This window comes from Malus domestica, chromosome 14 (assembly GCF_042453785.1).
Source record: "Malus domestica chromosome 14, GDT2T_hap1".
NCBI classification, from domain to species: domain Eukaryota; kingdom Viridiplantae; phylum Streptophyta; class Magnoliopsida; order Rosales; family Rosaceae; genus Malus; species Malus domestica.
In genome coordinates, this window is record NC_091674.1 from 24,507,402 (window position 1) to 24,648,900 (window position 141,499).

The 141,499-nt window shown below is 38.0% G+C and overlaps 12 protein-coding genes and 1 long non-coding RNA gene across 37 annotated transcripts; 5 read left to right on the forward strand and 8 right to left on the reverse strand.

Moving 5' to 3' along the window:
* The first annotated feature begins 3,168 nt into the window (after window positions 1-3,168).
* On the forward strand, window positions 3,169-10,191 carry LOC103455130 (metal transporter Nramp7.2-like). 2 transcript variants are annotated; one of them, XM_029092049.2, is made up of 14 exons: window positions 3,169-3,285; window positions 3,639-3,813; window positions 3,921-3,999; window positions 4,308-4,348; window positions 4,669-4,747; window positions 5,065-5,169; window positions 6,354-6,463; window positions 6,559-6,740; window positions 6,917-6,986; window positions 7,944-8,117; window positions 8,519-8,623; window positions 8,793-8,924; window positions 9,020-9,115; window positions 9,501-10,191. In XM_029092049.2, exons 2-14 carry the CDS (start codon window positions 3,658-3,660, stop codon window positions 9,825-9,827), a joined length of 1,656 nt encoding a protein of 551 aa, XP_028947882.2. In that variant the 5' UTR covers window positions 3,169-3,285; window positions 3,639-3,657; the 3' UTR covers window positions 9,828-10,191. The 2 variants fall into 2 exon arrangements, with proteins under 2 accessions (XP_028947882.2, XP_028947883.2); XM_029092050.2 differs by lacking the exon at window positions 3,169-3,285 and having other exon boundaries at window positions 3,577-3,813; window positions 3,924-3,999.
* Window positions 10,192-19,548: 9,357 nt separating this feature from the next.
* Window positions 19,549-25,741, reverse strand: LOC114820829 (uncharacterized). Its single transcript, XR_011575443.1, has 3 exons — window positions 25,440-25,741; window positions 25,107-25,314; window positions 19,549-19,739 (listed from the first exon to the last, which is right to left on the reverse strand). It is a non-coding gene; the product is annotated as an uncharacterized lncRNA (long non-coding RNA).
* Window positions 25,742-30,745: 5,004 nt separating this feature from the next.
* LOC103455015 (conserved oligomeric Golgi complex subunit 2-like) lies at window positions 30,746-36,411 on the forward strand. The gene is made up of 12 exons (XM_008394607.4): window positions 30,746-31,436; window positions 31,744-31,950; window positions 32,350-32,686; window positions 33,198-33,359; window positions 33,445-33,544; window positions 33,645-33,860; window positions 33,943-34,051; window positions 34,275-34,475; window positions 35,102-35,206; window positions 35,701-35,826; window positions 35,919-36,053; window positions 36,155-36,411. Exons 1-12 carry the CDS (start codon window positions 30,981-30,983, stop codon window positions 36,266-36,268), a joined length of 2,268 nt encoding a protein of 755 aa, XP_008392829.3. The 5' UTR covers window positions 30,746-30,980; the 3' UTR covers window positions 36,269-36,411.
* A 2,590-nt stretch (window positions 36,412-39,001) lies between these two features.
* On the reverse strand, window positions 39,002-40,147 carry LOC103415170 (putative calcium-binding protein CML19). The gene has a single exon (XM_008353522.4). The coding sequence runs from the start codon at window positions 39,722-39,724 to the stop codon at window positions 39,302-39,304; it is 423 nt and encodes a 140-aa protein (XP_008351744.3). The 5' UTR covers window positions 39,725-40,147; the 3' UTR covers window positions 39,002-39,301.
* Window positions 40,148-41,593: 1,446 nt separating this feature from the next.
* On the reverse strand, window positions 41,594-49,116 carry LOC103455013 (ribonuclease J-like). Of its 3 annotated transcripts, none has more exons than XM_008394604.4 (17): window positions 48,754-49,116; window positions 48,055-48,277; window positions 47,588-47,711; window positions 47,212-47,268; window positions 46,757-46,948; window positions 46,601-46,678; window positions 46,063-46,245; window positions 45,865-45,945; window positions 45,135-45,200; window positions 44,942-45,034; window positions 44,401-44,526; window positions 43,993-44,106; window positions 43,748-43,843; window positions 43,569-43,666; window positions 42,973-43,475; window positions 42,179-42,615; window positions 41,594-42,087 (listed from the first exon to the last, which is right to left on the reverse strand). In XM_008394604.4, exons 1-17 carry the CDS (start codon window positions 48,938-48,940, stop codon window positions 41,992-41,994), a joined length of 2,754 nt encoding a protein of 917 aa, XP_008392826.3. In that variant the 5' UTR covers window positions 48,941-49,116; the 3' UTR covers window positions 41,594-41,991. The 3 variants fall into 3 exon arrangements, with proteins under 3 accessions (XP_008392826.3, XP_008392827.3, XP_070667740.1); XM_008394605.4 differs by having other exon boundaries at window positions 47,602-47,711; window positions 48,754-49,100; XM_070811639.1 differs by lacking the exon at window positions 48,754-49,116 and having other exon boundaries at window positions 47,974-48,154.
* A 1,220-nt stretch (window positions 49,117-50,336) lies between these two features.
* LOC103455012 (cycloeucalenol cycloisomerase-like) lies at window positions 50,337-53,216 on the reverse strand. The gene is made up of 8 exons (XM_008394602.4): window positions 53,084-53,216; window positions 52,828-52,970; window positions 52,537-52,620; window positions 52,116-52,157; window positions 51,567-51,677; window positions 51,305-51,496; window positions 50,870-50,967; window positions 50,337-50,775 (listed from the first exon to the last, which is right to left on the reverse strand). The coding sequence occupies exons 1-8, from the start codon at window positions 53,088-53,090 to the stop codon at window positions 50,583-50,585; spliced, it is 870 nt and encodes a 289-aa protein (XP_008392824.1). The 5' UTR covers window positions 53,091-53,216; the 3' UTR covers window positions 50,337-50,582.
* A 1,586-nt stretch (window positions 53,217-54,802) lies between these two features.
* LOC103424454 (protein ROOT INITIATION DEFECTIVE 3-like) lies at window positions 54,803-58,439 on the forward strand. Of its 3 annotated transcripts, none has more exons than XM_008362535.3 (6): window positions 54,803-55,834; window positions 55,942-56,086; window positions 56,192-56,394; window positions 56,654-56,775; window positions 57,448-57,675; window positions 57,796-58,439. In XM_008362535.3, the coding sequence occupies exons 1-5, from the start codon at window positions 55,716-55,718 to the stop codon at window positions 57,642-57,644; spliced, it is 786 nt and encodes a 261-aa protein (XP_008360757.3). In that variant the 5' UTR covers window positions 54,803-55,715; the 3' UTR covers window positions 57,645-57,675; window positions 57,796-58,439. The 3 variants fall into 3 exon arrangements, with proteins under 3 accessions (XP_008360757.3, XP_008360758.3, XP_008360759.3); XM_008362536.3 differs by having other exon boundaries at window positions 54,819-55,834; window positions 57,800-58,132; XM_008362537.4 differs by lacking the exons at window positions 57,448-57,675; window positions 57,796-58,439 and adding an exon at window positions 56,879-57,187 and having other exon boundaries at window positions 54,819-55,834.
* A 2,022-nt stretch (window positions 58,440-60,461) lies between these two features.
* LOC103431134 (argininosuccinate synthase, chloroplastic) lies at window positions 60,462-69,525 on the forward strand. The gene is made up of 11 exons (XM_029093226.2): window positions 60,462-60,652; window positions 60,723-60,800; window positions 61,036-61,094; window positions 61,197-61,281; window positions 61,466-61,607; window positions 67,542-67,590; window positions 67,712-67,894; window positions 68,199-68,273; window positions 68,353-68,538; window positions 68,658-68,746; window positions 68,832-69,525. The coding sequence occupies exons 2-11, from the start codon at window positions 60,734-60,736 to the stop codon at window positions 69,376-69,378; spliced, it is 1,482 nt and encodes a 493-aa protein (XP_028949059.2). The 5' UTR covers window positions 60,462-60,652; window positions 60,723-60,733; the 3' UTR covers window positions 69,379-69,525.
* A 1,649-nt stretch (window positions 69,526-71,174) lies between these two features.
* LOC103455133 (beta-glucosidase 24-like) lies at window positions 71,175-74,885 on the forward strand. Of its 2 annotated transcripts, none has more exons than XM_070812486.1 (12): window positions 71,175-71,295; window positions 71,564-71,758; window positions 71,906-71,964; window positions 72,039-72,114; window positions 72,263-72,340; window positions 72,915-73,002; window positions 73,113-73,371; window positions 73,477-73,592; window positions 73,689-73,837; window positions 74,033-74,061; window positions 74,209-74,423; window positions 74,503-74,885. In XM_070812486.1, the coding sequence occupies exons 1-12, from the start codon at window positions 71,217-71,219 to the stop codon at window positions 74,675-74,677; spliced, it is 1,518 nt and encodes a 505-aa protein (XP_070668587.1). In that variant the 5' UTR covers window positions 71,175-71,216; the 3' UTR covers window positions 74,678-74,885. The 2 variants fall into 2 exon arrangements, with proteins under 2 accessions (XP_070668587.1, XP_028949069.2); XM_029093236.2 differs by having other exon boundaries at window positions 71,184-71,295; window positions 73,689-73,912.
* A 10,756-nt stretch (window positions 74,886-85,641) lies between these two features.
* On the reverse strand, window positions 85,642-86,601 carry LOC139191242 (urease-like). Its single transcript, XM_070811818.1, has 4 exons — window positions 86,522-86,601; window positions 86,342-86,444; window positions 86,073-86,186; window positions 85,642-85,650 (listed from the first exon to the last, which is right to left on the reverse strand). Exons 1-4 carry the CDS (start codon window positions 86,599-86,601, stop codon window positions 85,642-85,644), a joined length of 306 nt encoding a protein of 101 aa, XP_070667919.1.
* Window positions 86,602-123,008: 36,407 nt separating this feature from the next.
* Window positions 123,009-123,887, reverse strand: LOC139191243 (F-box protein SKIP23-like). The gene has a single exon (XM_070811819.1). It carries the CDS (start codon window positions 123,885-123,887, stop codon window positions 123,009-123,011), a length of 879 nt encoding a protein of 292 aa, XP_070667920.1.
* A 1,170-nt stretch (window positions 123,888-125,057) lies between these two features.
* On the reverse strand, window positions 125,058-129,232 carry LOC103440763 (probable inactive leucine-rich repeat receptor-like protein kinase At3g03770). Its single transcript, XM_008379462.4, has 8 exons — window positions 128,735-129,232; window positions 126,792-128,138; window positions 126,565-126,698; window positions 126,221-126,464; window positions 125,907-126,118; window positions 125,791-125,813; window positions 125,589-125,700; window positions 125,058-125,428 (listed from the first exon to the last, which is right to left on the reverse strand). Exons 2-8 carry the CDS (start codon window positions 128,083-128,085, stop codon window positions 125,216-125,218), a joined length of 2,232 nt encoding a protein of 743 aa, XP_008377684.3. The 5' UTR covers window positions 128,086-128,138; window positions 128,735-129,232; the 3' UTR covers window positions 125,058-125,215.
* A 1,355-nt stretch (window positions 129,233-130,587) lies between these two features.
* Window positions 130,588-136,982, reverse strand: LOC103432014 (uncharacterized). 19 transcript variants are annotated; one of them, XM_070811944.1, is made up of 12 exons: window positions 136,366-136,977; window positions 136,098-136,159; window positions 134,493-134,650; window positions 133,828-134,101; window positions 133,634-133,689; window positions 133,298-133,422; window positions 132,696-132,777; window positions 132,448-132,580; window positions 132,158-132,315; window positions 131,238-131,651; window positions 131,025-131,148; window positions 130,588-130,920 (listed from the first exon to the last, which is right to left on the reverse strand). In XM_070811944.1, exons 6-11 carry the CDS (start codon window positions 133,335-133,337, stop codon window positions 131,025-131,027), a joined length of 951 nt encoding a protein of 316 aa, XP_070668045.1. In that variant the 5' UTR covers window positions 133,338-133,422; window positions 133,634-133,689; window positions 133,828-134,101; window positions 134,493-134,650; window positions 136,098-136,159; window positions 136,366-136,977; the 3' UTR covers window positions 130,588-130,920. The 19 variants fall into 19 exon arrangements, with proteins under 19 accessions (XP_070668045.1, XP_070668043.1, XP_070668051.1 ...); XM_070811942.1 differs by having other exon boundaries at window positions 133,634-133,730; XM_070811950.1 differs by lacking the exons at window positions 133,634-133,689; window positions 133,828-134,101 and having other exon boundaries at window positions 131,238-131,400; window positions 131,496-131,651; window positions 136,366-136,981.
* Between the last annotated feature and the right edge of the window lie 4,517 nt (window positions 136,983-141,499).

Consider the following 141,499-nt stretch of genomic DNA (forward strand, 5'->3'; position numbering starts at 1 on the left):
TTTAAAAATCATCTTTGCCAAGAATTAAAATGAAGTTTTTCATTTAAAAAATAAAAAAGAAATGATGTCTCATGTATGATGGCACAAAAGTGTGGGTTTTCAAAACCTAATAAAACAATATTAAATTTTCCACTTGCTGCACACTTAAGAGCAATTCCACCCCTAAGGATTTTGCGCCAGCACCCAGCGCATTTATCCACTCAAATGAACAGTAACAGACTCCAATGAACAGTAATAGGCCAAGGCATCTCCACTCCTAAAAAAATGCGCTGGCACCCAGCGCATTTATTTAGTGTGTTTTTTTTTAAGTTTATTTCGGATAAGATTTTTAACCAATTTCGGATAAAATTTCAAATAAACTTAAAAAAAAAAAACACACTAAAATAAAATTACATACTCATCAAATAAACTTAAAAAAAAACACACTAAAATAAAATTACATAAACTCATCAAATAAACTATAAAAAAAAAACACACTAAAATGAAATTACATAAACTCATCAAATACTCTTTATTCTTCAACCACAAGCTTTTTGGTATTTTTTTTTCACACAAAAAGTATATGAAAGCTTTGGTAGAAAGTGTAGAAAATATTGAAATGTGGTGTAAGGTGGAAGATGAGGGTTAGGTATTTATAGAAAAAAAAAATTTTAATTTTTTGTATTTTTTAATAATTTTTCTGTATTTTTTAATAAATTTTAATTTAGTTAATTAACGTGGACCGTTGATCTATGATCGAACGGTCCATTTTAAAAGTCAAATTTTAATTTTTTTTACCGTTGGAAATCCAACGGTCTAGAAAAACTAGCCGTTGGAAATCCAACGGCTATGATCATGCCGCGTCACTCCGGAGCACAAGTGGGCTGACAGCCCTCTGAAACCTTGTCGGGCACTCGCCCCACGCCGCCGTGAAGCGCACGCGCCAGGCCAACAGCCCGGCTTCTTGCTCAGTCTCTTTTGGGCTGGTCCATTGCCCAGCTCGGGCTGGGTACCAGTCAACTTGAGGGGGTGGAGTCATTTGACAGGGTCCTGGCCTTGTTTTTGTGCTGGGTCCTGGGCAAAGTCCACTCCGGTGGACTTGCTCTAAGGAGGCAGATTGTCTGCCCTTCCCATCCCCTTCTATTTGTACGGTCACAGTTAAGCCACGTCAATATTTTATATTCTTATTACTTTTTGTCTTATTATCTCTACAAAAAAATTAATATAAAATGTTGACGTGACTTAACCGTGACTGCACAAAATAGGAGGGGATAGAAAGGACACCCAAACAGGAGGGTAGACAATCTGCCTCCCACACTTAAACCAACTTTCTTGGTTTCCAACGCACACAACCCACAAGGTTAATAAGAAAATCAGACCAAAGCAGTGGCACATTGCACAAGAATTTTGAATTTGAATTTGCCTCAGGTACTTTCACATAGCTTTGAACATAATTTGTTTGTTATAACTCCGAATTGAGTTCCTTTTGCAGCCACGTGTTTGTAAAAATAAGTACTATTCAAGAATAGTAAAACAAGAGTGGAAAAATGAAGGAAAAATTGAGGTCCACGTTAAATGCCTATGTGGCCTTGCATTTTGGTAATTTCATTACTATTGAGAATAAAATACAATAAATCATGGAGCAGAATGTCACAACCTATTTGTCGATTTCTAGCTAAAAAAAATGGAAGTGGAAAATCTGATAGGAGCAAGAATTATTGTTTAATTTACTTAGAAAATAAAGGCATGGATCATACAGTCCAAATGAATGGATCGTTCACAGCTCTAAACAGCAATAAAATTGTCATTTTTTAAAGATCAATAAACAATTTGTTGGTGCCATTATCTTTTAGCATGTTTTTGATTGAAGCTTCTGGCTTTGCTAATCCCTACCTCATCAGATACAGACTCATCAAGTTTTAAAAATGGTCTAATTCATATTAATTACTATCTTGGTAGAAGAATGAGATCATTTAGTTTAATTTCATAATATTATTCGGACTTTGCAAAGTATAAGTTTTGTGATTTAATATATAGACGGCATGGCTCAGACTGGTTTTTAGAAAAATAAAATAAAGCGTATAAGTTTTGTGATTTAATATAGATGGCATGGCTCAGACCATTTTTAGAAAATAAAGTAAATACCAAAAGTACCCCGCACCCACCCCCAACCTTTGTTCTTATCCTAAGAGAAAAAAATTTAAATTGTAAAGATTTATTTATTTATTTTTATACATAAGGCTAGAATTTAAGACATCTCACTTGCAAGTGAAGAAAAATATTATTAAAGCATAATACTAACTACAAAGAAATCTCTGGTTCTAGCCGAGGAAAATTGTAAAGGGTAAAAGGTAAAATGCAGCTATAGCCTATACATCATGGCTCCTCAAAGATTTGAAACAAGCAAAATTATATAGTGGATATAACGTCCCAAAATATTTAAGGGAAGGGAAGCTAGGGTGACAAGATGTTACGGCGTTCATACTAGATTTTATTTATTTGTACTAAGGTTTATTTTATTGCTACGCCTCTTAGAATTCAATTTTAATCTTACTATGCCATCTGTAACTCAACAGTCATCACTTTACTCTTGAAAATTCAAAATTCGCTCAACTTTGCCCCCTAGAAATCAATTTTTTGATACCATTTTGTCCCATGAAACACAAAACTCAGTCATTTTACTCTATAAACTCAAATTCGCCCCACATTGCCTTAATTATATTAATTATGTTATGACGGTTTGAATTGGGTGCACTAGACTAATCAATTTTATTTTTTTTTTATCTCTACAACTCAAGCATAGCAACCCAAAAATTTCTAGTTCTTAACTTCTTCTTTTAACTTAATATTTTTTTATTGTTGATTGTTAACACATAGTGGAGATTCATAATCAAATCCATTGGCACATGTTGCATAGTCTTATTCACTACAAGAAAACAGGACTTCAGTGACGATGGCAAAGCGTCACTGAATACTAAAAAATTTAGCCATAAATATAAATATTCCAAATATAACATTTATAACACTAAATAAATAAATTTAGAAATAAAGAATATTTTCAATTAATGACATTTATTAAAACCTAAGACCTTGATAAAAAAATTGAAATGGAATAAGATTTTAATTAATGAAGTAGCAAAAAGAAGAATGAGAGCCTAATTTCTCTTTATAAATATATGTGTGTGTATATCTTATATGTATATTATGCTTGAAAGGCTCACGCCTTAAAACGCCTTGCTTTACGCCGACACTTGTAAAAACATTTGCTATCTGTAATTGATAGAGTTGAGGTTCAAGACCATATTGGTACAGATCAAGTCTTATCCACACTATAGCATATACAATATTCAAGAATTTATGGTTTTTCTTTCCAGAAAAACTGGAGTCTGCAGTCATGGTTAACTGGAACAGTAGTTTAGTACTACAGTAATTAATTAATTATAAAACAAAGGGATGGTAGAGAGAATAAGATAAACACACACACACACACATGCTACACATTAGAGCAGATTAGAGGGACTGCATTATTACTATTTTTATAATTGCATGCACTATATAGCGACCTCTATATATATATATATATATATATATATATATATATCTCGCCTCACATTCAGGCAATACTAGTCATCACTACTCAATTTAACTAGCTGCTGCAGATCGCAGACACAGAGAGAGATGGAAAACAAAATACAAGATCAGCAACAGAGAACGAGTACAGATGGAGCTTCCAAACGCATATCAGCCATCTATTCAGAACCCACACCACCACCACCCAGCGAACACTTTGATCTTGACCTTGATCATAATACTGACCCTAAGGATGAGCCTCAGGTAATTTAATCTCTCTCTCTCTCTCTCTCTCTCTCTTAATTTTATGAAGTTTTTTAACAGAATAAAATGTTCTAAGTTTGTTGATTAATTATTCCGATGATCACTAGAAGCCTGGATTGAGAAAGTTTCTAGCACATGTTGGCCCTGGCTTCCTTGTCTCTTTGGCTTACCTTGATCCAGGCAACTGTAAGTCTCTCTCTCCATGTGTTATATACATGAAAAGTTTTGCTAAACTGCAAATTTGAACCACTGATTAAGTTGATTCTCATCTGAACGTGGGATTCAAATTTACAATTTGACAATATAGTCTAGTAAAAACACATTAACCCACACACACACACACACGTGTATATATATATATATATAGCTCAGTCAACCTTTCATAACAATATTTGCATGTGTACGTCCGTACATGTATATGTATTAATTAGTCTTTATGCTTTTTGTTCTTCATTTATTGACAAAAGTATATGTTGTTTATGGTGATCTTACAGTGGAAACTGATCTCCAAGCTGGAGCAAATCACAGATACGAGGTAATAAAACAAAATTCAGAAAGGCAAAAAAAAATTTGAAAAAATAAGATAATTATTAAAAGCAAGCATTAAGAACAAGGAAAAAGATAAAAAATGCTATTATTATCTTTTATCTTGTAGTAGATGAAACTCACATATATTGGCAAGCTCTACCTTTAATAGAAAGATGTGGTACAAATGATGGTAGAAATAGATAGTAAATGCAGCACTACTAAAAAAAATAGTGAGGATTAATTTATCGAATTCTTTACATGTGTTTAGCATGCAAAAGAAAAGGCCGGCGCAGTGGCCTTATTATATATTTTGCTATGTATTTTCAGCTGCTATGGGTGATTCTTATTGGATTGATCTTCGCTCTCATAATACAGTCTCTCTCAGCAAACCTTGGTGTGATAACTGGTATGAAATGGATAGACATTATTCTAATCTTAAAAATAGCACAGATATTAATAATATTCTATATTATATAACTACATAACTAAGGGAAATTGTATAATAAATAAATAGAGATTAGGAACAAGTTTGCTCGTTTTTGTTGTTGTTAACACAAATGGATTGGAGGATACAGATAAGATAAACAGGTGATATGATGATGAGAGAGGAGAGAAATAAACTGAAGATTATATTATTCTGCACATAAAAGGAAAATTGAAGATCTCTATTATTGGTTTATTTTTTATTTAAATAATATTTATATTTTTTCATTTAAATTTCAGGGAAACATTTGTCAGAATTATGCAAGGCGGAATACCCACCATTTGTGAAGTATTGTTTGTGGTTGCTAGCAGAAGTAGCCGTCATAGCGGCTGACATACCCGAAGGCAAATATATATTCACTTCAAATTTAATTCATGTTTATGCATTAATGTGTGTGTGAATACATAACGTATAAGGGGAAAAAAAGAGGCCAAATCGGATAAATGATTCTTGTAATTATAAGGTATTTGGAAGATAGTCCATGTGTTTAAAAATTTTGATTTAAACCCATGTGGTGTAGTTCGTTAGCAAATTTAGTCCAAAAATGATTTTTTCGTTAACTATCTGTTAATACATGGGTAAAATTGTACTTTGACGTGTAAATCTTATTATTTACCCTATTACAAAAAAGAAAAAAAAAAAAAAAACCCACAAACCCACAACCTCCCCCCGCGACCCACTTCTCCATCTCCTCCCTCTTCACCTCCCATCCCTTCTCTCCCCTCAAACCCACCCCTCTCCCCAAACCCACTCCTTCCTCTTCACCACAGCAGCGGGACTAATAGGTGCTTTATCTTTCTCAGACCCGCCAAAGGCGAATACATTTTACTGGGACTCGTTATGGTCCACCTCGAACACAGAAGTAAACAAGTTGGACTTGAATTCGGGTGCCTACTCCTGAGTGGAGCGAAGTGCTAATAAATACTACAGCGGCCCTTACAATGTATTTCAAGCGTCCTAGCATTCGAAGGAAATTCCAGAATATATTGCAAGGTTCAAAATTACCATTTTCGTTCACAGTGATTTTCCCTCTGATTTTCTCAGTAACCAAACATATCGTCAAATGATTCAAAGCATACCTTTTGGGGTGAAGAGGAAGGAGTGGGTTTGGGGAGAGAGAAGGGATCGCGGGGGAGGTTCTGGGTCTGTGGGTGTTTTTTTTTGTTTTTTTAATAGGGTAAATAATAGGGTTTACACGTTAAAGTATAATTTTACCCATGTATTAACAGAGAGTTAATGAAAAAATCACTTTTGGATTAAATTTGCTAACGAAGTACAGGTTTAAATCCGAGTTTTTTTTAGCACAGGGTTATCTTCCGAATACCTTATGACCACAGAGATCATTTATCCGATTTGGCCAAAAAAAAAAAAAAATAGAAGAAAAAATATTAACAAATGTTGTATCTCTATATAATATATAGTATAGTTGACGATTCTTTTAAAGAGTATTGTAGTGATGATTCTTTAGTATCGTAGACTAACCCTATGAGAACAAGTTATAACGACGATTCTAAATTTTGGCATGCAGTTATTGGCACAGCGTTTGCCCTAAATATACTGTTCAATATTCCAGTTTGGACTGGAGTACTCTTAACTGGTTTCAGTACTCTTCTCCTTCTTGGCCTGCAGAAATATGGGGTAATTTAATATATCATTTAATTTGTTTTATTCATGTGTATTTAATTTATTCAGTTACGTATGTATGTTTGTGGTTGCATTATGTATATGGGCAGGTGAGGAAGCTGGAAATGCTGATAGCAGTGCTGGTGTTTGTGATGGCTGCCTGTTTCTTTGGGGAAATGAGTTATGTGAAGCCTCCGGCATCCGGTGTGCTCAAAGGCATGTTCATCCCTAAGCTCAGCGGCCAGGGAGCCACCGGAGATGCCATTGCCCTCTTGGGTGCCCTTATTATGCCGTAAGTACATGTCTCGACAAATGCTTATGCTATCAAACTACAACTTCAATCGATGAAAATACTTAAAATTTGATCATTAATACTTACGTCATCTAATATTTTATACATATTCTATAATAATATGTTGCTAGCTACGCTTGTTGTCTATATTATCTAACACTTGACTATTTTGACAGGCACAATCTTTTTCTCCACTCAGCTCTTGTGCTTTCAAGGAAAATTCCAAAATCTGTCCGTGGCATGAACGTAAGCCCCATATATTAATCAGCTTTTTCTATTCAATTAGATTACAAATAAATAATTTATACAATTTTAAATGGCATGAAGATCCAAGTAGTTGGTTAGTTGAAAATCTCTTATAATAGTTAAATAAGTTATAGAACTAATTATCAACTTAATGCTAAACTGTTTGTGACCTTATCTAAAACACTTATAATTATATAAAACATTGTAAAGTTAATATAGTTTAAGGAACCTCCTGATGTCCTATAGGATGCCATCTTCTATGAATCCCTGTTATACTCTAGTTTTTATTTAGTACTAGCCTCTTGTAACGCGTGCAATTGGCCTTGTATGTTAAATTAAAGTTTTTTTTTATGGTTTTTTACAAAATAAATTAAGAAAATCAAGTTTTTTATTTATATATGTTCTATTTAAAAATTTTGAAAATAAATTAGAAACCACCCACTAACATGGGGGTTTTGTTATGTTTTTTTACTACGTTTAAAATTTCAAATTCATTCAAAATGTTTTAAATTTTCATTCATTCAAAGTTAATATTTGTTGAATTATTTTAACTCCTTTTAATTTAATTGTAATTTTAAAATTCATGAGGGGCAATTTATGGTATTTTGAATGTTTCACCATTTTGAGGTGCTCCCTTTATATATTTAGTATTAATAAAAAAAGGTTGATTATTTTGTATTTTTTTACAAGATTATTTTATTTATTTATTATTAGTTTGATTTTTCTTTTGAAATTTTCAATTATAAGTGAGAAGCATGATGCATGCATCTACTTACTAAATATAAATCTAAAAGATTATTAGAATACTTATGGAATATACCATAATATATATATATATATATATATATATATATATATAGTGTATACATATACTATATGGCCGCCATTACTGTACAAGTTCCTTAATTAATGCTTCGTATAGTGTTTATTTAACACTAATTAATTGAATTTTTGCAGGATGCATGTCGATATTTCTTGATAGAGAGTGGATTTGCATTATTTGTAGCATTTTTAATCAATGTTGCTATTATCTCCGTATCCGGCACTGTTTGCCATCAGAGCAACCTCTCGGATAAGAACAACGACACATGCAGTGATCTTACTCTCAATTCTGCTTCCTTTCTTCTCCAGGTACGAACTAATCACCTTCGTCCCTCTAATCTACATTACACGCGTGTGTGTTCACATATATATGCCAGCTTCATAGCAGGTACCTCATTTTACTATTGCAAAAACGTGATAGGTATGACGTCTTATAAATTTCACCGTGTTTCCTAATTTTTGCTCCAAGATACAAGAGTTCTATAGAGTCACCATGATTCTTACGGGGCCTATCATTTTATTTATGGTACATTAAACAGGCTCTCTGCTGAGAAAGGGATCGTATAATAAAATACTGTTTCCGAATATGAAATCTGACATTGTACAAACTCATCTTATTTATAGACCAGATTGATGGTTTGTAATGTAACAAATAATAAAATACTGTTTCCGAATATAACAGGAGATAACTAATCTATTTATATGTGCAGAATGTGTTGGGACGATCAAGCAAAATCTTGTATGCCATTGCTCTATTAGCCTCAGGCCAAAGCTCCACGATTACAGGCACTTACGCAGGACAATTTGTCATGCAGGTTAAATTTATATTTCTTCATTTATTATGAGTACTTAAACATAAAACTGCAGACTTGAGCGTATGTAAGTTGGCTATAGCAGTGCGCTCTTCCCACTACTTTAAAGTTTGAATTTCCATTCCCGTAGTTAGAGTAAAGTATAATATTTAAAATTGATGGTGATTTGCAGGGTTTCTTGGACATTAAGATGAAAAAATGGGCTAGAAACTTAATGACGAGGTGCATTGCCATTACACCAAGCCTCATTGTTTCCATTATCGGCGGATCTTCAGGAGCAGGAAGGCTCATTATCATTGCATCGGTTTGTAATTAACTGGATAATTATATTTAATTTTCTTCTCAATCTAGATACCAAAAATAATTAATTAGAGAGCAAATTTTAAATGCATTCTGCAGATGATACTATCTTTTGAGCTCCCATTTGCTCTAATTCCACTCCTCAAATTCAGCGGTAGTGCCACCAAAATGGGACCCCACAAGAATTCAATCTATGTGAGTGGGTTTTTTCAGCTCTCTTTGCTTTGCTTCATCTAAATTAGTTAACTGTGGAACCCTTTGAATTAACTAGTTATTAAGTAATAATCGACTGGACACAAAAAGCTTAAGTTGTTAAGAACTTCAGAGCGACAAGTGAGAGATGAAGCTTGGAGGCTTGGACACCGAAAGTCTGGTACTATATTATTATTATGGGTCTGTTTGGACGTTATTTTGAGAAGATTCTCTAATAAGTGATTATGGCCACTTCCAAACGAACCCTGTATAGCCACTAAACCTAGAAAATTGACTCGTAGATGATACATCAGCAATGTATATCAAACTAACCCGCTAGTAGCTAGTGCTGATTGAAACTAACAATGTTGGCATTTTTTGTATGCAGATCATTGTGATATCATGGATTATAGGAATGGCAATCATAGGCATCAACATCTACTACCTCAGCACAGGATTTGTAGGGTGGATAATCCACAGCAGTCTACCCAAAGTTGCAACTGTGTTCATTGGGATCTTGGTGTTCCCTATCATGGCCATTTACATCCTTGCAGTCCTTTACCTAGCCCTAAGAAAAGACAGTGTGGTAACTTTTGTTGAGCCCACAAAGAACGACCCAGCAGCCCAAAACCAAATGGAAAATGGGCTTCCCAACTATGGTGAGCCCCCAGTGCCTTTCAGAGAGGACTTGGCTGATATATCTTTACCTCAATAGAGGACATATATTTTCATATGCATATGCTTCCCACTTTGCATTACGAGTGTTAGTCGAACCTAATACCTGTTGAACTTCGTACCGGTTCAAGACCTTCGAGGAAAAGAGACGACCCGTGTTAGTCGAACTTAATACCTGCTGAATCTTTGTACCGTTTCGAGACCTTGAGAGGAAAGGGACCAGCGTTGCACTTAAGAATTAAGATTGTAATGGTTTTTTATGAACTAGAAGATAGAAGCTCTTTAAGAAGTAGTAGGACTCTTATTGTATCACTCCGATAATGTCCCCGAGAGGACTATGCGGTGTTCATCATATTGAATAATAAATTATCTAAGGGAAGAATAATCATTTGGTGTATCATGAATCTCTGTTGCAAAGTTGTTCATTTAGATCATAATGTATTTCCTACTGGTCATCTGCAAATTATATCCTCACATTTAAGTCATCTATGACCTGCCATTCAGTACTACAGTCTGATGGTATTACTCTTCGCTTTAAGTAAGAGGTCTTCAGTTTAAATCTCATAGATGACGAATTTGATATTAAATTAGGTTGTTCATTGTGTGATTTAGTCAAACTTCATCCCTCAGTGTAAAATATATCGATGAACTAAAAAAAAAAAAAAAAAAAAAAAAAAGTCATCTGTGATCTACCTTGTCATTTGAGCAAACATTGTTCAAGCGTTTGACGTTGAGACCAAAAAAGACGACATAGTTGTGAAAATGGTAATACTTTTCATTGATCATAGTACATGGAGATCATATTTAACAAGGATTTTGATACAATCTATATCCTAAAATACACCATTTGACTAATTTAAACATAATTTCATAATCAATTACAACAATCAAGGAAAACATATCTTGACAAAATCAAAGGCAAATCATATCTCAACATGCCTCCTCAAGTTGGTGAGTGGATATTGTACACTCCCAACTAGCCAAGCAGAGTTTCAAAGTAGGCTTTCCTACTGGCTTTGTGAACAAGCCAGCCAAGTTTGAACTTGTCGGTGTGTACGCAACGGAAACTAAACCTGATGTGAGATGTTGTCGTACTAGATGGCAATCCAGCTCTATGTGCTTCGATCGCTCATGAAAAACAGGATTATTGGAAATATGTAAAGTAGATTGGTTGTCACAATGTAAAGTTGCTGCCCTCGGATGTTCAACATGTAATTCCTTAAGTATGTACCAAAGCCATATGAGTTCACAACACACATTTGCCATGGCTCAGTACTCCGCTTCAACAGAGGAATGTGCAATGGTACTTTGTTTTCCAGGAAATCAGTGCATTCCCAAGAAATGTACAATAGCTTGTAACTGATCGTTTGGTGATAGGGCAAGTTGCCGAATCTGAGTCACAAAATGCCTTCAACTTGATATTATTTTGAGATGGAAGGAACAAACCTTGACCCGGTGATTCTTTAATACAAAGCACGACCTTTATTGCGACCTCTAGATGTGGTTGATGCGCCTTGTGTATAAAACGGCTTAGGATGTGAACGAAAAAATTAATGTCTAGCTTGGTCACTGTCAGATATATAAGTCGTCTCACTAAATGATTGTATCTAGTGAGGTCATGGAAAGGAATTCCTCCATGGAACGCTGAGGGTCGAGCACCTAGTAAACCCCTATCATCAATGACCTCGAGGGCATATTTACGTTGTGAGACAAATATCATTTTCTATGATCTTGCCACCTATATACCCCAAGAAATATTTCAGAAGTCCCAAATCCTTAAATGCAAGAACGACGATGGAAAAAGTCTTTCACCATTTCAATTACTTGAGAATTATCCCCTGTAATAACGACACCACCAACATAAACTAATACAACAGTAAAAGAATTATACATGGGAACTCGCTATTCTTCCGAAATGACACAAAGCCATCGAAGTCAAATGGGTGTATAAGACAAAGAAGAATGCCAACTGAGAGGTCGAAAGATACAAGGCGAGATTAGTGGTGAAGGGCTATAGTTAAAGAGTCGGAATCGACTAGATGAGGTATTTGCACCCGTTGCTCGGTTGGAAACTATACGATTACTAATTTCTTTAGCAGCTCAAAACAAATGGAAGATTTAACAAATGGATGTGAAGTCCGCTTTCCTAAATGGAGTCCTTGAAGAAGAATTCTACATTCAGCAACCGACAGGCTATGAAATCAAAGGGCATGAAGACAAAGTTATGAAGTTGAAGAAAGCTCTCTATGGGTTAAAACAAGCGCCACAAGCATGGAATAGTCGCATCGACAAGTACTTTCAAGAGAACAACTTCATCAAGTGCCCTCATGAACATGCTCTCTACGTCAAAGTCAAAGATGAAGATATTCTGATTGTGTGCTTATATGTGGATGATCTAATCTTCACCGGAAGTAATCTAAGTATGTATGAAGAGTTCAAGAGAGTGATGACCAAAGAATTCGAGATGACCGACATCGGGCTGATGGCATACTACCTAGGCATTGAAGTCAAGCAGAACAAAGAAGGCATTTTCATCTCCCAAGAAAGCTACACAAATGAGATACTGAAAAAGTTCAAAATGGAATACTGCAAGCCTATAAGCACGCCAATGGAGTGCGGAGTCAAACTAACCGAGCATGACGAAGGAGAAAGTGTAGATCCAACATTTTTCAAGAGTTTAGGTGGAAGTTTGCGCTACTTGACATGCACAAGACCAGACATTCTCTATGCCGTCGGATTAGTCAATCGCTACATGGAGAATCCCATAACTACACACTTGAAGACCGCCAAAAGAATTCTTCGATACCTTAAAGGTACTGTTAACTTTGGCTTGTTCTATTCAAGTTCTGATAACTACAAACTTGCTGGATATAGCGACAGTGATTAGGCAGGAGATTCCGACGATAGAAAAAGCATTACTGGATTTGTGTTCTTCATGGGAGACACTGCATTCACATGGATGTCGAAGAAACAACCGATTGTCACTCTCTCTACTTGCGAAGCCGAATACATAGTTGCTACCTCATGTGTCTGTCATGCAATTTGGCTGAGAAACTTGCTAAAAGAATTAAGCATGCCACAAAAAGAGCCAACAGAGATCTATGTCGACAACAAGTCTGCAATAGCTCTAGCAAAGAATCCAGTATTCCATGACAGGAGCAAACACATAGATACATACTATCATTACATAAGATAGTGTATTGCAAGAAATGATGTGCAAGTGGAATACATGAAGTCACAAGACCAAGTCGCCGACATATTCACCAAACCACTTAGGCAAGAAGACTTTGTCAGATTGAGGAACGCAATCGGCATGTCAAGACAAGATTAAGGGGGGATGTTGAATTGTAATCTTGTCTTGGCCCAAAGATAATGGATCTAGCCCATACACAAAGAAAGATCCATGCACATGCTAGAGAATTCTAGCAAAGTTCAAGTTGATGGAAGAGTCTAGAAGAATGGTGAGAATTCCACCAACATACAAGATTAATGTAGATAATTCTAGCTTAGGAAGGTAGTGGAATTATCTATATATCTCTAGCATGATGCTTCCATGCTTCTCCAAGTTTCCATCCATGCCTATAAAAGGAGAAGGCATCCACACCATTTGAAACAACCAAGAGAGCAAGTAGTGAGAAGTGAGAAGGAGCAACAAAGCTTCTAAGAGTGTTTGAGTGTTTCCTCTTGTACTAAGTTTGTGAGTGAATAAAAATCTTGTGTAATACATTGAGTGTTCTTTCTCTTGCTTATCAATTCTGCTACATTACATTCTTCTTTGTGAAATAAACATCTCTAAAGTAGTGAAGTCTTTTTAAGCCCCAACATTGTCTTCATTCAATGGTTTGGAGACCAACATCAGGCTAGGATGATCAGAATGGTGTATGTAATAGGGGTTGGAATGATGTTTTTTTTTGCATCTGGTTTGTTAACTCCAAAAGTAGGAGATGAGTCACGATTAGTGGCCATGGTATTTGGTTTTTTTTTTTTTTGTCGAAAGTAGAATTGTATTAATAATCAAATACGAGTGGAAACATTTGCATCTTCTGTTAAAATATTAGACAGAAATTCTGGTCCTAATTCATTCTAGCCAAATCTCTCGCCATGCTTCAGAACGTACACCACCACCATATGGGCTGCACGATTGCATTGCTGATGGGTGACTTCACCGACTGGAATGACCGCATCATATTCCAAAAATCAACCAAAAAGACCTCTATAGAAACATCAGTTTGGATCTCTTTGTTGAGCATTTGAACCAATCCTTTTGAATCGGTTTCAACATCCAGCACCTCACCTAATTTGGGAATATCCCTTAGCATACACATCTCCATAGCCAAACGGATAATAGCTGCCTCAGCCATAATGGGTGATAAAAATCTACCCCCACCCTCCCTTCCCGCTAACTTTGGAATAGTTCATTTTCTGTATCGGTCAACTTCGAACCGATTTTAGCTTTCATTTCCGGTTTGTTTGTAATAAGCTAATGTATATGGCGTTTTCATCCGCTTTTGACTCTGGCGTGCCGTCATCCTGCGGGTCAAGGTCCAGGTAATGTATATGGTGTTTTCATATGATTGTTATGTTGTTTTGTCCTTTTATGTACTGGAACTTTATTCTCCTTTCCAGATCATATTAATGCTTTCAACATTGCAGCAGGGCGCCACCGACTGATCTCCTTTGATTTCCTTTACCCGTTGAGAGTCAGATAGCAGAGTAATTGGTGATAATTGGACAGAAGAACCTTCATCTTATTTAACCAATTCGTTCAAGAATGCCATTGTGGGGAGTCGTACCCTTGATGGGTACTTCTCTAAGAGGCAGCGAAGCTGACATGATGAACTGAGTTTTTTGATATGCCTATTGGTATAATGATCTGGCTGAGAGGAATATGAGTTCCTTCTCAATGAAAGCACCAATTGTTGGAACCAAATTCACACACCTCTATGAGCGGTAGTCGAGCGCAAATCCGAGCAACCTCCAAAACAGTGAAACAACCATGAGCAAGCTTAAAACCAGAGGGTGTGCCGATCAAAGGCTCTCCGACGGTCAAGTTAGTGAATAATTTTAGACTCAAGTAACATGCAAGAAAATTCAAGCGTTTAGATTGCGGTATCATAGATGAACCCTAGGTGGGTGTATTTATACCATGGGGAGATAGACATTTTTAGGATATAATCTTTGTGCTAAGCCGGGAGAATCCTAGAAGATATCTAGATGTAGATATTGCATCATCTTAGGAGTTGTGATTACTTCCAATACCCTTAGGTTGTATGAACTCCAAGACTTAAAGAATCTGATTATGTCCATCTGGACCAGATCGCGTGTCTTGCGGAACAAGCATGGTCATCTAGAAGAGTAGCTAGGACTCCACCTAATGTTCCAGAGTAGAGTGATGGTGGCACCGCTACTCCATTTAATACAACTCCACTAAGAGCTGGTGAGTCCATGACCGAACTTATGAAGTAACTGTATTCAGATCACACTTACTCTGGCCTTGAAAAATTATGGTCCCACACAATAGTGTAGACACCCTTGAGCAAATTAGATGTTGAGATTCTTGTGTTAATAATTCATATATCATTCATTGGTTCGATTTTGAATGAAGTATGAATTCAAAAGTCTTCTGATTTTCCATTTGTTTTTTTTCGGCAGTCCTTTCAATTTTCTTGTAAAGAATCTTTTCCTTACAAAAGTTGAACAAACATAACCGTACCAATACAAGAAATATGTAGAGTCAATAATATTCAATAGTTTTGGTTTAATGATGAACCCTAGCCACGTTGAGTGGCTGTAATACCACATGTAAGGTGTATAACTAGATTACATCAACCTAGTACTAGGTTACAATACAACCTAGACAATTCATGTAAGCAACAAGTATGCAATGGCAACTAGGGTCCAAGAATACCTACATTACTGGGACGCCATTGATGAAAGCACGAGATCATCTTCTACTTCCAGCACTTAATAGTTCCTTTACTGTATAAATAGGTTTCAGTATTTCTAGGAGTTCAACGTGTGGAAGCTGGGATTAAACCTCATACATAGCTATGGCTTTTACACAACCGAACTATTGACAATTGTATAAGTCAACCCTATCAACTTTAATTATAATTGAGTCTTATATTGATTTGATATCTTTGCATTGAATCCTAATAAGGATTCCTATAAGTCAGCTGCGTGGAGCAAAGACTCCATGATTTTCACGATATCAAGATTTCCATAACACTTGGGGCCTGTTTGGTGGGCTAGATGAGATTGAACCTGTTATGGCCTGTTTGGTGGGCTAGATGAGATTGAACCTTAAGGATATGATTGGATTGACATGAACTTGTAAAACATGACTTGTAGCCCATGTATAAAGATAGGTTAGATAACATACTATATTGTGGATTCATAACGCATCATGTCTAGCCTATCAATTTCACATTTTGACACAACAAGCAATAGTTGAACTCAAGTCCATTTTAATTGATCACAACCTATCTCATCCAACCCACCAAGCGGGATCTTGTATCTCAAGCAACCTGTAAAACACGTTGCTTGTAATCCAAGTAATCTAATCTATCACTCAATGCATTCACTCGAACTTTTACAAATGTTCACTTGTAAGATTATCTATACATATGTATTTAAAGAGTAATTACGTTGATTCTTACCTAATTATCTAGTCTAAACTCAAAATATTTATCCGACAACATGAGATTGCATTACAAGATAACGAAACAATAGTACGTTGTATAATACATTTGACTGATATATACATAGCATTATAGATGGCTATTTAGTTGCTTTCATATATTCTCATCTGAATTAAAAACAACAATTTTTATTGACTGCAGTTCGTTTAAAAACAAAAAAACAGATCGTCATCCTTTAATATAGAGCATGCTTGGTCTTGTCTCTTCATTACTAAATTTTTATTCAAGGAATAGGAGATGCTTAATTAGTGGGTTCATAATTTATAAATCACTTGGCTAAGTGTCTATCTCTCCTTGTTAAGTACTGTTTATGTAACCATCATATGGCAGTCAAAATATTAGGTTGATTCTTACCTAATCGCTTATTCAACCATCTTTTTTTTGTTGGTTCGTTGTTGTTGTTTCTGTTGTGGTGTTGCTTTTGCGGAATGTTTTTTTCTTTTTATTCCAAACTGTTTGGATGATGTTGATCAAGAGAATCTACGGAATAGTCATCCGTACAACTCTTTTTATAGATTCTTTGGACTGTCAAAAGAGATATATATATACACACACACATACGGGGATGCCAAAACTTTGATATTTTGAGGCTTTTTTCGTCTTTCATATTTTATGAGAAAGCTTGAGGATGTTATGTTAAAATGTTTTTCTTTCGTGTCAAACAATATGAAGCATAATATTATGTAGACCAAAGAAAAGAAGAGGAAGGAAACTCTTAAACCAGTTTTTTCCTCTTTTTGTTTTGTAATTGGCTAAATGTTTTTCATTTATATCTTTTCAAACTAAACTGGCAGGGAAAAGATCCATATAATTTAACAAGTGGAGAAAAAAATTCTGAAAGTGGCGACTTTTACTCCTTAGTGCTCATTGAAAGTGGCGACTTTTACTCCTTAGTGCTCATTGAAAGTGGCGACTTTTGCTCATTGACCAATAAATCATAGGTCTGCATGAAAGCGACAATAAATCATATGGCTGTAGGTTAAGAGTGTTCTTCTTTACACACCAAGGCATAGGAATAGCAAAAAGGTTCACGGAAGTATCCGCAGATACCTAATTAAGTCTAATGGGGCAGTTATGGAAGACAATAAACGGTTATAAGGCGGGTTTGGGGATTTTTTCATAAACCCAACTCGGGTATGGAGCGGTGATGGTATTGCCATTCCCTGACCCTTACCCGACCCCGATTACGTATGTTAAACTATAGATGCAATTCTAATAAATTATGTTTGTGAGTCATCTTTATTAGTCGTGCAATGTCTTTTATTTCCTTGCTATTACAATTGTGTGAATTTTTTTTGAAGTTATTTACTTTGTTATTAGCTTTTTATTTGAAGTACATATGATATTATCTACACTAAGAGGTGGGGGCTATCCATATAATTTGGTTCAAATTCGTCTTTGATGAGAATCAAACCTAAAATCTTTTACTTACAAGTGAAGGGAAATATCACTAGACTGTAATACTAACCGGTTGTTATTAGCTTTTTTTGGTTTACATTTCTTAAGCTAGTTGATTATTGATTATCTTGTGTTGCATAATCAAAATTTAGAGATCATTTTTTCATGATAGGCAGGTTTAGGGGACGGGGAATCCCCGTTTGAGAAGATGATAATAAATACGGTAAGGGGAAAAAGTCATCAACGAAGGCGGGGATGGAGGTAGTACCCCACCACCACCCACCACCCCACCCCACTCTGTTGCCATCCCGATCAAGGCATCATTTTCTCAATATCGCTTGTATAATCTAAAAAATGTTACTGATCCAAAATAGTTAGTTGAATTTTAGTAACAAAAAATAATTCCATGGATCGAGTGTCTTTCTATAAATTAAATAAATAGAGACAGATACAGAGAAGATAAAAATCCTTAATTCCACGTTGGTGGCAGGGGGACCGGGCTAGATCTCTCACGTCCGGCAGCCTTTTACGATCAAACTTGGATGTGAAGTGGTTGAGTTTGTTGGATCTATTGCGTGATGCTTTGGGATTATCAGGTGTATTGGAGCCGTGATGTCCTTCTCTGCATAATCAAGATAGGAGCATGTCATTTTTGTATGCCACAATTAGTTCATCTCTCATATGATATTGCAGCACTAGACCATTGGTTTATATATTTGGTGCTTCCGTCTCGTTTAGTTTCTTGTTACATTAGGGGTTATTATTATTATTATGTAGTGTCATATCTTTATTTGCAGGTATCCTCTTATTGGAGTCATGTTCTACTTAGAAGGTGACGAAGCCATAAAGTAAGGTTGATGTGTAAAAGTAAGGATAAATTTAAACTTTAAATAAATAATCTAGAGTGCACAACGTGACTGGGTGGTAACCCTTATTACAAAACGTGAAGTTCAGAGCATAGTGTAGAAAGATAAAAGTTGTCTCATCCGTAAAGGATGATTATTTAGTACATAAGCAGCCTACTTTGACTGAAGGACAATTAGCTACTTCCACTAAAACCTCGTTCTCCCACTAGCTCAATCTCTACGTTCTTGAGGGGCTAAAACAAAGGTGAGTGGGCCTAGAAAATAAAGTTTTCTTAAACATTTTTGAAAATGTGTAACCCCTCCCTATAAAATAGTATATGATTTCCCAAAGTAATAATATAATAATAGGTTGTAGGGAACCTGCAGCACAAATGAGTTAAAGGATATAGGGTGCTACTACGAAATATCTCATCATCAAAACTCAAATAGCTGTCATAAAATCGCAGTTATGAAAATCATTAAAAATTCACTGCTATGAAAATCACTGCTCATTATCTATGTAGGCACACAAGCCATACAGAAAGTAGCTGCATGAATAGGCTAGGTGTAGATTTTACGTTCTAGTACTACATCACGTGAAACTGGTGCTACACGCATCACATAACAACAAACCTAAGGACAGGCTGACACCTAACTTTGGATCCAAAAGGAACGTAAACGGTGCATGTGAACATACATGTAAAGCTAGTCCTTAACCCAGGACAGTACAAGTAACTAATAAACATTGTGCACACATGTAACAATGAGCATATATAATGAATAAATACATCATGCCACATTTTATACTCGCAGTTAATAAAAATATAAAGTATAGAAAATCTAATAAGAAGATAAACAAGACATGTAACATCATAATATATAAAAGCAGTTGTCAGGAAAAATCACATATACACATATTTACTTAAAAACGAAAAGACCTACTCACGTAACCAGAGCATGCTTGCTCTCGATAAGCCTTGTCATTCGTCAATCCGAATAAGCTTATACCTATACCAAGTCACATTGGCTTAACAAAATACTTAAAATACAAATCATACACAAAATGGGCAGATTATAGTTAATCTGTCCAAAATGCTCTAATTTCATTAAAATACCAAACAGCCCTAAAGCTTCAACAAATCTTGCATTTTGGTCCTTGTTGTAAAAACAGTACAACAAGGTTGTTATTTTTCCAAGATTTCTCACCATACTAAGCATCTACTATATGAATCACCATACTAAGCATATTGTTGACTTTTGTATTTATCTGGAGCATTACATCCCGGTGGAAGATCCATATAAATCTCTTCTGTCAAGTCTCCATGCAAGAAGACGTTCTTCACATCGAACTGTTGTAATGGCCAATTAAGATTTGTAGCCAAGGACAACAAAACACGAACTGTGTTGATCTTGGCTACAGGTGCAAATGTATCTGTGTAGTCGATTCCATATTTTTGAGTGTATCCTTTTGCTACCAGTCTTGCCTTGAAACGATCCACCGTCCCATCTGCTTTGTATTTCACAGTATAGACCCATTTGCATCCCACAGGTTTCTTGCCAGCTGGCAAATCTGTGATCTCCCAGGTAGCATTCTTCTTCAAAGACTTTAACTCTTCATTCATTGCTACTTGCCAACGTGGATCAGTTAAAGCCTCATGCACACTGTTAGGAATAGATACAGTAGATAATTGATGCATAAACGACTTATTTGATTCTGACAGGTGACTGGTAGACACATAATTACTTAACAGGTATAACACATTAGACTCAGGGTTGGGCTTACTCACCGGATACCTAGTTTTGCATTTAAGGTCGGCTTCATAAGTAAGTTTAGGAATACCTCGGTTGACGCGATCAGGGAGATGACGTAGTGGTGGTGCATCCGGGATCGAAGACGATTGATTATGGTTATTGGGACTCAAGAACAACTGTGAGGTAGCTGGCGACACAGGGCTGTCCGGTGGTGAGGAAACTGGCAGTGAGCTATCAGACAGAGAGTTATCTGGCGATGTCGACTCGTCCTTTTCAAGGTTTTCAACATTGTTTCCATGTGAATGATCACCACTTGTCTCCAAGACATTACCACTTAATTCCAATTCATTCACATCATTATTTTCGTGTGAATGATCACCACTTATTTCCAAGACATCACCACTTAAATCCAAATCATTCACTCTATCTATATCTGGAATAGTATAATCAAGAGTTTGAACTTCTTTCTGATTCTCCCCCTGAAGTGAAGACTCGGGATTGGCAAAGTACATATCATTCTCATGAAACGCAACATCCATAGTGACAAACAACTTATTCGTCGGTGGGTGAGAACAACGGTATCCTTTCTGCCTTGATGCATACCCCACAAACACACATCGTAAGGCTCGAGGTTCAAGCTTACTTCGCTGTTGTTTATGAAGATGAACGAAGGCCACACAACCAAACACATGAGGTGGAAGATTAGGGACTGCAGAAGCATCAACATGTGAAGAAAGTGCCTGAAGGGGTGTCTGAAAATCAACCGATCGGGATGGAACACGATTAATGAGATACGCAGCTGAGGTGAGAGCTTCTCCCCAATAGGATAACGGGAGATGAGCCTCGGGTAAAGAAGCACGAACAACCTCCAGAAGCTGACGGTTCTTGCGTTCGGCAACCCCATTTTGTTGTGGAGTATATGGACATGTAGTTTGATGAACAATCCCATGATAATCAAGAAAGGCACGAAGTTCAGAGTTAACATATTCGCCACCATTATCACTCATGAGAACCTGTATTTGTGACTTATATTGTACTTGTACCATTTTGTAAAACTGTTGAAACAAAGAAGTAACTTCACCTTTGGATTTCATCAAACAAACCCAAGTCATACGTGTGTAGTCATCAATAAAAGTAACGAACCAATGAGCACCACCAAATGTAGCAGTTTTAGATGGACCCCAAACATCAGAATGAATTATCATAAATGGAACAGAACTTTTATTCAAACTGGATGGAAACAAAGCACGATGACTTTTAGCTAGTTCACAAACACCACATTTAAAGCTAGAAACATCATGCTTAACAAATAGGCTAGGAAACAACCTCTGGAGATAGCCGAAAGAAGCATGTCCAAGTCGACGATGCGACAACCAAACCTCCGAAGCTTTATTTCTATCCCTCGGATTTCCGTCCACTGCAAGAGCGTGAGTCAACATTCGAGAGCTGTTTGATGTCAGCTCCAAGTAGTAGAGCTTCCCCTTCCTAATACCATAACCAATCGTCTTGCGAGTCCGAATGTCTTTAAAAACACAAAAGGAAGGCCAAAAAATCACAAGACAATGTAGGGCGACAGTTATTTGAGCAACAGATAATAAATTATAGTCAAGAGAAGGAACAACAAGCACGGTATCAAGACTAAGGGTATCTGACAGGGAGACAGTGCCTTCTCCAATAATGGGAACAACATTACCGTTGGCAACACTCACAACAGTTTTGGTAGGTGGTTTTAGGATTTGTACCTGTCTAGATTCACAAGTCATATGTTCAGTAGCACCGAAATCAATTATCCATGTATTATTCGTAACAGATGCAGAAACTTTTAAAGCCTTACCTGTGTTACCTGTATTAGAATCTATTTTCGATTCGACAATCGACGTACACGACTTGTTACAGTGGGGATCACAAGTCCTGAACTGTTCTTGATCGGTCCTACTCTCATGTCCAGTTCGGTCAAATCCATTTGAAAAAGGACAAGCATGGGTAGCCATTGTGAAGTCGTTGCACGTGTGTACGGGAACCAAATGCAGCAGCAACTATGAGGCCCCAAATGAAGGGAAATTTATGAGATTCTAGAATGGGATTTCATAATGACTATCATGCATATACAAATCAAATTTAATATACGAAAGCAGCGGAAGCATTTATAACATATTATCAAAGTTATAGTCATGCAAATCCCCTTCAAGGTTCATAGGTTTATATATAATGCATCAAAACATTTTTAAAGAATCAAGAACAAAGTGAAGGTTAGTCTAATACCTCTTGATCTAGACTTGAGACAAAGGATGGACCACCTCCAAGCCCTTTGCTCCTTGAAATCCTTGAGCCTAGCTTCCCTCCTTGCCTCATCCACTTTGTTAGAATGAGTGCTCCTAGATTCTCTTCAAGTTTCCAAAGTAGGAAACCTCTAAAGATCCTCACCCACTAGTGTAGTGAGAAGGATGAAGGAATAACCAAAAGGGTGTAAGAGATGTTAGTAAAAACCCCCTTTGGTGGCCGGCCTTTGTGTAGTTTAGAGAGCTATTTTCTTTTGCCTCTTTGTTGTTCAAAACTCACAAAAAACCCTATGAACAATATCTTATAAAGTTCCTTATATAGACAAAAGAAACCTAGTCAACAACTTGACTAAATATCTCACTCTTTTCACACCTAAAGTGGCCGGCCTCTTTGTTGTTTGTTTGGGCTTTGGGCTTTTAATATTTCAAGTCATCCAATGCTTGAATAAAAGCCCAATGGGTTTAGGCCCAATAAGCCTAATTAAACCCGAACGTTTCTTTAAACCCAAAACGATCTTTATCGCTTTTATGATTTATTTAGACTTTCCAAATTAATCACAACACATAATTAATCCAATTAATTGTTTCCTTCATCCATTAATTACTCACTACAATAGTGTATTGGTGAGCAATCTTTTAGGTTCTAATTAGTAAGGCAGTGAGGTGATTGGCACCAATCTACTTGATTAAATTTAATTCAATCACTTAGTGAATTGAAACTTCATTTCAATTCATCTTCTTCTTTGATGACTACATTTAATCATCTAGAAGAACTCACAAGCTATGAGTAACATCTAACCATATGTCATAGCTACCCAAGCTAATGTAGAAGTTTATTCGGAGAACCTATTCAGTTGGAATTACAATGTAATTCGATCCTTCTCTAATACAATACTCTCAATCACATTACTAGGGTATGGATATGTTATGTCAAACCCCTAATGTGATTATTCCTTCTTATATGATTCAATTGAGTCGTATAGGAACGCTTTCCTTTATTACGCTCGATACTTCGGCCGAAGATTCCCGAATCATATCTTAGAGTATTCTTCCTCTCTTATCGAAGATTAGAGATCCCTTGTTGCGCATACACTTGCCTTCATGACTAAGTGGCTTAACCCCAATCATGCCGTGGACACCTGCGGATGGGATGACTTTGACATAATCAAAGATTAAGTACTTAGCCACAAGACAACAACGATGCCTCAGGTTAAAGGACTACTTACATTATTCCAACCATTAGAGTTACTTGCTTGACATGTGAGTAGACCTCCATGCAAGTACTCTTGTTCGATTGTGTTAAGTGAACTCATTCCCTTAATGAGCACCTACATACTTGTCTTAGTGTCACAACATGAATGGGATGAGACTTTCCATCCTTCCATTTGAAGTAGACACAGTATGTACCGGTCTAAGCATTGTCAGTATCCCTCCGACAATCCAGTGACCAGGAACCTTTTGGACATTTGGTTATGTGAAGAAGGTCTCTGTAGTCTAACATCATTAGATTACTTCTTCAATCGATCCATTGTCCATGGATACACTATTTAGGACATATATCGTTTATTGAGATAGTCCTAATTAGTATCTTTGCCATTTGATGTATAAGAGTCATCCATACATCAATTCAATTGTCCTGAAAGGTTTCTTCCAAAGATTGACTTTTAGGGCATATTTCCAACACCAAAAACAAATACTAGTAATATATATATATATATATATATATATAAAGTAACCCTTCTTCCTTTTTTTTCCGCAACAGCACATCAATCTTTTTTTCCTATTTCGCAACAGCAAGCTTTTTTATGTTGTTCTTCAAATAGCAACAAGTGGGTCACTGGGTTCAATCGAATCTAGGCACGCAAAATAGATACACAGGTCGAAATCTGGGACAAATTTCAGGCAGTGGGTTGAATCTCGGTTCGTGGTGGTGGATGCAGGGAGCGGCTGGGTGAACTCAGATCAGCAACGACGGCGTCGCTCTCTGGTTGATCGGCGCACTGCACAACTGGGTGCGTGGCGGGTAGTTCGGGTTCTCGGGTCAGCAACGACGGCATCGCTCGCTGGTCGGACGGCGTTGCACAACTGGCTGCGCGGCTGGTAGTTATGGTTTTCCGTATAGAGCACGATCTCGTCTCTTTTTTTTTTCAAAACCTAGGCTCTGGTGCCAAGAAGAGAATGCTTTGAATTATGATATATTTTTCTCAATAAGAGGAACTTATAGGTGTACAACCCTAACATAAAAGGAAAGAAAACTAATTACAAGTGATTACATGGGATTACATATCAATTAAGCATATGCTATATGAGTTTGAAATGGGAAACAATGGGAATAGAAGTATACAAGAATTAAGGCCCCTAAATGGCTAGGAAAGTCGAATTTTGCTGGATTCTCATGAACTCGAAAAGGGTTTTCGTTGAATTTCATTGCAGCAGTCCTGGAATCGAGCATGCAAGACTCGAACTAGGTCTAGATAACCTGAAGATGGAACAAAATGGGCTTGGTCTCGTCAGAACGGAAAATATTTGGCCAGAATCTTTGCCGGAGTTCTCTGCAGCTAGCCGGACATGGAATCCGTTATTCCGTTCAAAACTCACAAGTGTGAAACCAAAGCTCACATGCAAGGTTATAAAGTTAAACAAAATGATGAATGGAATGCAAGGAGTGATTTCAAACCTTACATTGTTCGAGGACACCGAGGAGTATCGCCAGAGTTCCTCCTTCGCGTCGGAGCTCCTTGGTTTGAAGGTTTTTCCTCCAAGTTTCGAATAACAGATGTTAGAAAAGGATTCGTGGTTATGAAAGGGTTGCAGAGATGGTGGCGATGTCGTGGTCTGCTGTAGGACAGCGGCGAGCTGCTGTCTGCATTTGTTGTGCCATGAAGAGGGAAAAGGGACAAGAGAGTTAGATGAAAAGAAAAGAAAGAAAGAGAAATAAGTGGGAAGAGAGAAAGAATCGGCTGAAATGAGGGAAAATGGGACCGTGAGGGAGAGAGATGTGATGGAAAAAGTGATGGGATATGGCGTGTGTGTGTAAGAGAGGGAGAGGGAGAGAGAGAGGGGGGAGAGAAGTGAGATAGTGGAAGAGAAAGAAAATATATTTTAAAAATGAGGTTTCTTTAACTTTAATCTTTTAAGAAGATTGAAATTTAAAATAAATTTGGTGTTAGATTATATATTGATATAATCTCTTAATGTGTTCTTAATTCAAAATAATCAATGTGCATTTTATTTAGAGAGTTTTAACAAAACAATCCCAGTACTGTTTACTTTTAACGAAAAACCACATTTTTACTTTTAACTGTCACTATTCACTATACATTTAAAAATGACTTTGCGTTAAAAGCGAAATTTTTTTGGACTTTTAGTTAGTTTTTCTTTTTATTTAATGTCTCCTATTAAATATTTAAATTTACTAATATACAATTTTTAATTTATTTTTTTTATCAAAAAAGAGTTTTTTAATTTATTAATTTTATTTAACATTCTTCAATCTTGAAAGACTCAATTAATGTACCTAAATGACACACCCCGACCTGGAATGTCCATTAGGACTCCGAATTGAGTTGTGCTGGCCGACACCTGGAAGGTGACGAAGCCATAAAATGTGATGATGTGGAAAATTGTGAATAAATTTAAACCTAAGAGTGCCTAAATACCAAAGTGCACTGGTGAGCGGGAATGAACTCATTTCACACGTTACGTTAAAGCATAAGCAAGTACAAAAGAGTGAATTAGGAATCGTACCCTCGAAATAATCTCCAATACTAAGAATCGCCATGAATCTTCGACGATAAGAAAGCTCAGCTAATAAAACCTGGAAGGTGAAGACAAGACAAGGGTGAGTGGCCCTAGAAATGAAATTTGAATAGAAACCATCTAAAACATTATAACCTCTCGCTGCAACACCTGTATAGATTCCAAAAAATCATGCCACATATCAATGTAAAATCAAAAGTATATCAACAATAAACCATAAATATACCATAACACAACGTCTCATTAGTAATATCAATAATCATGTGATTAATAACCCATACTAGCATGTAAGTCGAAGTCACCTTTGGTGACATGTACGACTGCACTCATATCTCATCAATCAATGCTAACTCATAAGTCGGAGTCACCTATGGTGACCTGTACGACTTATCCATATATCATCACATATGCTAGCTCATAAGTCGGGAGTCACCTCTAGTGACCTATACGACTTATCCATATCTTAATAAGTATACATGCACACAAATCGGAACCACCTAAAGTGGTCTGTATGACAGGACTGGGTGTAAATAAATACGCTCAAGTGCTACGATCACGTGAAGGCTGTGCAAATAATCGCGGGTCACCTATGAGTCGTAACCACCTATAATGGTCTGTACGACAAAACTATGCACCTACCTTGGATTCAAGATGAGCGTAAGGTGCGGGAGGTGAACATCACGTTAAGGACTGTGCCCTGGCCACGGGCAAGAGCACTAACACTGGGGTGCTGGTTTATGAGCTCTCAATGTATCTCAACATAACATGTACGATTCATAGGCAACCCGTACAATAGTGTCGGAGTTGCTTAAAACATGCATGTAGTCATGCCATAACTTCATCATTTCAATAAATATCATAATTCACCTGAACTTACATGTGTGTCCCGCGTTCATCTTCGCACTTCAAAGCATTCATAATAATTTTGTTCAAGTAGTATACCCATGGATATGACATAATGCAAAACAAAAACTCAACCATATCATAGTATTTTTCCAATATATATAATGTGGCGTAAAATGCACAATCTATAATGCCCTACTCCCGAGTTATTTATTTTCGGAAATAATGATCGGGGATAAGTCCAACTAAACACTAGTTAGATTAACTATCATTACTTACGTTTCCTTATTTCAGTTTCTTGATTCCTTCCACATTGATTTATGACCAACATCCAATCACTAAAACATAAGGTTAAATATCATATTTTCACCAATTTCCTTCACATTGCTCAATTCCCAAACAAGGTTTTTGTTTCAAATGATGTATGGATGCATCTAACATCTCGTTAGACTGTCTACGTACCCTAAACAGGGATCAAGTCATTCGTAGTTCACTATAGTATTTCAAAACATTCACATTAATAATAAGCAATAATCGATTTATAAACATTTATGGAATTGTCTATCATATATATATATATATATATATATAATACACAATATAATGGAAAAGACCCACTCACCTGAGGTTCGTGACACGACTCCCTAGCACGCGTGTCGAGACATCACAAACCATCGTCGCCTATGACCAATTATCAAATCACATCTCAGAGTTCTGACTGATAAAATACATAATTTACATAAAACGCATCTCTACGTAATTTAATTCGGAAGATCTGCATCACGGATTTCCGATCCATTGCTTCCAAAAATTCACATTATACTTATAGAACAACATCCTAAGGTTTCATTATAATCCAACGGTTGGATCTCCACCAATTGTCCAAAATCAAGTGGTAGTCAACATTTTATTTTATGAACTTACAAATCCAATTCGGAAGGATCCGTATGTCGGATTCCCAATCCGTAAGTTTCTATGGTTCTCAAATATTACGTACTATAACATATTAAAATTGAGTAACGATCCAACGGTTAGATTGTCGATTCATATAATAACCTATTAATGTAACGTAGAAAATTTAGATTCTAACAATCAACCTGTATCATACAATTACCAAAACTGAACTCAAAGTATCTCGTAGCCTAAGAATAACCTCGACGGCCCCCTGGCCATGCGTCGCCGCGAGTGGCGGTCGGCCGTCCTGACTTGTCGGAAATTTCAACTATTTCTACAAATTCTAAAAAATTTCAGAAATGAAGGTCTCAATGAGTAGAGCAACTTTCATACCTGTAACTAAGGCCAATTTGGTTGGGAAAAGCCTAGATTTCATGAAAACCCTGCCGGAACCCTAGGTGTGAATGTGCTTTGATTCGTCCTCAAATCGATTTCGACGCTCCAACCAACGATTGGGCATTGTTCCTGAGCTCAAGAGAAGTTGGTTGATGGTGGGAATTGATGGTGTCCTCAGAGTCGCCATCGCCACATCCCACGAAATAAGGCCAAATCCCATCCAATTTGTGTAGGAAATCGAAGAAGGACTAAGGAGAAGTTCCTAGGTATTGGCCCGGTGCAATTCGCCGGAATTTGACCGGAGAAAGCACCGGATTTCATGTATTCCCGCTGGGTCCAGTTTCAAAGGAGAAACGGGTCGAGGGGGACCCAGGTAGTCTACCTCTCTCCCTCTATCATTTCCCTCCTGTTTCTCCCTCTGATTCGTCCCCTCTCTCTTTCTCCTTCTCCCTGATTCATCCCCTGTTCTTCTCTTTCTTTCTAATTAGGCAGTGCCCATCTTCTTTCTATCCCTTTCCCCTTTGCTGCCATCCTGCAGCCTTCCTCCTTTAACCCCTCAATTAATAAAAAATAACCATAACTATAAGAATTGAATAGAATAATGAATAACAACCTTTAAAAATTTTAAAAATTGTAAAATTTGGGATGGGTTGTCACATAAATGTTAGTACCGAAATGCATTATATTGAACTAATGTATTTAAATGTTAGTACCGAAATGTATTATATTAAATTAATGTACCTAAATGTGTGTACCGAAATGTATGCACCAAAATATTAGTACTGAAATGTATTATATTGAATTAATGTACCTAAATGTTTGTATCGAAATGTATGTACCAAAATATGTAGACCTAAATCTATACATCGAAATGTATTATAATGAATTTAATGTACCTAAATGAAGAAAATAAAGTACATCGAAATATATTGTATAACAAATATCTAAATATTTACAACAAAATATATTACAATAAATGAAATAAAATTAATACATTAAAAATTAAGAAGAAATAAAATAATTAATAAATTAAAAAATATTTAATAAATAAGATTATTAATGTATCAAGCCATTAAAATTAGATTTTATTATTCATAATTTTAATCTAAAAATTACCACATATTGAAACACACAACAATCAAGATTAAAGTCTAAGGGTTGTAACGGGGCTAAGGGTATTGGCTAACAAAGAAAGATAAGGATAAACAAATGTTCTTAAAGCAATAGTAAGCAAAGTAATGAAATCAACTTAGAATTCACTCTTGAATGTAGCAAATAACTCGAAACACTAAGGAGATTTCGTACATACTTAGGGTCATATTCAAACTGTTTGGACCATTTCTTCAACAACCAATACTTGTGAGTTCTTTTTCACTTTTTTCACAACTTTTTTCTTTCTTTTTCTTTTCTTTTCTTCTTTTCACGATTTTTTCTATTTTTTTTCTTTCTTTCTTCAAACCCATGACTATTTCATTGGCACACAAAACCCAAACTTTTGAAAACCCTTCCCCCACACTTGTTTTCTACAATATTGTTGATCAAAATGAATTCCCTTTAAGTCATGCTCCACTATACTTCAAGAATAAAGGCATGGATAGTCCTATTCTAGGCTAGGTAAGAATAATGTGACTAACAAAGAAAATAGGCTAATTAAGGCTCAAAGGGGTTAAACCTACAAAACAAATGCATGGGATGAAAGCTTTTTGGCTCTGGTGATAACTACTAAACAATTTCATCTTGTTATATGTTATGCACTCAATTTTAAGCTTTGAATGAAACGGGCATGAGTTCTAATATTTGGAACTAAAATGATAAAACGCATTCTAAGTAGCAACCAAGCAAAGAGTAATGAGATCATGCAACGACTTTAGAAAACAAGAAATCACATATTAATAACTCTCCAAATAAAGTTTATAGGCTCAAGTCTCTCAGGGTTGTAGCGTTAATTTGTGTTCCTTCCTTTAAGCATGTTACAAAAACTGATTTATTTTCTTTTGTGATTACATGTGAATTTGTTAATGACAACTACAACCAAGCATAAACCAAAGAACATATCAAACTTCTACCCATGTTTGTAATTTTCTTTAAATTAAAATGAAGGTTTTTATAACAAGAATAGGAATCCAGATCCGCAGTGACCTGCCGTTAAAAAAACCCGGCCCGGTTATTCAGTCGTCTTCATTTTCGAACATCCCTCTGGCTCTGGAGTAAAAGCATAACCACCTCATCGATTCCGATTTTCCCACGCACTTTCTAGGCATCCAAACACTTTGTAACTAAATCTAAAGAAGAAAAGCAAGTGAGAGAATTAGAAAATCTAACTCCAATGGCGGATCCAATCGCAGCGCCGCACAGATCCGCCGCGAACCTCTTCTCGGACCCGCTCGACTCCCACCCTCTCTGGTTCAAGCCCGCGCTCTTCCTCTTTCCGGAGTTCGATTCCGAGTCGTACATCTCCGACCTCCGCACCTTCGTCCCCTTCGACACGCTCCGATCCGAGCTCCAGTCTTACCTGGCCTCCCTCAACCATGAGCTCATCGACCTCATCAACCGAGACTACGCCGACTTCGTCAACCTTAGCACCAAGCTTGTCGACGTCGACTCCGCGGTCGTCCGCATGCGGGCCCCGCTCGTCGAGCTGAGGGAGAAGATCGAACAGTTCAGAGGCTCAGTGCAGGACTCGCTCGTGGCCTTGACGAACGGATTGAAGCAGAGATTAGAGGCGGCCGAGGCCAGAGAGGTCTTGGAGCTCCTGCTTGATACGTTTCATGTCGTTTCTAAGGTAATGCGTCTCTGAATTTAGCTTTGGCGTTTGGGAGTTTGGAGCATGTGACAGTGATTTGGTTGAAGAATTTAGTATGAATTTCATTGCTTATTGATTGAGCCTTGATATTATTTGATGTTCTTTTCGATCTGAAATCGCATTGCGTGGCACTGTCTGGGTTTCCAATTTGAGAGCTTTTAAGAAGAAGAGAAGATTAAACAGAGTGGAAAACCAGTCTCAATTCACCGCAATGTTGTTTTGATTTTTGTTCCCATTCCGCAATGTTGTTTTGATTTTTGTTCCCATTCTCCTACTTTGAATGCAGGTTGAAAAACTAATAAAAGAGCTGCCAAGTGTGCCGGCTGATTGGTCGAACGGAGATGTAAATTTGGCAGAGAAGAATTCTGTTAGCAATGGAACTTCCTTACAACATGCTGAGAATGGAACAAATCTCAGAGACACTCAAAGCATGCTTTTGGAGAGAATTGCTAGTGAGATGAACCGGCTAAAGTTCTATATCGCTCACGCAAAGGTTGCTTTTTTCTCTCTCTCACGCAATCAATTTTTTATTACATCCGACTTTGATATCTGTAGCTGTGGCTTGAGTTTGAATTGTAGCAGAATTCAGTTCAAACTTGTCGGGTGCATTTTCAACTGTGGCTTCAAGAAGTGCCGAGCGGTTAAATTTTGATGGTTTTATTTTTCTTTTTGCTATTGATTTTCTTAAGTTTGTGTAGGCGACAGTGAAAAAATGTGGGTCTATATATGTAAGCTAATTTTGTTCAGATGTCAGATGCCTGAATTTTTGAGAATTCTTGCCCAGGATCTTATATTACTTCCTTTCCATCCACACTAATTTTGAACATTGAATTGTTTTATTATGGGCTTGGACATTTTGTGCTCATCTATTTTCTCTATTATGCCAGTACAGAACCTGCCTTTCATTGAAAACATGGAGAAGAGGATTCAGGGTGCCAGCCTATTACTAGATGCTAGCTTGGGACATTGTTTTGTAGATGGACTGGAACATCGAGATGCAAATGCAATCTACAATTGCTTACGTGCATATGCTGCAATAGATAACACTAGGAGTGCAGAAGAACTTTTTCGCATGACTATAGTAGCTCCATTGATACAAAAAATTATTCCTCATGGAACATCAGGGGCCGCTACAAGACCATCTGGAGATGACCTTGAGAATGATTACAAGCAAATCAAGACATGTATTGAGAATGACTGCAAATTTTTGTTGGAAATTTCTTTCGAAGGTATTGAAGAAGTCCAATTGCTGCTGCTTTGCAGTATCATACTCCCATTACAATTATCTGAACTCATTTGTATCAGAATACAACATATTGCTTCAATCGTGCAACTTAATTTAATGGCCATGGTTCTGTGATGCACCCTAGTCTACGGATTAAGCATGTGTATTCATGTAGACTGAAATCATTTGTTACTCCTTTACATCATCATTTTACAAGATGCACCATGCTTTGTTCTCTTTCTTTTTTTGTAGCATTATCATTTCATTTATCTTTAACTCATTTATCTGGATTCTCCTTGCCTCAATTTCATTGTTTCATTTGTATACAATGCTTCTGAGATGCACCATGATTTTATAAATTTAGCAGATGGCTAATTCGTCATCGATCCATGGTAACATAAAAAGGCCATGCTATAGGTTATAAATTATAAGAATTTATATGGACCTGTATGCATGAATGTTATATCTCTATATTTTCAAGTCACTTTACTGTTTTTATGGGTTTCTTTTCCCAGAGAATTCTGGTTTGCACGTGTTTGACTTCTTGGCAAATTCAATCCTCAAAGAGGTTCTCTCAGCAATCCAAAAGGGGAAACCCGGTGCTTTTTCTCCTGGAAGACCAACAGAATTTTTGAAAAATTACAAATCAAGCCTAAAGTTCTTGGCTCATCTAGAAGGTAGAAATTAGTATCTCCCCATTATCTCATTTAAGTTTTAAAATTTGGAAGTTCAATTGCTGCTGACATTGTATTGTCATGCAAGGCTATTGTCCATCCGGATCAGCTGTTTCCAAATTTCGAGCCGAAGCTGTTTATATTGACTTCATGAAGCAATGGAACCTTGGAGTTTATTTCTCTTTGAGGTACTTGGCAGAACTCTTGGTGGTTGCTGATTTTATCGAATATGAATTGAGGTTTTATGTTGTGGACTGCTCTGTTAATTTATTACTAGAATTACCTCAGGTTTCAGGAAATTGCAGGGGCTCTAGATTCTATACTTGTGGAGACTAATCTTCTCCCTGTGCATAATGTACCTTCTGGTCAAGGAAATTCTCCAGATTTAACATTAAAACAAAGTGTCACTTTGTTAGAGTGCTTGGAATCCTGTTGGAGAGAAGATGTTATTGTTCTTTCTTGCGCTGATAAGTTTCTTCGCTTATCTTTGCAGCTTCTTTCAAGGTCAGTTTGAGGAGATTGGCTGATAAATTTTAGTCTAGACCATAGTTTTGTTACTAACGACATATTTGTGACTCTATCATAGATACTCAAGTTGGCTGTCATCTGGACTGACTGCTCATAAGATGGGTCAAACCGGCTCCAAATCTGGTTCTGAATGGGCTACTGCAGCTGTTCCTGATGATTTTATATATGTATGCTTCATGTCTTGATTTTACTAATATAAAATAGCGTCTAAAATGCACTAAATCCATGCATGGCTAAGAGGGTAAAATAAGACTAAAAGTCTTCTTGGACTTGTATAAACTTGTGAAAAGACTTCACATATTCTGTAATGTAATTGGATCGTGCCACATCTCACCAATATACATCAGTTATGAATCTTAATACAGAGACTGACACATGTTGGTTTTGCAGATTATTCATGATACAGACCGGCTGTACAAGGTGGTTTGTGGTGACTTCCTCGGGCATGTACTTAAGCTTCTTTCTTCTTGTCCTGCCGATGTTCTAGATCTCGTAAAACAGAGCCTTTTACAAGGAGGAAAATTATTGAATGATTTAGTGCCTCAAGTTATCAACACAATTGTAGAGGCACTAGTTGAAAAATCTGCTGCGGTAAGTTTTGATTGATTAAGAACTTCTCCAAGAGAGACTCTAATTTTTTGTTAAACTAGCAAGTGAACAGTGTCAAAAAACTATTTTAGCTACTCAGTTCAACTTTCATCTCCGGCAAGAGCCTATTTTAGCAACTTTGAATATTTTATTATTAACAATTCAAACCCAACCCACTCATTTCCTAAAACACCCTTTTCTCTCTTCCATTTCTCCTTGCTCAAGGGTCCACCCTTGAGTTTTATTATTTTGGTAATATTTAGCACGTGAACAGTTGCTCTCTAAATATAAAGAGTGACTCTTCATTTTGCCATAATAGTCTTTTACAGCATCTCTTGGAGATGAAATTTTTAAGTTTGACTATTTAAAATAAAGTTGGCCTGTTTTACAGCATCTCTTGGAGATGCTCTAAGAATATATTTTGGGCTAATCGTGCAATGCAATAAACTGGACCCCTTGGTTTTGCACACACCTTTAAAAATGTGAAGCTGGGTGATGGGTTTAAACATCATGTGAGAGATATATCCTGGTGCTCTGTTTTGGGTCTTTAACGGATTTTCTTAATTTATCATTTCCTGTCTTGTGAAGTCTATATTCGTTTTGATGTTACCTTCCTTAAAAAAATGTAGGAATTGGCACAGCTAAAGGGAATAACTGCAACGTACAGGGTGACTAATAAGCCTCTTCCCGTCAGACATTCACCCTATGTGGCAGGAGTATTGCGTCCCCTGAGGGTATGCGGCCTTCTATCTTTATGGCTAAAATTGGCATCATGTTCCGAAACAAGTGAATGGTTTTTACTTTTATTTTTCCTTCCCTACTGTTTTCAGTTAATAGATTTAGCTGTAGCAATAATCTAGGGTCCCATCTTGCAAAACTGGGTCTTTCAGAAATTCAGATGAGGTGGAATACAGTGTCAGTCTTATTGCTCTTACCACTCATAGGATATGGAAGAGACATTTAATTCTTGCACTTACGATCACATGTTTTAGTGCTATCGGATCCCTGTGGTAACATTTTTCTTTACTCCAAGTAAAACCGATTAGCTGTGGAAATTTTTTTTGCCTTGTGCTAAATGGACTTGGTAAAACAGACATAACTGTTTTTAACGTTGTTTTAGATGGATTTTTAATTTGCAAAGTATGGAACATCTTTTGATCTTCAGAATGTGCACCCTGAATTTTATTCCAAATTATGAAATATATACTGAACAAGCAACAACTCTCAGGCCTTTTTGGAAGGAGAACGAGCTACAAAGTATCTTACTAGGGATGCTATCAACGAAGTGCTGCTCAATGCTGCAACTGAGATTACTGGTCGTTATTATGAGCAAGCTTCCAATGTCGTCAGCGTGGTTAGTGTCCGGATGCTGAAATGGCCCTTCAAATACATAACCTTCTGCAATTCATACTTGTTGAATTCTAAACTCCTAACTATCATGATCAGACTAGGAAAATGGAGACTTCGCTCCAGAGAATAAGGCAAGGTGCACAAAGACGAGGCGGAGCAAGTTCAGATGTTTCTGATCAAAATGTGTCCGACACTGACAAGATATGCATGCAAATTTTCCTCGACATTCAGGTAAGAACTGGCCTCCGTTATCCATCTATGTTGTTGGGCAAACGGCTAACAAATTATTGACTTAATACAAGATGATTAATGGTGACGTATATGGTTGTCAGGAGTATGGCCGTAACCTTGCTGCCCTCGGTGTTGACGTTTCCAATATTGAGGCATACCGTTCCTTGTGGGAATGTGTTGCTCCTCCAGAGAGGAAAAGTGTGATTGATTTATGAAGTTGGGCATTCAGCCCTTCCCGATTTGTAAGTGTACTTTCTTGCTTTCCAAATTCAAAGAATTTTGTTATAAGTTGATTAGTTGTGAAGTGGTTATGCTTATTGCAAGAGGTTTATTAATAATAATTTCTCCAAAGATTAAATTAGATTCTTAAAACAACCACTCTTAAATTAGTTTCTTAAAACCACCATTCTTTGCTTCTCCCCATGCACAAAGTTGAAGCTCATGTACCAAATTCATGGAGAGCAACTTATATGGAATGAGTTCACCGTCATGTGGCCTTCCAATTTAGTAATATATTGGCATATGGAGAAAAACTTGCATTTTGGTAATATGTTATTGGATAAACGATGCCACATGACATTAAATCCGTTCCATATAAACTTTTTAAAACTGATGAAGGTACCAAATTGAAGCCTCTATGCATGGGCCTAGGGTCTGATGTCCTTCAAACCAACTTATTATACTAATTTTTCCTTTCGGAAAAACAAAAACTTATTTAACTAATTTTTTTTTTTGTAACGGGCTGATGTGATGATGTAAAATTTATGTTCTTTTTTTCGGTCAAACAAGAGAACTTCCATTAAATTAAAACTAGTACAAGACCCAAAAAGAGTCGGGGCAAAATGAGAACTGCAACCTAAGAAACAACAAGAGTCCCACACAAGTTTAGGTCTGAAGGTTGCAAAAACAAACAAAAAACCTAATCTCAAGCAGCATAAACCAAACTCCCGCCAGCTTCATATCCTCGGAGGAAGTCAAACTCCGAACCGACAAGGTAAACATCAGATCCAAGTCCCCTTCTCGAACTCTTGTAATGATATACAAAGAAAGTATCTTATGGGTAGAAAGTGAGGCTAAGGGGATATGTAAAATACTTTTAATGTGGTGGAGACTACATAACACAGCCTCAATGAGGATTTGGCATATGCCGGTTTGGGGAGGGGAAGTGAGGGACAGAAGTGGATCTGATATCCAATTTTTTTATCGGAGCTTGCCGATTCGAGCACATGGTGGGGTGGATATTGAATATCACTACTAAGGAGGAGGGAGGAAGGAAATTTAAAAGCAAAAAGCAGACAAAAAATGCCGAATAAGGGGCATGAAGCCCAAATCTGAGACAAACTTAGAGGATAGTTGAGACTTGGCTCAAAGAAGAACTGAGATGAAACTCAAGGGAGAACCGAGAATAAAAATGAAGGAAGAAGACTGGAAAGGAGGAAGGAAGATGAGGTGGGATGCAAGGAGGGGAAGGGGCAGAGGAGATGGGAGGGGAGGAAAAGAGGGAAAAGGGCAAAGGAGAGGGGAGGGAAGGAGGAGGAAAAATGAGGGAGTAGTGGGTTGCCGCCTACCCCAAGCAAGAGCAGGGGGCGGCGGCTGAAACTTTGAAACTGGCGTTGGGTTTCTTCTGGATCTGGGTTTTGAAGCTCACATACAGAGAGGACAAGTCTCATTTCGAATTTGATGCAAATCATTTACCCATTTCATGCCTCATTTATTCATAACAAAAAATAAATTTTCACCTCATCTAATAACAAAAAAAATTAGTGTAGGAAGTCGGTGCCACTAGATTGAGAGAGATTTTTCAATATCCCCGAAATCCAAAGCGATATGCCACATTATTATACAAGTGGTGGAAATTTTTTTTTTTTAAGTATCCCTCTAATTGTATAATTACATGCGATGTACTGGTCGAGAGATATTGAAAAATGTCTCATAGTTTGGAGAGATCTTTCATTGTGTGTGAAACAAGGGTGGTACACCATATGTCACACAAATGATGAGATACTTGTGTTAAAAAAATTAACAACTTATAAAATAAAAAATTTCTCAACTATATAATTGCATGTGGTGTACCACCCATATTCTGAGCATAATGAAAAATTTCTCCATAATTTGAAATCATTATTCACAAAATTGAGGCCTACCATGTACCAAAATTGAAATCTCCGTGTACCCAAATTGTCACATCCCGGCTAGGGTCCACCACACCCCAGGTCCGTTCCACCACCGTAGCACGATATTGTCCGCTTTGAGCTTACCATTCCCTCACGGTTTTGTTTTTTGGAAACTCACGAACAACTTCCCAGTAGGTCACCCATCCTGGGAGTGCTCTGGCCTCTTTCTCGCTTAACTTCGGAATTTCCTATGGAATTCGAAGTCAATGAGCTCCCAAAAAGCCTCGTGCTAGGTAGGAATGTGAATATACATTTAAGAATCACTCCTCTGGGACGTCGGCACATTTCTGGCCAGAAATTGGCTTTGATACCATTCTGCCACATCCCAGCCAGGGTCTACCACACCCTGGGCCCGTTCCACCACCGTAGCACGATATTGTTCGCTTTGAGCTTACCATTCTCTCACGGTTTTGTTTTTTGGGAACTCACGAGCAACTTCCCAGTGGATCACCCATCCTGGGAGTGCTCTAGCCTCCTTCTCGCTTAACTTCGGAGTTCCTATGGAATCCAAAGCCAATGAGCTCCTAAAAGGCCTCGTGCTAGATAGGGATGTGAATATACATTTAAGGATCACTTCCCTGAGCGATGTGGGATGTTACACAAATCGGCATTCGTCATCCCAAAAATCAATGGAATTGGTTACTTAATTCCCGTGAAATATTACCAAGGAGTTTCTTTTAGGGAGCATTTTTGCTCACCACTATTTAATGTGGTGTATGCTCAGCACCCTATTTATCACCGTACTAGTATATTCAAATCAAACCACTGCTAAAATTCTATCGCATGAAAAATCACTAAGAATAAGATGAATGGACAGCTAGAGAAAATCTCAACCTAATTAAACCCTTATAAACAAAAAAAATTGGCCAAAGCGATTATTTTTCTAATCTCAATTGCATAAATGATTAGTTTTCAATATGTCGGCAATGTTCATCGACATGACGATCAATTTTGATTTCGATCATTGTAGCAATCGAAATATAAAAAATAATCAATTTGGCCGATTTACGAAAAATGGATCAATAAATATATATACACTATATATATACACAAGAGCACTGCAACTGCATATTGTCACTGCATCATGATTCTGAACTCTTCAAAACTGATCAAACCATCCCCATTCAAATCATACCGTTGGATCATCACCTTGCACTCATCAATGGACTTGGACTCACCCAGCTTGCTCAGCATTCTCTTCAAGCTGCTAGGTGTAATAAACCCACACCTCTCCACATCGTACACCTCAAAAGCCTCCCTTAAACCCTTCACTTTCTCCTCCTCTTTCCCTCCTTCCATTAACCCCACAAGATCCTCCAAACCCAGCAACCCGTCTCCATCCGAGTCCAGCATTTCCACCGCCACCTCCGCCTCGTTCTGCAGCAGCTCTCCTCCCATCAACCCTAGCCGGCGCCTCAGCTCCGAAGGCGAAATCTTTCCATCACCATCTTCGTCAAAGTATCGGAAAACACGTTCATATCCTTTGTCACTTTCCATTCACAAGTGATATCTATAGGGTTTCAAATACAGGACCTCGGATGCAAAGATATATACGCTAAACGATTACATAAAGTTATGAAAAACCTAACTGAATTCGCTTGCAATGAAACAATATTATTGCAGCCATGCAGGCATATATATATATATATATATCATTTCTGGACCGACTTATTGCCATGTTCTATGATCATGGGGAAGTTGCTGTGAGTTTTCTGGACATTAATTTGCACGAAATGAAACATTCAAAAAAGGGAGGAAAATATAAATAAAAATAAAGAAATGACTCCGCACAGAGTCATGTGTGAGGCAAAGAGGAAGAATAGTTGAGAGGGAAGAAACGCAGAAGCAGATTTTGCAAAGGAAGAGGGAGAAGTTCAACGATCTAGAAAGAGAGACTAGTAGTTTCATGTTTGTGGTCAACATCCTACTGCTTCTGACTTTTTGAGAAAGTGATTATTATTTCAGACACATATGTCTGACTACGTTGTACACACGCGTATATGACGCGAAATCATTTTGTGCGTATTGCGTGGCATAGTGCATGAGATATACTCATATGGAATAGGATCCTCTCCGGATCATTTTTGTGGATCAATAATTTATGCCCATTCATCGTATATTATGTGGTTAGAAATTATTTTAAAATTTTATTTAAAATTAAATATAAATAATATTTAACGAAAACTGACTGCACGATGTACGATGAACAAACACAATTAATTGATCATCGGATCTCCACAAAGAGGATCCTTGTCCTACTCATATTAACAATCTATACCCACAACTTTTAGTTTAGGAGGAAAACGTCAGGAGAGCAGTTTGATTATGTGGCTTGTCCGACTTTAATATGTGGATAATGTTAGAGGATTTTTTTTTTTAAGGATGACAACTCGTGGCAAGTCACGGTTAGACTCATCAGCTTAGAGCCTCAAATTCGAAACCTCCTTGTTTTTTGTATTTTGGAAGCTAGAATCCGCACATTTACCATTGGGCCATTGTAAAGAAAAACTATTGGAGAGACCATCTTTTTAAACTATAATTATAAGCCACATGATGTGACGGTTAAACATTTAAAGAATGAATCTAACCATCAATTGCCACATCATGTGATTTATAAAATATAATTTAAAATAACGGTTTTTCTAGCATCACCCGATTGTATAACATGTGATGAGAAGACTCTTTTGACATGCTTATAAAAAAGGGAACTTTAACGAAAAGCACCTGGTACTGTTCACTTTAACGAAAAACCACATTTTTACACTAAAAAGTCAATCATGTTACTATTTATTTTACCCTTTATTTTGTCCTTATCATTAAAACTCAAAGTTTTTAAGCCCTTTTCATTAGTTTTCCTTATAAAAAATGAGACCCGTGCATTAGAGATTATCCTAGATGGAAGAGATTCTCGTTGATTAAAAAAAAATGAAAGTGCAGATTATACATGTTATACAAGAACAATATTGTTTTTCTTCCACGCGTTGTGATGCAAAATTCAGTTGTCATTTATCCAGATTGATCCATAAAGAATACTAGTTTAGTCAAATCCTTCATGTCAAACTTATTAAATTATTCTTTGATGACCTGTCAATCATGAGCAATTATCTTTCTTATTAAAGTTTTTAATTTAATTGGTGATGATAATAAACACGAACATCGACTCAGAATTTGAATTTACATCCAATAATTTTTTTTAACATAAGAGATATTTTACATTAAATTTATTTGAACTACAAAGAAATTTTTTTTTGAATTTAGGTGCTTAGAGGGAACACATTACTTTAACCAACCTGATTAAGTTTAGATTTGCAATTTAATCATATGATAGAATCAGAAGAATATATTACAAAATCAACTAAAAAAGCATTAGAAAATTTTCCTACATTCACCATTTCATAAAATAAGAATATAAATATTGAAGGAAGATAAGGTATAACAAACATTTTCATCAAAAGCGCTTTTAGTTATTTTAAAAGCACTTCCAAACAAGTCCTATAACGCCAAAGATATCTTCCCGCTACAAAATTTCCACCCTGAGCCTTTGCTTGTACATCTAATTCACTGATATACATGGAGGTTATCAGGGAAATGCTACAATTACCTACTTCACTTTCTAATTTTCAGATCCCTTTGATCTGACAACCATCCACACGTTGAGTCTTGCTGAATTATCATTTGTCTGGCTGTTCCTCGAGCTCTATCGGATTATGTTGTTTCTCGGGGATTTTTTCAGAAGTTCAGGGAACTGTTTTCGCCTCTAGCGATCATTTTGTTGCCAATTCCTTGGAATCAGACAGAGCTCCATCCATTTCCTCAAAGTATGGCCAACTCTTTCGACTTCTTTTTCCGCTCTTGCTTTCCTGTTCGTGAAGACATTATTTGATTAGCGCAATGATAAAACAAGCACAAATGGAAGACGGAACGCGGGCATTAAGGTGTAGGTGGACAAACCTCATATTTCTGAACCAGGGATGCCCACAGAGATTTGCATTGTCCTGGGCTTCGGTTGATCCCATCGGCCAACAAGTTCCTAGATATCTCTTCCCAGAGGGCCATTCTACCCTTCACAACTTGAAATCTGCTACGCAGTTTCCCGCGCATTGTAATAAGCTTCTGAACTTCGTCAGTCTTCCATTTATTGCGCTTCACGGGCTTTGAAAGATTTGGTATTTCACTGCTTTCAGGACCATCTTTCTGTGGATTTTCCTGTTCTGCAACCAGACCATTTTCATCTTCTACTGATTTGTCACCAGTTGATAACCTAACCATTGCGTTCAAAAAATCCTCTGAATCAGAAGAAAGCTTCTCTGGCTTGGAACTTGAAGTGGCAGAATCTTCCTCAGGCAGGAGTCCTTCGACTTCAATGCCATCATCTTCAAGTACGGACTCTGATGAGAATCATGAGATGAAACAATAAAACATACCCAACATCAATGCCAGAAATCACAACTCCAGGTAAAAAAAAATTTAGATACATCAGATTGACATAGAGGTGATAGTGATGGAAAGGGAAAAACCTACAATACATAATGAAGGGAAAGTTGTTCCATGAATCATGATAATATCGATAGTTACTGCTTAGAAACACCATTTTACGGCACAGTGTTACGTATAATTACTGAATACATGCATATACATGTTTGCACATGTGCATATAGTTGCCGAACATGTTTCTATAAGGTGTCTAAGACATTTGCCCATGTGCATGTGGAGAGAGAGAGAGAGAGAGAGAGAGAATAAATGACCTTCAGTATCTTGTTGAGAGAAGCTCTGCAATGTGTTGTCCTTGCCTTCATCTGCTTGTGTTGTAGTTGACTGACTCGGAAAATGTGTTTTGGCCTTGCAATCATCTGCTTGTGTCCTAGTTGACGGACTCTTAATTTGATGTTGATCATATACTTTCCTCAACTGTGACACCTCTGAACCAACATAAGATTTTCCAGATAGTCTTGCACTGACCTCATCAGCATGAACTGCTGCAGGGTTCTCCATGGCAATGGCAATGACGTCTGGCCTTTTACCACTGTACTTTCTTACCAATTTCCTCAATACCTCAGACACTGTTCTTTCCATGTGAGGAAGAGGACAACTTATGGGGCAGCTTGATAGTGCAGCATGGGCAGCTTTGTAGAGTGCATCAATAAGCTTTCCTTTGTCAAGCCATAAACATCGAGTAGTAATTTTTATCTTCCCTTTTATGCTATTTTCAGTCGAACCATTTACGTTTTGAGGGCGTAAAACTTCCATGCTTAAACCCAAGAAAAGAAGATCAGGATGCTATCATATAGAAATTGCCTTACTAGGAATATGCACGTGTCACTGATGAATCTATGAAACCTACCTGACCACTATTATGCCATCTAAGGCAATTCTTAGTCTCTCGTCAACACAAAGGTCGCTTGATGTGCCAAATGCTTTATCGCCGTCGCTAAACTTCAACTGTAATATAGGACTAGATTATTAGAATTGCTCGATTAACTTATCATAATACACAGATAAAACTTCTCAAGGAACACCAACCTGCAAATTCTCTTTTCCAAGCAAAGTGAAACCATTGGAAAGTACTCTTCTGTTTCGTAAATGAGAAACCCCAAGCATTTCCCCGTTTTTTATAACCTGTACCATGAATCTTTTCTAATTATGACCACAAAAGAAAACTTAAGCTACAATTACACTTACTACATATCATTGGATCATATCATCGTCCAAGGAATTATCAACAGGATAAGTTCCATGAGCAAAACAAGATAAACAGAGTGACTCACAGTGGTGTGATGAATGCCAGTTGATCTCCCAAGCAATTCATGCTCTTTGAGAAACAAGAGTTCTCCATGTATGGGCAGAAAATGTTGCGGCTTCACAATTTGAAGGACTTCTTCCTTTAAAAGAAAATAAGATTTCCTGGTTAAAATATAAAAGATGGAACCAAATGAAAATTGCACATGAAAAGGCATATCAGAATATAAATAATCACTATGGCATTGTAACTTAGTTCTTGAGAAAAGAAAATAAGAAGGTGAAACAAAGAAAGACTACTGTTTTTTTTCCCTAAATAAGAAGCAACAATGTCATATAAAGTTTATCATCACCGTTGAGAAGATTAGAACAAAATCCTATCATATAAAAAAAAATTAGGACCTTTTGAAATTGAAATCTTGAAATAGAAGACTTACCAATTCTCCACGATACCCATGACCAGAAGTGTGCAGCCCCTCATTCTTACCCATCACTATAGTTGACCCAAGATCTGATATGCGGTTTAACATTTTCATTACCCTAGATTCATTACCAGGAATTACCTATAAGGTAAACAAGGTCAAAATAGCCAAACAGATCAATCTCACCATGCAGCAACAGTAGATATCAGAATTCTGAAAAACAGTAGAAATAACTGGAAAAGATTTCCAAAAGATTTAGCTGATGTTCTGCGTGCAACTTCCAGTTTTGGTAATTTCAACTTTGACTAGGGAACAATGTGAATTAAACTTTGGAAAGATTTCTTCTTTCTTTCTTTTTTCAATGAAAAGCTAGATTTGTTAACCATGAGTATAGGAAACTTAAAAGGGTAAAGAAACTATACGTCAATAAACAAACGAAGTTGAGAGCATAAACATTCTTATTCGTCTAAATAAATTTGGTTATGCTGAAAACTCATATAGATGTAATTTATATGAAAAATCAACTGGAGAGGCTTATTAAATCAAGTTTTATTACCTTAGCTGAATACAAAATTATGTCCTCTTTGTTCAGTTTGACGGAATGACTACTTCCGAATGATGCAAGATTTAGAGCAGCACGTGGTTCTGCCTGACACAATAGCATACATCATTTGCCAGAAAAAAGGTCCCGCCAAAGGTTTAACATTATGGAAACGGGCCGCCATAGGAGGGCATCTAGATAAACTTACTTGAGAGCCAGTTGTGACAATCAGCAAATCCTTTGGGGCATAGGAATCAATATCTTCCACTTTCACCTAAATTGATGTAATAATAAATAAATAAAACTTTATAATGAGATCTCGCACTAAAAAGAGGAGAAAAGTGAATAGATGCCATTACTAATTAGAGATCTAAATGATAACCAAGCATAATTCCAATTCCAGCATGAGTCCATCAGGCACCCATTTCCAAATTCCTAAATATAACAACCAGTATGTTTTCTACTATCTCCCCAAAAAGAATGAGATCAATTAATTATCCAGACTAGAAGTTTTGAACTAGAAACATTATACTTCTGCATAATCCAAACAAACTTCAGGTCAAAGTGGAAAGAAGAAAACTTGATAGCTTACAATGCAATCGAGTAATAGAGGATATGGCCCCAAATAGAGTTTACTGGCAAGAACTAGTAAAGGACTTCGAGATAAAACTCATTTAGTTGAAATAAGTTGAATGTAAAGAAGACGCAAGTCAAATTTTCTATTCACAGTTCATTTATGGCTAAAACAGTTTTCGTCAGCCAAATAGAAGCTGATGCTAGCTCTTACTTCTTTAATTGTACTTCCACGTCACATGAAGCAACACAAGATCTCATACGATAAGGACATGCACGCATACCCAGACTTGATGGAAAGGGGGAAAAATTACAGGATCTTCGTCTACCCATGTAAAAGAGAACTAGACAACAGGAATTATTACCAAGGATGATGGATCAATTGGTGCCTTCCCATCCTTCCAAGCTGCATCAAGATATGTCCTTAAGGACATACCAACAAATACCTAACAGATCATAATATAGCACTTAGAAACATTTTATCTCACACTATACTAAGGTGGAAGATAATTTAAGGAAAAGAAGCACACTGGATTATGTTGGATAAAGTCATAAGAACCTACCAACTTTCTGCCAGTGAAATCAGCAGCAGCTTTCACGCTTCCAAGTCGGTGTATGTTTGAAGCAAACTGAGTAGTAATAACCCTCCCTTTCGCAGCTGAAATATGCTTCAACAGTGCATCTGCCACAGAAGATTCACTTGTCGTCCTTCCAGGTGAGAGTACGTTTGTAGAGTCACTCATCATCTGACAAAAAAATGGGCAATAATTGATACCTTCATTTTTTCCTCCATGAAAAACAGTTTTAAATCTTGACCAAAAATGTGGTTTACAAGATATTTTTTAATTCTTCAATGTACGAACTACGTGCACAATTCATGTATACTCCATCATTTTGGGGAGATATTTTAGACACAGAATATATAAAATTTGCCATTAATGGTTAGTAACAAATAACAATATGAATTTCATATTCTTGATTTTAACAGCACAAACAATTAAACCCCTATTTTGTCCCCAAGAAAAATGCCAGTTCCACTACCAAGTGAATCCTAAAAATAAGAAATCAGAAAGTATATCATTACTAGACTCAGTGGCAAACCAATGTTACTCCTTCTTTTGAAAGTTCTTCCAAGGCTTCGCGGTCAAAACCTCTACCATCCAATGGTGATTCGTCAATCTGTTTAACAAAATTCATTATTAAGTTTGAGAATTTAATCAAAGAAGAGAAGATGCTATACAGGTACGAAAATGTTACCTTCCAGTCCCCAGTGTGAAGAATTGTCCCATCAGAACAGCGAAGAACTAATCCACAACAGTCAGGAATAGAATGTGTCACCCGAACAGGCTCAATCTCAAATGGTCCAGCCGTAAATTTCCTCTTTGTTCTAAATGTCCTAAGTCTAGATGGAACAAAGATCCCGTGTTCCTTCAGACGTTTTTTGATAAGCTGTTGAAAAGAACAATATCAACTTTTTGAAAATTATTCTAACACCAAAATTTTTGAAAACCCCAGAAATTCAAGAGGACAGGCATTCTTCATCACAAAAGGATTCATATACATCGACAATATAAGATGCAAAACCCCTAAAAATGGATGGTTAAGAGCTGCAAAGAAAGTACTTTAATATTCCACGGGTGGTCAACATTGTTGAAATTTACACATCGTGAGAGGAACTTTTAGCTGCAGAGTTAAAGTTAGGCAAGAATTACCTCCATGGTAAAGGATGATGCAAATATTGGTGTATTGGGATCCAAAGCTGGGATCACCTGTTTCGAGAAAACATATATATTAACTAAAATCCATGAAGACCAAAATAATAAACTTCCAGCAGATGTTAATCAAAAACTTTGAGGCAAATGCCATATTATACAACTTTTTTAACTAGAACAAACATATACAGTTTAAATTCATCTTAACATAGAAAAGCACCTAGAAGTAAAAGAAACAGCAAAAACTACGTTATGGAATCAGTACTTTTATGATGTTTCTTTCTACAAAGTACAAACATAGAAAATGCAGTAGATTTATATTAAGTATGATATTGAGCCAAAATGGCATTTCCATAGTATCAGAAGGAAACTTTACCCAAGGCAACGCACCAATGTGGTCTTCGTGCCCATGTGTAATAACAATTGCTTCAATTTTGTGGCTCCATTTTTTGATAAATGTGGTATCAGGTATAATCTTTTGGACTCCAAGCTCATCAAAGCTGAAAATACATATAGCATGCATAATCAGAAGAAAAGAGAAGGCAAACAAGGATCACTTTCAGCAGACACTCATAGAAGAAGCAAATACGAATAAGGATCCATTTTTCATGCAAAGCATTTCTTAGTTTTGAATGTATGGAGCAGATTTATCCTTCCATTTATGCTGGTATTACGCAATTTTGTCGATTCTACTTAAATAAACAGAATTCATAACAGTAAAAATGTGGAAAGAAGAAATCTCCTAAGAAAAGAAACTCATACCAGGCAAAAGTACATCTAATTATCACCAAGATACAATCTTTCAGGAGCATAAACAATAGAAAACTAGTCTACTTCACATACTCCGGAAACATGACACCAGCATCAATCAGAATGTAGCGATCATAATTCCCGACCAGCATGCAATTCATCCCAATTTCTCCAAGGCCACCAATTGGTAAAACACGGATTGGCGGGCCCTCTCTCCCTTCATAAAATTGTTCCATCTTTCGTTGAACAGAGTCTTCCATACTTTTCCGAGGCCCTTCCATTCTTCCTGATCTTCTTACATTCGACCTACGTGTTCCTAAATGAATTAAACCAATAAAACAACCATCAATATCATCTAAAAAAATTCGATTGTAAGATGGTAAGATGGAGCCACTAGAATATGCAACCTGTAAGTATTAACATAACTTCTCGTTCGATTTCTTGACAAAACAATCTATATAAAACATATTCATAAGCTTAATGCACATTATATCCAAGTATGGTCACTAAAAAATCAATTTTTTAAAAACAAAAATATAATCTTTTTCTCGCAAATAGAATGCCCGAGAGAGTGAAAACAACCTACAGAGCAAAACTAAACCCTGTTTCGAATTCAAATAACCTGCTTCAAATTCCACAAACCAAACAGAAGAACGAAAACTTTGTTACCCAATTAAACTAAAACATCATTACTAAAAATTATGTTCGCTAAATTTCATAATACTTCCTATTTTCCATTTTCTTCAACTTTTCCAACACAGAAAAGAAAACCCAAATTCTTATTTTAAGTACCTGTAGCAGTAGAAGAGCCCACGGAGCACGAAACGCAGCGGTTCGAGGTTTTCGGCCGCCACAGGAGGCTGTAGGGACAGGGAGAAAGAGCTCCGAGAGCGGCCATTTGGGCGGACGCGCTTCGTTTAAACGGAGCTGGGTAGAAAGAGTGGTAAACAGATAAACCCCCCAAAACCCCTAATTGCATGAGCGTGGTGGTGGACGTTTCGGAGGCCCGAAACGGCGAAACGAAACCCCGGAAATCTGGAGGCTGTTGGGGTTTGCTGAGAAGCGGGAAACGGGAGGAGGGAGGGAGAGTGCAGAGTGGGGAGTGAGGATTTTAGAGGATTTTTGTAGGCTTCTGAAATATCTCTCTTATCATTTTTGGAAGAATGAAGGTGATAAAGCACTCCCACGTGTGAGTGGGTTTTGAACATAAAAATTTAAATTTTGACAGCTTATATGGCATGACACTTTGACATCTTTTTAAGTTTTGTTTTTCAGTCGATATGTCAAATTAAATTATTATTTTATTAAATAAATTATTAAACTAATTAAAATTTAATAAAGGACATTTAAAGTTTAATCAGTAATCTGTTCACCTTCCGTGATTGAAAAGAAGAAAAAAGTAGAATAATTGCATCGATCAACTCAACATTAATTATTATAAATGATTAAACTAATTAAAAATTAATAAAAAAAACATTTGAAGCTGCTGTTGAATTTGATAGCAACCTCTTTTGCTGCCAATCCATGTCATTGCTATATAAGATTTAGCACTTCGTTTGGAGAATATTAGTGTGATCTTTTTTTACGGCTATAGTTGATATATACATTTTGACATCTTCTTTAGAAATGCTCTTAGTGCCTTTTTTTTTCTCTTATTATTATTACCAATTTTCTTTGATTGAAACCAAAATAAATGAACAAATACAAGCGATATTGAAAAATAGCAAGTTTCTATGTACGATCAGTCGCATGTCGCCTTTCTTTCATAAATTTAGGTTGTTAATCACACAATTGTGTGTGCGGCCGCATAACCACTTGGGCTGACGGGCAGGCAATATAATTTGCCATGGAAGAAGAATTTAAACACACAATCTCATATGCATAAATGCTCTTAACCAGCTCAATCACAAATCTCACGCTAAAAAATAGCTAAACTACGTAATGACTGTTTTCGAATGTGAATAACGACTCTGTTGTAAAATAGTGGGTATGTTTGCCCATATGTATATAGTAACCCTTTCACAAGTTTAATAATGTCATTTGTTTGTTTTCTATGTGGTTGCTCTATAAATAGAACACTGCATTTGATCAAATTAGACTTGAAGAGAAAAACAACTAATAGTAATAATATACATCACTTCCTTTGCAATCATTTTGTGTTGGTATGATATTTTGCAACTCGCTTCTGTTCCTAGCAAATGTTATCTCTCTAACTTTTACCTATTTATAACAGACTCCTCAATTATTATCTTTTTCGCATAGATGTTAGCGGTTGGATTTCAATGTGTCAATTTTTGTGGTGAGTGTTTGAAAATTCTAAGCAAGCATTTTCCAGAGAGCAGGACTTGTACTTGCACGAGCTATTCATATTGATGTAGTGGTAAACCGGTAAATTCACATTGGATGAAAATATCCTTGGTGTCAAAAGATATGAAGGTACAACAACACATGCATCATATGAAATAATCTGATACAATTCTTTTTATGTCCTTAAGATTAAAATTACACTCATCCAAACATGGTACGGTAACCATTGCAGCAGCAACTGCAAGAAATCCCTGAGCGTGGTAATCTTCCGGTGTCGGGAAATAACTACAGGTCCCCGGTTGCACAAGCACTAGTCAAATTTGGGCAGCGTGTCCCGGGAACCATGGCAGTCCAGGTTGAAGACACTGTTTTGTTTCTGGAATTGGGACAATAGGTCCCAGAAAGATGCGCCACAGATCTAGTATGATTGTCACCAGCATTGCGGCGCCCAGAGCATCAATGGCCGCTCTAGGCAAGTCCCATGGATCGCCAGGCTTCTCATCGATCCTGTTAACATGAACAAACACGTGTTATGAGCATTCTAAGCGATCCCATATATTTCTGATCAATAACTTGAACCAAAAGGCTGTCTGGTTCTTACCTAAGAAACATGGGAAAGCTAACGATGAAGTATATCGCATAAAACAAGGAACCAACTGTATACATAGACGCCCGGTCCACAAATTGATAGTAAGGGAACTGCACATGGTGAAGGCAAACATCATTGTAACAGCATCTGCTCACATAGCTATCAACGAATCATTAAACTACCAGCATTTCAAAGAATGGAATGCGTAATTATGTATGAGCTTCATTATATCACAAAGGTGTCACCAACCAACAGAGATAGCGGATAAGGCATGCGGGTCAAATGGAATGCCAAGTATAAGGAAGACTAGAGGAACATGAAGAGACATATATATGAACTACAGCATTCTACCTTATCTAACCTAATATATTGATAGGCCACCTTTAGAAAGTAGTCAAAATTTACGAGTAGTTAGATGAAAGATATCATAAATGTGTTGCAACATACGTTAGAAATAGCTACAGTCTCCAGGTATGCGATGAAATAAGAAAAAGCCAAAATCCATGCAGCCTCAGCAACCCATTGAACTTGTTCTGGCCATTCAGCAGTAAAATGGCGTAGTCTGCGAAGTGTTATATTTGATGTGACATGATAAAATAGGAAGCAAACATGTGTGAGAAGGAAGGTAGTGTGGGGTACCTGCACAGATAAAACGTGATTAGAAAAGATAGGTAGTATATTGCAGAGCGTTTCAAGATTTCTAGCTTACATTGTTCATCTTCCATGATGGGAAAGTATACGAAGCTCCCAAAACGGTGAAGAAATAGTGGGTCCAAAAGTAATTCCCAACATAGCTAAAAATTATTATCCACACGCTGGCCTGTTACAGAAATCAAAGTTTGGTTCAGGCTAAGCATAAAGTTATAATACAGATGAGAATGTCATATTAAAGAAAGTGCTAGTAGATCAATTAGTGCAGTAAAGCAGTGAAAAGAAAGGAACCTTCAAATGACAAGAACAAGCCTCACAATGGGAATATTCGTTTTATCACATGCTTTGCAACTCGATAAACAAATGATGAGTGTTTTTTCCAAGATGTTTGATATGATGCATATAAGCACATTATACAAAGTACCAAGAAGAGAAATATCACTGCATTCCAAATAAACGATACGTTCAGAATAACTGGCCGCAAAAGTCATGGATAAATACAAATCACCAAAAGAAAAAAGCTGATAATCCAAATTATAAGTTTCCTTGTTCGAAGACTTTGTCCTAATTATGATATATAATGAATTTTACCCAGGAAAACACTTGCCTTGACCCAATAACGATCCTTCCAAGCCAAGCTGCTATCCGCCTGCAACCATACTCGCAAAAAATTAAACAAAAAAAGAAAAGGTTAGAACATAAACAAACTCTGGCTAATACAATCCAAGCTTCCACTCTACTGCACTAAAAGCTTGATCATACATCGGTTCTATCAGCAAATATTTACTCTCTCTCTCTCGTATATTGGATTAAAGTATTACTAACTTCAAGATAGTAAGAAGTTTGTACTACATGGAATATAATTCGAGGGTGGAAGTAAAAGGGTAGTGGAATTGTAATTTTAACCATCATTCGACAATTGGAAACGAAAATTTTAAACGTTATTCCGGACACCCCATTTAAATTTAAGATGAAAATTGTCTAAAAAAATGAAATTTAAGCTGAACTTAGTAACATTCAAGTAATACCTTCCCGACGAAGAGCATTGGCAACAAAAACGCAGGGACTGCGGAAACCAATCCAATTAGCAAATACTCCAATTCTGTAAAGCTCTGCCGCATACACAGATCAAAAATCCAATTACGAAAACTAATTAGCAAAAGAAAATTGACCAATTTCACCCAAAAAAATCAACACTTTTTCACTACTACGGACTACAAATACATTTCATCAAATAAAGTTTCCATCTTTTCTATTATTTTCATTCATTTTCTTTTGTTATTTTCTCAGTAACCAAACAGATGATACGGAAATCGAACCTCGTAGAGCTTGAAGGGCACGACGATTCCCAAGCAGAGAGTGAGCCAGAAAGGAGTGTAGAGAAGGAAGAAGAGCTCCCCCCATCTCTTGCTTGGATTCGGAGCCAACCATAAACTCGAATAACAATCCGGTTCTTCTTTACCTGCACGCATTGCCAAACACGGGCTTATAAAAAACCCGGATTATAATTCCGATACAGCAGTTCAAAACCCTAATCAATTGAAGTATTTGAATTCGAGTAGTAGCGAACTTTACCGCCCATTTTGGTATTCGGATCTTTAAAACCGGTGGTATTTATTCGGATCGGGGCGGAACGCTGAGGCGGTGGGCGGTGCTTTGAGTGTTTCACCGTCTGAGTGACTAGTGAGAGTCTCCGTCGTGATTGCGCCTAGATATTGCTGCTGTTCTGTACTTGTTGTCACTTGTCGTATTGTGCTGAGGTGGCCGATTGTTTGCTAAAAAGGGTCTGTTGAGTTAGGTATTTACTAATGTACCAGTGGCGTTGAAGAAAATAATCTAATTTGACACTATAACTAGGTCATCAAAATTTGGTGCCAAAATAAATGTAGTAGTTTTATTTTTTAAAATAAGTGAGTGCAGCCAGCCCGGCGCTGCTATTGGCATAACAACCGGTACACCATAGGTTAGCCCAACCCAGTCCTCTCGTACTAGGGTTAGCTCCTCGTAGTTTTCCCTTTAACACCAACGGTAGATAGAAACCGAACTGTCTCACGACGTTCTAAACCCAACTCACGTACCACTTGAATCGGCGAACAACCGAACCCTTGGGACCTTCTTCAACCCCAGGATGTGATGAGTCGACATCGAGGTGCCAAACGACTCCGTCGATAAGAGCTCTTGGGAGTCATCAGCCTGTTATCCTCGGCGTACCTTTGATCCGTCGAGCGAGAGCCCTTCCACACGTAAATGAGAGGTCTTAGGCTCAAATCTGGTATATAGCGAATTCGATACCAAATTAGATTGTTCATTGTATGGCTTAGCCGAACTTCTTTCTCCCCTTAATGTAAAATATATCGTTGTACTATAAAAAAAATAAAAAATAAAACAAAACAAAACAAGTGAATGTAAGTTGTTTGGAGTTGAGTAGGCTAAATAATGACGTACAACCTTAACAACACCACGTTTTGCCAAAATATATCTTTAAGTATGGCTGGTTCAGTATGAGATTTTGAACTGAAATGAGATCCTAAATTAAAATATATCGTTGTACTATAAAAAAATAAAATAATAAAACAAAACAAATCAAGTGAATGTAAGTTGTTTGGAGTTGAGTAGGCTAAATAAAGACGTACAACCTTAACAACACCACGTTTTGCCAAAATATATCTCTAAGTAGGGCTAGTTCGATATGACATTTTGAACCGAAATGAGATCCTGAATCCTGAACCAAATATTTTTGGGGATTTTTCGTTATGGGTTTGGGATTTTTTCGTTTTGATTTGGGAATTTCGGAAATATTTTTAAGTCCTACCTCTGAGATATGTTAATGTGGACCAATCGTTCTTGATTTCATTTCAATTTTCTTCTCAAAGTTTACGAGAGTCCAAGTTCGAATTCCTATCTCAATTACTATAGATTCCTCACAGATATGTACGTTAGTCTATGTTAATTGGATGATGTATCATTTACTTATGTTTTCAGAAGGTGAATTTTCTAGTTAATTTGTTCGTTAAATTTAGGGTAAATTATATAGTACCCTCTCAGGTTTGAGGTCTATTATAACTCTATACAACATTTTTAAAACATTTCACTTTCATACTGCACGTACTATTTTATTTTAATATAATACATTCGTTAGATTTTTCATCAATTGTTCCGTTAAGAGCTGACCTGGCTACCATATTTGTGCCACGTGACAATTTTTTTTTTCTATGAATTTAAAAATAATTAATTAAAAAAAGTATTTAAAAAATAAAAACCCTAAAACCCATGTCTTCCCCATCCCCAATAACCCCATCTCCTCATATACTCCATCCCCATCTGCTCTGTGCTGTATGCAACCAGAATCTTCCGTCGCCGCCTCTATCCCCATCTGGTAATCTGTCTCCAACAAGTCCATGCCGCACCTGTCTCTCGCCTGGAACGGGTAGCCCCGGTCGGAGTCGACGAAGAAGGCATTGCTGGAGACGCGGACGCAGGGCGAGCCGGGTTCTGAGACGGAAATCGAGTTCGATTTGTCCCCATTCAAGCTAACATCATTCAGAAGTAGTCCGGTGGGGAAAAATTTGGATATTTTAGTTTTGCTGGGTTTTTTAGGATTTGAAATTGAATGGGTAGGCTTTGCATATTATTTCGAAAGATAATAGAGTGTGTTTGGTTAGAGGGAAATTGAGAGAAAATGGGTAGGAAATGTTTGGATTTCTTTGTGTTCTGTTGAGTGTGGGAAAATTTGGAACTTTTTCAGTTTTTGGCTTCTGGGATGGAGATTGAAGGTTGTCAAGGTCTGAGTGCTGGGAGTGGGAGAGGAGGTTGTCGACGTAATCGACCAAGCTGCGATGCGAGTAGTGAGATCTCGGGTTGTTGTGGTGGTAATTGGAAGTGTAGTTAGTAGACAGGTGCGGCGTTGAGGACCTCATTTTCCGTCGGGTTGTGGTGGCGGTGGTATTGGGGACGAAGAAGGCCAAAATCCTTCACCTCAGATCCTCTTTTTTATTTTTAAAGTTTTTAATTATTAAAAAATAGTTTTTTAAATAACTAATCCTTTTTTTATTTACTTTTGAATTTTCTAACGGATGTATAAAATTGAAATAAAATAATAAGTAAATGTTTGAAATTGAAATGTTTTAAATATGTTGTATGAGGTTGTAATAGACCTTAAACTTGATGGGGTACTATTTAATTTACCCTTAAATTTACTAACGGAAAAATGCCCAAAACTTGGCGTGGAGATGATAAATCTTTGAGCTGCATGCTGCTTTCGGATGATGGTTCTCTTCTTGTTTCTGGTTCAGATGATGGGATGATATGCGTGTGGAACTTGATTAGGTAACAACTAAACTTTGTATTTTGCCCTCGTCACTTTTTAGATGCTAGAAAAACTTTAGGATAATAAGAATTTAACAAATGCTATTTTTCAATCATTTGGATGGCAGTTTGCTGGATGTAGAAAATGTTGAAAGCTTTCCGTCACCATTACATTATTCAACGGAGCATAAATCCGCTATAGCTGGCTTGTTAACTACATCAGGCATCTCAAGTCCAGTGTTAATATCAAGCTCACTTGATGGCTCGTGCAAGGTCCCGAAACTCGTTTTAGTTCTTGCTCCAGAAAATTGTATCTTTTGATTGATTATCTTCTTACTGAAAGCAAATTATTCATTTAATTTATGTATCTGTTGTTAGGTTTGGGATTTAGTCTTGGGAAACCTCATGCATACTCTAGTTTATCCACCAGGGATAACTGCAGTTGCTCTTCACCCAAAGAAGCAGTTAATTTTCTCCGGAAGTATAGACGGAAGAATTTTTGTGAACAAACTCGAAATCGGACTGGTAGAGGATTATTTGGTTGGTGCTGAAGATCAATCACCTGTGCTAAAAGGACACAAGTAATGTCATTGGTCTTTCAAGTTAATTTCGTTAGATCGTTGGAGATAAACGTCTCCTTTTCTCAACAAAATCTTTTCTGTTATAGTTCATTTTTGTTTCACCATCTTATTAATGTGGTTGTAAGTTGCAACTAGATTCCCTATTTTCTCTCGTTTCGAATCTGAGAAAAAAAAAATTAAACACTACTAGATTATAACAAAATAAGTGCTATTCATTTTTCCATATTATAGTTTGCTTACATACCTATAATTCCTGCAGCGGATCTGTTACTGCATTAACCTTCAGCGAATCTGGTTTGATATCCGCATCTGAGGACTGCACCATCTGCATTTGGGATATCAGCAGTTGTGAAATCATCCGAAGATTCAACCATCAGAAAGGTAACCCTTGCTTATAGTCTTCCTTTCTGTATTTTTGTTTTCAGTTTTCTTTCTTGAGAGGGTCGAGTCTGCTAACTTTCATTTTTCGTGGTATATACTATAGGCATGCATAAATGTCATTGTTCACGAGTCTACACGCCAGTTGCATTGATGCAGTAACCAAGGCTCTCATGCATGTATTGGAATCTACAAAGAGTCTCATGCATATTGGAACCATCAAATATATTTAATTGAGTTTTAGAGCAACACAAATAGTTAAGTAGTCATTTAAGAACATTTTAAATATTTTTGGGGTAGAGCAAAAGTCCAATTCGGACTAGAGTTTCATGGTGTTGTATTCCTTATAAATATATGTACTAAACCCTTGAGAAAGGAGATTGGAATGAATTAAAATATATTTTGCTTTGTGCAATTGAAGTGAGTGATTTCTCCTTCTCAAATCAAGCATTTGGCTTGATCGTGTGAGCGAATCCACGATTAGCGACGTGAGCGAGCTCCGTTGCCCCTGGTTGAGTGATTCCCAGGTTATCTATCCCTCGTCTTTTCGAGACCCTTGGTCTTTCCTGCATCATGCATAATCCTATTATATGCATTCACATTGTTTTAAAATACAAATTACACAATGTAATGTTTTATATGATCAAGATTGTTTGCTCTCTTCTATTTTAACAGGGCCTGTAACTAATCTGGCAGTGATTCCACAGTCCTCGTTGCTTCCTGTGTCAAACCATCGTAAAAAGTCTAATGCATTTGGTGTTTCTGTGCTCGGTAAGCATCCACAACCTGCCAACTCATCCAACGAGAAGATCACTCTTTTTTCACCATGCCACTCCCGGAAACCAAATCTCCATCAATTTCCAGACCACTGATTTCGCTGCCCAACAAATACAAAACATGGAGGTCTCACTTTTTCTCGCAAACATTTGCACGTAAACGAGTTTGCTTGTAATGTTTTGGGCTAAATGTCTAAGTTCTGACCAAGGTTCATTTTAATTTTTTTTTGTTGTGAAATTTGGGCAGAAAGATTCAATTGCCGCAATGGAGATGAAATTGGAAACATGTCTAGAGGGCCGAATGCGGGCGACAAAAATGGTGAAGCATATGAATGTGATGGAAATGAATAGGCATTTGCAATCGCCTTTGCTAGGTCTAGCGAAACTGATTCATCTTCAACGAGAAAGAGCAAGACCGATTCATCTTCGACGAGAAAGAGCAAGACCATCATGCTTGAAAATCCCCCACTGCAAGCGGGGGAGGAGCAGCCATAAATCCTCAACTCATCTTTGTTCCCATGTGTCTACTTATTTTGCCAATTAATATAGAGGTTAAGATTATTATAATTACCAACTTATCAAAACTGTTTCTTTCTTCTTGTATAAGGCCATGCTATAGTCAGCTAGTAATTCTGTATAGTGATATCTTCTCTACTTGTGAGCGGGAGGCCTGAGGTTCGATCACCGTGACTGGCAAGTACAACACCTAATTATTATTGTTGAGGCTGCTGAGCCATTATCGTGGCGTAGCCTAAATCTCTTCATTCTCACTGTCAAATGTTCTTCATTCTTATCAACAACAAATAATGTATCGAGAGGTCTTTTGCCTTGTGGTAGCTGTATCTATCACGACTCAGTACTAGTCAGGTTGAATGTCAGAGTTTTATAAGAGCTCCTTTCGTAGTCCATGTGAGCTCCAATTAAAAGAAGGCCAAATTGACATGTTTAGCGCTATAATCTTGTAAGAAATTATTTTTTTGATGAATAATGCTATATCATATTTTATACCATCTTCAACCGAGAGGGCTAAAAGGTCATATATAAGCCAAAACATAGCCTTTTGACAAAAAACTCATCTCCTACCGAAGATGGCTATTTTTTAGCCCCTCAATAATTTATTATTTTGAGCGTCATTTGTCGTTAAATGAATAAACCTTTGGATTTCTTATATTTATATAATCTCAATAATTTTAAAGATAGAATTTCGAGTGACATGTATTGCTAAAGTGAGTAACTCTTCAGATTTCTTATCCTTATGTAATCTTAATTTTTCGGATATGATTTCGAGTGCCACGTGTCGAGATGTAATTGGTTGGAATGGTAAGAGGTAAGAGAATAGGATGTGAAGAGTTGAAATAAAATGAGGTAAGATAATATGGAATGGTGAAATGATGTGAGAAATGGTGTTGGAATGATTTAGGTATTTATAGAAAAAAAATTTAGATTATTTTTTTTTTAAAATTCATCAAAAAAAAATATTCAAATTCCAACGGTGCTGACGTCAGCTAGCGTTGCTAGCTGGCATTATGTTGACGCTAGGTAGCCGTTGCAAGTGGGCTGGGCCAGGAGAATTAGGTTGGTTGGCTGGCTGATCTTGTAACAATTTAATGAAACTACTGTTAAAATCTTTGTTAAATTGAGAGATTGATTCACAAAAATACTATTAAAAGGTGGTCACGTGGTTGTTCACATGACAATTTAATGAGACTACTAATAAATTTTTCACAAAAGGATCAAAATAGTTTACGGTGGACAAATTTGGGACCACTTTTGTCAATTTTATTGTTAAGAATCAAAGTGAACAGTTATGATAATCTCAGTAACCATATTTTGCCTTCAAGTTTGTAATTTAGGCTTATTTTTAGCCAACTCGATTTCAATTCCATTGTGCTCCTGAAACTCATTATTTGTTTCACTTTGGTTTGTTTAACAGAATACACATAAATAAGCTAAATTGGAGTGAATATTGAATTTCATAAGGGGTGTGCTATTCACACACCTCATTTTACTTCTCACACACTCCTTAATAATTTATATCCATTGATCTTTTTCAATTCATCCAATCTGACGGCTGAAAATTAAAAAGATATGTGAGAAGTAAAATAAGGTGTGTAGATATCACACCCCTTTCATAAAATTGAGTGACGAATTTTGAGTCTTAGCCCCAGTTTGGGGTTGAGGTGATTTTAAAAAAAACTCCTATGAAAAAAAGCTGGGAGTGTTTTTGGTGTTTGGTAAACTTAAAAAAAAGGGCTTATTTTGGAAGCTGCTGTGAGAATAAGTTGAAATCAAAGGAAAAAGCTAAAGCTGCAATTTGTAGCTTTGGAAAACTGGTTTTTTTTCAAAGCACATAGAACTGCAGTGCTCATTTAATGAAAAGATCCACTATCAGACTGCTTTTTTTTCCAAAAGCACTTTTACAAAAAAGTTTACCAAACACTCTGCTGATTTATTTCACAGCCGCTTAGGGCTGGTTTGGTATTGCTGTGCTTTGAAAAAAAGCTGCTGTGAAAATAAGCGGCTGTGCTGTGAGAATAAGCGGCTGTGAAATAAATCAGCAGAGTGTTTGGTAAACTTTTTTGTAAAAGTGATTTTGGAAAAAAAAGCAATCAAATAGTGGGTCTTTTCATTAAAGAAGCACTGTAGCTCCGTGTGCTTTGAAAAAAAGCCATTTTTCCAAAGCTGCAAATAGCAGCTTCAGCTTTTTCCTTTGATTTCAGCTTATTCTCATAGCAGCTTCCAAAATAAGCCATTTTTTTTCAGTTTACCAAACACCTAAAACCCTCACAGCTTTTTTTCATGGGTGATTTTTTTTTAAGCACCTCACTCCCAAACTAGGTCTTATTCTCACAGCACAGCCGCTTATTCTCACAGCATTTTTTTTTCAAAGAACATCAATACCAAACCAGCCCTTAGAAGGCAAAGCAAAGTGGAATCGAGCTAAAAATAAGGGTTTAGTTTGTTTTGGGTATAAACCTCCACAATAAACCCTAGTCCGACAGACGCTCAGACACACAGCCAGCGACTCAAATTACACAACCACCGTCTGTTCGCTCGTCACTCCTCACCATCCGCCGTTGTCGCCGCCGCTAACTTCCGTTCACGTAAGACTCCCTTCTTCTTCTTCCTCAGCAAATTCTACTTTTCTCCATTGAATTTCATTTCTGATCTCAGCCGCCGCAACCATGGCTCAATTGAAGTCCATGTCCGCCTGCTCCGCCGCCAACCTCACTTTTCACGCGCCAAAAAGAGGTACATTTTCACTTTCCTTTTCTCCAAAGATGGTTTTTTTTTCTTTTCCTGAAATGATGCTGGTTAATTTCGAGAATAAAATTTAAATCTTTATGGATTTAGAACAATTTGAGGAGAAATGAGCAGTACCCCGATGCTTAAAAGCTTAAATCTTGATGGAAAAATTGTTGGATTTTACAGTTTGGTGTTGTATTCTGATATCAACGTGTATAATTTATTTTTGTTGTATGAGCAGAATCATATCCGTATCATGGCAGAGTTTGTTGTCCGGGGAAATTATCTTCATTTCAAGAGGTAGCTATACCTATACTGTAATACCTTGCGTACATAAATTTTCGTTCGTTTTGCCTTTTTCGCGTTTGCAATGCGATTTTTTGTTTTAATTTGTTTCTGCAGTTGGGGGCACGAAAGAGTGAGCTGCAGGGGAATGCATTTGCGGTTACCAGTGGCAATGGAAGTGTAAGAGCTCATAACAAGCAAGGTGTGGTTGCCTAATCAGAGGCTATTTCACTTGCACATTAGATAGATAGACAAATAAAGGAGCTCAATTGAGATGCCGATATATGATATTTAATTTTCAAAATTCAGTCATTCGTTTGTCGTGTAATATTGTAGGTGTTGGATGCCAATCTTATATTTACCTTTATGTGAAATTGTGAATGCAGTTATTAGAGCGGTGCTGCCCACTTACAGTGAGACAGAAGTATCCGGATCCACGAAGGAAAGAGGACTGCGTGGCAAATTGAACAAGGTTGTTCTAGCCTATAGTGGTGGCTTAGACACATCAGTCATTGTCCCATGGTTAAGGTATGCCGGTGTATTTTTCCCCCAAAAGGCATTTGTTTTCAAAACAAGTACTTAATGTCCCACGAGATTATGAGACTCATCATGATTGAATTTTATCTTCGATTGCAATTCAAATTCTGAAAATTCTGTACTTTTGTGGAGAACAATAGCTTTCATGCTTTGGAGGCATAAATTGCAGACCTATCCATATTCCAATAGTTTTTTTTTGGGACACTTTGATATGCATGTTATAATTACATAAATTTTCAAATTTTGGAATAAGTATTTTTGAGGGACAGAGGTTCAGGGCCGAAGGGGTAGAGGAAGACCTAGGAAAACTTTGGAAGAGACTCTAAGAAAAGACTTAGAGTACTTGGATCTAACGAAGGACATGACACAGGATCGAGCACAATGGCGTTCTAAGATTCATATAGCCGATCCCACTCAGTGACTTGGATTTTCCAAGTCTCCAACCGAGAAGTTTTCCTCACTCGGGAAATTAAGGGAACACTACCCCAACCTACATGCTCCACTCAGAAAGCTTCAACATACAAGCTTCAACAAAAGAAAATTCAAAGAACTTAGCGAAGAAGGCTTTGGTGTATTTAACACAATACGTTGAAATGAAGGAAAGCTTATTTACTGATATCCCCGATAAGCTACAAATATGTACATATACATGAGTCAAAATAAACACACAAGAGGGAGCCTTCACAAAGGTTGCTTAGGAGAAGTCTCAGCAGTCGGTAGAGCCCCAGAAAGAGAAGGCACCGGAGGGGGATCATTTGGAGCCTCAGTACTGGACAGAACCCTAGAAGGAGGAGGCATCAGAGGTTGATCATTTGGAGCTTCATTACGCGGTACAGCCCCAGAAGACGAAGGCAATAAATGCCTTTGGAACAAACCCACAAATCTCTGATGATCAAGTAAAACCTGACCATCAGTTTCCTTCATCTGGTCAAGCTTCCTCTTCATGTTTGTAGCATAGTCATGTGCGAGCCGGTGCAACTGTTTATTCTCATGCTTGAGCCCTCTAATCTCCTGTTTGAGACTCATCACTTCAGCCGCCAATGATTCAACTTGGCGGGTTCGAGCAAATAGGCGTTGGGCCATATTAGACACAGAACCTGCACACTGAACACTGAGAGCCAGCGAATCCTTAACAGCTAACTCATCAGACCGTTTGGAAAGTAGTCTGTTATCTTTGGGAGTGAGAAGGTTCCTGGCCACCACCGCAGCGGTCATATCATTCTTCATCACGGAATCCCCAACGGTAAGAGGACCAGTAGGGGAGACGAAGGATGGACGCCATATGTTGTCTGGAGAAGGCGGGGCTGCCTCTTCAACAAGGTTCAAGTCAAAACGACGGTTGGAGGGGCCAGACATTTTCAAAGGTGTTGAAGAGAGAAGAGGTCGGACAAATCAAGATCTTAGAAGTGCAAGAATGAAGCTTCTACTGGTGGAGATTCAAGTGTGCTTTGGAACTTAATGCCAGCCCCTATAAAAATCTGCACTCAACGGAGCTTCAGAAATCGAAGAGGCGCCTGCTCAGAAATCGAAGAGGCGTTTGCTTTCTCAAAAGCTGGGCTGCTTAGAGATCACGAGGGTTGATCTCAGAAATCGAAGAGGCGTTTTCTTTCTCAAAAGTTGGGCTGCTCAAAGACCACGAGGGCCGATCTCAGAAATCGAAGAGGCACCTACTTTTCCAGCCTTGTCAGCACCTGTCACACGCACACTCAGCTTTGCGGAAATTATGGGCATTCTGTCGAAGACTTCTGGGGAAGTAGAAAACACATGAATCTTACTGTTCAATCACCCACTTCCCACACGCAACAATAGCTCATGGGTACCACAGATAACTTTGCCAAAGTTCTCTGCCAAAGTTGAGCACGTGAAGCTTGCAGCTCCCACTACATCGCTCTGACCAAGAAGGGTAAAAGAATAGCAAAGAAACAGCACTAACAAAGTTTAGACCCATAAATTTTGAAGGTCTAGCTACCATATTATTACCCACAAGGGTAAAGGAACAGCACCACTGCTGGATAATTGGAAAGTCCCTGTGTGTCAACCTCTGTGCTTCGTGGCAAGGTAGACTAGCAAACATGCCCAACCTTTACTCACATTCGAGAAAACACTCCCAATAAGATTGCTTGCTCCAAAATCGAAGAGGCACCGTCCTCCGAATCTCGAGAGCCAGACTCCCAACATGATTACTTTCTTAAAAATCGAAGAGAGGGTAAAGGAACAGTACCATTGCTGGATAATTGGAAAGTCCCTGTGTGTCAACCTCTGTGCTTCGTGGCAAGGTAGACTAGCAAACATGCCCAACCTTTACTCACATTCGAGAAAACACTCCCAACAAGATTGCTTGCTCCAAAATCGAAGAGGCACCGCCCTCCGAATCTCGAGAGCCAGACTCCCAACATGATTACTTTCTCAAAAATCGAAGAGACTGCTCCCTGAATCTCGAGAGCCAGACCCCCAGCATGATTGCTTTCTCAAAAATCGATGAGGCATCGTTCTCCGAATCAATCGAAGAGGCGCTCGCTTTCTCAAAAGCTGGGCTGCTCAGAGACCACGAGGGCCGATCTCAGAAATCGAAAAGGCACCTATTTTTCTAGCCTTGTCAGCACCTGTCACACGCACACTCAGCTTTGCAGAAATTATGGGCATTCTGTCGAAGACTTCTGATGAAGTAGAAAGCACATGAATCTTACTGTTCAATCACCCACTTCCCACACGCAACAATAGCTCATGGGTACCACAGATAACTTTGCCAAAGTTCTCTGCCAAAGTTGAGCACGTGAAGCTTGCAGCTCCCACTACATCGCTCTGACCAAGAAAGGTAAAAGAAAAGCAAAGAAACGGCACTAACAAAGTTTAGACACATAAATTTTGAAGGTCTAGCTACCATATTATTACCCACAAGGGTAAAGGAACAGTACCACTGCTGGATAATTGGAAAGTCCCTGTGTGTCAACCTCTGTGCTTCGTGGCAAGGTAGACTAGCAAACATGCCCAACCTTTACTCACATTCGAGAAAACACTCCCAACAAGATTGCTTGCTCCAAAATCGAAGAGGCACCGTCCTCCGAATGTCGAGAGCCAAACTCCCAACATGACTACTTTCTCAAAATCGAAGAGAGGGTAAAGGAACAGTACCATTGCTGGATAATTGGAAAGTCCCTGTGTGTCAACCTTTGTGCTTCGTGGCAAGGTAGACTAGCAAACATGCCCAACCTTTACTCATATTCGAGACAACACTCCCAACAAGATTGCTTGCTCCAAAATCGAAGAGGCACCGCCCTCCGAATCTCGAGAGCCAGACTCCCAACATGATTACTTCCTCAAAAATCGAAGAGACATTGCTCTCCAAATCTCGAGAGCCAGACCCCCAGCATGATTGCTTTCTCAAAAATCGAAGAGGCATCGTTCTCCGAATCTCGAGAGCCAGATACCACAGACCACTTTTTCAAAGTGCTCTGACAGAGTTAAAACATGTGAAACTGACAGCTCCCACTACCGTGCTATGACCAAGCAGGGTGAAGGAATAGCATTACTACTTGTTGTTAGGGAGACTCCTATATATGTCGACATCCATCCCCAACGGACAGGCAGACCTGCAAAAATGCTCAACCCTTCATCATATCTGAGAGGGCACTCCCAACGAAGCCTTTCGAAATATTCAGCTTTCTTTCCCCCCGATAATACCTCTGCAAACAAGCTATATTAGAGCAAGAATATCTCATATCATCAGGGTTAAAAGCAAGAGTATCCCATATCATGCTTTTTCCCTGTCTTTTCCTTTGGCCTTGTTTTTACCTGCAAGACAAGGAGAAAGAGAGCAATCAGTCAGCACTTGGAATCAAGCTTCCAGCCAGGAACTGACTGCCTGGAACCCCTTACCTGATTACTTACCTGGCATTGCTCTCGAGTACTCATCTTCAACATCTTATGTTTCCAGGGAAGATTCCGCATCTGCTTGAGGAACAGATAGGGCAAGTGCGAAGGATACAAGGAAGCATGTGGAGACAAGCGTAACAGCACACGTGCCGATACATCCATTACTCTGTCAAAAGCAAAAGTATCCCATATCAGCAGGGTGGAACCTACTCTAGATTTGATGGACTTGTTTTGACCCTCAAATTCTTCAGTCGGCCTTATACTCTGGAGGAAACCAGAAAACCCTCCAGCTCAGTTCAAGAATAAGCCTGTGGAAAGTTACTTCTTCAAAAGCAAAAGTATCTCATATCATCTCTTCTCATTTTTCTTCTCTTTATCCTTCATGCTGCTGCAAGATGGGGAGAAGGTGAACAATCAGTCGGAGCTCTGATTGCTTACCTTGTCTGTCACCTCTTTCAGCAGACCCCCTAGCTCGGCGACTTGGGGGACTCCTACTACATGGTTTGTATCGCGCTTGACCAAGCCTGAAACTACAAGTAAGCTTCAAGTGAAATTGATACATTACCTTGTGCATCTCCACCAGTTAAAGATACCACCCCTGGATGGAGGAAGAGTACTTCCAGAGAAGATGCCACATCTACCTATGAGACAGATAAGGCAAGTCAAGACGACACCACACTCCGATACTTAGAAGTTTCGTGATTACGAGATCATTCTCCCACAATATTTCCTAATGTCATTTGTACTAAATCATTCACTTGTACTCACTAAAGGAGAGCTTGAACCTATGTACTGTGTAAACCCTTCACAATTAATGAGAACTCTTCTATTCCGTGGACGTAACCAATCTGGGTGAACCACGTACATCTTGTGTTTGCTTTCCTATCTCTATCCATTTATATACTTATCCACACTAATGACCGGAGCAATCTAGCGAAGATCACAAAAAGCGACCGTTTTCGCTACCTAGGATCTATCTTGCAAGAGAACGGAGAATTAGATGGAGATCTCAACCATAGAATACGAGCTGGATGGATGAAGTGTAAGAGTGCATCCGGCGTGTTGTGTGACCGTCGTAGGCCACTGAAGCTCAAGGAAAAATTTTATAGGATGGCAATAAGGCCAGCGATGTTGTATGTCACAGAATGTTGGGCGGTGAAGCATCAACACGTACACAAAATGGGTGTAGCAGAGATGAGGATGCTTCGTGGGATGTGTGGGCACACGAGAAAGGATAAGATTGGGAATGAGGATATCCGAGGTAAAGTAGGAGGAGCCGAAATTGTAGGAAAGATGAGAGAAAATCGGCTCCGGTGATTTGGACATGTGCAAAGAAGGCCGACTGACGCTCCGGTTCGAAGATGTGACTACGGGACAGAGGTTCAGGGCCGAAGGGGTAGAGGAAGACCTAGGAAAACTTTGGAAGAGACTCTAAGAAAAGACTTAGAGTACTTGGATCTAACGGAGGACATGACACAAAACCGAGTGCAATGGCGTTCTAGGATTCATATAGCCGACCCCACTTAGTGGGAAAAGGCTTTGTTGTTGTTGTGGAATAAGTATTTTTGAACGTTCAATTTGTCTCATACCTCAGGGATAGTATGATTGTAGATGAAGCATATATGTAGGTTTAAACATAATTGTGGCTAAATAAGGAATTGAATACAAATTGAATACATTAGGAAACAGGGGTTTGTAGTATAACATAACATAAATTATATTACATATGTTTATATGTGTTGTACTTTCAAGAATAAGTATTGTTGCATTATCATTTTATCCTTCTTTGTGACAGAATAGTTGAGATAATTGCTTTGGACTGCAACCAATAAGGACCAAGCATAACTCTGTCTGATTAAAGATTAGTGGAATTCCCATTTTGGATAGTTTTCTTTTGTGTGCTGCATGCGTCCTCGTTTATGTATTCCGGAAGCATTTCCTTATACTCAATGTTAATGCATATTGATTTATTTTAAGGGAACACAGTTGACATTTTACTTCCGAGTATTGACTTTGTCACTATTGTTTTGTTTGATACTTTTTTACTTGCAGGGAGAATTATGGTTGTGATGTTGTTTGCTTCACGGCTGATGTTGGTCAAGTAAGTCAGAAGTAGCAACATCTACTTCAAAGTCAAAATTTTCTTGTTTCATGCTATGTACTTTAAGATAGTCATTATTGGTTCTTACTTGCGTTCTTGCTACTTTATTCGAAATTATTAGGGTATAAAAGAATTGGATGGTCTGGAAAAAAAGGCCAAAGCCAGTGGGGCTTCTCAGTTAGTAGTGAAGGATCTAAAGGAGGAGTTTGTAAAGGAGTACATATTCCCTTGCTTGCGGGCTGGTGCAATCTATGAGAGGAAATACTTGTTAGGGACTTCAATGGCCCGTCCTGTTATTGCTAAGGTGGTCTCTCAGTTTGATTTTTGCAATTCTGTGTTAATTATGAATTCATCACCTTTGTAGATTGATATATCCACAGTCAAGACAAATGTAAAGATTAAGATAATACCTTTTAGATTTCTTGATATATGCATACGTTCTTCCGAGGTCTAATTCTTGCTGGTTGGTTTCTCCGAGTATAGATCCTTATTAGTTCAATTTGAGAATTTTTACCATGTCATTTTGTCATGTCAATATCAGGATATCCTATTACACATTAAACTAAATATTTACCTATTACTCCATACAATGACATTTCTTAAAACAGGCCATGGTTGATGTTGCAAAAGAAGTTGGAGCTGATGCTGTAGCTCATGGATGCACTGGGAAAGGAAATGATCAGGCATGCCTTCCAATTCAGAGCGTTTAGTATTACAACAACTTATGTACTCCTTCTGACACAATCTCTCTTGTCTGTTTAGGTTCGCTTTGAGCTGACATTTTTCGCTCTCAATCCCAAACTAAATGTTGTCGCTCCTTGGAGGGAGTGGGATATTACAGGTAGAGAAGATGCTATTGAATACGCTAAGAAACATAATGTGCCTGTCCCAGTGACAAAGAAATCCATATACAGCAGAGACGGCAATTTATGGCACCTTAGTCATGAGGTATAGGCTTTACAACTCTTCTTTTTATCTGGATAAGTAGGAATTTTCATATGAGATCTCGCTGATTGTATTCTAAAATTCTCTCTTCTGTTTATCTATGTTGATTGAATTGATCAAAGGGTGATATTTTGGAAGACCCGGAAAACGAGCCCAAGAAGGATATGTTCATGTTAACAGTTGATCCAGAGGATGCACCAAATAAACCTGAGTAAGTTTCACCGGGTCTTATATGTGTTTTAGCTCTTGCTGTGTGCGCTGAGTATGTTTGTAACCCATGCTCTCGTTTCCTATAGGTATGTAGAAATTGGAATCGTTTCTGGAATTCCAGTTTCAGTCAATGGGAAGGAGCTTTCGCCGGCATCTCTACTTGATCATCTCAATCAGATTGGTGGAAAACATGGAATTGGCCGCGTTGACATGGTTGAAAACCGGCTAGTCGGTATGAAGAGCCGTGGAGTCTATGAAACTCCTGGAGGCACCATCCTCTTCGCTGCTGCACGCGAGCTGGAGTCTTTAACACTGGACCGAGAGACAATGCAAGTTAAAGACTCACTAGCCCTCAAATACGCGGAGCTGGTATATGCAGGCAGGTGGTTTGACCCACTGCGCGAGTCCTTGGATTCGTTCATGGAGGAAATCTCGAAAACAACCACCGGATCAGTAACTCTGAAGCTGTACAAGGGTTCAGTTACTGTGACCAGCCGGAAGAGCCCGTACAGTCTCTACAGGCAGGACATCTCGTCGTTTGAGAGTGGGGATATATATGATCAGGCTGATGCTGCTGGGTTCATTAGGCTGTATGGCCTTCCCATTAGGGTTCGCGCAATGCTCGACTCTTGAAGGGGAAGTTTTCAATGGCTTTGTTAGGTTTTGTTTGTAATGTTATGTTAGCCAGTTGTTTTAAACAAGAATCTAATTGTGGTTCTACTTCTAATTTATTTATGTTTTAGGTAAATAAATTTATGATATGTTAGTTTTTGTTTGTAATGTTATGTTAGTGGAAAATAATTTAACTATGTTTTAGTAGGTACAATAATTAACCTATGTTATAGTTAACCATTGTAGGTAAATTAAATTATTGGTATATTAATATTATTTGTATATATTAAAGGTAAATTAGCAAAAAATTATGAGAATATTATTTGTATAACTTTCAATATTGAAATATTATATATGTGTATTACTCTGAATATTGAAACATTATGTACCTACTGTTTAATTTTTACAAAGTTAATGTATCTACAAAAGAGAAGATGTCTACCAATGAAAAACAAATTAAATGTTGTTGACCAAAAAGACAAAAAATAAATAAAAATAAATGTCATCCACCTAATCAAAATACACTTTAGGCTTGTTTGAAAAGTGTTTTTAAACAACTAAAATTACTTTTAGAGAAAATGCAATTGCATTCAGGAAGCACTAGTTTCGTGTTTTTACATGGAGCACTTCAAATGTTTTTTCAGAATTAACGTGCATCTTTATTAAGAATTAGTTCCAAAAACATTTTCTATAAAACGTTTTTAATCATTCAAAAACACTTTCTAAACCAGCCATTTATCTATTTCTTCCGTCTAATTTTGAAATCCTACGGTTTCATTCTAAATAGATGTCAACCATGTCATCCACCTAATCATACTTGGGAAATTGTTTATTATTTTATTAATTTCAGAAAACAGAAAGTATATTACTCATCCCCACAAGTGCATTTTTTTTATTGTTTTACTAATTTATAAAACCATTGTTTTTTAATTGTTTTGCTGTTATACTAATTTATATTTGTACAAATTTCCGACCGAAAGAAGACCAAAATAAAAAGTAAAATGAAATTATTGCACAGTTTTTGTTTTTTGTTGCAAGGTTTTAGTGTGGCTCTGGTGCAAAAATTTGTTTGATCTTTGGGTTGATTAAAAATGAAAAAGAGAATAAACAAAACTAAGACCACTTTAAACGTTGGGTTAGTACTGCAAAAACTGTTTTGGCACCTTTGGCGAACAGAAATTGGGTCAGACAAAAAACAGAATCTAAACAGCCCAAATCAGCCTGTAATACAACCGCCATTGAAGCACAGCAATCTTGCTCCGTGCACCGCCATCCTCCCCAGCAGTGGATCCATCCAACCGACTCCCCAGAAGTGGCGGAAGAGAAAGCCGCAACCCTCCTCCATGGAGCAGCAAATGGATCTGAGTCACAGAGTGAAAAAACTTGTGGTCCGAACCACAGTTTAAAAGAAACCAGTGGGAAAGAGATTCCACCAGCAACAATGCCAAAAAAGGCATACACATGGGAGAGAAGGAACTCTAACGAAGGGAGAGAGGGAACTCTCACGAAAGGAGAGGATGATGGTTTGCCTATAAACGTGTGGCTTTTGTTTAGTTGTAATTAATATTTCAAGAACCCTAGATACCAAACTCCTAATATACTGGTGGTCCACATAAAAATATCTCGCTTAATTTCTAGAAAAAAAAGGTTACCATTTTCTCATTTTGTTAATTGTTTGTTGTTGTTGACCAAAAAAATATATATAGAAAAATAGTGTTTAATCTTGTTTAATTAGTTGGTTTCTTGTTTTCTTGTTCATGGCTAGACAAGAAGAGGTCCTATAAAGATGGGTTAAGTTTCATTAATCTGACAAGAAATATTGATTAAACATTAAGATTAGGGTTTTTGTTTTGGAGGTCATGGAGTTCTTACCACCATGGTTAAGGATCTTACAAGGGATGTGTGCCATTGCTTTTATTATTGCCTCTTTGTCACAAGGTTTGTAAGTTCTAATTATAAAATTAACTTCAACATCTTAAATCTTAAAATTTCTCTTGATAATTATTTTTTGCTTTGTTTGCTCACCATATTGCATCAACAACTAAGGCAAATTACAATTATGGAACAGTTCTTCATATGAAAATATGTTGAGGCACGAATTTTCCAATCGATAAAACGTGTCTTTGGGTTTTTTTTTATTCGTTATTTTTAAGCTGCATCTCAAACATGAAAAAAGGAATAAATTTAAGTGCATACGTTGATGCAGCTGATGTGAATGCTGAGAGCGAGTTTCAGCCATTGCAAAATGCATCCAACCCTAAAGAACTAAAAGTGAAGAGGTCCGACTTCCCTAGTGATTTCGTGTTCGGAATCACCACTGCTGCTGCACAAATGGAAGGATCTGCAAAAGAAGCAGGAAGAGGACCAAGTGTTTGGGACTACTACGTTGAGAAATTCCCAGGTTTATATATATATATATGTATGTATGTGTGTGTGTGTGTGTGTATATATCAGCTGCTATGACATATATATTATAATGCATGTATTTACTTTTCTTAGTTTCATATGTTCGTTACGTTTTGTTTATGATTTTTTTGTTTACCTTCAGAACGGATTGCAGACCACACGAACATGTTTACAGCCATCGATTCATACAAGCGATACAAGGTACATCGAGCTAGCAATAATTAAGTTTCTCTCGTCTTTGGCATAAATCTTAAACCAAATATTTGTAATTGTAGGAAGAAGTGAAGGGTCTCAAGGACCTTGGAGTTGATTCTCACAGATTTTCCATCTCTTGGACCAGGATTCTTCCTAGTAACCAGTTTTACCTAGTTCTTCTTCTTTTTTTTTTCTTTCCAGTTTTGCTAATAAGTGGTTCCGCTAATCTGTGAATTAAAATTGAAGGTTTTATGTTTAATCTCTGCTAAACTCTTGCTCTATGTTTGAAACTCTCAATCTGTAGGGGGAACCTTGAGTGGTGGAGTAAACCAAGAGGGTATCGATCACTACAGCAACTTCATCGATGAACTAATCAAGAATGGTAAGAATATGTTCAAGCAAATCGTTTATATTACGACAATAATTGATCTTGTATATATTATACATAAGTTTGTTGAATCTATATATCCAGAAAGATTTCGTAGGCTTCTGTTATCTCATGAGCATCTCAGTTGAACTTTGTTTATGTTGTACTCATTTGTTCCACATCGACCAGCTCAAAGTAGAAACAACGCTTTATTTTCCACATATTTTATTTTTCATTCTTTGTGTACAAGTTTAGCCGACATTCACCTCTCCCAGACCCTGCGTAAAGCGGGAGCCTTGTGCACTGGGTACAACCTTTTTTTTTTTTTTTTTTTTTGTGTACAAGTTTGACAAATCCACTCTATAGAAATTTGGCAAATCCACTTCACATAAAATACAATTTTCAAACATTCATGAGGTTGTATTCACATAAAGTTCTTTAATGTGATGAGTGTTATAATATAGATGAATGATAAATTTACAGTATAAAATTAATAATGAACACACATGAGTTGGACTCTAACATCACGTGGTGGGGTTAACTGTCACACTGAAGAGGTTCTAATATATCGCAATATGTTTTAATGCAGACATCACACCATTTGTGACGATACTGCACTTTGACCCACCACAAGCTTTGACAGACAAGTACGGCGGCATTCTCAATCGGTCCTTCGTGTAAGCACCTTCTAAATTACATCCATTTCATTTCTCATAGTTTAGGATAACATACCATTTAGTCATTGACCATAAATTCTGATATTTTCCTTGTCACGTTTTCTTTTCAGGAAAGATTTCAAGGATTACAGTAAACTTTGTTTTAAACTTTATGGAGATAGGGTGAAAAATTGGATTACAATCAACGAGCCGTGGATCATGGCGAAAATGGGGTACGACAAAGGCGTTGGTCCACCCGGCAGGTGTTCAGTTCAAACTGTATTTCCATGCACAAATGGTGGTAATTCAGCCACAGAACCTTACATTGCGTCACACCACCTTCTCCTCGCCCATGCTTCCGCCGTTAAGCTTTACCGAAAGAAATTTCAGGTGAAACGCTCATACTGAATCTGCTGAAATAAAGAAGCTTTGTCTTTTGCATATCTCAAATTAATGAGATTAATTTTTTTTTTCTTGGTTAATATTATTTTTTAGGAAAAGCAAGGCGGACAAATTGGAATTTGTCTAGTAGGGCAATTTGTCAAGCCTTATTCGAGTTCGGCAGAAGACAAAGCTGCAGCAAGAAGAATAATAGACTTTGAACTTGGATGGTTAGTATATATATGTGTGTGTATATATATCCCTAAATTTACTTGTTTCATTGGTATAAGAAGTCTTATTGCTGTATATATGGTGTTCTTATTTAGGTTCATGGAACCATTAGTATATGGATCTTATCCAAAGAGTATGAGACGATTGGTCAAGGACAGGCTACCAAATTTCACTGAGAAAGAGAAGAAGATGATCATGGGATCCTTAGATTTTGTCGGCATCAACTATTACACCACGAGATATGGTAGAAACAACCCAGCAGATCCACAAACACCAATCTCCTATAGCAATGATCCTTTAGCTTTGGTGTCGATTACTAGTAAACTTCATAATATCTCACCATTACTTCTTTTCTGTGTGCGCACATGTGTTTTTGTGTCAATAAGTCGATGAGAATTTTTAAAACTTATACAGTTTTCTTATGTTGTGATTGTTGTAGATGCAAATGGAACCCAAATTGGTCCTCAGGTGCACCTAACTTTTGACTTGCGAAGTTGTGATATTTATTAATTGAGCCAATGGGGAAGGATGACACGCATATATAATTTTGTACTATGTAGTTAATTTCCATCTTTCTATATATAGTAAAACTAATAAGTTCTTTTAACTGTGTAGGCTGGAGGAAGTCGGTTCGTCTACAGTTACCCTCAAGGCCTGCAACAACTTCTAAAGTTTATGATGAAGAAGTACCGGCACCCTAAAATCTACATTGCTGAACATGGAATAACTGAGGCAATGGACGATAAACTAAGACTTAGTGACGCACTTAAGGATCCACATAGAATTCAATCCATTCTTCGCCATTTGTACTGGATCAAGAAGGCAATAAAGTAAGTCACTGCAATCTATGTTTACAAGTTTGAGGATGCATGGAGTATGCATTTACTTATGTTGTTTTTGTTTTTGCAGGAGTGGTGTGAATGTCAAAGGATATTTCCACTACACTTTATCTGATAATTTTGAATGGGGAGAAGGCTATATCCCAAGATTCGGGCTTTACTATGTCGACTACAAAGACAATCTCAAGCGTATTCCAAAAGAGTCTGCTAAGTGGCTCCCTAAGTTCCTAAAGGGCGAGGCTTGACGTACGTAGGTTTCGATATAAACTCCAGATGGTTGATCAAGTTCGTCTACTTTCTTGCACACAATTGCAGAAAACTGTAAATAAAGAGTGGTAAAATATGTACTATATGTGCCTTGAATGTTGAGTTTTATAGGCTTGTAATTTCTGTGGGAATGCCATGTACTTTTAATATACTTGTTATATTGCAAGCAAAACAATCTTACATCAACTTCTTTGATTGTCCTCTTATTAGTTAAAGAATCATTTTTTCAATAGAGTTTAAGGGTTTCTTACACTCAATGAAACAAGTGAAGCAATTGTATATCCCATTGCAAGTAGGCAGGAGCTTCCTACTATCCTATTTCTCTCTCTTTTCTGCTATTAACAATTGGCTGCAATGAAGGGGATTAGTCTGTAACTAATGTGCGGTGGAACCTCCTATGCTCGCGCACAATTTTTTGATGACAAAACAAAACGAAAAAACTGAGAGGGAGGGGTGCAAAATACCCAAAGCCCATTTAGTAGAAATTTGTAGGCAATGTCCATAGAAACCTTTCCTTATTTTTGGGATCCTAGACCCACTTTTCATGGATATTGAATTCCTAGATATGATGTATCGTATGAGGTTCAAAACTTGCAACTTTTTTTTCTTTTCTGAAATACTTTTTTTTCATGAAATACACCTAACTAACAATCACAAATATTTTTTCAGACCAAAAAAACCAAGCACAATTATTTTCTTACGGTGTAAATGAATATTTTGTGTCATTTCATCTTCTCACAATGATAAATTATCTATTTAAAGTGGGTTGTACAAATGCAATCACGTCCAATTTTAAATTCTTCATCTACTAAGAATCCATCCATACATTAATTTTCTACATTTTCTTACAATTTTTTGTTGTTGATTAAAATATTGGATGAAACTAAAGAAACAAAAAATTCACACAGAAAATTATGACATGTCAATACTAATGGATTTAATTACCTAACATATCGATTGAAGTGTTATAAACAACAGACAAAGTATCTATGAGTAAATGGCACGGTTATGGCATTAAGGTAAATCACAAGTACAACAACAACTATATGTGATGTTCGAAATCTAAATCGTTTGGTGATGTATATCCTACCTGGTGAAACTATTTAACCTCTACACGAATATCACAAAACTATAACTTTTGCCTACATAACCACGTAATAGTTGGAATTTGTCCGTCCAAATAAGGTCGACAGGAGGCAGGGCCGGTCCTGAGATTTTGAGGCATGTGTGAGACCCCTTAAAATGTATACAATTTTGGTTGCTATGTTTACTTTTACATTTTAATTGTTATGATTATGCATAAACTGAGATAAAGAAAAAAAAATTGGTGTAGTGGTTAGGTTCCTATTTGTATATCCCTATGTTTCTAGGTTCGAAGCTCCTTATTTTTATATACCAAAAAAATAAAAAATTAAAGCCCTTAAAAGGTGTAACATTTTGGTTGCTATGTTTCTTTTACATATTATTTATTATTATTATATATAAATTGAGATAGTGTTAAAAAAGGAAAAAAAAAATCTTGGTGTGGTGGCTAGTATCTATTTACATCCCTATGTTTTTGAGTTCGAAACCCATGCTCTTAAGTACCAACAAAAATTAAAATAAAACACAAAATCATGCTTTTAAATGCAAAAAATATTAAAATAAAATACAAAACATGCTTTTAAAAACCCAAAAAATTATAATAAAACACAAATCCATGCTTTTAAATACCAAAAAAATAAAAAATTTCTTTTACATTTTAGTTTTTATTATTATATATAAATTGAGGTAGTGTTAAAAAAGAAAAGAAAAAACTTTGTGTGGTGGCTAGGTATCTATTTACATCCCTATGTTTTTTAGTTCAAAACCCATGTATGCTTTTAAGTACCAACAAAAATTAAAATAAAACACAAAAGCATGCTTTTAAATACCAAAAAAATAAATAAAATACAAAACATGCTTTTAAATACCAAAAAGAAATTAAAATAAAACAAAAAACCATGCTTTGAAATACCAATAAAATAAAATAAAATACTAAAGAAAGGCCGCTTGGTGGAGTCGAACCCAATTGGTGGTGCAGTGACAAGACGCTCAGGACAATGAGACTGAGGGAACAATTTGATATGTAATTGCAGATTTAATCTATATATTATACATGCAGTCAAAATAAAATCATAAATCGGGAGTCTTCCAAATTGGTGGCCCTGTGCGGTGGCATCACTTACACACCCTCAGTGTGGGCTCTAACAGAAGCGGAGAACCTCCTCCAATCCTCTTTTGACGGTCTCAAGGCTTTCTTATCACCTTGCATTTAATTACTTGGAATCAAATATCCATTTGAGGAGTACCTTGGATCAAATGTATGAAAACATGGACAAATATGGTTCTACACTATGATGCAAATTTGATATGTTTTAAAATCAGATCACACATGAACAGATTCTTTGATTACAGACATCTCCCCAAATTGGATATTGTCGTAGATGTCGGTACAATTTTCAAGAATTGTTGACGAAGCAAAAATTCATCATAGTGAATTTTCTTTCCAATAACTAAGACAGACTTTTTTGCAGAGTTACTAGATGACAAGCTATCAATTTGTTAGGTGATATTTTGTTGGAAATCATAAGCGATGACTCGATATGTGAGCTCAAGGTACAACTTGAGAATCCTTAGGAATCTTCTTACAGAGTCACAGAAGAGGCATTTAGACTATTTGGTGCGGGACTGATAAAGGGTAGAGAATCAACTAAACGAACACTAGCACAACTAAACAAGGGGACTATAGAGCCAAGTTATGTTCATAAATTCATTCAAATACATAATCTCCCCCAACCTTCACAATTCTAGCTTTTTTTTTTCTTTTTTGAGTACAACGATATACACACAATGGTCAACTTAATTTGATATCGAATTCGTCATCCACAAGATTCGAATCTAAGACCTTTCACTTCCAGATGAAGAGGAATACCACCAGACCATAATACTAAGTGGCAAAATTCCAGCATTTTTAAAGGCCTAGCCAACATGGAACTTTAACGAAAAGCTCCCGATATTGTTCACTTTAACGAAAAACCACATTTTTACACTAAAAGTCAATCCTGGTACTATTCACTTTGCCTTTTATTTTGCCCTTATAGTTAAAACTCAAAGTTTTCAAATCATTTTTATTAATTTTCCTAATTAAATACCAACACAACTTCCCTAATCCACTAAAACTTTATATATGATAATCATCAAGTTTCAACCCAAATACATAATTAAAACACAACTTACCAAAGCACAAAATTACTAAAATATAATTAGCCATTTAAATATGAGAGCTCAATGAATTTCTCTTTCATGCATTGCATCACTATTTCATGTTTTTGAGCTATTTGCTGCTGATCAAAATAAACCTGTCTCAAACTAAAGACTCATGAGGGAACTTGTCTTGTATGTGGAATATGGAGTTCTTGTCCCATTTCTTGTTCATTTTAATCCTTTAGTGGTGATTCTGTATTATTTTTGTCCAATTTTGTGACTGGAAAAACTGAAAAAGACTCGAATGAAATTAAAAAATTATAATAATTTATAGCATAATTTTTGTTTCTACTCGTGGGCTCTTTGGTTGATTAAAAATAAATAAAAAACAAGAGTACACAATTAACTGTTTTAGCAATTTTTGTCTAGGTTAATAAATAAATAAAACAAATGTTCGAAGGCAAAGATTGTATGCTCTGGATTCGAGAACATCTACATAGCAACAGAGTAACCATGATGTTAAGGGTTAGTTTGATATTGTTGTTTAAAAAAAAAAAAATTGTTTCTACTTTGTTTTGAGAATAAATAGCTATAAAATGAAGTTGTTAAGAGTTTGGTAAACCTTTTTTTTGAAAAAGTTCTTTTTGTTGTAAACATTCTTAGAATAAGTGTGATTGTGTAAATCCTAGATTAGATTTAATTCTAGTTATCCTTTCCTATTACAACTTGTATTACTTGGAGGAGAAGGAATATCTTCTCTCCCTTTACTATTATAAATAAAGGCACAATGTAGGAGGGATAACAACACATACATTCCCCTACAATTCTACAAACACACATCTCTCTCTGCCGCCGGCCCTAGTCTCTCTGTCAGATAAAAATAGACTACAACACGTTATCAGCACGCTCCTACCGCTACGCTTAGGAATCTGACGTTGGAGATTTTTTTTCTGCATCAAACCAGTTCATCCATATCATCACGCAATCAGGTTCTTTCCAAACAACGGTTTTTAACTCGATATTTTGCAAGCCTTGATAGCATGAACATTCACCATGATGCATGACCCAACTTTACGTTTAACGTATTTTAGATTCTACATAAATTGTGTATGCTTCATCACCAAAATTGCTACAATTATGTGAATTTGATATTTGTCATGAACTGAATCTTACATATGTACATGCATTGAAACTATTATTTGCATATGCATCAACGTAAATATGTGATTCATTAGAATTATACATGCATATAATATAATTGCATTAAACTTTTTTTTTTGCGATTGGGGAATTAGGGTTCTTCAAACCCGTGCTTTTTCCGAGCCGAGAACCAATCCTGGAGCCACGGCTCCAGGCCCAACACCCAGACTCAACGCCTAGCAGGCGTTGCCACCCTTGAAATCGTCAACCAACATGGCCTGCAGCCATGCCCAGTTACCCCCGACGACCTGCAGTCATCCCCGACGAATTTTTTGTCTGCAAATTCGATTTTTTTTTTTGAAATTACAATCGAATTTCTAGGGTTTTGATAATGAATATCGAGATTTTTTAAATCTCCGTTCACCCCCATGGTCACCATGACTCAAATCGAGTCTTCCACAAAACCCCGACCAACGCCCGAAGCGCCAGGTCCGGTGTTCTCCTCCGGCGACACACACCCAACACTCGCTGGGGTGTTTGATCCCAAAAACCCGAGCCCCAGTGGGCTCCTGTCCCTCGGCCTGCATCAGCGCCCTTTTGGGCTTGCTGCTGCTCTGCGATGTCACGGCCCAGCCCGTGCCGAAAGAAAAAAAAACAAATTTTTTTTGTTTTCTGGGCTCGCTTGCAGCGGCCCAGCCCGACAAGAAATTTTTTTTTTTGGTGCTGCACACAGCAGCCCATTCCCCTTGCCCATGTCTCCCCGTGAGCTCCATGAGCCACCTGTGGGCTTTGCCTATGTTTTTAGGCCCCGAAGACTACATAAATTAATTCAATTATCATTATACAATATTTTTGCATACAATATTTGTTGCATATTTGTTTGCATATATATTTGTGTTTGCCTGCAAGAATATATGAACCTGAAGTTCATAATTACTTTGAAACCCGAAGTTTCTTATAAACATGCCTTGTTTGAAAACCTGAAGTTTTCACTTAAACATATCACCCATGAAACCCGAAGTTTTTCATGCGAAATTAAACCAATACATGTCTATTAGAACCTGTATGTTCTACTCCTTTGTGAATGGATTGATTTTTCTCCATTACACTAACCACATCTTGTCCATCTATTTTGTGATAGGAACATGTCGAATTTGAACAAACTCGACTTCACCGCTTGGGAGGTCTCTGGGAGGAACTACCTCAAGTGGGTTCAAGATGTGAAGCTCCACCTCACTGCAAAGAACTTGAGTCCTGCTATTGAAGAAGCAACAGATAAACCTGTTGGCGAAGCTGAAAAAGCCACTGCTATGATCTTCATCCGAAGACATATTCATGACGCTCTGCAAACTGAGTACCTTGCTGAGGAGGATCCACGTGCATTATGGGTCGCTTTGGCTGATCGTTTCGATCACCAAAAGGACATATTCTTGCCTGAAGCAAGACACGACTGGCAGCACTTGCGCTTCCAAGACTTTAAGTCTGTGAATGAATATAATTATGAAGTTTGTCGAATCCGATCACTTCTCAAGTTTTGCAATGAAACTTTGACCGAAAAGGATCTCCTGGAGAAGACCTACTCGACCTTCTCTGCTTCTAATATTGTCCTGCAACAACAATATAGAGCTCAGAAGTTCACTAAGTTCTCGGATTTGATCTCTGTTTTACTTCTTGCTGAAAAGCAGAACCAGCTGTTGATGAAGAATCATCAAGCTCGACCTACTAGGGCTACTGCTGTGCCTGAAGCACATTATAGCACTCATCAGCACCCAAAACGCCAAAAGAGGCGTGGTAAGGGCGGCTAGAAGCCATCCCACCAAGGTCAACAGAGCCAAGGCCCATCCAAGGGAGGAAACAAAGTCCCGAAGCGCCCAAACCTCGCTCCCAAGGCCCCGAACTTCAAGAATAAGGGCAAAGTACCTGCCACAATGAATGACGATATGTGCTATCGTTGTGGTTCAAAGGACCATTGGTCCCGTATTTGCCGTGCTCCCAAGAAGGTTGTAAATGAATATCATTCTCGTCGTACGAAGTTTGAATCAAACTTCATGCAAGTGGACGAACCGGAGACTACAAAGATGGAGGTTTCTGACTTTCAGGAGGATACCACTCCTATGGAAGATTAGAATCTTAGACATAGACTTATTTTTCAGTTAAAATAAGACAATTGGGGCCGAATTCCACCTAGTGGCCAAACCCCACCTTGTTTTTGGTTGATTTTGAACAATTTTCCTTTATGTTTTGGATTATTAGTTAGCGATTTATTTTGGATATTAAGTTTTTTTGAATAAATGAAATTATTTTGAATTGATACTTGTTTTTATAAACTTTTATGCATGTGACCGATTCAAATTAATTTTTCATTCTAGGTATGACTAGTGGGAAAATTAGTTGTCTGGCAGATAGTGCAACCACGCATACTGTTTTGCGTGAACGCATCTATTTCACTAACTTCGTACCTAAGAATGCACATCTGACAACCCTCTCAGGCCCATCCAACATGATCGAAGGATACGGTAAGACACGTATAATGTTGTCCAATGGTACAATCTTGACCATTGCTGAGGCACTCTATTCTCCATGTTCCGGAAGAACGTTACTAAGTTTCAAGGACATTAGAGATAACCATTACCATGCTGAAACCCACGTAGAAAACGGAGTTGAATTTCTGTGCGTAACTTCCTACGAATATGGCCAGAAGCGTATTCTAGAGAAGATGAAATGTAACCTGAGTGGTCTGTATATTACGACCATACGCCCGACCGGCCCTACCACAGGGAACGCGCACGAAATTACACTTTGGCATGATCGTTTGGGACATCTTGGACGAATAGCGATGCGCCGTATCCTCAAAACTTCACACGGGCATCCACTAACCCGAAGCTTAGGTTCGATCCATGAAATTGCATGTCAAACATGTTCTATGGGAAAGCTTATTACTAAGCCTTCTTATGACAAGATTCGTTCGAATCCTCCCATTTTTCTACAACGGATTCAGGGGGACATATGTGGACCGATTCAACCTCCATGCGGACCATTTAGATATTTTATGGTTTTGGTTGACGCTTCTACACGTTGGTCACCTGTGTGCTTGTTATCCACAAGGAATGCTGCATTCTCCAAAGTGTTGGCTCAAGTTATCAAGCTCAGGGCTCATCACCCTGATTATCCGATCAAATCTATTCGATTGAATAATGCTGGAGAATTCACATCTAAAACTTTTGATGACTATTGCATATCGGTTGGGGTTGAAGTTGAACATCCTGTACCCCATGTTCACACCCAGAACGGTCTGGCAGAGGCTTTCATTAAGCGTTTACAAATGATTGCTCGATCGTTGGTCATACGTACCAAGCTCCCGATCGCTGCTTGGGGCCATGCAATATTGCACGCAGCAAAATTGGTCCGCCTGAGGCCTGTTGCGACACAACCATTTAGTGCCCTTCAGTTGGTCACCGGATACGAACCCGACATATCACATTTGCGCGTTTTTGGTTGTGCGGTCTATGTGCCGATCTCGCCGCCCTTACGTACAAAAATGGGGCCTCAGCGAAGGATGGGAATCTATGTCGAATATGATTCTCCTTCGATTATTTGTTACTTAGAACCTTTGACAGGCGATCTGTTTACCGCTCGTTTCGCGGATTGTCATTTCTATGAGACAGTCTTCCCGTCGTTAGGGGGAGATAAGAACGTCAACGTTCCTAATGAACGACGTGAATTATCGTGGACGACTCCTACTTTGTCTCATTTAGATCCCCGCACCGCTAAGTCTGAAGTTGAAGTGCAGCGCATATTAGATCTCCAGAGCATAGATCAGAGCATGCCAGATGCTTTCATCGATCTAGCGCGCGTGACAAGATCACATATTCCAGCTGAGAATACGCCTGCAAAGATAGATGTACCAAATGTACGACGGGCTACCCTCCTGGAAGCCCAGGACCCCAATTCTGGTGATCCACGTACATTAGCGGCTAGCCAATCCTCTGCCCCTACACAAAAGCGTGGCAGACCTCTTGGTTCAAAGGATTCACACCCCCGCAAGAGGAAAACCACGGCACAAGGTCCCGAAGAGCCTACCGTGAATCCGACTATCGCTTACTCATTTTACCCAACTCATGAGGAAATTCTAGATTATGGAAGCGTCCTTGAAGAGACGAATCATCCTCCCGAGAATCGTGAGATTTCGGTCTATTATACTAGCTTAGATGATGTGTGGCGTAGAAATGAGATGATTGTCGACGATGCATTAACATTTGCAGTAGCTACTGAGATCATGTTGAGCGATGACATTGAACCGCGTTCCGTTGATGAATGTCGACGTAGAGCTGATTGGTCAAACTGGAAACAAGCAATCCAAGCCGAACTTGATTCACTTGCGAAACGTAAGGTGTTTGGACCTGTAGTTCCTACTCCTCCACATGTGAAGCCCGTTGGCTACAAGTGGGTTTTCATTCGGAAGCGTAATGAGAAGAACGAAATTGTGCGTTACAAAGCTCGTTTTGTAGCACAAGGTTTCTCACAACGCCCCGGGATTGACTATGACGAAACTTACTCACCCGTTATGGATGTGATTACTTTTCGATACCTTATCAGTTTGGTAGTTTCCGAAAAACTGGATATGCAGCTGATGGACGTAGTAACCGCGTATCTCTATGGGGATCTTGATACGGAAATTTATATGAAAGTTATCGAAGGACTTACATTGACCGGTTCAAATATTTCCAAACCCCGGAACACGCTCTCAATTCGGCTGAGGCGTTCACTATACGGTTTGAAACAATCCGGAAGAATGTGGTATAACCGTCTGAGTGAGTATTTGACTAGTCAGGGATATGTGAACAACGAACTATGCCCTTGTGTGTTCATTAAGAAGTCACATTCCGGATTTGCGATTGTTGCAGTATATGTCGATGACATGAATCTCATCGGAACTCCTGAAGAGCTCTCGAGAACTGCTTCGCACCTGAAGTCGGAATTTGAGATGAAAGATCTAGGTAAGACTCGATACTGTCTCGGTCTCGAGATAAAGCATTGTTCGGATGGAATCTTAGTACATCAATCGAACTACACCCAGAAGGTGCTGCGCCATTTTAATGAGGATAAAGCGAAGTCTTCGAGTACTCCTATGGTCGTTCGTACGCTAGATGCAAAGCGAGATCCCTTCCATCTGAAGGAGGATGATGAAGAGATTCTGGAACCTGAAGTTCCTTATCTAAGTGCGATAGGCGCTTTATTGTACTTAGCTCAATGCACTAGACCCGACATCTCTTTCGCTGTTAATCTTTTGGCAAGATACAGCAATACACCAACACGCAGACATTGGACTGGCGTGAAAGACATCTTCCGTTACCTTAAGGGTACTACGGATTTGGGCTTATTCTATCCTTACGAATCCTCGAGTGATGCTGCACCCTATGCTCATCGGGTTGATTCTCGCCTTGTTGGTTATGCCGACGCTGGATACTTATTTGATTCACACAAGGTGCGTTCTCAAACAGGTTATGTCTTTACCGTTGGAGGCACCGCAATATCTTGGAGGTCAACTAAACAGACCTTAGTTGCCACTTCGTCTAACCATGCTGAAATTCTCGCCTTACATGAAGCAACTCGGGAATGCTTTTGGTTGAGAGCAGTAATGGGCCATATTCGAAGCTCATGTGATCTTCATCCCGCTGTTAATACCCCGACGACAATTTTTGAAGACAACGCAGCTTGCATCGAACAGCTCAAGAAGGGTTACATCAAAGGAGACAACACCAAGCATATTGCGTCGAAGTTCTTCTTTACACATCAACAATAAGAGCATCAGAAGATTGAAGTCACGCAAATCCGATCACAAGACAATCTGGCCGACCTCTTCACCAAATCACTACCGAAGGCGACGTTTCAGAAGCTTGTTCATGGAATTGGTATGCGTAAACTTTCTGAGTTGTAACTTTGCTATTTCTCTTTGGAATTATGTCAAACTTAGGGGGAGTATCTTCTGGATACTTGCTTGATCTTAATGTACTCTTTTTCCCTATGATTAGGAGCATTTTTCCCACTGGGTTTTTGCTACCTAACTAGGTTTTAACGAGGCACCCACCTTGGGCTGGTCATATCCCTGATGACGTCCTGTAGACGTTTCTTTTGACTTTGCATTTCTCACGCATTTTTCCTTAGACTATGGATTTTGTCCCTACTCGGGTTTTTGCCATAGCCTTAGGGTTTTTTAGTGAGACTTACTACTTATGCAAGTTCCTACCTTATTGAGAATAAGCGTTGTTCCTTGGAATCAATGATGATGAGTCGACTTCCTCAACTTCTGCATGATGCTGAATCTACCTTAAGTATTTGCACACTCAAGGGGGAGTGTTGTAAACATTCCTAGAATAAGTGTGATTGTGTAAATCCTAGATTAGATTTAATTCTAGTTATCCTTTCCTATTACAACTTGTATTACTTGGAGGAGAAGGAATATCTTCTCTCCCTTTACTACTATAAATAAAGGCACAATGTAGGAGGGATAACAACACATACATTCCCCTACAATTTTACAAACACACATCTCTCTCATCTCTCTCTGCCGCCGGCCCTAGTCTCTCTGTCAGATAAAAATAGACTACAACACTTTTAATATAAAAAAGTAATGTCTGAGTGTTTGGTAAACTTTTATATAAATTGCTTTTGATATGTTAACGACTAAAAAAATATAGAATTTAATGTGATATAATAATTGTCAAAGATAATAATGTAAGGGCAAATATTGTAATTTTGTAAAACATGTGGGCTTATACTTGTCATTTGAAAAGTTCACTAAATGAGCATTGATTACTGTGTTTTGAAAAAAAAAAAACTTTTTTAGAATCATAGTAGATTCTGCATCTGCTTTTATATGTGTTTTTTTTTACTTTCATTGATAGCAGTTAAAAAGAAAAATATTTTCTTTTGTTTTACCAAACACATTTAATATTTTAGATTATTTAATAAGCTGCTTCTTTTGAAAACACCACAATCCCAATTTACCTCTATATTTGGTAGGGCGTCATTGAGCTCCATGTCGAGTTTGCTGAGTTTCCTAACGGCTTCCACTCTCTTGTCAAGGCAATACAAGCCTTTAACCCAATTATCTACAGCTGCCTGTTTCCACAGTGAAATAAAGAGAATCAGTCTTGCTAATGAATCTCGGGGGCGTGCGCGCGTGTGTGTGAGAGAGAGAGAGAGATCCATGCCTGGCTGACAAAAGCAATGGAATGAGTACTACCAGCCTTGCCAAACGTAGGCCTTGAAATAACCTGCTTACACATGAGGTTTTCTATAGTAATCAGAACAAAAATCGCTAAAATTATTACATATCCCAGAAGAATATCTACTGCTATCTCCAAATTCTTTTGGACCCTGCTCATCAATCATGCAAAAGATTTGTCATGACAAGAAAATGCATCCATGCCTAAGAACTGTTGTAAGCTATAAACTTTACTGGTTCAGGTCTAGGGATGCTTGCATTTGGATCACCCATATTCGGCCATGCAACTGCACCAACTTTGATCACCATTTCTGGTTTTGCGCCAAAGAAAGATGGCTTCCAAGTGTTAAGTAATATGCAGGAAGGAATATTAGTAAGATAACAGAGGAAGAAGAAGGAAACAGAGAAGATTTAGAGAGAGAGAGAGAGAGAATTTTATACTTGTATTTCCTTGAATGATTTGATTACAAAGATACTATTTCTATATGGTTGGATATTCACCTAATCTATACAAATCTTACTCATTAAGCCACAATCTTATCTTCTTATCCGAATCTTACAATTCCAACAATCCTAACTACCTCAATTGTTTAAGTAATGACATGTGTCATAATCCACACCCTCCATATCCTATATACTCTAACATCCCCCCTTAAACTCAAGATTGGGGCACCCAATCATGAGGTTGAAGCAATCAGGTTCTCAAAGAATCATTAGTGCAGTATTCCTTGCAATTGGAGAGTGAGGTTGCTGCTGCACAAAGTCTCTGCAATAAGAAAACCCTCTTAGCATCTTGAGCTTGCATATTATTGCCATATCATGCGTACCATAGCCAAATCAACGTAGACCTGGTGCCCTCACCCTTGTCACAAATTCTCATATGATAGCTGTGGATGCAAATTTTCTCCTCCTCGATCTTGGACGATTTTGCACCTACACGATGAATTGGGGGGGGGGGGAGGCTTTGGCTGAAGAACCTTCGATGCCAAAGTTAGAATTTTAGAGAGAAAATAGTGTTTAGAGTATTTGGGATTTTTTGTAAGAGAATTGTAATTAGTGTTTGGTGAAAATGGGAACCAATATATAGGAGAGGAAGGGTGTGGCCGGCCTTTAGGCCAAGGATGATTTATTTTGGGGGGTTATGGAGATAATGGGCTAGTTATTTTGGGGAGTTACGGAAATAATTGGCTAGTTAATTGGCAAATAATAATAACCTAATTAACTAGCTATTTGAATGTCATAAAAGGGAAAGAAAATGGTAGCAAAAAGCAAGAAATAAAAGGCATGGCCGGCCCTAGTGGGTAACCGGCCTTTGGTATATTTTTTGGTTATAAAGTGGTGGTTTTATTGATAATTAAGGGATTGATTAGGTAATTAATCCCTTCATTAGTCAATTTTAGGAAATATGAAAGGAATATATTATTTAGCTAATTTAAATAATGGAATATAAAACATATAGAATAAATTAGATTTTGGGAATTACCTTATAGAAAGGATTTGATGAAATAGGCTTTAAATTGTTACCTATTTTGGGCACTTTTGACTTGGTTGAAAGATGATTGCCCGCTGCTCGCGCGTAGGAATCCCGGTATGCCTCAAGGGTATTTTTGTCATCTTTTGTCCAAAAGTCCACGTGTCGCCTAATGAATATTTTTTGCTCCACAAATGCCCCCACACCTGTTGGGCTGCTTGTAGAAAAGGGCAGCAGGTGTAGAGATCTTCTTGCTTTAGTAAACTTAGGACTGCTTCCTATTTTGATGTAGATTCTCTCTTTAATAGGAAATTAGATCCTTCTAGGAAAGGGAAATAAATCTCTCAAAGCCTATTTAAGTCCACCTTAAGTGGGTTGTTAAATCAACTTTGGAGAGCGATTTATTCTACCCTATAAGAGAGAGAGAGCTTAGAGGATATTTGTTCTCCCTCCTCTAGCAATCTTCGACATCCTGCTCGTGCAAAGGACCGTCTTCATTGATTTCTTCGTCTTCTCCGTGCCGCACTGATGTAAGAAAAATTTAATTTTTTCTTGTCTTCTTCTTGGATAGTGCTATTGTGGGGCAGTCGTCGGGGTGGTGCGGCACGTCGGCTGGCAGGGGCCAGGAGTTGGCTCGGCATGGGCCGAGGAGGCATCGTGGCAGGGGCCACTACTTGGGCTATTTGGCTTGGCTAGAGCCAAGGGTAACTTGTGAGGTCAGGGCCGCAGATTGTGGCGTTGGGGTGCAGTGCTAGGCGAGCCACATGGCTCATGTCCTTTGGGCTCTTAGACCTTACTTGGGCTAGGCTGGTAGCTGAAAGAAATGAGGAGGTCGTGCGCCTCATGGCCTCATTGGTTGATCTCATTTGCTGAGTACCGTGAATGGCGTTGGTTGCTTAGTTTTCATTCGTCTGATCAATGTCGTGGAGCCTACTATGAATGAAGATGGAAAGAAGAGATCTTCCCTGCCTACTTAAGAGATGCTGGTTAAGAAAAAATTGAAGACTTCCTCAACTGTTGAGAGGCCTGTGATTGGCATGACTTCTTCTAATGGGAAGAAAAATGAGGCTGCTAGATCCCTTCCATGTTGAGAATAGCTAGTACAATTGTTGATAGGATTGCTTAGCGTAAAGATCATGTCATGCCCCCAGTGTCGAAGTCTGTACCAAGACGTTCGTGAGGAGCAAAGTCTGGTTAACATTTGGAGAGGCTTGTTACTATGAAGAGAGATAAGATGGACTTTGCTGCTAAAGTGGCGCTAAGGCTCACTCCCTCTGCTGCTGAGATTGATTCGCCTGCTAAGAAGAAGGAAACTGCTCGCATGGGCAGCTGTGAGAAATTCACTAAGCCTGCTTCTAGGGAGGCTACTGAGATTTGTGTGCTCTTGAAACCAGATATGCTTGAAGATCTGGTGCCAAATTTGTTGATGATGTTAGAAAAATCTGTTTGCCCAAGTTCCTCTGCAAAACATACGACCCAATATAGAAGGATTGCTCTGCTTGCTATGATGCAGATATAGCAAGGCTGCTAATGAGGTGGCAAAGACTATGGCAACTGAAGCTTATCCATCGGCCGAAGAGATCAAGATGTTGGATCATAAGCTCGTTGCTTTGAATAGGTCTAATATTTCTACCCTAATTTCTCTGCAGCTTGAGACCGCTCACCACAAGATTGTTGACTTGAAGACTAGGCTTGATGTGATCCAAGTTAAGTATGAAAGTACAAAGAAGGAGGTTGAATGTTACAATACCTCAAATTCAAGATCTTGAGTTTGCAGTTTTTGGGCTTCGATTCGTTGCTTATGCAAAGGATGAAAAGTTGATTGCTGCTTATGCTAAGAAGGGAGTGGATGAGCTGCAGTGCGTCTGTGTTAGTCTGCTTGAGAAGAATGAGGAGCTGAAGGGTGAGAATGATGGGCTTGAGGTTTTAAGACCTTCTCTATTTCTTCGGAAGACTTGCTTGCTTTTACTTTTAAGGCTTCCATTGGTGAAGTAGTTAGAGAAGTTAGTGCCCAGGCTGGGGCAGCCGGGGGTGAAGCGCCAGATGATGCCACTGCTAAGAGCGTTACGGCCGCTGAAGGTGTGGCAACCGAGTAGTCGTGGGATGTCCAAGCTGCTGTAGTGTAGTATTCTAAGTAGACTTTAGGATTTTATTTGTTTTTCCATGTAGCTATTGTTTTGCTTGAACTCCTTCGGCCTTTGCTAGTTGTTTATAAACATGTTTTCCTTCGTTTTATAGACCAGTGGCAGGCATGCTACTTTTTTATAAGCAGACAAGTTCACGTAACCTATGCGGTAGGTGTTGGTGTAGAACTTTGCAAAGTTATTAGCCATAGGGTTGGCAGCCGGATGCCTTACTTACAGAAGCTGACAAGTCCGCATAACCACTAGGCTGTTAACCTTGACTTTCTTCAATTCTGTAGGTTGCATAGCAAGTATCACAACACTTTAGAACTTGGTGTAGGTTGTTCCGAGCTTGGCAGATCGATGGTGTGAAAACACTTCCTGATGTCGAATTCCAAAAACCAGCGAGAGGTTCCCCATTCTTCTTTGGTTCGTCTTAGGGCCGAGTGGCGGCCTTGACCCGAGCGGAAGTGCGATGCGTCTGGAAACTCAGAATCGTAAATGAATTCGAGTACCATTCTGATCGCCTCTTCCATGATCTTTTCTAGATTATTGACTACATAGCATGTCGGCAGTGGATAAAACTTTGTATATGTGTGCTAGCTTGTTTAACCTTTCACAAGAATGTGCAGTTGTATAAATCTAGCGCGGCTTTACTGCTCGAAGGGCAAGCCATAGGCAATCTTCCGAAATCTGTAGGCTACCTTAGTGCACTCGGTAGCAGCTTTAGGGTTCCAGGGCAGCCGTCTATAGGGCATACTGCGTAATGTGCCCCATCCGTCTCTAGGGCCCGGTTCCCGGCGCAAGCCATCGTACATCTAGTTATACTAGGGCAGCCAAACTCATCTACGTTTGGATATTCAGAGTGTAAAGTTTATCCTCTCGTCTTGGAAAGTAGACCTATATGGGTGTCAGGGAATTGGTTTACCCTATCGCATTGGAGAGCAATTAGTTTACCCTCTCGCACTGGAGAGCATGATTGGTCCCTCGGGGGGGGCACAATTCCTGCGATGGGTCCCTAAGAAGGGCGCAGTCTTCTTTTGAAGTGCCGGAGTGATCAGTTGTTGTAAGCATGCAACCGAGCCAAGTTGTGATTACTTCTGAATTCCTCATTGAAAAACGAGTGAAACGAACAAGAACTTAGCTGTAAGGTAGGAACTGCATAACAACTGGATAGTCCTCGACTTGTGAGGTGATGCTCGTCGAGCTTCTTGAGTTTTCAGGCTTTGATGTAGTGGGAGGTCACACATGGTACTTCTTCAGATTGTAGGTGCTCCACTACTTTTCGATCTTTTTATCGTTTCATGGTAGCGAGGGTGTAATTACTCTTGCCGCCTATTCTGCTGAGCTTGTACGGACCTTCCCAGATGAGATCCATCTTTTTGGAGCATTCTTTGTGGGCAATGATGAAGACTTTTCTTAGGACTAGATCTTTGGGCTGGAACTGCCAAATCTTGGCCCTTTTGTTGTAGCTGGAAAGGAACTACTGCTGGTAAGCTGCGATGCGGGTGATAGTCTGCTCACATTTCTCATCTGCCAGATTTAAGCTTGTGGCCATCTTCTTTCGGTTACTCGTCTTTTGGTGGTGCGATATGCCTATAGACATCCGGGGAGTTCGTCTGGTCATCTTCCCTTCTTGTTGGTGATGGATTTCTTGAGGCAGTTGAGGATCATCTTTTTGGATGTTTCGGCCTGCCTATTGCCTTGAGGATATCTCGGCGTAGACATATGCTGCTTTATGCCATATTTTTTGAAGAACTTCGCCAAATCTTTGCCCACGAATTGCGGGCCGTTATTGGTGACGATGGATTAAGGGATGCCAAATCGATAAATGATGTTCCTCCATATGAAGCGCTCTATGTCCGTCTGAATCGTGGTCGTCATAGGCTCTGCTTCTACATATTTGGTGAAGTAGTCGGTTGCCACAATCATCATGCCTTTGCCTCTAGTAGTCTGGTTGGTGATTAGTTGGGAATCGAAATGAATTGAAAGCTTTTTCATCGCCAGGTCTTTTATCATTCGAAGGCCTGCTAGTGGGGCTTCGTACTCTGCTTCGTTGTTAGATGCTTTAAAACTTAGAGTGATCGCCTGCTCGAGCATTGAACCGTCTGGGGTGACAAGAACCATGGCTGCTCGCGAGCCTTTGTAGTTGGATGCGTCGTTGACATGCAAATGCTAGAAATATCCATTGAGGGAGTAGGTGCGGCTAAAGTGTGCTCGACTGCTTTCGGGGCGTCATTGGGCTGCTCTGTTGCGTTGTCAAGGCTAGGCGTGAAGGCTTGGCAGGGAGTCATGGAGCTAGGGCCATGTTACATGTAGCAGGAGATGCTTAGCTTTCGATATTGGGCCACTCTAGAGCTGAATAATGGAGTAAGGGTCGGCTAAGGCCGTGTGATGCATGGCAGGAGGTAGTGCTCAACTGCCGGTACATGTTGCTCTTATGTAGAATCTTTTGGGACGATGAGGACAAAACTTGCTTTTAAGTGTTCCTTCCAATGTTCTTCTGCCCTTGGCGTGTCTTTTAGGCTGACTTGTTGTGTTCGTCAGAAAACTTTGCATCCGCTAAGGTCTACTCATTTATTGTCGCATGTCTGGATTCGGCAGAATGGTGCATCATGATGATGACTGCGTGCGTTTGAAGGTAAAACTTGAGCTGTTAGGTTACAACAACTATTGCCAAAGTTAGCTTTTGAATTTCTGATAACATCAATGAGAGCTTTTAAACTGTGTAATACAACTGATAACATCGAAGAAAGCTTTTAAACTGTGGAATATAGGTAGTTGGGCCCCCAGCTCTTCTTGTATGATGGTAGAACTTATTTCTGCTTCAGATGCGACTACTTGTCCAGTCAGACTTTGAATCTCCTTCAGAGTAGTGGTGAACTTCATATTCAAGATCGCCGAACTTCGTCCCAAAGTGCATGTTTTTCTACTAGAGCGAAAGAGTCTGCCAGAGTTAGATCTTCTTTCATTATCAGTTTTCCGAACAGTGGGTGGTCTGCTGGAAGTCCTTTTTGGAAGGCTGCTCTAGCTATCGAGCCGTTACATCCGACTATTTTTGCCTTCTCTACTTTGAACCTCCTCACATAGTCTCGAAGCGACTCCTTTGGGTTTTTCTTGATGTCAAACAAATGGTCGGACTTCTTTTTGATCAAGCGATAAGATGAATATTCTTTGGTGACAACCAAAGAAAGTTCGTCAAAATTCCGGATAGATTGTGGCGGCAAGGTGTAGAACCAATCTTGCGCCTCGCCTTGTAGAGTGGTGGCGAATATCTTGCACATGAGATCGTCGTTGTTTTGATAAAGGATCATTGCATTTCGGTAGTGCTTTAAGTGTCTATCCGGGTCTTCATCCCATTTGAAAGATGTGAAATGTGGCATGCTCAACTCGCGTTGAGGCTCTGCCTGCTCGATCTTATCCGTGAAGGGTGGCCTGCTTATGTTGGTCATGTTCCGTCGTAGTGCCTCGTCGATGACCTCATTGCGTTGGAAATTACGCAATCGCTTGGTCAAGAGTCTCTCTACTTCTTCCTGAATTTGTTTTTGTTGGGGTAGCGGAGCTCTCAGCTGCCCCCAACCGTGACTTGTGGTCTAGGCTACTCTTCCATGTGTTTGGCTTGTCTATGCCGCAGATGCAGTGCATGTAGCGCGTTCCTAGCAGGCGAGCGAGTTCTTCGCAGACTGCCTGTTGTACTTGAGCCGTGTTGAGTGACTGTTTCTCTCCGTCCGTCGGGCTGCCTACTCTGATGTGAGTGGATGATGCTCCTTGCGGGCTTAGCCGTAAATGAACACTTTGCCTGGAAGGTTGCTCATGTTGACTATCGGAGTGTGACCCTAACCGTGAATGTATGCTCGTCTGCGGGCCTAGTCGAAAGTGCACGCTCATCCATGCTCTAAGACGGGAGTATACGCTATCTCGGGGGCCCAGTCGAGAGTGTATATTGCCTGAACGCTTGGTTCATGGCTGGTCGAATGGCTGCTTACCGGGACGTTGCTGTAAAGGTTTTTTGTCTGTCCTTGTCCTACTTTGGGACACTTCGTCTGGGGCACGTTGCATCTCGGTGCGCTGCAAGAGTCGGTTCACCAAAGTTGTCTGCTGTACGAGGACGCTTGTCAACTCTATGACTTGTCAAGACAAGTGTTGTTCTCCATTTGGGTTGGAAGAGCTTGGAAGGAATGCGCCTCATTGGGCAATGGAAGAGTGGTAGACTCCGGGCATGAGATTTGAGTTGGGAAATGTCAAATTCGCGAAAAAATATGGTGATAATGCCCCCGGCTCGATGGTAGGTCCGGATGGTTGAGATAGTCTTGGGCCGACTTGGGCTGCTTGGAAAGCCATGGGAGCAGACTGGGCCGCAGGAGTAGGCTGGGCCACGAGAGCAAGCTGGACTGCGAGAGTAGGCTGCTCGGCGGGAGCAGGCTGGGTCACATGAGTGGGCTGCTTGGCGGGAGCAGGTTGGGCCATAAGAGTGGGCTGCTCGGTTGGAGCAAGTTGGGCCATAGGAGTGGGCTGCTCGGTTGGAGCAGGCTGGGCCACGGGAACAGGCTGCTAGGCGGGAGCAGGCTGCTCGGAGTGTGATGCACATGGGTACGAGGCTTGGGCTTGGCTTGGCAACACGTTGAATTCGCGTCGGGCTTAGAGTGACATGGCTTGGGCTGTGGCCTTGGTGCCGTGAACCTTGGATGACAAGGCTCGGGCCGTGGTGAAGGCACCATGGACCTCGCCACGAGTGGCTACTGAGGTAGCCTCCGCGGTGGTTCCCGTGGTGGAAACTCGTGGTGGTGGTGCCGCTCCACTTTTTGTCGCATTTAGCCTCACAGATCTCTGCAATCCCATTTCTTGAATATTAGAATTTTTACTTGTGGAATCTTCTAAATTTCTAGCCATTATATTTTTCTTATACGTTTTATCAAAGAACCTTTGCAAGTAAAAAATTCTAATAATAAGGACGTATGAAAAATATTCAAATGGACTAGAAAATAAAGAAAAAACCTTTTTGTGCGAGAGTCTTCTACGAGTATGGATTTCAACTCTCAATGAAAGCACCAATTTGTGGATGCAAATTTTCTCCTCCTCGATCTTGGACGATTTTACACTTACAAAATAACTAGCACCTTAGGTTAAGGCCAAAAGCCTCACATGCCCACGATGAATGGGGGGGCTTTGGCCGAAAAACCTCCGATGCCAAAGTTAGAATTTTAGAGAGAAAATAGTGTTTAGAGTATTTGGGATTTTTTGTAAGAGAATTGGAATTAGTGTTTGGTGAAAATGGGAACCAATATATAGGAGAGGAAGGGTGTGGTCGGCCTTTAGGCCAAGGATGATTTATTTTAGGGGGTTATGGAGATAATGGGCTAGTTATTTTGGGGAGTTATGGAAATAATTGGCTAGTTAATTGGCAAATAATAATAACCTAATTAACTAGCTATTTGAATGTCATAAAAGGGAAAGAAAATGGTAGCAAAAAAGCAAGAAATAAAAGGCATGGCCGGCCCTAGTGGGTAACCGGCCTTTGGTATCTTTTTTGGTTATAAAGTGGTGGTTTTATTGATAATTAAGGGATTGATTAGGTAATTAATCCCTTCATTAGTCAATTTTAGGAAATATGAAAGGAATATATTATTTAGCTAATTTAAATAATGGAATATAAAACATATAGAATAAATTAGATTTTGGGAATTACCTTATAGAAAGGATTTGATGAAATAGGCTGAGATAAGTCTGTAACTTGATTATACTGGTTAAGAATCAGAAATGCTACTTGAATACGCGGTTGTAAACCCATTGAAATCAACTGAGATTTTGTACCTTCGTTGTCAATACATTCCAACACTTGGTCTTTGGCATCATCTAAAAACATTGCATCTTCTGAACCAATGAAGTCAGAGAGAGAACCAGACTTGCAATCATAAATCGTATGAATTTCAACATCAGAATTACTCTGTAAAGGTGTTTCATGTTTCTGCAGGATGACTGGACAACCTAGTTTGAATTGTTGATCCAATGCGCTTTGACATGATTCAGGGGTTGAAACAGAAGACTGAGCATAATGTCTGGGATAACAATCATCATCAAAATGATCTTTCGATGAACAAATTTGATGTGTAGGAAAATCAGGTGGTGGAGAATTAAAATTTGGAGATGGCGGGGAGCCAAGAATTCCAGGTGAAAGTTCAGGAAAATACTTGTAGGTTGCACCATTATTGTAATGAAACCTCCATTTACCATGATTCTTGAATCGAAAATTTCTATACACACCATTATAACCATCAACATTATTATCTAAGTGTGATTGGCATGAACTAAAATTGTGTTGAGCATGATAACCATCATTGAAACCAATATGTAACTGAGAGCTAGAGAGAGGAAAGAAAGAACCTTGTGTCTGACAATAACCAAATTTAGTTACCAAAGTAGACAGAAGGGGTGCCACAGAAGCACAATCCACAATGACTTCCTCAGCGCGCAATTGTTGACAAAAGTTCTCGAGTGAAATAACACTTTCACGCCCTATGATTACACATTTAAATGTGTTGTATGTTGCAGGGAGTCCATTCAACGCAATGAGCACAAAATCTTCATCAGTAAGTGTGACACCAAGAACAGAAAGTCCATCCCTTGCTTCTTTAATTCTTCGAAGAAACTGGGAAATTGAATCTGATCCTTTCTTCATGTTGTAAAGATAAGTCTGTAACTTGATTATACTGGTTTTTGTACTTGGTAAGAAAAAATGGTTTTGGAGACGAACCCACATCTCTCGAGAGCTTGTGCTACCAATCACACATGAAATTGCAGATGAAGAAAGTGTTGCAGTAAGGAGCAACATCAGAGCATAATCGTGCATTTTCCATGCTTTAAACTCATCTGGTTCAGGGCTAGCAGAGGAACCATTTTGGAGTACTGAAAGTGCAGAGGTTACTGCATACTGAGGAGGTCACAAATTTGATCCGTCAACGAATCCTATAATGCCATGGCCCTCAAGCAGCAATTGCAACAGAAAGTGCCACTGAAGGTAATTGGTCGCTTCCAACTTGACAAAAACAGATGTAGAGACCGAAGAAATCAAGCCAGTAATTGGCGATTGCAAGATTTGCAACTGATTTGCAGTGATCATTTTGAGAAAATTGAGAGGAAGATATCACTAAGGAAAAAGGTCGAACACCTTATGTGCAACAATTTGCACCTTGAGAAATACATACATGGGTAGTTGGAGGTGCCCAGAAACACAAAGAAGACACAAGCACAACACAAGAAATGTATAGTGGAAGTTAACGATCTTCAAGAACCAATAACGGAGCTCCAAGAATCAAGATTCCAAAGCTTGGACATCGACGATTGAGCTGGTGAAAGACAACTCCACCAAAGAACTTAGCAACCACCACGAAAAAGAATAAAAAACAGCGGAAGAACACAGGATCGGAGTTGGCGATTAGCCTAGTCCGACGATGATACCATGTTAAGTAATATGCAGGAAAGAATATTAGTAAGATAGCAGAGGAAGAAGAAGGAAACAAAGAAGATTTAGATAGAGAGAGAGAAAGAGAATTTTATACTTGTATTTCCTTGAATGATTTGATTACAAAGATACTATTTCTATATGGTTGGATATTCACCTAATCTATACAAATCTTACTCATTAAGCCACAATCTTATCTTCTTATCCGAATCTTACAATTCCAACAATCCTAACTACTTCAATTGTTTAACTAACGACATGTGTCATAATCCACACCCTCCATATCCTATATACTCTAACACCAAGCACAATATCAGCCAGCTTCCCACCTGCATAACATGCAGAGCCCACGAGAAGAATGAGAATTCCGCTATTTTAATGGCAATAACAGTGTTTATAGAATCCACGAAACGCAAGTAACTCAAAAGAAGTAAGTTTCATCCACGAAAGTTGCATATTCAAAAAGGCTGAAGCTCAAAGCATTTAGCTTAACTTTATTCATTTGTTTCTCAAATGCTCGGCTCCAAATGAGGAGGTTAAAAAGGCTTGAAACGAATTATTTTGGTTGTCTATTAAGAGTGGCATACCTCAATAGAACCAACATACTGAGAAAATCCATTAACTGTTACTGGATTTGTAGTGTACTTTGCGATGTACCGTTTGATCCGGAAGTTGTCATTGTCTGATCCACTAGGTTCTATCGACCCTCTTTGTGACTTCATCTTGTCTGTTGTTTGCCAAGTTCTGATTATCACCTGACACGAAAAGTTATTAACTTATTAGACAATAACCCTTATACATGCCTGTGTGTGAAATAAATAGACAAAGGCTACTACTAATGCCAAAAACATAGACTTTCAAGCAGTAGCTTAGCCAGGATTTTCAAATAATAGGATCATAATATCAACCAAAAAGTTCATTGGCCATGTCGTCAAGCACCTAGTAGGCACCTGCCAATTCTTGTTAACATATATTAAAAGTTTATGCCAACATATGTCGACAAATACTATTACTTGTAGAGGCTTGTCGAGGGAGGATGCATGACACTGTTGTGGAGCCAAAAATAATCACAAGGCGACACGTGGATTTTTGGGTAAAAGAGGACAAAAATACCCTTGAGGCATACCGGGATTCTTACGCGCGAGCAGCGGATAATCATCCATCAATCAGGTCAAAAGTGTCCAAAATAGGTAACCAATTCAAAGATATTCTCATCCATCCTCATCTTAGGTAATTATTTTATAACCTACACAACATTCCATTTAAGTGGAGGTTAATTGGCTAATTAATGGATTGATTCCTAATTAATCCATTAATCACCAATTAAATCACCTAAAAAATATACCCAAAAATCCCAAAGGGCTGGCCACCCTTGTTCATCTCATCATATTTACCTATTTTATCACATTAATTAGCTAGTTAATTTGGCAATAATTTTATTTGCTAAATTAATTAATCAATTATTCCCATAACTCCTAAATTCAACCCAAATCAAGAACCTAGCCCACAAAAGGAGCTAGGTGGCCGGTCATCTCTCACCCAAAGAGGTCGGCCATTCTCTTATAAAAAGCCTCACATTTTCTCCAAAAGAGCTCTCTCACTCTCTGGCAAAACTCCAAAAACTCTCTAAATACTTTTCTCTCTAAATTCTAACTTTGGCATCGGAGAGGTTCTTCGGCCAAACCCCCCCTCCCCCATTCATCGCGGGCGCGTGAGGCTTTTGGCCTTGACCCCAAGGTGTTAATTGTTTTGTAGGTGCAATTTTATCCAAGAAGAAGGAGGCGGAAATTTGCATCCACAAATTGGTGCTTTCATTGAGAGAAGAGTCACACACTCGTAGAAGACTTCCGCATCAAAAGGTTTTTCTATTTTTTGTCCATTTGTAGATTTTTCGTACATTCTTATTATTAGAATTTTTTATTTGCAAAGATTCTTTGATAAAACGTAAAAGCGAAATACAATGGCTAGAAATTTAGAAAATTCTACAAGTGAAAATTCCAATATTCAAGAAATGGGACCACGGCGATCCACGAGGCTAAATGTGATCATAGGAGCGGCACCATCGCTACGAGGCTCCACCATGACAACCATCGCGGTGGCCACCACGGTTACCATTACCCTTGGCGAGGTCCATGGCATTGCTACCACAGCCTGAGCCGTGCCATTTAAGGCTCACAGCACCAAGGCCACGGCCCAAGCCATGTCATTCCAAGCCCAACGCAAACTCAACGCGTTGCCAAGCCGAACCCAAGCCTCGCACTCATGTGCATCACACTCTGAGCTGCCTGCTCCCGTGGCCTTCTAAGTAGCCCAAATCGATCTAAGATTAGTTCAACCGTCTCAGTTTCAAATTTCCTGACCGACGATCGAACCGGGAATATTTTCACCATATTTTTCTTCGGATTTGACATTTCCCAACTCAAATCTCGCGCCCGGAGTTTACCACACTTCCACTGCTCAAGAAGATGCATTCATTCCAAGCTATTCCAACCCAAATGAAGAACAACACTTGTCTCGACAAGTTATAGAGTTGACGAGCGCCCTCGCACAGCAAACGATCTTGGTGAACCAACTCTTGCAGTGCACTAAGATGCAACGTGCCCCAGATGAGGTGTCCTGACGTAGGACAAGGACAGACAAAGAACCTCTCCAGCAGCGTCTCGGTAACCAGCCACTCGACCAGCCATAAATCGAGAGTTTAGGCAATGTACACTCCCGATTGGGCCCCCGTGATAGCGTATACTTTCGTCTTAAAGTGTGGAAGAACGTGCATTCTCGACTAGACCCACAGACGAGCATACATTCACGGTTGGGGTCACACTCTGATAATCAACATGAGCAACCTTCCAGGCGAAGTGTTCATTCGTGACTAAGCCTGCAAGGAGCATCATCCACCTCACATCGGAGTAAGCAGCACGACGGATGAAGAGAAGCAGTCATTCAATACGGCTCAAGTTCAACCGGCAGCCTGCGAAGAACTCGCTCGCCTGCTAAGAACACGCTACATGCACCCCATCCGCGACATAGACGAGCCAAACACATGGAAGAGCAGCTTAGACCAGCAAGTTACGGTTGCAGGCAGTAGAGAGCTCCATTACCTTAACAAAGGAAAATTCAAGAAGAAGTAGAGAGACTCTTGACCAAGTGATTGCGCAATTTCTAACGCAACGAGGACATCGACGAGGCACTACAACGGAACATGTTCAACATAAGCAGGTCACCCTTCACGGACGAGATCGAGCAGGCAAAGCCTTCACGCGAGTTCAGCATGCCACATTTCATATTTTTCAAAGAGGATGAAGATCCGGAAAGACACTTAAAGGACTACTGAAGCACAATGATCCTCTATCAAAACAACGATGATCTCATGTGCAAGATATTCGCCACCACTCTACAAAGCGAGGCGCAATATTGGTTTTACACCCTGTCGCCACAATCCATCCGGAATTTCGACGAACTTTCTTTGGTTTTCACTAAAGAATATTCATCATGTCGCTCGATCAAAAAGAAGTCCAATCATTTGTCTGACGTCAAGAAGAACCTAAAGGAGTTGTTTCGCGATTATGTGAGGAGGTTCAAAGTAGAGAATGCAAAGATAGTCGGATGCAACGACTCGATAGCTAGAGTAGCCTTCCAAGAAGAACTTCCAACAGACCACCCACTGTTCGGAAAATTGATAATGAAAGAAGATCTAACTTTGGTAGACTCTTTCACTCTAGCAGAAAAGCATGCACTTTAGGACGAAGTTCGTCGATGCCCATTTAAGGCAAATCTGAGCGATCTTGAAAATGAAGTCCCCCACTACTTTGAAGGAGATTCAAAGTTTGACTGGACGAACAGTCACATTTGAAGCAGCAATAAGCTCTACCATCATACAAGAAGAGCTGGGGGCTCGACTACCTGTATTCCACAGTTTAAAAGCTCTCATCGATGCTATCAGTTGTATTCCACAGTTTAAAAGCTCTCATTGATGTTATCAAAAATTCAAAAACTAACTTTGGCGATAGTTGTTGCAACCCGAAAGCTCAAGTTTTACTTTCAAACGCATGCAGTCATCCTCATGACGTACTATTCCGCCCAATCTAAATGCGCGACGATAAAGGCATAGACCCTGGCGGATGCAAAGTTTTTTTCTGACGAACACAACAAATCGGCCCGAAAGACACGCCAAGGGTAGACGAACACTGGAATGACACACTCAGAAGCAAGTTTTGTCCTCGTCACCCTAAAAGATTCTACATAAGAGCAACATGTACCAGCAGTTGAGCATTACCTCCTGTTGCGCGTCACACGGCCCTAGCCGACCCTTGCTCCATTATTCCGCTCTGGAGTGGCCCAATACCGGCAGTTGAGCATCTCCTGCTACATGTAACATGGCCCCAGCTCTACGGCTCCCTACCGCGCCATCACGCCTAGCTGTAACAACGCAACAGAGCGGCCCAACGGCGCTCCGAAGGCAGCCGAGCACACTTTAGCCGCACCTGCTCCCTCAATGGAGATTTCTGGCATTTGCATGTCGACAGCGCACCCAACTACAAAGGCTCGTGAGCAACTGTGGTTCTTGTCACCCCAGACGGCTCAATGCTCGAGCAGACGATCACTCTAAACTTCAAAGCATCTAACAACGAAGCAGAGTACGAGGCCCTACTAGCAGGCATCTGAATGGCAAAAGACTTGGTGGTGAAGAAGCTCGCAATTCATTTTGATTCCCAGCTAATCACCAGTCAGACTACTGGGGAGTACACAGCAAAACATCTGAGGATGGTGCAATACCTAGAGAAAGTACACAAGCAGCTTGAGGCATTTCAGACTTACACTCTCACTCAAGTTCCCCGGGCAGACAACGCCCATGCAGGCATACTAGCCGGCCTAGGCTCAGCCCTCGATCACTAACTCAAAACGCTCTATTCCGGTGGAATATCTTGACAAGCCAAGCATAAAGACGGAACCATCTGCCTAAGTGTCACAACATTCTCATCCAAAGATCCCCCACCGGACCACATCTTTGCTGTCTAACGTCTTCCAACGACTTGAAAGTTTTAAGCTTAATCCATAAAGGCGTTTGTGGAAACCACTCCGGAGGCTGATCCTTAGCACAAAAGCTCTTACCACAGGCTACTATTGGCCTATCATGCACCAAGATGCTAAGGAGTTAGTACAAAAGTGCAACCACTGCCAACGCTACAAGCCGATACCAACACTGCCTGTCAGTGAGCTACACCGGCAGACGAGTCATTGGTTGTTCATGCAGTGGACAATCGACTTAGTAGGACCTATGCTGCATGCTATTGGGGGTAGAGGCATGATGATCGTGGCAACCAACTATTTCACCAAATGGGTAGAAGCAGAGCCCATGATGATCACGATTCAGACGGACATAGAGTGCTTCATATAGAGGAACATCATTTGCCGATTTGGCATTCATCAGTCCATCATCACCCACAACGGCCCGCAATTGATGGGCAGAAATTTGGAGAAGTTCTTCTAAAAATATGGCATCAAGCAGCACATGTCCATGCCAAGACATCTTTAAAGTAATGGGCAGGTCGAAGCAGAGTCCATGATGATCACGATTCAGACGGACATAGAGTGCTTCATATAGAGGAACATCATTTGCCGATTTGGCATTCATCAGTCCATCGTCACCCACAATGGCTCGCAATTAATGGGCAGAGATTTGGAGAAGTTCTTCTAAGAATATGGCATCAAGCAGCACATGTCCATGCCAAGACATCTTTAAAGTAATGGGCAGGTCGAAGCATCCAACAAAATGATCCTCGACTACCTCAAGAAATCCCTCACCAACAAGAAGGAAAAATGGCCAGACGAACTCCCCGGATGTCTATGGGCATATCGCACCACCGAAAGATGAGCAACCAGTGAGTCTCATTTCTCTTTGGCATTTGGTTCGGAAGCAATCATTCATCCCAATGTCATCAAGCCAAGTATCACCGCTTTACTACCAAGCATTAAGCAGAACAGTAAGGAGATGGTCATAAGCTTAGATCTGGTAGAGGAGAAATGCGAGCAAATCAGCACCCACATTGCAGCCTACCAGCAGCAGCTCCTCTCCAACTACAACAAAAGGGCTAAGATCCGGCAGTTCTAGCCTGAAGATCTAGTTTTAAGAAAAGCCTTCATCACTACTCGAGGAGAAGGCTCTAAAAAGATGAATCCCATCTAGGAAGGTCCGTACAAGATCAACAGAGTAGGCAGCAAGAGTAATTACACCTTCGCCACCATGAAACGATAAAAAGATCGAAAAGCAGTGGAACGCCTACAATATGAGGAAGTACCATGTGTGACCTCCTGCTACATCAAAGCCTGAAGACTCAAGCAGCTCGACGGGCACCACTTCACAAGCCAAAGACTATCCAGTTGTTATGCAATTCCTACCTTACAACTAAGTTCTCGTTTATTTCACTCATTTTTTAATAAGGAATTCAGAAGTAATCACAACTTGGCTCAGCTGCATGCTTACAATAACTGAACACTCTTGCACTTCAAAAGAAGACTGCGCCTTTCTTAGGAACTCATCGCAGGAATTGCACCCTCCCCAAGGGACCAACCATGCTCTCCAGTGCGAGAGGGTAAACTAATTACTCTCCAATGTGAGAGGGTAAACCAATTCCCCGACACCTACATGGGTTAGCTCTCCAAGATGAGAGGATAAACTTTACACTCTGAATATCCAAACGTGGTTGAGCCTAGCTGCCCTAGTATAACTAAATGCACGATGGCTTGCGCCGGGATTCCTAGAAGCAGCCACAATGTTATTTTTCAAGGCTTAGCTAATTGAAGGATTTTGGGTCTTTTGGCCTAATCCGTGGGGAACCGGGCCTTAGAGACGGAGGGGGCACATTACACAGTACGCCCTATAGACGGCTGCCCTGAAACCCTAAATCTGCTACTGAGTGCACGAAGGTAGCCTACGGTTTCCGGAAGACTGCCTACGACTTGCCATTCGAGCAGTAAAACCACGCTAGACTTATACAGCCGTATATTCTTGTGAATGGTTAAACAAGCTAGTGTGCATATATGAAGTTTTATCCACTGCCGACATGCTACGCGGTTGATAAACTTCACCTCTCCCAAGCGTGAAACAACCTACACCAAGTCCTAAAGTGTTGTGATACTTGCTACACAACTTACGAAGTTGGAAAAAACCAAGGTTAACAGCCTAGTGGTTACGCAGACTTGTCTGCTTCTGTAAGTAAGGCATCCGGCTGCCAACCCTATGGCTAACAACTTTGCAAGCTCTACACCAACACTTACGGTTGCATAGGCTACGCGGGTCTGCTTGCTTATAAAAAAGTAGCACGTCTACCACTGGACTATAAAGTTTAAAGGTTAGGGCATGAACAAAAGAAACAAGAGCTATAAGGAAAAACAAAGAAAATCCTAAAGGCTACCTAGAAGACTACACTTTAGCAGCCTGGATATCCCACGACTATTCAGTCGCCACACTTTCAGCAGCCGCGACGCTTTTAGCAGCGACATCATCCAGCACTTCACCCCCGGCTGCCCTAACCTGGGCACCAACTTCTCCAACTACTTCACTAATGGAAGCCTCAAAAGTAAAAACAAGCAAGTCTTCCAAAGAAATAGAGAAGGTCTTGAAACCTCGAGCCCATCATTCTCACCATTTAGCTACTCATTCTCCTCGAGTAGACCAACACGGACACGTTGCAGCTCATCCACTTCCTTCTTCAGACTTTTGTTGATCTTCCGTACACCTTGAAGTTCCAATACTCGGTGTTCAAGCCTATCAACGATTCTCTTGAAGTGGATCACTTGATTATAAGCAGCAATCAACTCTTCATCCTTTGCATAAGCAGCGAAACGAAGCTCAGAAACTGCAAACTCAAGATCTTGAATCTAAGGTATGTAGCATCCAATCTCCTTCTCTGCACTTTCATACTTAACTTGGATCACACCAAGCTTAGTATTCAAGTCAAAGATCTCTTGGCGAGCAGTCTCAAAGCTGCAGAGAAGTGGGGGCATAAATATTAGACCTCTTCAAAGCAACAAGCTCAGAATTCAACCTCTTGATTTCCTCGGCTGAGGAATAAGCTTCAGCTACCATAGTCTTCATCACCTCCTTGGCAGCCTTGCTATATATGCATCATAGCAAGCAGAGTAGTCCTTCTATATTGGGTCGTATGCTTCACAAAGGAATTTAGGCAAACAACCTTTTTACCGCCATCAACAAACTTGGCACAAGCGTCCATGTTTTTAAGCAGATCTAGTTTCAAAAGCACACAGATCTCAGCAGCTTCCCCAGAATCAGGCTTAGTGGATTTCTCATAGCTGCCCACGCGAACAGTCTCCTCATTCTGAGCAGGTGAATCAATCTCAGCAGCAAAAGGAGTGGGCCATAACACCACTTTAGCAGTAGAGTCCACTTTATCACTCTTCATAATAACAAGCATCTTTAAAAGTGAACCAAACTTAGCTCCTAACGAACATCTTGGTACAAACTTTAGCACTGGGGGCATGACAGAACCTTTACGCTAAGCAATCCTATCAGCAATCGTATTAGCTATTCTCAACATGGCAGACGCCACAGGCTAAGATCTAGCAGCCTCATTTTCCTTCCCATTAGAAGAAGTTATGTCAATCACAAGCCTCTCGGCAGCAGGCGGACCCTCACGAGCAGCGGAGGAAGTCTTCAGTTTTTCTTAACCAATATCTCTTGAGCAGACGAGGAAGATTTCTTATTTCCACCTTCATTCATAGTAGGCTCTACGACAGCGATCAGACGAGCCAAAGTATCCGCCTTGATCCTCTTTACTTTCTCTCTCAGGAACAACCCACATTTCTCCCAACAAAGAAAACTAAGCAGCCAACGTCATTCACGGTACTCAGCAGGGGAGCTCAACCCATACTGGTTTCTCCCTTATTTTTTTCTCTCAGACCAGCAGGCAGGAGACTTGCATGCCCAGCATTCCAGCAGCCCATAAAGCCCGCGACCTCCTCATTTTTCTCAATCGCCAGCTTGGCCCGCATCAAGTCCAAGAGCCTAAAAGACATGAGCCATGTGGCTCGTCTAGCATTGTGCCCCAGCACCTCAATCTGCGACCCCAACCGCTCAAGCTGGCTTGGGCTTTAGCCCAACCGAGCAGCCCAAGTAGTGGTTCCTACCATAACACCTCCTCGACCCATGTTGAGCCAACTCCTGGCCCCTGCCAGCCGACGTGCCGCACTACCCCGACGGCTGCCCCGCAACAACACTATCCAAGAAGAAGACAAGAAAAATTAAATTTTTTCTGACATCGGTGCGGCACGAAGAATACTAAGAAAGCAACGAAAGACGGTCCTTAGCAAATGCAAGATGTAGAAGATTGCTAGAGGCGGGGGAACAAATATCCTCTAAGCTTTCTCTTTCTTGTAGGGTAGAATAAATCGCTTTCTAAAGTTGATTTAATAATCCATTTAAGGTGGACTTAAATAGACTTTGAGAGAAATTTATTTCCCTTTCCTAGAAGGATCTAATTTCCTATTAAAGAGAGAATCTACATCAAAAATAGGAAGCAGTCCTAAGTTTCCTAAAGCAAGAAGATCTCTACACCTGCTGCCTTTTCCTACGAGCAGCCCAACAGGTGTGGGGGCATTTGTGGAGCCAAAAACAATCATAAGGCGACACGTGGATTTTTGGGTAAAAGAGGACAAAAATACCCTTTCAGCATACCGGGATTCCTACGCGCGAGCAGCGGACAATTATCCGTCAATCAAGTCAAAAGTGTCCAAAATAAGTAACCAATTCAAAGATATTCTCATACATCCTCATCTTAGGTAATTATTTTATAACCTACATAACATTCCATTTAAGTGGAGGTTAATTGGCTAATTAATGGATTAATTTCATTAATCACCAATTAAATCACCCAAAAAATATACCCAAAAATCCCAAAGGGCCGACCACCCTTGTTGATCTCATCATATTTACCTATTTTATCACATTAATTAGCTAGTTAATTTGGCAATAATTTTATTTGCTAAACTAATTAGTCAATTATTCTCATAACTCCTAAATTCAACCTAAATCAAGAACCTAGCCCACAAAAGGAGCTAGGTGGCTGGTCCTCTCTCACCCAAAGAGGTCGGCCATTCTCTTATAAAAAGCCTCACATTTTCTCCAAAAGAGCTCTCTCACTCTCTGGCAAAACTCCAAAAACTCTCTAAACACTTTTCTCTCTAAGTTCTAACTTTGGCATCGGAGGTTCTTCGGCCAAAGCCCCCTATTCATCGTGGGCGTGTGAGGCTCTTGGCCTTGACCCTAAGGTGTTAATTGTTTTGTAGGTGCAATTTTGTCCAAGAAGAAGGAGGCAGAAATTTGCATCCACAACTATGGTCTAATGTTGAAGACTGTCAAGTTTTTTCAACTAAAGTATTTCATATAAGAAGAGAGAAAAGGAAGGCAAATATGATAGAAGAAAATATAAGAAGTAGGAAAACGAGGTTGTAACTGTTTATAGGAGTCAAATACAATATACAAACAAATATGGGGTTTTAAAGTTATTGGGGTTAAGAACAATCAATGACCCCATGCTAGCTCCGCCACTGCTTTCAAGTGAAGGCATGAAAATCCATGGTTTGGTAAAGGGTGATAGGATTTTTACCACCTGCAAAAAGTAAGGATAAAAACACTTAAAAATACTTGCAAGAATACAGGGTTATCATAGTAAAGGTGTTTCATGATTTTGTAGGATGACTAGACACACTAGTTTGAGTTGTTGATCCAATGTACTTTGACATGATTCAGGGGTTAAAACTGAAGATTGAGCATTATGCATGTGATAGCAATCAGCATCAAAATTATCCTTCTGTGAACAAATTTGATGTGTAGGAAATTCAAGTGGTGGAGAATTAAGATATGGAGATGGAGGTGAGCAAAAAACTCCTGGGAAAAATTGAGGAAAAGACTTGTAGATATTAAATCTTTCACCATTATTGTAACGAAACCGACCTTTACCACAATTCTTAGACTGAAAATTCCTATAAGCACCATTATAACCCCCGACATTTTTACCATTGCTTGACTAACCACAAATATAACCATTGTAAGCCCCATTATTATAGCTAGATTGGCTTGAACTACAATTGGATTGAGCATGATAGCCATCATTGTAACCAACAATACTATTACCATTTATATTACTTGATTGACCAGCATGAAAATGAGAGATAGAGAGAGGAAAGGAAGAACCTTTTGACTAAAATTTAGATACCATAGCAGACAAGAAAGGTGGCATAGGAACACAATCCATAATGGTTTCCTCAGCGAGCAATTGTGTACAAAAATTCAATTACCGACAACATGGTTCCATTCATTTCTTCTATACTTCGATCGACTTCTTGTTCGACTTCTTGATTCTTGATCAAGATTCATTTTTTCTGCTGTATTTGCAATAACTTCTCAATTTTTCTACTTGGTTCCCTCAGTTTGATTTGTCTGCAACAAATTTGGAGTTTCTCTTCTAAATCTCTATTTGGGTGTTCATTTCTACAACAAAAGTTATGGTTACAGCTGCACAATTGCAACTTTTGCAATCCCCAATTGTATCATTGATTTCGCTTGTTTCTTCGTCTGCTTGTGTAAAATTAGATGACACCAACTACTTGCAATGGCATTTTCTGATAAAGATGATGCTACAAGGTCATGGCATTATGGGATTCCTTGATGGAACAAATCCTTTTCATCCTCAGTATGTAGCAACCTCTACACATTCTGTAATCACATATGAGTCATCTGCCAAATCAGAATTAGATGAATTTAAAATGTGGAAAATGCATGATCACACTTTGATGTTGTTATTTACTGCAACACTTTCTTCATCTGCAATTTCTTGTGTGATTGGTAGCAAGAGTTCTCAAGAGATGTGGGTTCGTCTTCAAAACAAATTTTTCTTACCAATCACAAAAAAGGAAAACTAATGAAAAAGGCTTGAAAACTTTGAGTTTTAACGATAAGGACAAAATAAAGGGTAAAGTGAATAGTACCATGATTGATTTTTTAGTGTAAAAATGCGGTTTTTCGTTAAAGTAAACAGTACCGGGAGTTTTTCGTTAAAGTTCCCTCACAAAAACTAGTATCATCAATTTAAAGACTGATCTGTACAACATTAAGAAATGATCTGATTCAATTTCCCAGTATCTTTGAAGAATTAAAGCAGTAAGGGATGCACTTTCTATTCTTGTTGTTACATTTCCTAATGAAGACATTGTGATCAGTGCTTTGAATGGACTCCTTGTAGAATACAACACATTTAAATGTGTAATAAGAGGGCGTGAGAATGTCATTTCACTCAAGGATTTTCATGCACAATTGCTCGCTAAGGAAGCCATTGTGGATTATGTTCCTATGCCACCTTTCTTGTCTGTTATGGTATCTAAATCTGAGTCTAAAGGTTCTTCCTTTCGTCTCTCTAGCTCTCATTTTCATGATGGTCAATCAAGTAATATAAATAGTAATAGTGTTGCTGGTTACAATGGTGGTTATCATGCTCAATCTAATTGTAGTTCAGGCCAATCTAGCTATAATAATGGGGCTTACAATGGTTATATTTGTGGTTAGTTGAGCAATGGTAAAAATGCCGGTGGTTATAATGGTGCTTATAGGAAATTTCAGTCCAAGAATTGTGGTAAGGGTCGGTTTTGTTACAATAATGGCGAAAGATGTAATATCTACAAGTCTTTTTCTCAATTTTCACTTGGAGCTCTTAGCTCACCTCCATCTCCATATCTTAATTCTCCACCACTTGAATTTCCTACACATCAAATTTGTTCACAGAAAAATCATTTTGATACTGATTGCTATCACATGCATAATGCTCAATATTCAATTTCAACCCCTGAATCATGTCAAAGCACATTGGATCAACAACTCAAACTAGTGTGTCCAGTCATCCTGCAAAATCATGAAACACCTTAACAAAGCAATTCTAATGTTGAAATTCATACAGCTTACGATCGCAAGTATGGTTTTCTTTCTAACTTCATTGTTTTAGAAGATGAAATGTTTTTAGATGATGTAGAAAAACAAGTTTTGGAATGTATTGACAAGGAAAGTGCAAACTCTTAGTTGATTTCAGTGGGTTTACAACCATGTATTCAAGTGACATTTCCAGTTCTTAACTCTGACAACAAGGCGAAAATCGGTGTTCCTACTCAAACTGTTGTACATCAGTTTTGAGGATTTTATGTACTTCGGTTATGCAATGGTGGAAGGTGGAAGTATATTTGATATTCAGTTAGGCTACCGTATGATAATTTTTTATAAAGGTGGGGGCACCAAGTCTACGTTGATTTGGGTACTATGGTATACACGATATAATGGTAAAATACAAGCTCCATATGCTAGGAGATTTTCTTATTGCAGAGTATGTGTGCAGCAGTGACCATATATTCCACTCTCCAATTGCAAGGAATACCATCGAAAAAGATTTAGATTGCCAAAGCTCATGGTTCATGTTAAAAGCCATATTTTTTTTAAAAAGTTTCTACTAGTGGCTAGAGTAACAACAACAGATCTTCATCAACGAGTTGTCTTCACTCTGCACTGATGTTTTTGACAACTTGAATGCTTCAACCTCATGACAAACACCTGGTTGATCAGTTTTCTTTGAGAAAAAAAAATAAACACCTAGTGTGCAAGAACCTGTAGAATATAGAACGCAAGAATCGGTAAGAATCATAACCCAGAAAATCAGAAAGAAATCACAGAGAGATCGTAGAAGAAAGAAATAGGTAGCGGAAGCAAATAACCAAAGGTTATCGTAGTATAGCAGCTTAAGTAAAGTCGTTTCCACATGGATTATTTAAAACAATTTATGCAAAACCAAAATCTTAGTTAATTATTTGAAAACAAAGATGGGAAAAGGGTGATTTTGAAATTTAAAATAATAAAAAAGAATTTAAAATAAAAACAATTAAATAGATCAACGAAGTAAAGAAAGCAAAAGAAAACGGTTTTGGAAAACAATTTAAACACTAGGGATTTTCCGTCACCATTAACAATCCTATGCAATTTTACCAATTGCTAATGAATTTCTAGATACATGCTTTGAATGTTAGGTTTTCCTAATGCATATTTTCCTCATGATGTTCAAGCGAAGACGTATGTCTAACATGCAACCCGTCTGTGATGTTCAAATCAAATATAAACAAGCAAGACTCATTAAGCTTTGTGAAAACCCTTTGAAAAACCATGTAACCCTTAAGAGTGTGATGTTCGCCTTAAGTGAACTTACAATTACTAATCATAAGAAGCTTTCCTCAATTTCAGGGTGATGTTCCAACAGAAATTACATCAAATTACTTATCTAAATACCATAATGGTCGCGAATCACTAAGACAATTAGATAGTTTAATCTTGGTGATTAATAATTCAAAGTAAGTATGCATCCATTCATAAGCAAATTAATAAAATCACATATTCATGCTAAGGCTCGTGGCTTCGCCCTAACAAAAGAACTTAGTTACGAACAATCATAATAAAAACTAAAGAAAATATATTAAATAGAAAAATGATTGAAAACACTTTATAGGTAAAAAGTTTGAAGTTTTCCAAAATAATGCGTCTCCCCCTCCTCCAACCTAATGGCTAAATAGCCTTATTTATGTTACTACAAAATAAAACCCTACTTAGAAAATGTCTTAGAATAAAACTAGAAAACATAATAAAATAATAAAACAGAAAATAAAAGGTTTCCTATTTGAACTAAAATTCGGAGTTCTCAGAAAATTAGTCTTTTGACTGACCAAATCAACCCCAATTTGGTCCTAAAATGTCTCTTTTGAAAGCTGAAGACGTACCTTACAAATCATCAGAAGGAATCTTCCTCAAAATATGTCATTTTGACCTTCAAAATACCCAAAATGTCCAGAAACGTCTATCTGGGAAAACTGCCACTAGGTCTTTATTTCATCGTCATGATCAAACAGCTTGGTAGAAAAATATGGAACTTTGATGCAATCATCTTGGAAGACTCACGAACATCCTCCAATTGAAATTGGTCCAAAATTCATCTGTTTGATCACTTTTTGCTCAAGAGGAAATCGAATGTCCTATGTTAAATATATATGATAAAGTATCAAAATTCACCAAAATAAACTAATAAATTATAACTAAGAATGAAGTAAAATATATTGTATAATACCAACTCATCAAAAGGCCAGAATGATAGTGTTCTATAATTCAATTTGAATAAGGACTTTTTGTTTTCTTTTTTTTATTACTGTTTTCTTACCGTTTCACTGAAGTCGATACAAACAGACACATGCAGGCTTGTATCTCAATTTTAAAAAATTTCTATGATCAGGAGGAATCAGAATGCATAAGGTGAAGGTAATAAAAACTTCTCCGATGCGACCCATAGCCTGTGAATCAGAAGATACAATGCTAATTGCCCCCATATCGTGCAAAATATCTTCTGCGGCAATTGTTTCAGCCCTTGTTCTTGATTCAGCAAAAGCTACGTCTTCGGGAACGGCCTTGTCAAGGTGATGGTAGACCACCTCGAAATTTCAAAAAAAAACATTCGGTCTAAAGACTCTAAACAACCTTAGTGCATGCTGTATCACTTCTATCATCTTTTCATACGAGCATATCAAGATGCTCATCTATAGTATTTGAGGTGAAGGTCGCGTGGGTTTCGTTGATGACGGCAGGACCTTTTTCACGAACCCGGATCCCAATGTCCTAAGCTTAGGGATCAAATCATTCGGACTATTGAAATTTGATCAAACAGTTACAAACGGGATATCCTGTAAAAGTTATAATAAATGTAGCTATTTGATCAAATTTCAACGATTCGGAATAAATCATCTGTATTACTTTTTTCTGAACTTTTCTGTCCATCAATGTATAATTATTACTTTCGAACTTTTTGTTAGGGAATGGAGTGTATGGATGGTGAGGATTGATACAGTTGTCACTTTATAAGCATAAGAGTTAGTATTGTTAGAATTTGTTAAGTGGGTTAAGTGGTAATGTTGTAGAGATTAGCTGTACAAAAAGTAATGCTAGGGAAATTAAATTTGTCAACTAAATTTGCAAATTAAATGATGTGTCACCAATAGGAATGAGCACGCTTATCAACGCTTAAGTAATAAACAAATCATCAACTTCCATATTCTTTAGTTTTCAAATTTTAATTTACAAATTTAATCTCCCTAACATTATCCATGTACAAATCACCTTTATATTGGTGACTCGTTGTTGTATCTTTTCAATCAAGAAATATAGAATTCTCTTCTTCTCTCTGCTCTCTCTAAAACCTCCAATTCTGTTTTAATGGCTGTTGTGTTTATTTATCTTAACACATTTCTGAATATCAAAGTACAATGCTTACATTTGTTAATATATATATATATATATATATATATATATATTGTTATTTTGCAAAGGAAAAGTGCCGAAATAACAATATAGGTAATTCACTTATTACTGCAGTGATATTCTTCTTTACTTATAAGTGAGTGAGATATATTAAGTTTGATTCTCACCAAAGACGAATTCGAATAATATTATTGTTAACTCATTGTTAGGCTAAACCCACCCCTTCCCCATAATATAATTTGTTAAAAAAAAAATATGGGTCAATTACATTTTACCCCCTCAAGTTTGGAGTCGATTTTAATTCCTTGCAACATCTTTAAAACATTTTACTTTCATACCTCACCTACTATTTTATTTCAATATAGTACCTCCATTACATTTTTCATCCATTGATCTGTTAAGAGCTGACGTGGCTGCCAAATTTGTGTCACGTGGCAAAAAAATAATTTTTTATTCATTTAAAATATTATAATAATTTACCCTATTTATTAAAATTATTAAAATATATATATATATATATATATATCTTCTTCCTAAGCCCTTCCCTTTCCCTGCAACCCTAACACCCCATCCCCCCACCCCCGCAACCCCCAAACAACCTTCCCTTCCTTCTCTCTACGGCCGATACCCCTGCAACCCCCCCATGCCATCGTGAGCTCGTCGGTATCCCATATTCCCCGATCTTCGTCCCCTCCCTTTCCTCCCTCCAAGCTTTGCGACTCCTGCAATATCTCCCCTTCCCGATTCATCTCTGCCTGCCCTGTGACACCATGATCCACGAGCGCGTCTGGATGTGAGACGCCACTTTCTGATGACTTTACCACCTTTTTCCACCAGCTCTTCCAAACCCTTGGTCTCCCTCCTAACCCGACCCACCACAACCCATTTCTCTATCTCACTCCCCAACTTACCTGCCACCACGACAACCATCGCCTTCCTACAACTCGACGGCAGATCAACACGCACGCCTCACACAATTTCGAATTGAGTTATTGATCTTTGCCATGCGTCGTTGGTTTTACTACGAGAATGGGCTTGCCGTCGGGGAAAATGACGGAGAGGGGGAAGTTGAGGTTGTTGGATATATGTCAACAATCTGTAATAAATTTATGTATGCTAATAAATAAACAGTGTATGAACAATAAACTAATATTAAACAGAAATATTGAAGATAGAGACTTGCCTATCGCAATGTCTTTGAAACAGAAATTTCGCCCATACTCAGTGCTTGTAGTTCTTCGAATGTCTGTTTCACCAGGATTCAACGATCAAGTTAGAATTCCAGCATCGGAAAACTTAACTTCTGGTGAATTTCTTTGTGGTACTCTCAGTAAGAATGCTATGGATTATAGAAGGAGATTTATGTTTTCTGTGTTCTAAATGCCATGCAGATTGATGTATATATAGTGAGATTATGCATGTCCGCAACAGGTATGAGAATGGGATGTGAGTGTTGGGAGACATCTCTTCAGATGGGGTGCTGCGCTCTCTACGTTTTTCATTGACTTCAGACTTCATTTGAAAAGATGAATCTGTTCAAATAAAAACTAATTTAATTAAATTCAAAATTAATTAAAAACAATTAATTAAAAATTTAAATTTCAAAGCCATCTTTTGGTAATTAACCAATTAATTAGTGCACCCCAAAGCCCAACCCCAAGGGTAAGCCCAATTTTTTTCTTCAAGACCTATTACTCTAATCACTTTCTATAAAAAGATAAAGCCTTATAAAATGATGAAATCTTTTAGGAATGGTCAATGTGAGACAAAGAAATTTCTACTCAAACTATTCAAATTTCCAACAAAGGTTTTGGTGGTGAAGGTCGAGGACAAAGGTCAGTCAAGTGAAAAGGGAGGAGAGGGAGAAGGTGGGGGGGGGGTTACGGGGGAGGTGGGGGTGGGGTGGGGGTTGCGAGGGAGGTGAAGATGGTGGAGGAGAAGGAGGTGGGTCAGGGGAAGTTGGGTTTTATTTATTTATTTATTTATTTTTATTTAATAGATTATTATAATATTTTAAATAAATAAAAAAATTTTTTTTTTGCCACATGACACAAATTTGGCAACCACATCAGCACAAATGTGGTAGCTACGTCAACTCTTAGTGAATCAATAGATGAAAAATGTAATTGATGTACTATATTGAAATAAAATAGTAGGTAAGGTATAAAAGTAAAATGTTTTAAAGATGTTGTAAGAAATTGAAATAGACCATAAACCTAAAAGGGTAAAATGTAATTTACCCAAAGAATATTATCAGTGTTCGCCAAAAAAAAAAAGAATATTATCAGCCTTCGTAAGACTAGTTTGGGAATTTGGAGATTGGGAGACTGGAAATACAAATTATTTTATTTTCCAAAATTTAAATTTTGAGCATGATTTCATCACCACCCACGTGTCCAAGACTTAAGAAAACACGACACATTTTCTGTAGACCTGTGGCTTAGAAATAACGGCCCATTTACGGTGCCTTACAGGAAAAACATAGAATGAATTTCAATTTACTAGTTTGAAGTTACTTACACTATATTTGGATAAAAAAATTTAAGATTACTAAAAAAATTTAAAATGACGGTAATTGAAATAACGGGATTTTATTTTCTAGAATTTATGAATTTTCTTGTTTGGTTAACCTAAAGGAACAATGGAATTGAATATGAAATTTGTTATTTTTAAACCCTCAATCATAGAAATTGAGAAATGACACTTATTTACATGGAATTTAAACTTGGGAATTGGAGGTCCCAAATTCCAAGTTTTTTTCTATGTAGAAATTCTAAATTTCTATGTTTATCAAGTCAAACAAAGGAATTGGTGCATGTCAATTTGTAAATTATGATTTTTATCTAAATTCCAAGTTTATTTTCCTCATCCAAACATAGTGTTGGTTTTCAACATTTCAAATATTCAAGTTTTTTTGTTCTAGTTTGATATCTAAAGTCATAATTATGAGATACATTTGTATATCCCTTAAGTTTTTCGTCTGAATCTCCGTTGTAGCGTCCGCGTGGACAATAACTGAACTATATTCTGATGAGGTTCTAATTCTTTATTTTTACCTTTTAAATCTTAAAGGGTGTTTCCGGTGGTATTTTCTTACGAGTTTCATCTTCAGATATCAATTCTGATCTTGATAGGTTAACATCAATACACATTGAATGGGTCTGGAGTTGTAGAGCATACAATTGCAGGTGAGACACCTTTTGTTTCAGACATTTGAAGCCTTTTGTATGGTAGCGAAATGGGTTTGAAACTTTAGGTGAAACACCTTTTGCTTCAGACATTTGAAGCCTTTTGTATGGTAGCGAAATAGGTTTGAAACTTTAGGTGAGACACCTTTCGCTTTAGACATTTGAAGCCTTTTGTATGGTAGCGAAATAGGTTTGAACATCATTGCTCAACTCATAGTATTTTTGTATGGTAGCGAAATAGGTTTGAACATCATTGGTCAACTCATAGTATTTGGGTCCCACACACCCCCCCAACTGTCTCTACCAAGCAAGGCTTCATCTTCTACCAAAAAAAACAAAAGGCTTCAAACGTCTAAAGCGGAAGGAAAATAAAAAATAAAAGCATTGAACATCATTGGTCAACTCATAGTATTTGGGTCCCACACACCCCCTAACTGTCTCTACCAAACAAGGCTTCATCTTCTACCAAAAAAAACAAATGGCTTCAAACGTCTAAAACGGAAGGAAAAAAATAAAATAAAAGCATTGAACATCATTGGTCGACTCATAGTATTTGGGTCCCACACACCCCCCAACTGAGCTCTCGTTTCTTATTTAACCCCTTCCTCCCCCCTACCCCCACACACACACTCCCCCCCCCCCCCCAAGACACAGACACCACTTAACACACCGGCAACTCAGCTCTCGTTTCTTATTTCTCCCCTTCTGCTCCCAGCTGACCACACTATGGCGGACAATGAAAATCAAAACCCTCCTTCAAATTCACCTCCAAATCCACAAACACACCTAACTCTGACCATCCTCTTGGCTTTAGCTACCATTCTGTTTCCTCGCGGGGTGGATCCGAGCTACTTTGTCAAACCTCCCTCCGTCGATCCGGCTAGTTGTGACTGCAAACTGAATAACTGCCCATGCCTTCCCCCTTTCTACATTTTCTCTTTCGTGACCACATCAGCGCTGTCTTTTGTTTGGTTTGAACTTTTTATCCTCTCCGCCCAACTTCTACACCGCTTCGTTATCTGGGCAGCGCTTTGCTTAGTGTGGGCTACCTACTGGCTCGCACTGCGTGGCATCTTTGCCCCCCAATTTTTTTATCCAATGCTTTTTTCCTTCAATCCTATTATGGCGGTCATATTGTTGCTTAACCTAAGATTTCGAAATATTCGGGACCATGCAATCCATGTCATATCTGACAACTGGGATCGGATTATCCATATCCTGTCTGACAACTGGGATCGGATTATCCATGTCATATCTGACATCTGGAATTAATATTTGGGTAATTGTCTGTTCATACTATTTTGCTTTTTGTTTTTTTTGTTTTTTTTTTTATAATTTATTCTTTTCGAAATTACCATTTCTTGATTTATGTGTGGGACATGTTAACCTTTTTTTCAGAAGAATCATTCCAAGTGATTTGTGCTTTCTTCTTCTAATTATTTTATAGAAAAATCATTTTTAATAAATTCATGTTTATTTTTTGGGAACTTTAACGAAAAGTTTCCGATACTGTTCATTTTAACAAAAAACCATATTTTGACACTAAAAAGTCAATCATGGTACTATTCACTTTACCCTTTTATTTTGTCCTTATCGTTAAAACTCAAAGTTTTCAAGTTATTTTCATTAGTTGTCCTTTATTTTTTTAGAGTATATTACTGGCCTCAAAATTATTAATACACATATTATACGCGTATATAATTTTTTTTAAATACTCTCATATAGTACATGTACACAATACGTGTTCTATATTTTACTAACTATGATTTGCGTATAAAGAATATATGAATTGTTGCTGTTGCTCAAATACAAAATACACTTATAAATTACAAATACTACAATTGGCAACAAAAAATTAGACAAACTACAACTAAACCAATGTTTGTCAAGTTAATTCTTTCTTTTGTTTTTCGTATGACTAACTTATTAATATTATTTTTAATTATTTTCTCTTCCAATGTTATTTTCAGATCAGGAGCAAGATGGAGAGAGAGTAGTTATCAGCAAAATACCGGGTCTATTCCTTTTGTTTTGAATTTATTAGAACAATAGTCGTCGTTTCCTACTAGCCGGGTTTTTGTATTTGGATATCTCCATGTAAGAAACTTGTTATATTTATCCGTTGAAGTGTATAATTTTAGTATTTTGGATCTCTATGCTATATATGAGTATGAGCTGCTATATTTATTTGGTCAAGTGTGCAATTTTTTTTTAATATTGTGTAAGTATAATGTTTATTGAATAGTTGTGTCACTGTAAATTACCCCCCTCTCGTTAAATATAAAAATATCGTTTTGTAAAAAAGGTCATCAAATATCATAAATCCAATATGTTCATCCTTAGACGTTTTTGTGTCTTGTAGGTCACCGACGCATATAGATTCCATGTCTATTAGAGAGTAATTCAAATCTTTCACACGTAAAAAAGAATAGGAATTGGATCCTCTCCTGAGCCCAAGGGGAGGATCCTCCTAACCAAAGATCTTAGACCGTTGGATTTTTATTCAATAATTATAATTATTATAACTTTAAAGGAACTCCTCTATTTGTAGCCGTTAGATAAAAATTCAACGATCCAAGATCCTTGGTCAGGAGGATCCTCTCCTTCGGCTCAGAAGAGGATCCAATTCCAAAAGAATATGGCCTCTCTTGTGATACTTGTCCACTCACTTTTAACCCAACTCAACACTGTAAAGTCTCTCTGTTATCAACCTCGCGCTGCCATCTCCATCCCTAGACTGCCGCAATTCAAACCCAGAAATGAAAAGCCACGCCCCCATCCCACCACCACCATCTCCAAATTCCGGAGAACAGATTACTCTGCAAAATCCTCTGCACTAAAAAAGGACTGTTCTACCAAATTCCGGAGAACAGATTACTCAACAGCCAGGTAACCGCAAAGTGAAGGCTCAGCCCCCCGGGGTTGCCTGAACCCCAGGATGAGGTTCTGTGAATTATGCAATTCGATCGAGAAAGCTCCCGTTTGGATTTTCAATTAATTGTTTTATCAATCTGTTTTTTTTTTTTTTGGTGTTTTTTGATCATCTGAAAAATGTTGCTGATGTTTGTTTGGATTGTTGGTTTGTGAATTTTTGAAGGAAAATTGGTTGATGTTGTTCTTGGATTAGCCTTTGTTGAGCCCTATGTGGTAAAGATCTTTGGTTTTTGGTTCTTATCCGCCATCGTTGTTGTTGGTGTTCCTTATCTAAGGAGAGAGAGTGATGCTCGGGGAGCACTCACGTTTTGGATGCTTGGGATTTTTTTTTTACGAAGTGAAGGAGAGAACAATAATTTAACACTGTTAAATGGGTGAACAAATGTCACAAAACTATTGAAGTCATAGAAAGGCCACATCTATTTGGATGTAGAAAATTTGAACTCAGATAATATAAATATGTAGTACGAGTAGCATTTTAGCTTATTAAACAATTTCTTGTGTATCTCCTTTTGTAGAACCTTCCTAAATTTGGAGTTTGTGTTGGACTTGATTGTATTATGCCTCCTTTTGTTCAATGATATTGTGTATGTTTCTAGATAAAATAGACCATCAAGAATTCATATATGCAAATAGCACATGGGTGTGCTATCCATACACCCTCCTTTACTTCTCATAGCACATAAATAATTTCATTAATCTTTTATTTATATATAAAGCTAGAGGCTGATTTTGGGTCACCCTCTTCGACAAAATTTTTTGGACATAAATGCCCTCAAAACAAAAAAAAATTAGAAGAAGACCAAAATAATACATCAAATAATCCAGGGACATTTTCATCATATAAACAGTATTTTTTTAAATAATAATTATTTTAAATTATAATTTTGTCATGGAAATTACCAAACAAGCCACTTTCCTCCTTGTGTGCAGAATCCCAAACCACAAACCCTAAGCATATCATTTGGTCTTAATCATGTCGTTAATTTGGTCTTAATCCCCACTATGCTAATGATTCAGTTGGAATTGCATGTTTTAGTTGTTTGTCTTATATTATAGGGTAAATCGCCAAAATGGTCCCTGAGATTTGCATAACTCATCACTTTGGTCTCTGAGATTCCAAAACGATAAAAGTAGTCCCTGAGATTTTCCACCATCCATTATTTTGGTCATTCCATTAAAAACTCCGTTAAGTGTCCCGGAGGAAGTTTAGGCAATTTTCAAAGCTTCGTAACTCAATCGTTTCTTAACCAAATTAGACCCATAATATATCAAAATGAAGATAGGAAAGTGTAGCATAAGATTATACCTATTTCAAAGCCCAATGATTGCCGGAGATGGCCGGAAAATAGCCTCAAAGTTGACTGGTCCAAGTGAAAACTTGAAAACTCGCCGAAAACTAGGTAAATTTTAAACGTTCATAATTTATTCAATACTCAACGAAATCAAGTGATTCAAAAACAAAAAGCATACTTCTAGATGAGACAAAGAGAATAGTATCTTTTTTATGGCTAACTTGTCGTGGTTTGGCCGGAAATGGCTCGAAAGTAGACCAAGCCAGCTCATTTTGAGCCATTTTCCGGCCAAACCACGGCGATTTAGCCGTCAAAAAAGGTACCATTCTCTTCATCTCATTGAGAAGTATGATTTTCGGTTTTGAATCACTTGATTTCATTGAGTATTAAAGAAGTTATGAATGTTTAAAGTTTACCCAGTTTCCGGCGAGTTTTCAAGTTTTCATTCGGACCAGTCAACTTTGAGACTATTTTCCGGCCATCTCCGGAAATCATTGGGCTTTGATATAGGTATAATCTTATTCTAAACTTTTCTATCTTCATTTTGATATATTATGGGTCTAATTTGGTTAAGAAACGATTGAGTTACGAAGCTTTGAAAATTGCCCAAACTTCCTCTGGGATACTTATTGGAGTTTTTAACGGAAGGACCAAAATGATGGATGATGGAAAATCTTAGGGACCACTTTTATCGTTTTGGAATCTCAGGGACCAAAGGGATGAGTTATGCAAATCTCAGAGACCATTTTGGCGATTTACCCTATATTACATTAGTGATGTGTTGCATGGACGGAGCCATTTTGGGGCCATTCGCCCCCACTTTTTATTTTATTTTATTTTATTTATAAGAAAAAAAAGCTCATAATGCATATAGTAATCTCACGTGATAGAGCGTTTTCACTTTTCAGTTATAAATTTTTTTTAAGAATCAATTGAGAAATTGGATTATATATCAATAGATGAACAATAACATGTTTATTTTAATAAAGATATTTGATTGCATTGGTAATAAAGAAAATGCGTCGAATGATATGTAAGATATTGTATGAAAAACCTTATAGATTAATATATAAATGTTTAGTTTAGTAAATTCTTGAACTTTTTAATTTGTGACTTTGTTGTTTGAGGATGCCCGGTTCATATTAACATCTGGCTTCGTCCATGATTTGTTGTATGGCTAAGGTAAGCTAATACAGCTGTACCTTGATTGAAGGCATTGTACTGCTGCTAGATTGCAGATAAGAATGAAGGTGTACATTGGATCAAATGAATTATTGAAATTATTATGCAGTAGCAGCAACCTATTGCTCTGCTAAGATCTCAATTTCGAGTTCGTTTTTCTTCATATTTTTCGGTAATCGATCATCATAAACACCAACTTGGAAGCGGAAAACGGAAAACACAAGACAATGAAATGTTTTACAAAAATACTTGAAAGTTCAAACAGAGAATCATAAGAAGTCATCGAGTTAGAACAGAATACATGGAATGTAAAAGAGAAACACCACCGATCGAGAACTTATTCAACGCCCATTGCTGCATCTCACGACAGCCTTGATCTTCCTCCTCTTCCTAGCCCTTGATCCGGAATCTTCCCCTTGATTACGTCTGCAAGACAACTCTGGCATGTTAGGCCACGTCCAGGTTGGGGGTGGGCAAAAGATGATGTTCGAACTCGGAAAATCTGCTAATCGAGAGACACGGCCAGAATCCAAGCTGTATACTGCAATATCGCTTAACATGCTTCTTAACCGATGGAACTCGTAACTCTTGCTATGAAGAGGCTCGTGGAAATAAATATATCTCCCTTCCACTCCAGGGAAATCTTGAGTGGAAAGAGAGTAGCAGCCGTCATCCCCTAGCACCAATATTCGATCATCCAGAGCTTGCGCCTCTAGCTTAACCTATTGCTTCTCGTGAGCGTGAGCGTCCAGCTTAAAAATCTCGAATGTATAGTCTGACGGATTTCCCTTCAAATACATATCAACTAAAAGCAGCTCTCCCAACGACTCCACCAACATCTTCTTCTTCTCGTGGTCAAGGCAAGAGATATTCGGTAATGGAGATGTAATCATTTCCGTATTCAGACAAGAATCAACCGCCACTGCTCTCCGGTCACGACACACGGCACAAAACCTTCCCTTGAAGAAAATAACGTCTTGAAAATCACGGTATTCGTCGCACAACTTCAGAAGGAAGTTGGTGCAGTCTACAACGTCAGCACCTAGCTCTCCGTAGTATAATATTCCGAATAGATCAATTGCCATGAAAGCAGGGAAATCAAGATTCAAGGATGCAGCCACCTTAAAATCACCATGCATCTCCCTACCATATTCTACTAGACTATACATTCTTGCCACTTCAAATACCCGAGATTCCAATAAGTTGAATACCTTGGGGAAGGACTTGGGCTGCCCTCGAAATAAGCGGGAGAGTAGATGCAACATGTGATGAGTGTGTTGTTCACCCTTTTGATCAAGACCTACTTGTTTGACATTAATCAACCAACCTCTTTTCTGGGGATCATCATTGTTTGGAGGTGCGAGATGATAGACTACACTCTCGACGAGGGTAAAGCTATATCCGCAAATATCATAGCCGCTGTCTGGGTCTGCAATGTTCACTTCGGAAAGCAATTGGACCAGGTTCTTCTCGAAGGGAGGAATAGAGGACCGCCACAACTTACAGACTGCGCGGAATCTAGAAACGTCAGTTTTGGTGTTGACGCGGTTTCTGATGTTCTCTAACAGATCGTCTGGGATATTACCGGAACCACTCGCCATATGCATATATTAAACTATCAAGGGTTAGCTGGTACTACGAAACGAAAGAAAAGATCCCGGGAAAGAACAAGAAGAAGAAGGCAGAAAAGATCCCGGTTTCTGATGTTCTCTCTCAATCTCGTGGTGAAAGCACAAAGTGTGAATGTGAATACTCAGTGCTCGATCACTTTCACTCCTTTTACTAATACCCGGTTAAAATGAATGCATTTCAAATAGGGAATCACCCTTATTTTTGTCAAGTTCGTGTCACGAACCCAAAACTAAAGAGCATACCTGACTTGGAATTCTACAGCATGCATTTCCTTTGAACTTCCAATAAAGTGTCTCTAAATTTTAATCGGAGGGTCAACTTCTTGGGATTTAAACTCATTGGAAATTACCATTGTTTTTGGGTAAAGGAGAAATAATTAACAGTTGCTACGCACCCACCACTTAAAATGTAAATCCACTTGTAAAAATTAGAAGAACAAATGAATTAGCTAAGTTTTCCTAACAGTTGTTAAGTCAAAAATAAGTAACGGTTATTAAGTCAAAATTAAGTCCCTCGCAACACTCCAGCAAAGCTTAAATTTGTAGCTACTTCCTCCGCTTCTTGAAATTTTGACTTGGATTTGGATTCGGACTTGGTAGCATGCACCCGTAGAGAGTTCAGTCTCTTGTTCTTCCTATATCAAGCAATTCATCTAGTTGTCTGTTCCACTACTGAGAGCGGTTCAAGACATGTGCTTATTATCTGCGTTAAAATTGAGCTTTTGTGTTTAATCTCTGCTAAACTCTTGCTCTCGACGTGCAAAGGGAACCTTGAGCGATGAAGTAAATCCGAGAGGGCATCGATCGTATAGATCACAAGCGCGAAGGGTAAGAATCCATTCATATACAACTTTTTTTGGTATATTATTGAAGGTTCTTATTTATGATAAACTGTGTGTTAACTCCTCTTTTATACAATCAAATCCTCATATCAACGATGTTAATCTTGCTGTATATAATTAAGTTTATTTATATCAAGAATGTTGAAGTTTTTCTGTAATCTCAGATGAATTAGTTATTTATACGAGCTTAGAATGGTAACGTGGTTTGTAACAAAAACAAAGCTTTCACTGTTGGCCCAAATTTTTTTAGGTATACAACTCAATGTGGCGGTCAGATGTCTCTGTAATTTAGAAAATATTAATGAATAATATTGGTGGACTATTGACGATCACACTAAAGAATTTCACATATTCACTTGTTTATTTAGCCCCAAAATCAATATTCTGAAAATCAATGGAGTGGCGGTGATTTGGAGAGGCTACAAAAATAAAACTTGATGAATGCGATGCAGTGTGTCAAATCTTTTGGTCTCCATCTGCTGTTTCTTCCTGCACTTGAACTGCGTACTGTAAGTTCCAAAGGATGTCCTCGAAAGATGGACGGCTCGATTCTGGACAAATGCATTTGTTCATTATAGAGATCACGATTGACAGAGACTCTTGTGAGCATGTGGCTAGAATAGCCGGTTCAACTATCTGCTTCCGCCCGTCTTGGCTATTGAGAGATGCCTGTAGCAAATTGTAGAACCATTTTTCGATCAATAAAAGCGCGCACTTATATGATCACCAAAATCTTGAGAACAATAGGACATGATGAATTCTGCACATTTTTCGTGTGAAGCGAAAGTATTAATGTAGATAAGCAACAGGTCAGAAGTTAACGAGTTACCATATTATTTTGAAGGATTACTTCTCTTCGAGAAGACATGGAAGATCCAACGAGAGCCTCGAGTAGTATGTATCCGAAGCTATAAGCATCATCCTCTAAACTTGTCATTTGCCTGATCAAGACAATGTTAAATGTCAACAACTAAAGAACTCTAGTACAAACCTGCAGAAAGTAGACAGTAAAAATATGGTGTAAATTTTACCATGATGTTAGGCCATCTTTTGCCTACAAACAAGACAAGTACACAATCAGAACTGCATGGGAAGAAACAATTATCGCAGGGGTAAGCGATCCTTGAGTCACTATGAGGAGACATACCGTGGATTTATTGGTTTCTTCTGCGAGAATGGACAGTCCATAGTCACTCAATTTTGCCATACCATGCTCATCGAGCAAGATATTGTTCGTCTTTAGGCGGTTGCAGAAGAAACCAGGAATAATTCCGGTATGTAGGAAGTGCACGGCCTTGGCCACACTAACTAGAATTGCCAATCTCTCCGACCAGTTGAGAACCTTTCCAGGACTATTCCCTACATAAACATACATAACATTATTGCTATGCTTAGACAAGAAAAAGATAAGTTTGTGTTTTTCCACCAAGAGTATATTGTGTTTAGGTTTTGAAGATTTACCAGAGAGATGAGCGCGGAATGTCCCATTGGGGACATATTCAGATACAAGATAGACCTTGTTCGGACTGTAATCATCTTGTCCACCACCATCGAGGCAGTGCCCTAAAAGACACACCAAATGCGGGTGCCGAAGCTTGGAAAGCAGATCCAACCGAAGTTTAACATTTCGAATTGTGTACTTTTTCGACAAAGGCAGGCACCTTATAGCAACTTGAGTCCCATTGTATAGTCTTCCTTTGTAAAGCTGCATGCCAAAGGAAAAAAAGAGTAAGAACTTAAAGAACATATATTGTTATGAAAATTACAGTTTCAATTCATAATTATGTTCTGCATTGAAACTATACCTTCCCATATGAACCTTCACCCAAAAAGGCAGAGCTGTTGAAATTTTTCGTAGCTTCCATCAACTCTTCCAAAGAAAATTTCCGGCACACAGGGAGGCCTTGTATCCCTACCTTTCCATCTTGTGAAATAAATCCTAAATAAGCAAAAAGAACCAACTTGATCAGCTTAAATATTCATTCAATGAAACAAAAAAAACAGAGTACATTCTGGTTAGTGATTGACCTACTTGCACTTGTTAGAAGCTCGGTCGAAAACCCAACTGCTGAATTTTCCTGCACTGATTTATGCAGCAAATGCTGCTCCGATATCCCACGAAGGCAATATCTTCTGCAGAAAATGATAAACCCTAAAACCAGAAGCACACTAAGTACAACTAATCCTAGAATCACTCCCACCAAGATCCCTACATTGTTCCCTCCGGACTCTTTCTTCTTCAGGCTGATCACTTCCGTGCAGTGTGCTTGTTCATGCTGGTTTTGCATACCAATGGACAAACAATTCCCACCAAACTTCACAACTCTCTCTTCTGATTCATTTCTTAAGCATGAAGGCAACTTACCCGTCAAACTATTATTCGATATATCGATGAAATTAAGCTTGCTACCGCAGATTAGATTGCCCGAAAGTGAGCCACTCAGCAGATTTGACCCCAAGTTCAAGTAACTAATATTAGGCAAAGAGAAGACTGCAGCAGGAGGTGTGCCTATAAGTGCATTGTGTGACATATCAATGTGTTGAAGTCCACTTAACTTGCCATATTTCACTGGAATCTTGCCGGAGAAGGAGTTTTCACTGACGGAAAGCATGACCAACCCTTTCGGCATTGGAGGCAACACAGAGTTCAATTTGTTCCTGCTCAAATCTAGCACTTGTAAACTGGTTAGGCTACTAAGATCTTGCAATTTACCTTCCAACTTGTTGTTCCTCAAGCTCAGAGTTGTAAGATTGGAAAGCGAATCAAACCAATCAGGGATAGTATCATTTAAGAAATTCTCATCGATTTTAAAAGTTTGAAGCATTGCCATTGCGGAAATCCTAGGTGGGATTGAACCGAAGAGAAAGTTCGAGCTCAAATCGAGATGTTCAAGGGAAGACAACCTATGAATCTTATCTGGAAGTTGTCCCCAAATGCCCAAAGACACAAGGCTAAGATCTCTCAAACTGTTTAGCCTTGAAAGGGTAGTGACAAAAGAATCCAAAGAAAAAGAATCTGATAAAGTTTGGCTTTGGATTGGAAAGCCGTTGAAGTAGCCGCTTTCTTTGGATTGCTTAATCTTATCACCCTTGATTCTGAGCTCAATTACAAGATTGTCCAAGCATGTAATGTTTACTTGACCAAATGAAGAAATCGAGCAGAAATCTAAGCTGTGATTGTTCCAAATTTCTAGTTGTTTTGGGTACTCTAAGTGCTTTCTGAGCTGCAGAAGCACTTGGGTATGTGAGGATTGGAGTTGATGAGTGCCTAGAAGTAAGAAGCTCCATGCAAAACAGAACAGCAGAAATGATCTGAAACACCCCATTACAAAATCGCTTTTCTCAGAAGTGCTTCATGAAGGAGTTAAGTTTCTGAAATCTGCAAAATAAAAGAACCCAATAAAGCAGGAATTGAAAACTTCCAACCTATATTTAAGAATGATGGTAACTATTTGGGGATCATTAAAGATGAAACAGAGTTGTGAGTTATGACAGAATCAGATTAGATGATGGGAAATTTCTGAGATTTTAGAGAAACCGAGATAAGATAAAATACAAAAAAGAAAGTTCATACGAGATAAAAGAAAATAAAATGTCCAAAGTTGAGCATTTGAGAAAGTTTAAACAAACATATGAAGCAGGCAGAAACAGAAAAAAATGAGAGTGAAGTTCTAAGTGGATGATCACACTTGCTCCCTAATACACTGTATTAGATTTTCTTACACTACGATATTCTAAAATACTCAAATCCTTTACACAGAGGGATTAAGATTGAGTGCAGAGAGACAGACACATATGGTGGTCAACTAGCTTAAAAACTCAAACTTGAATTCAACGAGGCAAACTCACACTCTAACTAACTGGCCTATCCCACATCTGTAAAACGAGTTTATTAGATGCAATAAGAATTTTGAAAATATTTAGAAAAATGGGTGTAAAAGATGAGAAAGTTTGGAGAGAGTGGGTGGCGGGTACCTCCAATGAATGCATTAAAGTTCTCCCACATGGTGTTCTTTCTTGGAAAGAAAAGTGGTTTATCTCCAGCATTAATGGAGTAGGCTTTACTTAATATTCTGAAACATTAGTTGCCCTCTCTGCGCAGCAACGAGAGAAGTGGTAGACCTCATGAGACCAACTTGAAAACACAAGAAAAATTGTGGAAGGGAGTTCATACTTTTTTATGAAGCAATGACTTATGAACTTGGTATCTTAATTTGTCCTATTGACTTTCAATTTTGATTTCTGACCGTCTAATATTTTAAAATATGCTAATTTATCCACAACTGACAAAATTGTAATTAAGAGTTATTTCCGTCCATCAAACGAGGAATAGCACAACAAAAAGGTGATAAATTTAACAATTCAGAAAAACCTAACTTATTTTATAGATTAAGAGCTTATAACTAAACTAAAAGTCAAAAGAGTAAATCAGAAAAACTTTGTAAATTGAGAGAGTCTGGCTAGTTTTGTTTTGTTTTTTTTTTAAATTCGATTATGGACACAAAATATGTAAAACAAAAGGGTAAATTGGTAAAAGGAATGCATGTGCTTCGAACTTGTGATTGCTACTTGCCATAACTTTACAGGCTGTGTGCCAAACCAGGACCAAAATCAGCAGCAGACGAAGCCATACAAATTTTCTGAAGCAGTCGGCTAGTTAGAAGATATTTCATATGTACATACAATCATACTAGCACTGCCAAACAAATTGTACTGGATTGGAATGGAAAACTCAAAACTCAAAACTCAAATCTCGATCGCTTCAAATGCGGATTGACGAAATATTAACGTTTTCGAACCCTACACAAGTTTTTACAGCTTTAAACACTGCTAGGTAATCTTCGAGATAAATGACAGTGCCAAGAACCTGCAAGATCGACCAGGTCAATACAACAAGAAGCACTAAATCTCAGTCCTCTAATGGTACTGTCTGTCATTGGATTTGTTTGCATCTTTTTCGAATTAGCACTTTCAAGTGAATATGTGGTGTGCATGTAAGGGCTAATTTCTGAGTTTCTGTAATTTTTTTTAAATTGCATCTGTTGTGCTATGAGAATAGAGGTCGCACTTGGTGCGATGGCAAGTGCCTTCGCCCGTGAGCGGTAGGTCTCGGGTTCGAGACTTGGGAGCAGCCTCTTCATAAATGGGGGTAAGGCTAGCCGACATTCACCTCTCCTAGACCCTGCGTAAAACGGGAGCCTTGTGCATTAGGTACGACATTTTTGTTGTGCTATGAGAATAGTACACAGCCATGGAAAAAGACAGGAAAGTGTTTGGTATTGTTCACCTGCCTCTAATAAAAAAAACGTTTTTTTTAGAAGTATGTGTATAATTGTTTCTACTTTGTATTGTTTTAAATCTACGATTTCGAAAAAATAAAAAAAAAAATTACTTTTTTTTAATTTAACGAACACAATTAATTTTTTTTTTACTTTTTAAAAAATCCACTTTTAAAAAAAAATTTAAATAACCTCAAACCAGCTCTAAATAAAGTCGGAGAAAATGCAAGGATTTGCTTGTGCTGGTTGCAGAGCATTTAAGTCCTTATCCGCTTCAACAGTAGATTGCAGATACCACATATGCTGTGGTGGGTGCCAAATTTATGTCAATCAAACATGTTAAAGTTACACCTAGAGCAGTTGGACGTAACTAAGTTGATTTATTCTCGTAGTTTCGATTAACATATAGGGTGAAATTAGAAAAAGCTACCCGCGCGTTGCTGCGGGATTAACAATTGCACCAGACACGGCTTGAAACATGTAAAAACAGTGTAACAGCATTAAAATTATTTACAATCAAAAGGATGGAAAATTTTAAAAGACAAAATGTTTAGCTTATGTAATCTATAGGGTAAAAGATTGTAGAATGTTTGGTAATCTACATACAAAAAATAGTCATCCATTGTGCTGCATGAAAGCACTAAGATACTAAAGATTGTAAAGTGCTAGACTATTTACATGCAAAAAATATTATGCTCCCTAGGTTAGACATAATTATTTACATACCAAAAAATATTGTGCTGTCTAGATTAGAGGGAGCTATTTACATGGTCAAAAATATTAGAGAGATTGTTTGATACATATATTGACAAAGGACTGTAAATTTGATGTCTGAAACAACTGAAGTTTTGGTCAAGCACTTTTCACCACTGGGAAAGCAACCTGGGCAAAGGAAAATGAAAACTAAACATTTAGATCAATGTGGCAAATTTATTTTTGAATAAATTTACACCGAAAGAAAAAAAATAAGGATAAATGATATTTACCTAGTCTTTTTTTAAAGCAAGAGGATCTGTCGTTGTACAAATCAGTGATGATTTTTTTCTTAACAATTTGATTGGAACTTCATCAATGTCTGTTGGATTTTCTTCTGAATTTTCTTCCACGTCACTAATTTAAATGCAAAAGCAAAATTAACAAACATGAATGCATGATAGTTAAAAACCTGAACATTGTAAAAAACACTGTTTGATTATAACCTTTGTTCACTGCTGGTAAAAAGAGACCTTCTGACTGATTCTCTTTTTCGTTTATGCGATTGGGCAGTTGTTTCAGGTGTGGAAGTAGAAGATGAAACCGTTGTTGAAGACACTGTAATTTCCGTTAGCAAGGCCTGTGGAGTTGTTGGTAGCACGGTTGTGTCTTCAGAAACATTGGAAATCAAAAGATCATTCGTATTCAAATTATTTTTCCTAGTTCCACACCATAGATGAAAAATTTTCTTTTGTCCTATTAACCTCGAGAATTCATTTGGGAGTTGCTGTTGATCCACCAATCTTTGATTCATCACTAAATCTTTGCAGCTTGAGCCAAATAGCTTTTCACCAGATTTACCAATTATCAAAGCATTTGTTTCATTAGTTTCATCTTCAAGAACTAAGTTGACTTTGTACCTGTGTATAAAAACTATGATTAGCCTTTGCAAGTCGGCTTGTACATGAAAGCAGAATTAGTAAAACCTAGAGCTGTGACAAATGATTAAGCATGATGGGATAAAATGTGCATACACATAGTAATTTTAAGTTGAATAACATATAGGTGAAAATGATTTTTGCCCAAGTGTTTTAAACACCTAAAATTACTTTACATAACCATACAATTATTATGTGTAGACAAACATGGTAAAAAATTGGAACACAGGTTGAGTTCATGCATTTTCAAACGGAGTAGATGATTAACTTTTTAATTTTGTTTAAGGGCTTACAGTTTTGGACAATATTTTAAAAAGTTTGAATGTTTTATACCAATGTGTTAATTGTGCAATGTTATCTACATGAAATCAGCAAACAAATAAGTGATTCACCATATTGTTAGAAGTTTGAAAAGAAAAAAAAAATAGACATTGCAAATTTTTTAAATGATAAATAACAAAACTAAGCTATAGCATTTGAAATATTACCAAGCAGTCGGAATTTGGCTTCCATGTTTTTGACAAACCAATTGCCCAGTTGTGGGATCCTTCTGCATTTGTTTGGCACAATTTGGGCAAGCGCTATACCACCAATCATAGCGTGTGTCAAAACGCTTTACACACGCTTTGCACAAAAATGTATCGTCCTGTAAAATATTTTAACAAAATATTTGTATAAAGATAATTGAAAATATACATAGTTTTAACCAAATATATAAAAAAAGTAGTTATAGATTAAAAAAAAAGAAAAAAAGATAGAGATGTAAAAGCTTTTATACCTTGTGTAAATCTGGATCTAGAAAAGCTAATTCCTCGATGATCACTTTCTTGGCAGCCTGTAAGACTTCAGCTTCATTGGCATGTTTTGAAGAGGGTGGCAGTTTTTTCACAGCCTCTGTGCAATTGGCAAACCTGCAAAATTTAAAATTTAATATTATTTGAGTTCTTTGATGAAAATAACATGTCTTTGATTACAAAAATAATGAATACGTTTTTACTTTATTTTAAAAATGGTAAATACACTCACACTGATTTGTAAGCATTTAGTTCTACAATGTCTGGATCAATGAAGAAGAGTGAAGAACCAGTACTGTTCAAGACAATGTTATCTACACATCGAAAAATAATGTAAAAAGCAAGAAGAAAATATTAACAGACACTTTAAACACGTTTATATAACTTTAAAAACGAAATAAAAATTGTCTCATGAAAGGTAACGCCTGTCTAAATAATTATAACATGCTGAGCAACAACTGATTAGATCAGCAGCATTTCAATTTGTATTTACAGCTGCACAGAAAGTTAACGGAACCAAGAAAATGATTAACTATAGTTAATAAGCACCTATACACTGTAATACTTCTATGCCAATTACTCAGAGACAAAGAAATCACTAAATCGAAAGTAAAATGTCAGAAATCAGCAAGAAAAAAACATAACAATTGTAGTCAGAATTGTGATGACAACTATCGATTTGTAAACCAAAAATATGAACACTGGTTTCATAGACAGTAAATATGTTTAAACTGCTCCATAATAAAACATTGAGAGAGTCTAAATTGAAAAATATTTCAACGTAATAAAAAAAAAAAGAGACTTAATAGATTGGATTTTAATCAAATTAAATACCTAGGTACAACTTTACTTTCAAACTTGTTAAAACAATCATGATTGGTGGGTTGAACGCTTCAGCTGATAAAGAAGAAAAACTTTCTGCAACATTTGCCCATAACGTAACTCTCAACTCTTCTCTCCTGTAGGAGAAGTAAATTTGAAAAAAAAAAAATTGAATTAGAGGTAGTAAAAAATGTGTGATTTTCTATTAATAGCTATCAAGTCAATATTATGAAGATGATATAATTGTTTAATAATTTAGAATTGTAAGAGAATATTTAAAACTTGGTGCATTGTGAATATAATACATATGCAAAATAATTTATACAACATTGAAAAAGAAGAAGTAACCTAATATTCTGAATGATTATATCACACTTGGGTTCGATTATCTGATTAATTTGTTTCTATTCCAGATTTTGTACAGCAGTTATACGACCCATGATATCTCACAATTTAACAAATAAATATTGTTAGATTGCCAAAATTCATTTAAAAAATAAAGACAAAATGTTTTAATACATGTATATATCTATTATTTTTACATGTTAGAATATCAACCCTATTCAGCCGAGGATAAAGACTGTTATAGTCTTGCAAGTAAAATCGATGTCGAGGGATGGGCGGGAATACACTTGTTAGTTTTTTGAAAGTTGTTTTTCCAGTGAACACAACTTGAGTGTCATGCGGGACAACTCTATATTGACCTCTCATTTTATTCACACGAAAATCCATGATTTCATAACAACCACGAGCTTCGATTTTGGAAGCTATGATCTCGTAGTCTATGTCAGCTGTACAGGCCTCAACTGCATGTTGCTTTACAATTCATTAAAGCAGAAAAAGGAAAAAAAGTCAGAAGCATAATTAACAAACGAAATAAAACGAAGATAATGTTTTTAACAACATTAGCATGTATACATTGAATAGTAATTATAGAAACACAGAATGTATACGATTTTCCTAATCAGGTTGAAACTGAAGACAGCGTACCACTCCATCGAAAAAAAATTGTAATCTTAACTTTACCAAACCAAACAACCACTTGAAACTAAGTACAAAATACTTGCAAAAATCCTTTATTAATTTGAAAAACATAAAATTTATTGGTTAATATGTAAAAAAATGATAAAAAAGAAAAATGTCATGTCCATTGTTAATTATTCTTGTCATAAAATTTAATTAAAATAATAAAATAATGACTTCTCACCATTTCATCAACTAATATACAACGAAGGCCCGAATATTTTTCAACACTTCCAGAAAATCTTGGTCTCCATATTCTGCACACTCGAACTTTTATTTTGAGCACTTTTGTATAAGGGCGCAGTAAATGGATAGGAGTAGCAGCTGTGTTTTCCATTTAGGCTGCTAAAATCAAATGTAAATTTTATAAGTCTAAAAATAATTATGATAGAAAACTTAAAAGAAACATTGAAATCATGAAAGAGAATAAAATTTGTTTATAAAAATGAAAAAAAAATGCATAAAAAACATTGACCAAAATACGTCCCCTATTATTAGCCAAGGGTCAAGAATTTGTGGGTTGTTGTCTACTATATACTGGCAGCAAACATTTTTTTGCATTGAGTTTAACCACACACGTAAATAGTTCACAAACTCAGAGAGCATTATCGGAAAGGAAGTTGAACCAAAATTTTTTTAAACAAATTGGTGCAAATCCTTGAGCATCTCGTTACAGTTTATGATCAATTTAGAAATAAAGATGAAAGGTCAATTGAAACTTAAATGGAAAAGCGATCAAATAATGTTTAAAAAAAATTCTAAATTTCTTTTGTAAAAGTTTATGAATTGGTTTAGTTTCAACAACCTATTCAACAATTTACACGGGGAAATGTTTTTGCCACAAAATGAAAATCTGTAAAGAAAGCCTGTATTCAAGTGGGAAGCATCAATGTTAATTTGAAATGAATTTTTTTTTTTCAAATAAAGATGAAATGCCAATTAAAACTTAAATGAAAAAAGGACCAAATAATGCCTCTAAAAATTATAAATGTTTTCTGTAAAAGTTAATTGAGAAGATGAAAACAGTGACCCACTTTTTGTTAACAAACATCTGTGCAACAGTTTTGGTATAAAAAAAATTTGCCTTGGTGGCTAAATTCTCAGGTAATCAAATTGCTAAGCAGCATATACATAGCCAACAAATCAGATAAATTAGATATTTCATGTATATTTAATATATTAGAGTATAAAACATAGACCAAATGTGTAAGCTTTAGGTACTCAATCACAGCAGCACATTATTTTAACAAAAACAGAAAAATATTGCATGAATTTTTTTTTTCTGCGAAAAAAAAGGAAACAGGGGAAGGCAAAAGCTTTTCCCCCTATACATACTTGCTAAGTTATCATAATAAACCACAACAACATGTAAAAAGATTTACAACACATGGATAAAAAAGACCCTTTATCAATACACTTTAGCCAACCATTTTGTGGGCTTTAACACCATCATTGACTAACTAATAATGTTATGCAAAACTAACATAATACTGCAACTGCAGAATAAGAATAAGCCACAAAAATACATGACAATAAGAGAAAGTAAAAGAACAAAGAATAATGAAAGCCAACCAAATAGCCTCAACTAATTGAACACTTAATTTCTGTAAATCCAAAACTAATAGCTCATTATACATACTTGCCAAGTTATTACAATAAACCACATCAATACATAAAAAGCTTTACAACACATTCTAATTAAAATCTAAGGAAAAAAAAAGTTAGGCTTTTTCCATTTTAAAATCGAAGAAACAAAACCCACATATTTAAATAACAATGCGAATCTTACCCTCAAATGTTTCATAAGCACAGAGACTATCCAAGATCTTGTTCTCCCTTTGCAAATGCAACCTGCAAAACAAATCAAAAAAAAAAAAAAAAAAACGAAAGGGTAAGTAACAAAGCTCAAAAACCCTAGCACAAAAATGTCATAAACAGGATAAAAATGGGCAAAAATACATATAAACGTGTCACTATAAGAAACCTAAAGTGCTGCCCTTTTAAAAATAGTTTAAAAACAAATTATTCTAAATAACTGATATCGCAATGAAAGAAACCTAAAGTGCTGCCCTTTTTTTCACCGACGAAAAACCTGACAGCAACACACAAAAATACGACGACGATTGAACAAAAATTTGGGAGCAGCAGAAGAAAAAATGAAGAGCAAAACGAAATAACCTCTGAGAACTACACAGAACCACAGAGAAAAAAGTGAGAGCAAGAAGAGAAATGAAAATTTGGGAAAGAAAAAGCAAACAAACCCAACAAAGAACACATCGATCATCGACACTTGGCAACTATAATACACACCTTTTCATAAAAAAATTAATTAAAAAATACAACCAAGAAAGCATCTGGAAGATGGAGGGAAAACAAAGGATAGAAAAGGGAAGAGAGAGAAACAAATGCTGAGATAAGAACACATCGATTATTGACACTTGGCACCTATGATACACACCTTTTCACAAAAAATTAATTAAAAAATACTACCAAGAAAGCATCTGGAAGATGGAGGAAAAACAAAGGATAGAAAAGGGAAGAGAGATAAACAAATGTTGAGATTGGATAAAGAGAGGCGTGTATGGCATATCCACCACAAAAAAAAAATTAAAAAACAGCATCTGAACATGCAGCAGAGGATTTAGGTTTTAAAAACCAATGAAGTGGATGTATCCCAGAGAAGAAAGCCAAAAAGTAAAGAAATATCACCCAAAACACACACGATGAGGGACAGGTGGAACGAAAAAGACATAACTGTCATTTAACTGTGCAGAAACTGATAGAAATGTGTAAAAGCGTCATCTCACTGTACCAAGCAGATAAGACCACCAGAAACAAAGAAGACACCAAGGGGTATTTAAGCCATTACACTGCTCGTGAACAGTGTTTTCCACCAGGTTTTAGTATATAGATAATTTGACAGCAAAGCAATAGGAGCAAGGGTGAAATAAAAGAAAAATGGGTGCCTCCTTCTAGGCAGAAGTGGCCAATTCACTTTTTTGATGACTGCTTTATCTAGAACACAACCAACAATGAAAAGTCGGGAAGAAGAGCAATCATACATAAATTTTTATTGTTTGTTGTGCCAACTCACTTTTTTTAATATTTTTTCTCTCGCCACCGGCATTTTTATCACATTTTTTAATATTTTGTTTTTGTCATTCATAAGTTTTTATTGTTTGTTGTGCCACAAATCATATGGCCGTTATAAATTGTTATTGTTTATTGTGCCATTTCACATTTTTTAATTTTTTTTGTCTTGCCACAGCATCTTTATCACATTTTTAAATTTTTTATTCCGTTTCAGTTGAAACCTAAACCCTAAACTGGCACAAATGTTCAATTCTTATAGATAAGCTTCACCAACAGTATGTGCACACTACGACCAAATGATCCTGATGACCAACAAGTGGAACTAACTTCCAGCAGCAGATAAAAGTGGAAGAAGCTGGAACCCTAGAAAACACAACACGCACGCACGCACGGACAGAAAGAAAAATGAAAGAGGGGCAAAATGGCCAATTCACCATTTAACCCCACTAAAGCTGAAAAAACATGAAGAGAAAGAGGGGCAAAACTGGTGGAGCACTGTTAATGAACAGTAGTTTTCCACCGGGTTTTAGTATAGATAAAATATGAGAGAATCTTTTGGTATCGTTGCAGCACTGGTATAATATAGATGGACACAAGTGTTTTAAAATGGTGATCTTATGGTTAAATATGAAAAGATAAATCGACTATATATAAGTGTAATACTCAAATTAGTCCGATATTGCATTATACGACCTACTAATTTAGTTAAAATTATTCGATAACTTTTTATCTTATCTGACTAAAATAATCAGTATGGTTCACATTAGGATTATGAAAACCCCACATCAATCATGCAAGTCGTTAATGTGGGATGAGGGCTCCCCACGAAATAGAACAATAGAATAGAAGTGGGAAACGAACCCCATCGTACGACATCTACTGACCCCCACTTGGATGGTAATCTCGTATTTTTCTAATGTATGATATTCATGTATTGTCTACATGGCACTAAACATTAAAGTATGATTGATATTTTTTTTTTTGAACAAACGATATTCTCTACACTAGGGTAGTGGGGGTAGCTTAGCATCACAATGGACTAGCAATAATATAGTTCAAAATTTCTTTTGGCGAGAATCAAATCTAAGATCTCTCACTTACAAGTGAAGAGAAATACCACTAAACTGTAGTACTAAATGGCAGCAGAATCGATATTGAATTTGTTGATGCACAAAATCAGCGAGGACTTTGGTACAACAGAAAGTGTCAAGTTTGTGACTTTCGCTAGATTGCTCCGGTCACTAGTGTAGATAAGTATGTAAATGGATAGAGGCGGAGAAGCAAACACAAGATGTACTTGGTTCACCTAGATTGGCTACGTCCACGGAGTAGAGGAGTTCTCATTAATTGTGAAGGGTTTACACAAGTACATAGGTTCAATCTTTCCTTTAGTGAGTGCTAGTGAATGATTTAGTACAAATGACATTAGGAAATATTGTGAGAGAATGATCTCCTTTTATAGAAGAGTCTCTAGCTTTGTTCTGACTTTGACATGTGTCATGCTGTGATTGGCCTCTGAAGTTGACATATGTCATGCTATGATTGGCCTCTGATGTCGACACGTGTCGTGCTGTGATTGGCCTCTTGGTTGGAGGGAAACTCTTGTGGATCATTGACAGTATAACGTTGACCGGTGCTCAGTAGTTTCGAGATTGGTCAAGTATGGTACAAACAGTGATCCCCTAAGTTCCCGAGTGAGGGAAACTCCTCGTTTGGGGACTTGCAAGATCCAAGCCGCTGAGTAATCACGAAACTTCTAAGTATTGAAGTGTGGTATCGTTTTCACTTGCCTTATTTGTCTCATAGGTAGATGTGGCATCTTCTCTAGAAGTACTTTTCCTCCATCCAGGGGTGGTATCTTTAACCGATGTAGATGCACAAGGTAATGTATCAATTTCACTTGAAGCTTCCTTGTAGTTTCGGACTTGGTCAAGCGTGATACAAACCCTATAATAGAAATCCCCCAAGTCTCTGAGCAAAGAGATCTGTCGAAAGAGGTGACAGACAAGGTAAACAATCAGTCCCAGATCGGAAGTTTGATTTCGAGCTCCGGCTGATTGTTCTCATTTTCCCTATCTTGTAGGCAACAAGAAGGATAAAGAGAAGAAAAATAAGAAGAGATGATATGAGATATTTTTGCTTTTGAAGAAGTAACTTTCCACAGGCTTATTCTTGAACCCGGCTTGAGGGTTTTTTGGTTTCCTACAAAGTATAAGGCCGACTCAAGAATTTGAGGGTCAAAACAAGTCTATCAAATCTAGAGTACGTTCGACCCTGATGATATGAGATACTTTTGCTATTGACAAAGTAGTGGATGTGGCATGGCGAGGCTTTACTTTTTGGTGATGGTGTCAACAAAAGGTTGTTGAAGCTTCTTGAGCTATTCGGATAGGGCAACGATGTCGAGCTTGGCTTTGACTTAGACTCATCCGTCTGGATTATGTGGTTCTGCAAGGAGGGCGTTGTGCTATAGTGATCTGTTCCCGCTCATCGTTGAACCTTCTGCTCCAATCTTTTGCATCGCAGAAATGGTGCGCAACCTTTGCATTTGAATGGTCCTTCAGAGCACTACTTCTTAGCGACTCATCCATGTGTGGCAGCTTCAGTGTAAAGCGTCAATATCGTATCAACTGTTCTGAGGTATTTGTCAAAGGACTTCGTGACCTTGACAACAGTTAAGGATGAGTACTCGAGAGCAATGTTAGGTAAGTAACCATGCAAAGATTCTGGGCAATCAGTTCCAGATCGGAAGTTTGATTTCAGGTTTCGACTGATTGTGTTTATTCTCATTGTCATGCAGGTAAGAGCAAAGGCAAAGGAAAAGACAGGGAAAAAGCATGATATGGGATACTCTTGCTTTTGACCCTGATGATATGAGATACTCTTACTCTGGTGTGGCTGGTTTGCATAAGTATTATTGGGGGGAAGAAAGCTGAGTATTTCGAGAGGCTTCGTTGGGAGTGCCCTCTCAGATATGAGGAAGGGTTGAGCATTTTTGCAGGTCTGCCTGTCCGTTGAGAATGAAGGTCGACATATATAGGAGTCTCCCTAACAACAAGTAGTAATGTTATTCCTTTACCCTTCTTGGTCATAACAATGTAGTGGGAGCTGTAAGCTTCACGTGTTTTAACTTTGTCAAATCACTTTGAAAAAGTGGTCTATGGTATTTGGAAAGCTGATGTTGCGTGTGAAGATTGCAAACAAGCTTTTTGTCCAATCACATCCATTCATCGTACATCGTGTGGTCAGTTTTTGTTAGGTACAGTTTATATTCAATTTTAAATAATAAAAATTACAATAATTTCTGACTGCACGATGTACAATAACCGAATGTAATTGAAGGATCATTAAGATCATCACAAAGAAGATCCGACGAGGATCTTCCTGGTCCATAATAGACTTATTGGCCAAAATCAGATAAGGCTAAGACTTGGGAACACAAAGCTGCAGAATCCTGGTTCATAATAGACTTCTTGGCCAAAATCAGATAAGGCTAAGACTTGGTAACACAAAACTGCATCCTGCATGGTCATATGTAGTGGCCAAGGCTAAAAACAGACAGTACTATATATCGTCTTCATATTTACTTTTCAGACGAGACCTACCAATTCTTGGTTTCACCTTTGGCATCATCAAATACATTTATGATATAAGCATTTTATCATCAAAATGAAAATATAGAAATAATAATTTATGGTTGTTTACTTGTTAGTAATGGATTTGAAAAAAGGGTACAATTTAGGACATTTGGCCCTAAAAAGGGTACACTTTCTTTGGATGATCACACTTGCTCCCTAATACACTATATCAGATTTTCTTACAAGTCGATACTCTAAGATACTCAAATCCTTTACACAGAGGAATTAAGATTGAGTGCAAAGGGACAGACACGTACAATGGTCAACTAGCTTAAAGATTCAAACTTGAATGCAACGAGACAAACTCACACTCTAGCTAATTGGCCTATCCCACGTTTGTAAACCGAGTTTATTAGATGCAATAAGAATTGTGAAAATATTTAGAAAAATGGATGTAAAAGATGAGAAAGTTTGGAGTGAAAGTGGGTGGCGGGTACCTCCAATGAATGCATTAAAGTTC

Coding starts and splice junctions, on each gene's coding strand:
- LOC103455130 (XM_029092049.2), top strand. CDS start 3,658: ATGGAAAACAAAATACAAGATCAGCAACAGAGAACGAGTACAGATGGA. Junction 5,170..6,353: donor AGCGGCTGACATACCCGAAG/GCAAATATATAT, acceptor TTTGGCATGCAG/TTATTGGCACAGCGTTTGCC. Junction 8,925..9,019: donor GGCTCATTATCATTGCATCG/GTTTGTAATTAA, acceptor TGCATTCTGCAG/ATGATACTATCTTTTGAGCT.
- LOC103455015 (XM_008394607.4), top strand. CDS start 30,981: ATGGCGGATCCAATCGCAGCGCCGCACAGATCCGCCGCGAACCTCTTC. Junction 34,052..34,274: donor TTCCTGATGATTTTATATAT/GTATGCTTCATG, acceptor TTGGTTTTGCAG/ATTATTCATGATACAGACCG. Junction 35,207..35,700: donor GAGTATTGCGTCCCCTGAGG/GTATGCGGCCTT, acceptor AACAACTCTCAG/GCCTTTTTGGAAGGAGAACG.
- LOC103415170 (XM_008353522.4), bottom strand. CDS start 39,724: ATGGAAAGTGACAAAGGATATGAACGTGTTTTCCGATACTTTGACGAA.
- LOC103455013 (XM_008394604.4), bottom strand. CDS start 48,940: ATGCAATTAGGGGTTTTGGGGGGTTTATCTGTTTACCACTCTTTCTAC. Junction 47,269..47,587: donor ACATTGGTGCGTTGCCTTGG/GTAAAGTTTCCT, acceptor TTCTCGAAACAG/GTGATCCCAGCTTTGGATCC. Junction 45,201..45,864: donor CAATTGATCCATCATCCTTG/GTAATAATTCCT, acceptor ACATCAATTTAG/GTGAAAGTGGAAGATATTGA.
- LOC103455012 (XM_008394602.4), bottom strand. Junction 52,621..52,827: donor TGCCCTTCAAGCTCTACGAG/GTTCGATTTCCG, acceptor TGTATGCGGCAG/AGCTTTACAGAATTGGAGTA. Junction 51,497..51,566: donor CATCATGGAAGATGAACAAT/GTAAGCTAGAAA, acceptor TTATCTGTGCAG/GTACCCCACACTACCTTCCT.
- LOC103424454 (XM_008362535.3), top strand. CDS start 55,716: ATGCCCAAAACTTGGCGTGGAGATGATAAATCTTTGAGCTGCATGCTG. Junction 56,087..56,191: donor CACTTGATGGCTCGTGCAAG/GTCCCGAAACTC, acceptor ATCTGTTGTTAG/GTTTGGGATTTAGTCTTGGG. Junction 56,395..56,653: donor CCTGTGCTAAAAGGACACAA/GTAATGTCATTG, acceptor TAATTCCTGCAG/CGGATCTGTTACTGCATTAA.
- LOC103431134 (XM_029093226.2), top strand. CDS start 60,734: ATGGCTCAATTGAAGTCCATGTCCGCCTGCTCCGCCGCCAACCTCACT. Junction 60,801..61,035: donor TTTTCACGCGCCAAAAAGAG/GTACATTTTCAC, acceptor TTGTATGAGCAG/AATCATATCCGTATCATGGC. Junction 61,282..61,465: donor AAGAGCTCATAACAAGCAAG/GTGTGGTTGCCT, acceptor TTGTGAATGCAG/TTATTAGAGCGGTGCTGCCC.
- LOC103455133 (XM_029093236.2), top strand. CDS start 71,217: ATGGAGTTCTTACCACCATGGTTAAGGATCTTACAAGGGATGTGTGCC. Junction 71,296..71,563: donor TATTGCCTCTTTGTCACAAG/GTTTGTAAGTTC, acceptor ACGTTGATGCAG/CTGATGTGAATGCTGAGAGC. Junction 73,003..73,112: donor ATTCTCAATCGGTCCTTCGT/GTAAGCACCTTC, acceptor TTTTCTTTTCAG/GAAAGATTTCAAGGATTACA.
- LOC139191242 (XM_070811818.1), bottom strand. CDS start 86,601: ATGGTGATCAAAGTTGGTGCAGTTGCATGGCCGAATATGGGTGATCCA. Junction 86,445..86,521: donor CCTAGACCTGAACCAGTAAA/GTTTATAGCTTA, acceptor ATTGATGAGCAG/GGTCCAAAAGAATTTGGAGA. Junction 86,187..86,341: donor AAAACCTCATGTGTAAGCAG/GTTATTTCAAGG, acceptor CTGTGGAAACAG/GCAGCTGTAGATAATTGGGT.
- LOC139191243 (XM_070811819.1), bottom strand. CDS start 123,887: ATGGCGAGTGGTTCCGGTAATATCCCAGACGATCTGTTAGAGAACATC.
- LOC103440763 (XM_008379462.4), bottom strand. CDS start 128,085: ATGGGGTGTTTCAGATCATTTCTGCTGTTCTGTTTTGCATGGAGCTTC. Junction 126,465..126,564: donor GTGAAGGTTCATATGGGAAG/GTATAGTTTCAA, acceptor TTTGGCATGCAG/CTTTACAAAGGAAGACTATA. Junction 125,701..125,790: donor AAAGATGGCCTAACATCATG/GTAAAATTTACA, acceptor TGTCTTGATCAG/GCAAATGACAAGTTTAGAGG.
- LOC103432014 (XM_070811936.1), bottom strand. Junction 131,652..132,157: donor AGCCAAATTCCGACTGCTTG/GTAATATTTCAA, acceptor TTTTATACACAG/GTACAAAGTCAACTTAGTTC. Junction 131,149..131,237: donor TTTACCAGCAGTGAACAAAG/GTTATAATCAAA, acceptor CATTTAAATTAG/TGACGTGGAAGAAAATTCAG.